Source organism: Antechinus flavipes, chromosome 4 (genome assembly GCF_016432865.1).
Source record: "Antechinus flavipes isolate AdamAnt ecotype Samford, QLD, Australia chromosome 4, AdamAnt_v2, whole genome shotgun sequence".
In the NCBI taxonomy this organism is placed as follows: domain Eukaryota; kingdom Metazoa; phylum Chordata; class Mammalia; order Dasyuromorphia; family Dasyuridae; genus Antechinus; species Antechinus flavipes.
The window spans coordinates 349,943,279-350,087,457 of record NC_067401.1 but is presented as its reverse complement, the minus strand read 5'-3'; the positions used below and the strand labels follow the sequence as shown (position 1 = coordinate 350,087,457).

At 37.2% G+C, this 144,179-nt stretch overlaps 5 protein-coding genes, 1 long non-coding RNA gene and 3 other non-coding genes across 14 annotated transcripts; 5 read left to right on the top strand and 4 right to left on the bottom strand.

The window, feature by feature from the left end:
- Positions 1-23,673: 23,673 nt before the first annotated feature.
- Positions 23,674-46,043, bottom strand: PNLDC1 (PARN like ribonuclease domain containing exonuclease 1). Of its 2 annotated transcripts, XM_051998040.1 has the most exons (20): positions 44,727-46,043; positions 43,303-44,104; positions 42,084-42,141; positions 41,278-41,351; positions 38,805-38,844; positions 37,716-37,839; positions 37,429-37,517; positions 36,023-36,123; positions 34,973-35,049; positions 34,517-34,660; positions 32,971-33,040; positions 31,879-31,964; positions 30,618-30,673; positions 29,803-29,867; positions 29,246-29,299; positions 27,598-27,640; positions 26,142-26,238; positions 25,019-25,194; positions 24,760-24,858; positions 23,674-24,213 (listed from the first exon to the last, which is right to left on the bottom strand). In XM_051998040.1, exons 2-20 carry the CDS (start codon positions 43,376-43,378, stop codon positions 24,144-24,146), a joined length of 1,599 nt encoding a protein of 532 aa, XP_051854000.1. In that variant the 5' UTR covers positions 43,379-44,104; positions 44,727-46,043; the 3' UTR covers positions 23,674-24,143. The 2 variants fall into 2 exon arrangements, 1 of the variants encoding a protein (XP_051854000.1); XR_007953668.1 differs by lacking the exons at positions 23,674-24,213; positions 24,760-24,858 and adding an exon at positions 25,908-26,006 and having other exon boundaries at positions 25,107-25,194.
- Positions 46,044-46,134: 91 nt separating this feature from the next.
- On the bottom strand, positions 46,135-53,967 carry MRPL18 (mitochondrial ribosomal protein L18). 3 transcript variants are annotated; one of them, XM_051998042.1, is made up of 4 exons: positions 53,803-53,964; positions 53,292-53,478; positions 47,112-47,393; positions 46,135-46,321 (listed from the first exon to the last, which is right to left on the bottom strand). In XM_051998042.1, the coding sequence occupies exons 1-3, from the start codon at positions 53,852-53,854 to the stop codon at positions 47,138-47,140; spliced, it is 495 nt and encodes a 164-aa protein (XP_051854002.1). In that variant the 5' UTR covers positions 53,855-53,964; the 3' UTR covers positions 46,135-46,321; positions 47,112-47,137. The 3 variants fall into 3 exon arrangements, with proteins under 3 accessions (XP_051854002.1, XP_051854001.1, XP_051854003.1); XM_051998041.1 differs by having other exon boundaries at positions 47,162-47,393; positions 53,803-53,963; XM_051998043.1 differs by having other exon boundaries at positions 46,254-46,317; positions 47,307-47,393; positions 53,803-53,967.
- Positions 53,968-60,209: 6,242 nt separating this feature from the next.
- Positions 60,210-74,270, top strand: TCP1 (t-complex 1). Its single transcript, XM_051998038.1, has 12 exons — positions 60,210-60,620; positions 62,855-62,940; positions 63,156-63,284; positions 64,453-64,550; positions 65,086-65,196; positions 67,488-67,669; positions 70,091-70,217; positions 71,781-71,956; positions 72,481-72,604; positions 73,277-73,469; positions 73,558-73,721; positions 73,890-74,270. The coding sequence occupies exons 1-12, from the start codon at positions 60,557-60,559 to the stop codon at positions 74,110-74,112; spliced, it is 1,677 nt and encodes a 558-aa protein (XP_051853998.1). The 5' UTR covers positions 60,210-60,556; the 3' UTR covers positions 74,113-74,270.
- LOC127563650 (small nucleolar RNA SNORA29) lies at positions 64,037-64,173 on the top strand. The gene has a single exon (XR_007954088.1). It is a non-coding gene; the product is annotated as a small nucleolar RNA SNORA29 (small nucleolar RNA).
- Positions 64,846-64,982, top strand: LOC127563649 (small nucleolar RNA SNORA29). Its single transcript, XR_007954087.1, has one exon. It is a non-coding gene; the product is annotated as a small nucleolar RNA SNORA29 (small nucleolar RNA).
- Positions 72,675-72,798, top strand: LOC127563635 (small nucleolar RNA SNORA20). Its single transcript, XR_007954075.1, has one exon. It is a non-coding gene; the product is annotated as a small nucleolar RNA SNORA20 (small nucleolar RNA).
- Positions 74,215-88,510, bottom strand: ACAT2 (acetyl-CoA acetyltransferase 2). Its single transcript, XM_051998039.1, has 9 exons — positions 88,334-88,510; positions 86,334-86,468; positions 81,027-81,208; positions 79,484-79,601; positions 78,346-78,489; positions 76,640-76,762; positions 75,163-75,317; positions 74,706-74,816; positions 74,215-74,544 (listed from the first exon to the last, which is right to left on the bottom strand). The coding sequence occupies exons 1-9, from the start codon at positions 88,374-88,376 to the stop codon at positions 74,374-74,376; spliced, it is 1,182 nt and encodes a 393-aa protein (XP_051853999.1). The 5' UTR covers positions 88,377-88,510; the 3' UTR covers positions 74,215-74,373.
- A 136-nt stretch (positions 88,511-88,646) lies between these two features.
- LOC127562381 (uncharacterized) lies at positions 88,647-92,550 on the top strand. Its single transcript, XR_007953667.1, has 2 exons — positions 88,647-88,728; positions 88,873-92,550. It is a non-coding gene; the product is annotated as an uncharacterized LOC127562381 (long non-coding RNA).
- A 10,391-nt stretch (positions 92,551-102,941) lies between these two features.
- WTAP (WT1 associated protein) lies at positions 102,942-137,117 on the bottom strand. Of its 3 annotated transcripts, XM_051998034.1 has the most exons (9): positions 135,396-137,116; positions 134,989-135,220; positions 123,357-123,394; positions 121,780-121,835; positions 118,561-118,619; positions 116,760-116,887; positions 110,128-110,306; positions 105,172-105,326; positions 102,942-104,197 (listed from the first exon to the last, which is right to left on the bottom strand). In XM_051998034.1, exons 3-9 carry the CDS (start codon positions 123,384-123,386, stop codon positions 103,617-103,619), a joined length of 1,188 nt encoding a protein of 395 aa, XP_051853994.1. In that variant the 5' UTR covers positions 123,387-123,394; positions 134,989-135,220; positions 135,396-137,116; the 3' UTR covers positions 102,942-103,616. The 3 variants fall into 3 exon arrangements, with proteins under 3 accessions (XP_051853994.1, XP_051853996.1, XP_051853995.1); XM_051998036.1 differs by lacking the exon at positions 134,989-135,220 and having other exon boundaries at positions 135,396-137,117; XM_051998035.1 differs by lacking the exon at positions 135,396-137,116 and having other exon boundaries at positions 134,989-135,260.
- Positions 137,118-144,179: the final 7,062 nt, after the last annotated feature.

The window sequence follows — 144,179 nt, the reverse complement described above, 5'->3', positions numbered from 1 at the left end:
GAAAATTGTTTTGAAACCCATTTGGAATAGTCTGATGTTTAGCCCTGTTCCATCAGAAGTAGACCAAGGGGTGAATGTCATATCTCCCCTATGAAATGCTTTTTGCACACCCTTCTATAAAATCAAAACCCTTTTCTTTAATATAAACTTCACTGCCTGGAGGGGACACTTCTTTATTCAGGAAGTTACAGCATAGACTGATAACAAATAGGAGCTGTGGTACAAACCAGGCCACTAGATTTCTTCCTTCACAAGCTCCAATCTGATGATGACTTCTGCATTAAGAATTTTCATTGGACCAGTGGAATCAATCCTTTCTGAAAGAAACCATTTTAAGTCCTGCTGACAACTTCAACAGCCATAAAAATAGGAGAAAAGGACTTATGGATCTATTTATTGCTGTTTTTTCCAGTCAATATTTTTAGGGGATTCTTCTGAGTACTTTCTTAATAAGACCCTTAAATGTAAAGAAATCATTATTGTCCTATTAGGTATGGGTGATTTTCAGTATTTTAGTAGTTGTTAGTTTTGTGCTTTTATATTTTACAATGGCATTAGATGAATTAAAAACCTATCTTACTTTGGTTGTTTTTAATAGTATTACCTAATATTTGCCATGTATCTTGCCCTTGTAAAGGAAAGGTAAAGGCAGCTTCCTTATTTCCTTTGCAACAGACAGAAACTGCCTGCTATTTAGTAGTTTTAACATTCTTACTGTTTTTCACCATGAAACAGGAATCAAGAAAGGCTATTTGGGGACACAGGCCTCCCTTGGCAAACATTCCAATGCTAATGGTAGCCTTAATGTCTCTGCTTTACACAGGTATCTACCCTACAAATGTAAGGCTGAAAAGGATGGAAGTCTTATTTGTAATTCTAACATAATATGCTAGGAACAAAATGATGGATCTCTTTTTTGCTCCCAGAAAGCAACAACCGACAAAGGAAACACAGTTAAAAGTGTTACTGAAACCTATCCATAGAGATATAATTTTTTTATTATATTATTTTTCCAAATACACACAAAGATCATTTTCAACATTAACTTCACAAAACCTTGTGTTCTAAACTGTTCTCCCTCCCTATTCCCTATCCTTTCCCCAAGACAGAAAGCAATGCAATATAGATTAAAGACATGCAATTCTTCTAACTATATTTCCATATTTGTCATGCTGTATAAGAAAAATCAGATTAAAATTGGGGAAAAAATTATAAGATAGAAAAAACCACAAGCAAACCAACAAAAAAAAGGTGAAAATACTATGCTTTGATCCACATTCAGGCTCATAGTTCTCTCTCTGGAGATGCAAGTGGCACTTTTCCATCTCATTGCTGAAAAGAGCCAAGTCCATCATAGTTGATGAGATGCAAAATTTTTTTAAGGAGGTAGCAGTCTGTGCATGAGAGGTACTGTTTCTTTTTGTCCCTGTATGACTTTCTACAGAGCTTGTTACATCCATGTCACAGTCCACATAAGAGCCAAATATTAATACTGCCTCACTAAAAAGCATGCATAAACAACTGCTTGGGTATAATAGAACCCTCCATTATGATACTAGTAATAATTTGCCCACAATTCTGACTGAAATTATGATCAGAAATGTGTCAGGTCCACTTGCTTTACATAATCTGACTCCTAATGATTTCCCTATGAAAATTCAAGCACTGAATCTTTCACAATAATCCTGCCAATTTGACAATTGATTTTATTGCAGACAATGGAAGCAGAAATCCTTTCTTTCTAGACTGCCGTTCTGGGAAATTGGGAAAATATATTTCTCTGAATTTGATCTATAGAATGTTTGCACCAATGGTGGCCATAGATTTGGGCAGTCTAGGAATTTATTACTGTTATAGGCATTTTCTAGCTTTGGGATGAGCATGTTTCTGACCCAGCTAAAAGTGATGAGCTCTCAAGCCAGATGCAGTTCTTCTTAAATATAATCAGACTAATGAGGATTCTTTCGTAATGAGTGAAGTGAACCTTGAAATTCTGACCTTAAAAATTGAAGAGGAGGAAGAGTGAAACTAGTGAGGCAGTCCCAACTGAAAAACTGAGGAAAATGAAATGCAGAGGAGCAAACAGTGAAGTGCCCTGGCATTACACCTGTTAAACAGGACTGCTTCTTTTGGTTTTCCCTAAGAATAATGGTTTTTGAAGCTATTAAAAAAAGTTATCTGTTATTTAGGGAAAGGAAGAGAACTGATAATCATCACGAGGAATCTCATCCCACACACAATGTTTTTAAATTCCATTGTATATGTTTGTGCCCCCAGAGAGGAGAAAAGTCTCATTTGTGTTAGTGTCAGAGAGCCTTGAGGAACTTAAGAGCTTTCTAACCACACCCAGAACAGGAGTTGTTTGGTAGTTAAAATCTGCTTCCAAGAAGGAAAAATTTCTCTGGATCAACTATGATCAAACTCCCAAGGCCCCACATGTGATAGAAGATCCTCATTTACACACCCAAGAATGATCAGGTTTTGAATAATTTATTGGAATACATGGTCAAATAAGACAAAAAGTAAACACCATGCAAATGTGATTGGAACACATGGGACTGAATTTGTCAGCACATTCATAAGGATTAGGCCATTTGCCCCTTTTCATCGGCTCACTGTACCAGTGGTGATGGCTCCTGCAATGCTGTTACATCTTCCAGTTCTCATGAGGATTAGGCCTCCTCGATATTTTAAGATGAAATTTCATATCTTGACTCATAACCTGACTTAAGCTACAAAACTAAACTTCCTCTACTGATAATAGCTCACTTTGTGCCCAATTTTACTCTGTGTAAACAAATGCAAAATTACAATTTCTGGAATATTTGTGGACAATTCAGTAAAATATGATTTTTACCTTTACCATCCCTGATATGAATGTTTCCTCTTTTGTACATGGATTGACTAAAAGCTTATATGACAATTATGTTTCTTTTGCCACTGTCACTTATAATAGGCATGACCTCACTAATGAAACTGTCAAAATCCCTCAACTCCATGGGGTCTGGTGACCACTGGACAATTTTTTATCTGTGCTGGCATTGCCTTTCCTTCCTTTCTACCAGGATGATATGGAACTTGTGAGACAACTTATTTGATCCCACCTGTGATTGTAACTAATTACTGGACTGATAGGAATAGAAACTAAGAATGTGGGAGCATGGCTGTATCACCAGAAGTGATTTTTGAGCAAATAGCGATCCTGTGGCAAAGCTAGGTGCTAAACATCATTTTTTTGTGGGTACTCATAGGTATGGCTGTGGTAATAAACTCTTATTAGGAACCTGTCTGCACATTACAGAATCTTGCCCAAGATATCTCTGCTATTATTCCACATATCACCGCTGCCATTTTAGGGCTGCAGGCAAAAACTGAGCTCTACCTTCACATGACAAAGGAGAATCCCAAAGGGTTTTAAATATCCTGATTGCTGTGTGCTATTATTTATCAATTCTGCTGTTCTTATGTAAATAATTCAGATGTCATTACTAACATATATGAACTTCAAAGAATTCTGAATAACACTCAGCAGATAGTGCAGCAGATTCATATGCTCACAAGTGGTGGAGAATGGTAGCATCTTTCATTCTGGCACTCTTGAATTGCCTCTTTCTTTCAAGGTGAAGTAATTTTTTGTGCTGATTTTTAAATGGGCCTTAGCTATTTTGTGTACTATCATTTTTTCCTAGGTATGCATTAATTGCTGTACATGTGCCTACAGTATAGCTTTCAGATATGTATCCAAAGTTTGTCATTGATTGTTTCCTTTTCTCTCTAAAGTCATGAATAAATTCTTCCTCAGCTTTTATTCCCTTAGTGATGGACATCCCTCTATTCAAGTGAGAAGCTGGATTTTCATTCACACCTTCTGTAACTCTGAGAGATCAGACTGTATTTCAATCCCTCCTGATACTATATGATCAAACTTTGAATCACTGGAAAAAATTTTTTTCTTCACTGACCCTTAAGTTCTCATTTTCTTTGTTACTGTAGGCTTTCACAGATGTTGCTTATTTGGCTCTTATCCATTATGACTTTCTTGCTGAGGAAGGATTCCCCAGTGTACATGTTAGTCATGCCAGATGATGATCAAATCTGAGATCTAGTTCCTTCTGCTGTTCCACCTGAGGCCTCAAATTACAATTAGAAAGTCCCTGTTGTTCCTCACGAAGCATCCAGGCCTCCTTTTTCATTCCCTAATATGGCATTAAACATATATACTTTTTCCTGAAACAGCACCTTTGTGCCTCAGTAAGGAGACTGAGGATTGAAGGGGGGGATGTAAGAAATAATTCATTTGGACCACTATTCTATTCCAATCAGTATTAATCAATTTGATATGATTCCAAAGAAGTAATGATTTTAAGTCCTGTATATTAAGCCCAAGAACTATGAGCTGCAGATTTTAAGTTCACTAACTATCTCAGGAAGTTAATAGAAAACTTCCTCCCTTGTTTTTCCTTGTCATAGTGACCAAGCTCAGTGTGGCAGAAGTGACTCAATTATGTGTTAAGTCCTCCAATTGGTTTTTGTACCATTGGACCATTCTCTCTTGTCCAACAGAAGGGAATGACTGTCTTATGACTGCTTAATGGAGATACCCTATGCTTCACCTAATCTGTGACAGCTTGCACCATCTCAAGCCTGCCCCAAGACCACCTAACTAGTGAAGAAATTCTTTGCTTCACCCAACTTGTGATCCTGATGACATACTGTTTTGCTTATTTTAGCTTATGCATCATATGCTAATCAATGGAATTATCCTGTCTTTGGTATAGCTATTCTTATCCAGTGTCTAGATATCTAGCCTTATAAAAACAGGACCCTGGAAGGAAGAGGCATCTCAGATCATGAGGAAGATCCAAGATCAACTCCATTAAAGGGGGACCATGGACTCCTTAATAAAGTGCCACTGGCTCAGTGCGCTGCCTCAGTCTCTTTTATTGGAGGTTGGATAATTTTAATCCCCACATCCTTAACACACTTTTAAATTTAATCTGCATTAGAAATTAGGCAAGGACCCACACTTAACACCACATACCAAGATAAGATCAAAATGGGTCCATGACCTAGGCATAAAGAACGAGATTATAAATAAATTAGAGGAACATAGGATAGTTTATCTCTCAGACTTGTGGAGGAGAAAGAAATTTGTGACCAAAGATGAACTAGAGACCATTACCAATCACAAAATAGAAAATTTTGATTATATCAAATTAAAAAGCCTTTGTACAAACAGAACGAATGCAAACAAGATTAGTAGGGAAGCAACAAACTGGGAAAACATCTTTACAATTAAAGGTTCTGATAAAGGCCTCATTTCCAAAATATATAGAGAACTGACTCAAATTTATAAAAAATCAAGCCATTCTCCAATTGATAAATGGTCAAAGGATATGAACAGACAATTTTCAGATGAAGAAATTGAAACTATTACCACTCACATGAAAGAGTGTTCCAAATCACTATTGATCAGAGAAATGCAAATTAAGACAACTCTGAGATATCACTACACACCTGTCAGATTGGCTAAGATGACAGGAAAAAATAATGATGAATGTTGGAGGGGATGCGGGAAAACGGGGACACTGATGCATTGTTGGTGGAATTGTGAACGAATCCAGCCATTCTGGAGAGCAATCTGGAATTATGCCCAAAAAGTTATCAAACTGTGCATACCCTTTGATCCAGCAGTGTTTCTATTGGGCTTATACCCCAAAGAGATACTAAAAAAGGGAAAGGGACCTGTATGTGCCAAAATGTTTGTAGCAGCCCTGTTTGTAGTGGCTAGAAACTGGAAAATGAATGGATGCCCATCAACTGGAGAATGGCTGGGTAAATTGTGGTATATGAATGTTATGGAATATTATTGCTCTGTAAGGAATGACCAGCAGGATGAATACAGAGAGGCTTGGAGAGACCTACATGGACTGATGCTAAGTGAGATGAGCAGAACCAGGAGATCATTATACACTTCGACAACGATATTGTATGAGGATGTATTCTGATGGAAGTGGATTTCTCTGACAAAGAGACTTAACTGAGTTTCATTGGATAAATGATGGACAGAAACAGCTACACCCAAAGAAGGAATACTGGGAAATGAATGTGAACTATTTGATTTTTGATTTTCTTCCCGAGTTATTTTTACCTTCTGAATTCAACTCTCCCTGTGCAGTGGGAGAACTGTTCGGTTCTGCAAATATGTATTGTATCTAGGATATACTGCTACATATTTAACATATATAGGACTGCTTGCCATCTTGGGGGGGGGGGGGGGGGGAGGGAGGGAGGGGAAAAAAACGAAACATAAGTGATTGCAAGGGATAATGCTGTGTAAAAATTATCCTGGCATGGATTCTGTCAATACAAAGTTATTATTAAATTAAAAAAAAAATTTAATCTGCATTACTGATATTTTCTACATGACTTTATTAAGTCTAGACTCAACAAAACAACAAATGAAGCCCTGATTTAATACATTTGCTGATTTCTACAGTTAAATAATAAAAATTGACTCTAGCTCACTTCTCATTATAGTTACCATCATATAGTGCTTTGTGTGGTATTATACTTTTTTGAAAAAGTGATAGTTTTCCTTCTATCCATACAGACTTGTGGAAGTAGAAAGTATCCTTGAAGTCACCTAATCCAACCCTATCATTTTACATTTAGGAAGACAGAGAACTCATTTACTGACCAAAATAAAGCTTCCCAGACAGGTATCTATCTTGGTTATGTTCTTGTTACTTTCAGCTACATTGATCTCTAGTAATCTAAATGCCAAAGATGGAAGTACAGCTTTAGAGGGAACCTTTTGTTTTAGATCACATTAAAGTAATAGCCCAACTATTTGAGAATAGCGAACTCTAAATGTGACAGTTATCTGTAATAGGAGAATTTAACGTCCTCCTAATCATAGGGATAAAGGGGTGTGCTGGTGCCAGCTCAAATCTTGACAATATCTGAATTTTCAGTGTGAACATTTACATTTGAGATGCATATGTTAAAAACCAGGGTTTATATTTAAGAGAGGAAGAGAGCTGCCACAAGGTCAGTGGAGTGAACCCCACCCCCTCTTACTGAGAATATGTGCCCTGAAGGAACCATGGGACTTGGCTAAAATTAACAGAGAACTCTCCTAGTAGAGATACCCTACCAAAAGGGAGCTAGCCCAATAAGCAGTTTATTTAACATTTATTAAGCATGTACTTTGTGCCAGGAACTATGCTAAGTGCTTAGGATAGAAAGGCAAAAACAGTGCCTTCCATCAGGGTACCTTCTAATGGGAGAAACAAGTAAATAACTTTGAGGTACATAGAAAATACAGAGACTAGATAAAAGGTAATCTCAGAGGGGAAGACATTAGCAGCTGGGAGGGTTGTAAAAAGTGTTAAGGAAGTAGAATTTAGAGCTGAATCTCAATAAAATTTCTAAGATGTAAAATATCAATAAATTGTTCCTTACTCGGTTCCATTCTGCCCAGATGTTTAAGGGTACAAGCTGTTTTCATGTTTCAGATAGTCCTATCATTTATGGATTACTCACAGATCTTTGTTAGCATTGGCAAAAATCCCTTTTATTTCCATGGAAAGAAGCAGGCAATATGGAACAGTAGGAAAAAGCACTGGATTTGCATACAGGAGATATTTGAATCTTCAGTTCTGCCACTTAATTACCTGTGTGACACCTAAGTGACCTCACCAGTCAGAGTCTTCATTTCCTCATCTGTAAAACAGAGGGCTTAGACCATATGACCACTGTTCATTTCAACTCTAAAATGTATAAGGAGAGGAGAATTTTGCAGGAAGAACAATCTCGCAGTTTCCATCCTGTTACCTCCACATTTACTAAGTGAAAATTGAGAGTAATATGCCTAGATCAGGGTAAAATGCTAGTTGTCAGGATCATGGTAGAAACTGAAAGAAATTTACTCTGCTTAGCACAAATATCAGACTAGAGTGGGGAAGTTGCTTCTTAAAGGGAAGCAAAGAAGTCTGAAAGGAAGATTTGTTCTGGTAGACTCTCATTATTCAGCAGGGAGAAAGGAGGAGAAAGGAGTACATATGACTTGCAAATAAAACTGCCAGTCTTAGGAAGCTGTCTGCTTTCCTCCCAGTGTGGTCCTCCCCTCCCTATGAAGAAGAGAGTGCATTTTATATGCCACTCAAAGGAGAACCACCAAGTAACAATAGCAACTGCTCAGCAGAGAACCAAAAGAGGAGAAAAACCTAGAAGACATTGATTGGTAAAGGAGCAGATGATTTCAGCAGCCCTGCATGAAAGCAGCAAGCAGCAGTCTCAGAGGCAGAGGAGGGCTCCAGGTAGGATGCAGCGCAAATAGGAGAGGGCCAGGTTACATGTGTGCCCTTTACCACTGACTAACTACAGGGTAGAGGAAAGACAGCTTTTTCTCATTACTTATCTTACCATAATATTTAATTAAATACCTTTGCTTTGAGTTTATAGGTGTTTCCTTTGGTTCAGGAGTACTGGATAGGGGCCACATGAAGTGTGGCTTTGACTACCCAGGAACTTCAATCATGCTTGGAGTCTGGTATAGCTATTACAAACTGACACTGAAAAGTGCCCTGATATTTATATGGGCCTACACAAGTCACAAAGTGTTTCTCCTGGGTTGTGCCCATTAACCAAAGGTGTACCTCAGGGCAATGTCCTGGTCCTTCTCTTCTCCCTCGATTCACTTGGTGATCTTATCAGTTCCCAGGAATTTATTATCCCCTCTAGGCAGATGATTCTCAGATTTGTTTATCATCCCAAAGCTGTCATCTGACCTCTCTACTTTTGACTATTCTGGAGAAACAAAAGATAAAAAATATCAATGAAATTAATAGGAAAAAAAAGTGGGAGAAAAGAAAGCCTAGGAGTACCAGATCTCAAACTATATTAGGAAGCAGAAACCATCAAAACAATTTGGTATTGGAGGAAGAAACAGAGAAAGTGACCAATGAAACAGATGGAAATGAATTCCACAGTGTTTGATAAACCTCCAAATCCCAGTTAGTGGCTCAATAAATGACTGACAAAAACTTTTGGGAAAATGAGACAGCAATGTGGCAGAAACTAGGTATAGAACAATATCTCACACTCTATACCAAGACAAGCTCCAAATTTGTTCGATTTAGACATAAAGGATAATGTCATAAACAAATTAAAAAACAAGAAAGAAATTACCTGTCAGATCTATGGATAAGCAGAGGAGTTTATGACCAAAAGAGATAGAAAATTTCACCAGACATAAAATGGATAATTTTAATCACATAAAATTGAAGAATTCTGCATAAGCAATGCAGCTAAAATTATAAGAGAAATTAGGCAAATGGTGGTGGGAAGGATTATTTGTCCTCAAAGAGCTTATAGTCTATAGAGAGGTACCATTTAGTGAGGTTACATAGAATAAGGAAACTTAAAAAACAAAAGATTCCAGAAAAGGGAAGGCATGCCAGGTAGAAGGAATCTATCTCCCCCCCCCCCAAAAAAAAAAATAAATTCAGAAAACCAGCTAAAATTTTTTAAAATAAGGTTAAGAGTATAAGAAGTAGTAAGTCAGTTGTTAGATTTACATATGATACCCTAAAATCTGTAATTTTACATATAGTTCAACACCATGCTTTCATATGATATATTCATTTACAACTGTAATTTGATGCTTTATTTTATTTGGTGATATGTATGTTTTGTTTGAAAATGTTAATGTGTACATTATTGCTGATTTGCAAATGTAGAATTTTATGTATTTTTTACATATAACTCATAACTGTTTATGCATATTCTTTCTCAAGATTATTTCTTAATATTATGTCTGCCCATATATGTTACCTGGAATGAGAAAAAATAATGTTGATATAATGTAAAATGTTACTTAAAATATTTGACTTTTTTGTTAGCTAATGTTGCACAGTCCCCTCCCCCATTCTGAATTTTAATTTGCAGAGGAATGAAAATGTTCACTGGTGGGAAGATGTGAAGTATGCTGTCCTATAAGATCCTCTTCATATAAACCAGTTTAGTGATGAAAAGAACAGAATAAGCATTTTTTAAAATTTTATTTAGTATTTTATTATTTTCTCAGTTAAATGAGAAAATTTTTAGCATTCGTTTTTTAAAACTCTTTAAGTTCCAAATTCTCTCCTTCACTCCTCTGCACTCCTCCCCATGGAGAATATAAGCAATTTGATATGTTATTATATATAGGTAGTCTTTTTTTTTTTTTTAGCTAGTGTTGAAGCTATAGTCTTTCTTATCTTTTTTTATTATAGCCTTTTATTGACAAAACATATACATGGGTAATTTTTCAACACTGACTTCTGTTCCAACTTTTCCCCTCCTTCCCTTCACATCACTCCCCTAGATGGCAAGTAGTCCCATACATGTTAAATATGTTAAAGTATATGTTAAATACAATATATGTTATATATAGGTAGTCTTACAAAATATTTCCATAATAATCATGTTATAAAAGCACTGACAAAAACAAAACAAAACAAAACAAACACTCAAAAAAAATAAAATTTAAAAAGTTCAATCTGTTAGAATAAGCATTTTTGAGTGAAGGAAAATATGTATATCAACTGAAAAAAATGAAAGCTATTGCAACTGTCACAGATAAACATTTTAATTTCTAAAAGGAGTAAGAAAATAATTTTGTTTTTAATAAAAGCTAGTCCACATACAGAGAGAGGGCTGTGGGAACTGAATGTGAATCACATGGCATTTTTACTCTTTTTGTTATTTGCTTGTTTTCTTATTTTTTCCTTTTTCATCTGATTTTTCTTGTGCAACATGAAAATTATATAAATATGTATACATATATTGGATTAACATATATATATATTTGAATATTTTATTTATTTATTTTATTAAAGCCTTTTATTTACAAAACGCATACATGGGTAATTTTTCAGCAGTGATCCTTGCAAAACTTTCTCTTTCAAATTTTTCCCTCCTTCATCTCACTTCCTCCCCTAGATGGCAGGTAGTCTAATACATGTTAAATATGTTAAAATATATATAAAATCCAATATCTATATATACGTATTTATACAGTTATCTTGCTGCACAAGAAAAATCGGATAAAGATGGAAAAAAAAACCTGAGAAAGAAAACAAAATGCAAGCAAACATCAACAGAAAAAGTAAAAATGCTGTAACGTATATTTTTAACAAATTCAACATGTTAAACTAGGGGAGGGAGTGGGGAGAGAAGGAGGAGAAACTTTGGAACACAAGTTTTTGCAAGGGTCAATGTTGAAAAATTATCCATTCATATGTTTTGAAAATAAAAAGCTTTAATAACAAAAATAAAGACTTAAGGCAAAAAAAAAAAGAAAAAAGAAAATGTATGACTGTAGGGAAAGTCACATAAAAATTTTAAAAAAATAAAAGCTAAATACTTTAATATAATATATTAATATTATAATACATAATATAATATAAAAACTCTTAAAGGTGAATGAGGTAGAATAATCTTGTGTGGGAATAGCTTGATTTTTTTTTTTAAATACAGAGCTTATATTCATTAAAAACTGGAGGAAAGGGAGTGTAAAGAAATAGTTTCAAGGACATAAGAGAATGAGTGAATAAAGATTTTAGAGTGAGAACATTATGGTTCCTCACCTTATTTGCATGTTTATGATTTAAGAGGATGAAACTAACAATGAGAAACGATATAAACAGCTAAATGCTGATGCAAGATTTTTAAAGGATTATTGATATGGGAAATTTGGGGTTACTCCTTTTTAAGAGAAAGGTGCATCACTGAAAGGCAGGAGCCTATCTTTTAAGCTATTAATGTAGATAGAAATTTCAGAATGCTGAAACAGGAAGCCAAGAGGACTCACAGCATGGGGCCAAAGTGCGTGCTGTCAGGATTGTGGTAGTTAAGAGTCTGTCAGCTGGAAGGCTGCAGCTAAGTGATTGGTGCTGGTGGGTGGGAGACTCCACGGATTTGTCAAGGATTTCCTGACATCTGTTACCCTTCAGTGCCACCTACCGTTGGAGAGAGGTGAAGCCTTTCTCAAGGGCCCGTTGCTCTCTACTATCATCCTTGGCTTGAGAAAAAGCAAAGAGGGCTTTACTATTGCTTTAGGTAGCCCAAGGGAGCCAGCTAGTTAGCTGGCCAGGCTTAAAAGTGAGAGAGATACATACACATATGTGTGTGTGTGTGTAGCATATGTGTGTATAAACACACATATATACACACATGTAAACATATACACAGAAATATGTTCACATATATAAATATACAAATATGTATATCCGTAACATATAAATTATTCTATGAGATTGATTACACAATGCAGCATCTGGGTGAGAAAACTCACTGAGATAATCACTTTGATAAGCTTAGTAGTTCTCAGGCTTAAAGACAATAATGATAGTAATAATAAGATAATAAAGATAGTTAATGATAGTAATAATTTCTAAACATCTTTTTAAGGGTGATTATAAGTTGAAAGAGTTTACAAATGCTATATTTCAATAGAGAAGAGAATTTCTCTGGTTGAAGAGAAGTGGGGACTAATAGTTGAGAGCACAAAAAAGTTTCAAGTGTTGTATGTTTTCCTGAGTGAACTAAGGACACCAGGAGCTTGCTTTCCAGAGCTGTAATGGCTTTCTCTTCATTGGAAGATGAATAAGCATGATTAGAGCAGTTTTTAAAGCAGGGTAATTTCCAGGATATAGAAGAATGCAGTGGATGATGGAGGCTCCCACAGCATGCATCTAGGTTGGCTTAACTCAGTGATTCTCAAACTTTTTTTTTTTTGTTTCTAGCATAATATTCATGGCACAGTGAATATTTAAATTGCATACACACACACACACACACACACACACACACACACACACAGAGGATTTCCCCCCAAGCAAATGCAAATCAATATCTTCTCTATAACTTTTTACTTCAGAAATAGTCTGTGTCTCAGAGCCAGTGTGTGTTAGAGGGAGGAGGACTTGAATCCAGGTCCTCAATCTCTATTCACTATATTAGTTTTCTTCTCACTCCTGATCCAGGGATAGATAGATAGATAAGTAGATAGGGTAAGATGAGATAGAGAAAGAAAGAGATCGAGAAAGAAAGGGAGACAAAGAAAGAAAGGAAGGAAGGAAGGAAGGAAGGAAGGAAGGAAGGAAGGAAGGAAGGAAAGAAGGAAGGAAGGGAGGGAGGGAAAGAAAGAAAGAAATACAGGTGGGTGTAGGACAGCAATTATTAGTGTAGAAGTAGATGACTACAGTTTTAATGTACTATCTCTCCCATTAACTAGGTGTGTGACCTTAGCAAAATAAAAATCTTTCTGGGGTATTCTACTCTTTATCTATTGTTATTTTTCATTCTTCCATTTTCAAAGAGGACCCATGGTATCAGGATGGTAACCTCTTAAATTGCAAGTTAGTTAAACTTAAAAGGGGGAGAGCTGCACAAAAGCAATACTTTCACTCTCATGTAGTCAGAGATTATCAGCAAGACATAAGTCAAGACAATTAATAATGGCCCAGGATGCTGTGGAAGACCTTGAACTCTTTAAGCTAAGATCTTTCCCAGATCTCAGTTTGTTTGAAGCAACAATGACTCACAGTAAATCCCACCAGCATTCTATACACGGGTAAAGTGGGTGTTTTCTTGTTTGCTGGCCTTTTGGAAAGATGGACCTCAAGCCTGTAAATTCTATGTCCAAACCTACAGGTGAAATTCATAAAAGGAAAAGAAATCCTTGTGAACAGCAGGATCCCATTATTCACCAGGCAGTATTCAGGGAGCACTCAGGAGGCAGGATGCTGTAAAACTAATGCAAAACAAATGGCTTCATGTGTATAGTGGGAATTGTATTTTTTGGTGGAGAGTGAGAGAATTTGGAATTAAAAACAAAAATTGATTTTTTAAAAAGACCAATGCAAAACAATATACAACATATTTCCCAAATTGTCCCCCTTCACGGGGCACACTCAAATGGATCTGTGATCTCATGTTTGTCAGTTTCCTCTAATAAAGCCCGTTCATCCCCTCTAACTCTTGTCCATGACCCTCCACAGAACCGACACGGTGTATTTAAAAAAAAAAAAAAAAGTCCCTTGGCCAGCATCTGAGATCCCTGAAGGGCGGCCCAGGAGGCAGGAGACAGATCCGGGCAGAGCAGGACCAGTGGGCCCGCCCACTTCGGGAGCCCGGCCCGCCTGCTTTCGGCATCCTGCAAAACTTAGGCACTCAAAAGGCCAGGAAAGGAGAAACAGGAAGTGTAGGAAGCAGGCAGAGAACGGAACAGCTGCACTGGCCCGACACCTGCATCCTCCTCTTCCTGGGACTCCGAGGGCTTACATTAAAGTGCTTGTTAAGGGCAGGCACTTTCCAGCTGGCAGGCGAGGCTTAACGGCAGGGAAGTCAGGGCCGTGAGGGGGGTGGGGAGGGCAAAGGGAGCGAGTTCTGATCCTGCCTCTGCCACTCAGTAGCTGCAGGAGCCTGGCCCGATCGCTTCCCAGCTTGTCCCTCAGTTTACTCGCCTGGAAAATGGGAGAGGGGACAAGCCCGTGGGCCATACGGTCCGATTGACACGCTCTTCCCTATCCCTCGAAGTTACAGAGGGGAAGCCGAGCAGCTCCTCTCCCGCCCCTCCAACTCTGTGTTCTCGGGAGCAGCAGCAGCCCGGGCCGGCCCGCCTCGGCCCCCCACAGGTGCCCGCCCTTCTCTCCCTCCGTTCTCCCCGTCGGGGCCCCCAAGGAGCCGGTGCATTTGGGGGCACATACCAGAGCCGGCGCGGGGGGATCTTTACCCAAGAAGTCCGAGCCCCAGACGAGCTCCTCCAGCACCGGCACCTTCTGCCCAAAGCCGTCGGCGCCGAGCGCCACGCCGGCCACGTGCGCATCTGTGGCGGGGCCACTTCCTGCGCCCGGGGACCCGCGGCCTCTTAAAGGAGAAGCGCCCCCCAGTGCCGCCCCGATCCATGGGCCGGGCCTGGCCAGGACCCCCTTCCCGTCGAGCTACTCGAGGGGCACGTGGGGCCACAAGGAAAAGGGAAGAGAGGGGAGAGGAAGAGGGAAAAAAGGGAGAGAAGAGAGGGAGGGGGCCGGAAAAAGATAAGGGGAGAAACAAGGAAGAGGAGGAGAAGAGGGGAAAGACGGGAAAGAAAGGAGAGGAGAGGGGGAAAAGGGAGAGGAGTACGAGGAGGGGAGAATAAAAATGAGAAGAGGGAGGACAGGTGGAGGGGGAGAGAGGGGGAAGGTGGAGGGGGGAAAGGGGAAGAGAGAAAGAAGGGAGAGGAAGAGGAGAGGAAGGAAGAAAAGAGAAAAGAAGGGAGAAGGAAGAGGGAGAAAACAGAAGGGGAAAGAAGAAGAGAAGGGGGAGGAGAGAAGAGGAGGGGAAAGAAACAGTAAGGAAGGAGAATAGGGGAGAGAATGGGAAGGAAGAGAAGGGGGAACAGGGAAGGGGGAGAGGGAAGAAAGAGGAAGAAGAAGAGGAGGGGGGAAAGGCTAGAGGAAGGAGGAGATGAGGAGGAGGGGGAGAGAAGGGAAAGTTGGAGGGAGAAAAGGGGGAAGGGAAAGAAGGGAGAGAAAAAGGAGAGGAAGAAGGAAAAAAAGAGGAAGGAGGGAGAGGGACGAGAAAGAAAGAAGGAGGGGAGGAGAGTAGGAAGAAAGGTGAGGGGAAAAGAGAGAAGGGAAAGAAAGGGAGAGGAAAGGGAGGAGAAGGGGGAACACAAAAAAAAGAAGAGGGAGGGCAAAGAGAAGGGAGGACAGAGACAAGGGGGGAGGGGGCAGAGAAATCAAAGTTGGAGGGGGAAAGCTGAAAGGGGAAGAGAGAAAGTAGGGAGAGGAAAAGAAGAGGAAGGAGGAAAGAGAAGGAAGGAAGAAGGGGGAAAGGACAGGAAAGAAATAAGAGGAGAGGAAGGAGAGAGGAAAGGGAGAGAAGGGAAGAAAGAAGAGATAGGGAAATTTATGGGATGGGAGGAAGAAAGAGGGGGAAGAGGGAAGGAAGAAAGAGGAGGAGGAAGAAGAGAAGAGGGAGAAGAGGAGACCAGAGAGAGGGGAAGAGAAGAGGGAGAGGAGAAAGAAGAGGAAGGATATGGGGGGAGAACAGGTTGGGCCATGGAATTGCTAACAATGCCTTCCCTTCTCAAGACCTCATAATTTTATATTCTCAGGTGGAGAGTACTGAGACCCTCAACAGAAAATAAAGCAGAATAGCTGGATGTAGGAATAAGTTAAATAATAAATAAAATAAGTTTAATAAATAAAATAAGTTTAAAATAAAGTTAAATGAGTTGTTTATCTAAAGTTACAGGTGCAACTTGGGTTGCCCAAGGTTAAGTACAAATTTACTCATGAGCAGAACTAGTCCAGCTAAATTTAGAGCAAACATTTTATTTTGGATTCTGCTTCCTTGAGAACACTAACTTTTCACATTCCACTTTCCCAGGTTATTGAGGACAGGTTTCCCAGGGCAGAGACATTGGTACTGAGAATGCATGCTCTGGAGCTTAGGGGACTGTTTGCATGAGAGAGCTCCTCAATGACCCCAGTCCTTTTAATACTTCATTAGAATTATCACAAGTAACCTATGCCTTTTTAATGATCTTTTTGTCATCCTACAAAGACGGCCAGAGCAAATTAATCTCTCTAATCTTGACTTCATCTGTAAAATATGAGGTCTGGACTTAAATGACCATTAAGATTCTTCCAGTTCTGATCTTGGGGCTTCAGATTACTAGGGACTTTGTATTACAGCATAATATCTGTTCAACTGCAGGCAGATAGGCATGAAGTTACTAGAGATCTATACTCAGATTCAGGGAGACCCTTCAAATTTGAATTCAAACACATTAGTTGGGTTACTTTAGGCAGAACACTTAACCTGATGACTATAAAATGGGGCTGATAATAGCACCAACTCCCAGGGTTATTGTGAAGATTAAAAAATATATTTATAAAACACTTAGCATAGTGCCCAGTATGTAGTAGGTACTTAATAAGTGTTCATTCCCTCTTTTCCTTCCTGTTGATCCTTACTCTAAGGTAGCTGGGGTGGTGAAATGGATAGAAAATTGTCTATTGTCAGGAAGACTGCAGATACTTATTAGCTGTATGACTCTGGACAAGTCACTTAACTCTCTGTAAGGTCTGATGTTCCTCAAACAAGGGGACTCTGAGCCACCCCACTCCCAGCCAAAAGAGGTAGACTGATACCAAAGAAAGAGGCTGAGACTCAGCTGCAGCACAGCTTATTTACATGTAGTTTGTCTGGGGGCAGCTACCAGACAATTCGTGGGATCTCTGATCCCTGCCATCATGCAGGCTGGGGTATCACCCAGTGGATTCCGGCCAAAAAAAACCCAAAATCTCATAATAACTAAAGAAATCAGACAAAAGGAGGAGCTACAGAATATCATGGGTACATTAATATGGCCTAGCTAATGTTTTGATTTATTGCTTGGGAACTGGGCTTGATTCCCAGGACCCCAGTGCAAGACCAGTACAGGTGGTTAGATGTTCAGAACTCAAAGCTATATGCTGACCTTTTTGAGTAAGTTCTGAGTTACACACAAGGTCATTTGCTGGACACTATGTCTCTGTAATAGTTTTCACCCCAGTAAGGACCTCAGATTCCCACTCTGAAGCCCTTGTTATGGCTTTCACTGATGGAAATCCAAAATCCTCTTCACCTCAATTTCCTTATTTGTCAAATGAGCTGGAGAAGGAAATGGCAAGTCTCTGCTCAAAAAAAACCCAAATGGAATTGGGAAGTCTGACTGAAAATGACTAAACAACAAAATCCCTTCCTCTGACCCTTCACCTCTTCCCAGGCTCACTCCTGACCTTTGTGGTCTTTAACTACAGCAGCCCAGAAACCTCTTCACTCTGGAAAAAGGATGGAGGATTTCACACATTAGAAGTACCCTCCCCCTGCCTTGGCCTTTTCCTCTGAAAAGCTAATTGACCTCAGAGCCTCCCTCCAGGGGGAGGCTCAGGCCAGGCCCATCTTCGCTCCTCTAGGCTGCATCCTGCTCTTTCCCCTTTTTTCAGTATCCTTCCATGTGTTGTCTTTCCCTGGATCTGACTAGCCAACTTCATTTTTAGGACAAGTTACTATTCAGATGTTTCAGTCACATCCAACTCTTCCTGACCCCATTGGGAGTTTTCTTGCAAAGATACTGGAGTATTTTGCCATTTCCTTCTCCATTTTAGGAAGATGAATTTTCTAGACATCGAATGGGAATACCATTCCCATGGGGGGAGTTCTAACCCCCCAAAATAGAAGGTTTCAGGACTTTCCCTCTTTGGGAAGTGGGAGTTGGGCCCAAAAATATATGGGGAGTCAGGCTGGTGTCAAAAGAATTTGTAGGCTTAAACAAGCCAAATCAAGAGGTAAAAATTTTAGTAATGCCGTTAACAAAGGGGAAGTTTGAGGGATAAGCTCTCCAGCAAACTTACTGTTAACAATGAAGAAGATGCCATAAGGCAGGCAGAGAACTTGCTGCCACAGAGTGGACTAAATTCCTAAAGAAGTTAGTGAGGTTTTAGGTACTGGTAAGATTCTTTTATAAGGGGAAAAACACCTTGGAGGCTCACATCATAACTTGGCCTTCTGAATGAATACAGTAATTGTGAGGTCATGATGATGATGTCAATGCAAGAAATTGGACAAGAGACAAAAAGGCCACTGAAGAACAAAAGGCCCACCTAAAAGATAACCCTGCTTGCCTCGGGGAGAAGCTTTCTCCCATTTAATGCCCTCCGTATGCCCCTCCGACCTACCAGGGACCAAGGACCCATTTTATCCATCCTACCACTTCTTTTTAATTAAAGTTTTTACATAATGATGAAGGGGGTATGAAACTGTATTCCCTTTTGATCTGTAAAATTAACATTGAAATTTTGTCCCCTTTGATTCCTGGCCTCCTGGGCTCCATAGAGTCTGAGAGACAGCATATCTCCCCAGACAAGTTAAATATCATTACTCAATTGGAAATCTTGGTCAAAAGCACTCCGTTGATCTTTTGGGGGTGTCACTTCTTCAGGAAATTCCAGATTCTTGAAAAAGATCTTGGTCTGATAATCAGCTCAAACTGTCCCTAGCCCCGCACCAGGATCTGCTCATAAAATAGGTTTCTGCTCACTCATTCTTTGCAGTGTCCAAAGTAGCATGCTTTGCCTCTTTGTCATAGCTGCCAGGACTCCTCCTGCCCGCTGAGAAGACATTCTCTTCTCAGTGCCAGCCTCCATTTCCCTAAAAGAACTTTGCCACTAGGAAGTCAGTCTCCTAGCAAAGCTGATTTCTCATCCAACAATAAGCTTCCGTTTTTGCCACTTAATGTTTCAGGTTTGTGAATTCTTTCATGAAGTATCTGCATCTCCGATGAAAAGGGGATTTCCACAACTCTCTGACTCCACTAAGTACCCCGTCAGTAACATGTGCAACTTTAAATGTATAAATCTTTGCAGAGACTAATAGCTTGCAGTCTAAGTAACTGGAAGGAGGGGCAGTAGAAGACAAGTACAACTGTTATTCCCTCTTATCTCATAATAACTTTTAATAAGAATAACATTAATATGTCCCCTACAAAAGGAACTCAAAAATGTACTAACCAGAGTTAGGACTGGATGTCACTGATTCTCATTCTTCTTCTAGTTATTGTTAATAAGAAAAAAGACACCCCCTCCCCACCAAAAAAAAAAAAAAAAAGAACAAAACAAGAAACCCTTTTTATTAATTAATAAAATTAATTCAATAGGACTTGGCAGAAAGGGAAAGAAAAGAAGGGAAGAAGTAGAAAAGGATTATCCTCTGGTATCATTTACAAGCTTCAAAGATTAAACCCTTGTCAGGGGTCCTCAAACTTTTTAAATAGGGGACCAGTTCACTGTCCCTCAGACTGTTGGAGGGCCGGACTATAATAAAAACAAAAAACTTTTTTTTGTGGGCCTTTAAATAAAGAAACTTCATAGCCCTAGGTGAGGGGGATAATCGTCCTCAGCTGCCGCATCTGGCCCGCAGGCTGTAGTTTGAGGACCTCTGCGCCTAGATATTTTAAGATATGGGGCAAGCAGCCTCAGATACATAATACTTCTTAGCTGTGTGACCCTGGGCAAGTCACTTAATCCCCTCTGCCTCAATTTTCTCATCTGTAAAATGAGATGGAGAAATAAATGGCAAATAATTCCAATAACTCTGCAAGAAAATCTTAAATGGGATCATGAGTACTATTGAACAGCATTTCAGGATATCTTCCCCAATGCTAAAATCTACTAGATTGTAGAATAGTTTCCCTAAAAGAATCTAGAGGAAACTGTCATCATCAAATCGAATTAAATTAATTCAGTCTAATTATGTAGCAGGTAAGTCTATCTGGTCCAATCGGTCATTAACATTTATTAAGCATATATAGACAAGAAATGGGCACTGTGGGTATAAAGAACAGTAAATAATCCTTGTCCTCTAATAGCCAACAATCTATCCACCACTAAAGAGAAATTAAAAAAAAAAATTTGTCTCTTGTTTCCCATGACTTCCTATTATATAGGAAGATATCAGAATGGAAAGAAAGTGGAGCCCCCCCCCTTTTTTTTTAAGAGTCCTTCTGTGTTAAAAGACCCCTTGTGAGCTGAGACCTCCAGAAGCTGCCATCACCATCACTACCCCTGCCCACTTTGCTGGTTTTTCAAGACTCTCTCACCCCACTGATAAATTTTTTCTGCCGACTTTCCCAAGTCATTTTAGGTATTTCTGGGCTAAGAGGTCTAGAAACGGCCTTTCTGCTGCTGATTCAGAGGCTTTGCTGGCAGGGGGTAGGGGCTAGGCCTGGTACCATAGGCCTTTTCTGTTACCCTTTTAAGTTGTCTTTGGCTGGAAGATGATCTATTCTGTTTTTTGGGGTGTTATGATGCTCTAAAATTTGTTTAGTGTCATCATTTAAAAGAATTTAGAATTTTCCTTCCTGCCTTTATTCTGCCATCTTGGCTCTGCCTCCTCATAGTAGAGAATTTCAACATATATAATTCCCTCAAAACCCAGACTTCCCAGTACTTCAATCTACTAATTTTCCATGAATCATTTCTCCATTGTATCTCAGAAAGATGATCATATCCCTGAACTTGCCATCTCTCACAAATGGAGACCCCACCACTGGAGATAGAGTGGACCCAGTCAGCACAGGAATGACTTCCTCCAATACCGTTCAGCAACAGACAAAGTGATGGTAGGAATCATCCAAGTTTGAAGATTTGAAAAGAGAGAAGTGATAATTGGATAAAAAGGGTAAAGTATATAATGACAAAAGACAACTCAAGTAGATTTGTTGCCTTAGAAATTAAAAAACCACCAAATATGTACTTTTAGCAATGAAGAAGTAAAAGATTATGTGATACATTCAGCTAAAATTATAAACATTTTAAGTGTCCTAATCCCTGCCCTTCACACTTATATTTCATCAGACAGAGGTTAAGGAGAAAGAGAAGAATCTAGGAAATTAAAAGAAAAACTCCAAGAGAACTGGAACAGTGGCTATTCAAAAGCTGTTCGTGTGTGGTATGAATCAAGGATCACTGTCTTGTTCTGTTATTTTGTAAAATTTTCATTCCTAAGTTCACAAAAGACCCACTGAGATTCTCTAATTAATCAACCAAAAAGTATAATAAAAGATCATATCATGGATCTGGAGCTGGGACATCCGAGGTCAATTAGTTCATCATCTTCCAGTTAGATTTGGTTTGATATGAAAATACTAAGACCCAGAGAGATGATTTAAGTGACTTGCCCTACATGACTATACAAGTAATAAATAACTGAGACCAAATTTGAAATGATTCCAAATCTAGAGCTCTTTCCACTACCATATGAAAAGACCTTGTTGGAAAATGTATAATCTACGGATAGAGGTAGATATATAAAGAAACACGGCATCAATTTAACAAACATTTGATTCCCTACTATTTACTAGATACAAAGAGATATTAATCAATCAACATTTATTAAGTGTCTATTCTGTGCCAGGCACTGTGGTAAAAGCTAGGGATACAAAAAAGAGGTTCAAGGAGCCTACCAAAAACACATGGGTTGTTTGTCCACTGTCTAGACAAGGAGTCAGGAAACTAGGACCTATAGTCCATATCCTGATTTTGTCTTGTCCTTTTGAGCTGAAAATCTTTTTTACATTTTAAAATAAAGTGTTAGTATATTTTAATACATAATAGTCATTCTTACTTGTACTAAAACAGGCCTGCTGGCTGGTCAGATACAGTTTGCAGACTCCAAAGGTTCAAAAGTCCAAAGCTTTACTTCAAATGCAATTTTAAAAAATGGGTAGGCAAGTGTAGTGGTCTTTTGACAGAAAAAGCTTCTCTAAAAAAAGATGAAAAAGCATATTCCTGTTGGATTTGAACAGAGGGCACATCTGTGAGGGAATTCTGACATTCCAATTTTGTTTTTCATTGAAGTTAGGACTAGAAAACAGCATGAACAATCAAAATTCTGTGGTTTCCCTGAATTAAACATATCTGAATATTGTTTTCCCCCCTTCTTATCTGTCCCTCTTCTTTAATCAAAGAAATACAGATTTTATTGAGATTTCATTGGACGAATTTCTGAGAAGTGAAGTGTCTACATTATTTCAGATAAGTTCTAGGAATAGTAATTCTTGATGCTGTGATCCTATGCTTCACTTGCCTACTTCTTTCCCTCTCTTTAAGCAAATATTTAAATGTATGAGAAGAGCTCCTGATTAAAGGAATTTTGGAGTGAATCCATTTTGTAAAGGGAATTGTCAATCACTCCCTAACTTGTTTATTAAAAGATAGATTTTTCCATTTCAGTTTTCTTATAATAGTAGCCACAAAAAAAAAAAAAAGACCATACACCCAATATATGGACCAAAAAGAAAACTTTATAATGGAATCATGAAAAAAAATGGTGGGGGGAGATCGAGGAAGAAATAAGGAAGAAATCATCAACGATTTGTGCTTAGGACAATGAATAAAAGACCAACTGCTGAAAAGTCAGTTGTTTCAGCTTTTCCAGTTACTAATGACTATAAATCCAGGCTATGAAGTACAAATGAGACATGAATGTCCTAGTCAGAGTCACAAGACATTTCCCTTCAAGACTGATATGTCTTTTGTCCTGGAACAGGCAATTCTGGGCAATAACTCAAAACTATTGCTTCTATTTTTCCCAGAGAGGGAATGTAGGAGAAACAGCATCAATACACAAAGAAATGCTTAGAGTTGGGAAAACATGTAATTTAATAGGAGATTATAAAGAATTTTTTTGTGATGCTAAGTATGGATTAATTAAGTTAGAGGAAGCCTAAACAATTTTCTTTACTGTACTCCGAGTTTTTGAGATATAAGATACTAGTAGTGCAGATCATGCCTTCTGGATATTTTATAAAAGTCTAAATATATTTTGCAATTAAAAACACTGATCAAGGGGCAGCTAGGTGGTGCAGTGGATAGAGCACCAGCTCTGAAGTCAGGAGGACCCGAATTCAAATCTGGATTCAGACACTTAACACTTCCTAGTTTTGTGACCCTGGGCAAGTCACTTAACCCCAATTGGGGAGGGAGGAGGAAGAAGAACTACAACACTGATCAAAGAGCATTCAGGCATCCCTCCAAGGCAGAGTCTAAACTAATGCTACATTTTTTCCTGCTCCAAAAGACCACTGACAAATTATTCTTCCCAATTAAACTTTTTCTTTATTAAATCTACTTGGAAAAGTAGTCTTAAACAGAACCAGAATTACCCTAAACCCATCAGTCATTTACTCTTCTCATGATGTTGAAAAGTATATATTTTTTAAAAAGTTAGCATAGCCTTTTATCTATTTTTACCAGCCACCCTGGAATCTGATTAATGAATTCACTTGACAAATGCAGTCATCAAAATGATTTGGGCTTTTGTCCCAAGAGTACATTTCTTCCCATTTATTTCTGGAAAGAATTTTCTCCTTTGAGCCAATGCTCAATCCACAATTTCATGGCACCAGAGCTCTGGAGAAGGACATGTTCAAGAGATGTGAGGTAGAAGAAACCTGGTAAAGATTTCACAAGCCCAACTCAAAACACTCTTAAAAGCCAAATCATGCAGACTGGCATTCCAAGGGCAAAGTTGAGACGAGGCAAAAGTTCCTGAAGACATCACTATACATTCGATGGAGATCCTCCGAGAATAAAAGCCAGAAAGGCCCAAGCAGTAACAATTCCAGAGATTCTGCAAGGAAATGATGGGAGATAAATGGCCATCAAATCAAGGATTACTTGTTTTTCTGGCCTACACGAGTTTATGGGTTTAAAAAAAACCCATCAGAGGGATAACATAGATTGAGTATTCTTCTCTCTTTACTTCCTGAATCTTGTTTACCTAGAAGAAAATGCTCTACCCCTGAACATAGACATACACACACACACACACACACACACACACACACACACACACACACACACACACACACACATATATATCTCCCTAAGATGGTGTCCTTGTGATCTCAAAATTTATAGAGTAAATTTATAGAGGGCCATGGAAATTAAAAGTTGATTTCTTTGGCTTCCAAGGGTGCAATTTTTATAGAAGCATGCAAAGTAAAAGTTTTGTTCAGATGACTGTATCTTCATTTATATAGCTCAAAGACATTAATTAGCTGTTCCCTTTCATTATAAATCAACTAGTGAACATGTCATCTTTCAACAAACTGACACCTCCATCTGCAAGTAGATAATGCCACCAAAATGCCACTTTATGATCCTAGTCACTTACTGTAGAATACAATTGATATTAGGTGAATGCCTCCAGTATCGATACAGGGTCACTTGCAGGTCAGGGTGACATCTGTATTCTTGCAACACAATTCTGACACTTGAAAAAGGGAAAAAAGGAATTTCCTTAGTTATTTAGTGATTTGGCAAGGTACTACACAAGTAAGGAGATAAAATTACACCTATTAGGCTAAAAACACATAAAGTGGGTAAAAGATGCAATTTCAAGGAAGGGACAAGTGAACCCATGTGCTACCTACTCCTTGAACTTGTTGGTCATAAGCAAAAACTGGTTCCGGGTGAATCGCCGGACATCGAATTTACAGAGGTCTTTGAATTCATAATAGATCTGTTCTTCATCTACTCCGGGCCATCTCTTGACTTTGAGGATAAGGGTGGGTGGCCGGCTGCTGGGAGAATCTGGGCCAGAGAAATTCTGGAAAATATGGAAAACATTATAAATGGACTGTACACAGAAATATATGGTTTAAATTTCAAATCTGATATTGCTATTATCTCTAGAAACTCAAAGGCTATAAGCTACATTTAGTCACTATTTTTTATTTTAGAGATCTTTAGACCACCATCAGTTCTCAGGCCTTACAAACTAAAATCAGGATCATGGACTCAGAGCTGGAAAGAAACACTGAGGTTATCTGGTTCAATTATTTTATATTTCAAATGAGGGAACTAAAGGCAAGACAAGTTAAGTGACTTGCCCAGCATCACAAAGCTAGAAAATGGCAGAGCCAGGACGGATGGGGCCTTAAGAGAATATTATCATATCCTATGTGCTCAAGAAAACTTGAGAGACTAGACCCAACAACTAATAGGTCAGCTCAGTTTTTACACATTTGTCAGGATACAGTTCACAAGCTGCCGCTCTTCTTTCTACCATGAGTTCTGGTTTCTGAGTAGGTATGAAGAGTAAAATTGACAAGTAGCTGTGAAATACCTGAAAATTTAGAGCCATTGCCCTCAAGGAGCTTACAGTCTACCGGGGAAAAACATGTGCACAAATAGCCAGTAAATATAAAGTATATACACATGTAAAGTAAACACAAGATGATCAGACCTCAATAGTTCAGGACAATCAAGATGGAGACTAAGGAGTTACGGACTGGACTCATGTCTGCACAAACAACTTACCAAAAGGCCTTCCTGCTCTCTGGCCCTGAGGGAACATCCATCCCACCCAGCTTACACACAGTGAGCTTGCAGTGGCCTACATCCAGGACTGCCCTTATGCTGAAGACAGGGAGAAGCCGCTGGGATCCCTATGCCCAGTCCTCCACCCCTTCTCCAGCCCCAACCACCACCAAGTGACTCCCCACTTGGGGCCCCCCAAATAAAGTAAAGGGTCAGACACACACAACTACTCACGATTTTAGAGATACATGCTCGGATAAGGTTCACCTGGTTCACATAGGGAGCCAGCACATCAAGATATTGAGGGAAGGTGGGCTCCAGTTTTATATCACTGTTAGGTGGGAAAGAAGAAGCCCCCAGTCAGTCCCGACATATAGAGTGGATCACAGAATCCTCTGCATCCCAATAAAGAATACAGTATGGGGCTACAGATTAAGAATTAAGTCCTTCTTTGAGATCTCATTGTTTTGCAAAGGTCTGGAGGAGTATGCTCAAGGTCACTCAGTATTTAGTAACTGAGCCAGGATTTGAAGCTGGGTCTCAAGACCCCAAACCCAGAATGCTACATTCCAGTACATTGCCTTCCGTGGGTCTTTAGGAAAGGCTGCCCTATGCTCTTCCTCACATTTAAGAAGTTTCTTTTTTTCTCTTCTAAAAAATAAGGCCACTATTATTCATTCTATTTACTTCACAGGGGTAATTATTAAGAGATTAAAATTTTTTTAAATCACAAACTTCCTTCAAGATAGCAAAAAAGCTACCACTTATATAAAGCCTTTCTTGGTCTTGCTAGCAGTGAATGCCTTCTCCTGGTAGCTAGCTTCTGTCTCCTAGGTATAAATCTAGCATCAACTTGTTTTATTTATATAATTAAGTAAACTGCCCCTTGAGGGCAGGGATTATGTTGCTTTTTCTTTATAGCCCCAACAACTAGCACATGCTTATTGCATTTACTGGTTTAAATAGGAATGCTTCTCAGTTACAAAATCTAAGTTTTTAGAATAATTTATCATGAGCTATAGTGTATCAAATAAAATTTGTATTATCACCTCCACTAAATAGTACACCTTTGATAGCAACTTCTAGCACCAGTTGGTCCTCATCAACTCCACAAGAAAAATGTATTCAAGATTTTTACCTTGAAATCCTAAAACAAGGATTCCCCTGGGTTCACACTATCAGCAATGGTTTTCTTGGCATGGAACCTGGCCTTAGGACAAGGGTCACTGACATTCCAAAGAGGAGCAGGGAAAATAAAGGCTGGATGAAAAGGGTGAGGAGTGTCGGCTTTGGAATAAGAATAAAAACAAGGGTTTGGGCAGATTAGGAGCTGAAATGAGGGCTATTGGTAACATTATGTTTTTGCTACCCATTGTCTGCTTTGGACTGAATTAATCCGAGCAGTGATAGCCAGCAGAGGGGTCTGTCAAGCAGGAGAAAAGAACATGGGGAGAGAAATCCTTGGTAGCAGTCTTGTGAGAAAAGGAGACAAGCTGAGTTTTTGTCCAAGCAAAGAGGTCTTTGAGAAAGAGAATATCAGTAAAAACCTGCCAAGTCAGGGGTTTCCCATACTAGTGATGATTCTGTCTTCATTATTCTCCCATAATCATAACCATGCTGGGTACATAGTAAGTGTTCAGAAAATATCTGCTGATCTATTGTTAAAAAGTGTAAGATGAAAAATACTCACCCAGTTGATCTATATAGTAGTAAATGTGCCACCTTCAAGAGAACTGAAAAAATTTGAAAATTTGAAACATAAGTGACTTCCAGCTCACATCTCTAGGTACTCCAATTTATGTTCTACCCCAATGCCAAAGTGATTTTCCAGAAATACAGGTCTAAGGAGGTTACTCCCCTAGTTAATAAACTCCAGTGGCTCCCAATAACCCCCAGAAACATATACAAATCCCTGTTTGGCATTTAAAATCCTTCACAGCCTGGACTCAACCCCTTTCCCAAACTCCAAGGTCCAAACAGATTAGTCTTCTTGCAATTCCTTACAGAGGACAATTGGGTTCCAATTCTATGCTTTTGTACTAGTTGGGCCTCCTGTCTATAAATCCTCCTTTTCCTTCAAATCTTGGCACAAGCACTGCATTCTACATGAAGTCTGTGCTAATTCCTACCCCCCCCCCAAACAGACCTGTTCCCTCCCTTCCCAAGTTGCCTTGTATTTATTTTACATAAAAAGTACTTATACATTTTCTCCACCAATAGAATGCTAAGTATCTTGAAGGCAGACTGTTTCCCTTTAGACTCTGTATTCCCAATACCTAGCACAACGCCTCTCACAAAACAAGCATCTGATAAATGTTTAAGTATTAACTCCCCAGTTCCATTTTTTTATCCTCCACCAAATTTCAGAATGCCACCACATGATTTTTCTTATTACCCTGAAAAGTTCCATGTATGTAAATTTACATTTTTCTCCTCATGATACCACCATCCTCTCAAGTCATTCCAGTTCAAAACCTCCCAAGTTCTTACTGACTTGCGTCTATCCTCCATCCCCATTCCCAAACAACTGTTAGGCCTTCTAATTCCACAATATATCCTGTTCCTAGTCATTCTTTTCTATGCCTATATTATCATTCTCATTAGGGTTCCAGTTGTTTCTGTCCTGTACTATCATTTGTTGTTTGGGACTTAAAAAAATTTTTTTTATGAAATTAACTCTTCCTATTTTGCCCAGCCTCTATCCTTACTGCAGCTCAAAATGTATCCAATATATGCAACCCACCAACCTCTGCTTCCAAGACCACCAGCCCCAGCTTTCTGTGGACAATGTTCCCAGACTCTTAACCAGCATCTCTCACTCTGATCTCTCCTTTCTTTTATCATTTACCCCAAAGCAGGATTTGAACACATCACTCCCCAATTCTAAAACTTCTCCTCAGCTTACCAAATATACATGTCTTAGCTGGGATCCTCGGCTTCGACAACCTGGTTTCACATCACTTTTCCATCCTTCTCTTAGCCTTTCTCCTTCACATACTCCATATCCTGCCAAACTCACAGGCCTAAAACACCTGCCAACAATGGAAAGCCTTCCTTTTCTCAAGGTCTAGTTCAAATGCTCAGCCCTTCCCCTTAATCTCTCAAGCTTTAAGTGACCTAGCCCTGCTGGAGTCTCAAACATTTTTTTTGGACTGCTCCTATGTACTTATTAACTATAATGACCATTATTTTTCTTGTACATGTCTATCTCATAGAGACAGGCATTCAGAGGGGGAGGGGCTGTGTCTTCTTTCACCTTGAACTTCCCCACACAATATTTTGCACACAGTAGGTAACTTATAACTAAATGGAATTTTTTTTTTAAGTTTCTTTTTTACCTGATCCACAAAGGAAGGCGTCATATGCTGCTTCATGAGGATATTTGGTCTCAACTAAAAACATTTCCCCCACAAGGTAAAAAAACAAAGAATTGAGCCATGATTAGAAACAAAATCTGGACCAGAAATTATCTACTCCTGACCCCAATTCAACCAAGTTTCTATCACCTTTGGCATTAAGAACTACAAATGCCTAGCCCATACCAACCCTTCCCCAAAGCCCTACCTAATGCTTCCTCTTTTCTCTTCCTAATTGTGTCAAAAGAAAAAAGTAAATATAGAAGAAAAGGAATGACACAGGAAAGATCTTCTTAAGAGGCTAAATAACTTATAGAAAAAAACTGAGAAACTATCTTATAAAAGCAGTCACAATTTCCCCAGTACCTAGAACACTATAAGTGCTTAATAAATGCTTCTTGAATTAAATCAGGTGAGGAATACTGGGTAAGAAGGTGTCCATTTGCCCAACATTTGCTGGGGATAAGGCACATGTCAGGGAAATCTAACTCTCTAAATCAGTGGGCCTGTAAGCAGGCCTTACTTTATCTGGAACATACCATATTTGATACACTCGCTTGCATGGATGATTACTGGACAAGAATTCTTGGTAGGATTCAGTTCACTATGGAAAAAAGAGCAAAAGGTCAGGGCTTTTCTCTTACCTGCAAATGTTAATTCTTTTACAATAATGAATACAGCCACATGCCATTTTTTTCTTTTGACTAAATTAAGATTGAGTCTAAAATATTTTGACTCTTAAAGGGAGAGCTCTGAATTCAAGCACATAAAGACCTTTGAGAAAAAAGGACAAGACAAATTACATGGGAACACTGGCTACGACCAAACCCCACTACTGAGACAGCTGCCAAATTCCTCTATCATCTCTGAATTCTGATAAACATACTCTACCTTTTGGCTCTAGTCATGAACAGAAGTAAAAATATATCTAGATCATTAATCCCCAGTTAGTTAACAGTTGATAAAGCAGATCTAGAAGCTTTCCCTACCAAGTCTCTAAACCAGCTGTAGCTATCATACCTCTCCCAACCCTACCCTACAACTTCCTGGGTTCCCCACCAAGAACCAAATTCTGCTGATGCCTCCCTTCTTTGAAAAGGGGGCTTTTCAGTCAATCTGCAAATCCATATCAACTCAAGGAGTTAGGCAAAGATCAGGCAACTCCTCCTCCTAACAAAGGCTGGCTCTCCACAAGAGTGGTTTCCATTTCTCTGTATTATGGCTTATATTATTCTAATCAAAAAAGAGCTAAAATTAAAACTATACAGTGCACAGATACCTCCCACCATCAAGGAGCTGGGCCTGAGGTGCCACAGTTCCTGCCCTCAAGGAGCAGCATCAAAGTCTTGCTTGCCTGTTTAGGACTTCATAAACCTCCAAAAGATTTGAAGCTCTTGGGAAACTGAGTTCCTGTAAGGGAGTAAAAAACGAGACAAAACTGGACCATGAAAGAGACTTGTCAGCCTGGATTTTATAAACTCTTCATCTTAAATATACCCCACAGGACCTATATAATAACCCTTTTGTTCCCTCTAATGCCGCCCAAAACCATAACTATCACTGTTCCTCCAAATCAAGACTGAATACACATCCATCCAAGTGACTGGCAGTAGAAAGACTGACACCACAACATAGAGCAGATGGACACACCTCAATGCCAGGAGAGCAGTTTACTAAAGAGATGATCTGAGCCTCAAGGAGCCTCAATGTAGAGACCCAGGGCACTCCATAGGATTTCCAGGTTTCAACAAGACCTGATAACCTCAGAATCAAGAAATGAATTTTGGTCCAACAGCATCTAAGAAGTTTCATTTTGCATCTTCATCCCCATCCCCATCATCACAGCTGATATTTACATAACTTTCTAAAGTTTTGCAAAGCACTTTATATGCATTGTTTCATCTGGGTCTCACCTTTTACCCTGTAAGGAAAGTGAGGAAACTGAGGCTCTGGATGAACTGACTTGTCCACACAAATACCAAATGCCTAAGGGGGGATTTGAACAAGTTTTCCTGATTCTAGGTATATAGTATTCCACTTGCTAGAACAGAGTCATATTGCTTCCTAGGGAAAAAATGCATTTCTTTTGAAAAGTGGACTACTCACTTAATAAACAACTGTAGCCTGCTTTGGGACTTAATAGTTATAATTTTTGCCATTTTTGTTATCCCCCCCAAATCATGTAAATTTTGTTCAATTCCTTCTTCATTTTCCAACTCTAACGTGATGGGTAAAGTTTCTATCTAAGTTCTAAATCATTTTTTCTAAACGTAACTCAATTGATACCAAACCTAAAAGGCAACTATTTCCCTTTAGGGTTATGTAGATAGTTGTAGAATTCTATAATATGAGGAACATTAATAAAGACTAGAGAGGGTCAGGGCAAAGACCCTCAAGAATCTCAATAAACAAAAAAGACCAAACATGAATAGGAAAAAGCACAAAAGTTTCCATAAAAGACAAAATTAATTTTGTCATCATTCATAATCTTGCACAGGGCAAAATAATAATAGATAATAGAGTCTGAATTCTAAATTTTATTAGGAAACTAAAGACAAAAGAAGAAATATGTACATGAAACTAACAAATTTTCAAAATGCAGTTTGTTCATTTACCTTCCAGATCTCTTTTGTCACATTCTTGGTATCTATGAGGACAGGAAACAAGCTATGGATGTTCAACTTAAACTGCTCGTAGGATTCTAAGGAAAAATTTGATCAATCAGCATTTATTAAGTATTTTACCATATACCAGGGATGGTCTGGGAGTGATAATTTAAGAGTGAAATCTCTGTCCTCAGGAAATCCATAATTGTGCATATTTATGTGTACATATATATGTGTGTGTGTGTGTGTGTGTGTGTATGTATACACGTTATCTCCCTAGCCTAAACTACACACACAAACATATATATAAACTACATATACATACACACATATATGTATGCATGTGTATGTCTCTAAAACTATTAAAGCTTAAAACTGTATTAAGATTTTGGGGACTCTCTATGTATGGGTAAACTACTGTCCCCTTTTATAGTTTTACCCTTTCTCATGGAGCAATGAGCAGTCTAATTTGCTCAGAGTTCTAAGAGAAACAGTTACTCCCATTCAAAATTCAGTTCATCATTTTGGAATGGAACGAACTTACAGTATATACTGGAGAAGATATGGGCTGTTTTCTAATAAAAATGTAATTTGTTTAATTTTAGATTGAAGATGAAATTTTGGTCACTAATCATAAATTAAGATGGTGTCAGCTAAAGACAGGATGCAGAGTTTCAATTCAAAAAGAGATGAAAGGGCTCACTTTAAGAACTGCATGAGTTAAGTTTGAAGCTGAAAATGACATATACTAAGTTTGGCTGAGATGCAGTGAGGAGCTTGGACTTCGTCCCCAAAGCAGCTAAAGCCACCTGCTTAGTGATGGAGTTAAAAGGCAGAATGATGTGAATGTCTTCTGTTCCAAGAAGATAACAAAAAATGAGTCACAATAAAACAGCCTATCTGATTCAAAGTCCTCAAGATATTGATGAGATGTCTGTATTAGTGGGGGTGGAGGGAAGGAGTGTGTGACCAGGTATACTCCTCTACTCGATCTTAGTCCCCATAACCCCCTAAAAACTAAAAAATTGGGTGGTTTCTCAGGTCAAGCTTCTTCTCCAAAGTTGCTGAATGGAAAACTGGCAAGGACATCTCTTTCCCTACCTGGGAGAGGTCTGTAGAACTTTTCATGAAGATGCAGAAGATCCATCATCATATTATGTCCCACCAAAGGCTGGAAAAAATAGGGCCAAGAGACATAGAAGAAATGAATCAAAGTCATCCAATGCCATCAGTATTTTCTTACAAATAAGTCAGCTTATCTAGCAGCTACAGGTGACCTCTCCCATCTGCTTCCCACATCATTCTCTTCCTTTTAAGAAAGAAATTTTTCCCCAGGCTGGCCTCAGCAATCCTGGTGGCTTCCAGAGACACCAAAGAGGACCTGGAAGGTCAGTAGAAAAGGCCTGTGGAACCAGGATAGGAGCCCATCATGTTATCCCAAACCAGGGGAGCTTTAGCACACTAGATCTTATAGCTACCGTGGGACGGGGGCACTCCAGAAGGATTACCCCTGAAGTTTGGGGTAAAACCTAACCCTTGGAGAGTCCTATGTTAACAAAGAATTAAAAATTGAGTAATAGGCTGGGAAAATGAGCCATACAACAGGAAAAAGTTTCTGACCACTGAAAGTTACTATGGTGATAAGAACAATACCAATAAAGAAACTAACAAAGTCAAAGCTCCTACATCCAAAACCTCCAAAAAAAAAAAGAAGAATTGGGCTCAGGTCATGGAAGACCTCAAAAGGGACTTTGAAAATCAAGTAAAAGAAATAAAGAAAAAAATTAGGAAAATCATTGAGAAATTGAGAAAAATCAACAGCAAAAGGGAATACAAAAAGCTAATGAGGAGAAGAATGCCTTAAAAAGCACAATTAGCCAGTTGGGAAAGGAGATACAAAAGCCCACTGAGAAAATGAATCCTTAAAAAATAAAATTAACAAATGGAAGCTAATGACTTTATGAGAAATCAAGATACAATATAGCAAAACCAAGAAAGGTTTTAACAACTCAACTACCACAGAAGATCAAGAAAGAGGGAAGCAGTTATTTAGCACCTATTACATGCTAGGTGCTCTCTAAGCTTCTGGGAAAACAAAGAAAAAAAAGGAAATGGGCCATGTCTTCCAGGGTGAGCAGAACTTTGAGCACCAGTCTTAGCTTAGCTAAATTATCGCTGAAAAAGTAGCCACAAGGAAATTAAAGTTTTTAGCCACAGAAGCTCATAAAGACTGGTTACTTAGTCATGGGAGGATCGTAATATGCATTGAAGAGTAAAGGATTAACACTAATAAAGACAATAGTCATTAAAGTAATATAATAATGGTTTTAGCTGACATTTAGGAAGCACTTTAAAGTTTGTAATGTGTTTTATAATATGATTTCATTCAATCTTCATAACAAGCCTGGAAGAGAAGTAGGGAGGGGCTGTTATTATCACCCCTTTATAGATGGGGAAACTGAGCCTTTAGAGTAGTGAAGAGACTTGGCCAGAATCACACAGCAAGCATCCAAAAGATTCAAACTTCCGACAGAATCCGTGCTATTAACTCATTCCCTACCGGCTCAAGCCAAAGTAACAGGAAGAAGGAGCTCATCTTAGGGCCAGAAGCATCACAGGTTGTGGCAATACAGATGTGGGTCTCTACCTTTTTGGCTTTTACCAGCATCTGGAAAAAGACAGCAAAACCCCGGGCGGAGAGGAGGATCTTCTCCCTCCTGCAGTCGTCATGGTCACGAGAGGAGTTCTCCAGACACCAGCGGTATTGACGGCTCACTTTCTTTACTAGCACCTGCCAGGAGAGAACAAGGACAAGAACAAGAACCTTCCAGCTTAAGGAAGAAGGCAGGGGTGGGCAGAGGAAGGAAAGCTGGAGGGCAAACTGTAATAATCTGGTGGCTAGTCCAGCCTCCCCAAAACAATCCAGACTGGCACTGAGGAACCCTGGCATCTGGCCTGTGGAGATTGGGCCTTTCACAGAGGAGGAATTCACCCTAGGTCTGGCTAGGTAACAAAGACTGATGAATTAAGAGGCTACCAAGGGCTTCTTCTGAGCAAGGCAGAAAACATCCTTTGGTCTCAAAGCACAGAATTCCCAACTCACCCCTCTGTCTTTCATAAGGGTCCAAACTGTGGGGAGAGCCTGCCTCAGTACCAACTGTACCTCAAAAGCCTGGAACCCTGAGACAAAGAAGAAGAAGCAAGAAGGAAAACAAGCACTGAATGCACAGGTCACATATTCAGTTTTGAAAAAATTCCACTCTCTCTCCTAAATCTACAACCTCAAAGTCTCTAGACCACAGTAGGAACAAATGAAAAATCATTTTCATAGGAACAAGTTGATTTTAGAAAGGCCTGGAAAGATTTACATGAACTGATGCTGAACGAAACAAGCAGAAGCAGGAAATACATTGTACGCAATAACAGCAAGAATGTGCAATGATCAATTATGAAAGGCTTGGTTCTTCTCAGCAGTTCAGTGACCCAAAGCAGTCCCAATAGACTTTGGACAGAAAATGCCATCTACATCCAGAAAAAGAACTAAGGAAACTGAATGTAAATGAACATATGATAAGTTCACTTCTTTTTTCTTGGGTGTTTTTTTTTTTATCTCTTCCATGGATTTTCTCTTTTCCTCTGATTTTTCTCTCCCAACATGATTCATAAAGTAATGTGTATTAAAAATAAACTTACTACAATGAAAAAAATTATCTTATATACCCACATGATATGTTATAGTCATACATGTCTAACACAAACCGTCAGAAGCAGCAGCATCTTCTGTTTGTGTTACACAAGAGAAGTTTTAAGCAAAGAGGAAATGTGGAAGGAAAAACAGAACAGATCAATATGAAAAGTACTTAGGATTTCCCTTAGGAAGAGGTCCCTGAATGCCTCTGCATTTATGAATCCCCAATCCAGAATGAATCCTATTCTCAAGATAGAGATCACATTTCTATACATCATGACCCTAAGCTACCCAAAGAGAAGATACATATCAGAAGACCTACCTTCTATGACCTACCCCTCCCCAACAGGCAGGATTTAGAATATAAAGAAAAATCTTTGTTTTTTAAAATCTGGGTAGCAGCTTGGTAGGTGGATGTCACAGAGTACCCCTCTCCTATCTACAAAAAGGAATTCTCCCGCCTACCAGTTATATCAGGAAGTGTCATCCAATCGCCTTCTTGTGCCATCTCCAACCACCGAGTTACCTCATCAATCACCACCTTCATTTGGTCTTTGTCCAATGTACTACAAATGAAATTCCAAGAAGAAAAAGAGATGAGAATACAACCAAAGAAAATGAACCAATTTCAAATAAGCTAGACAACCAAATAAAACAAGATGACTCCAAAGTAAATTACTGATTCCTATGACTACTTTGATACACAAGTAGTAAACAATGTTTTGGTTTTTTTTAAAGATTTATATTTCTCCCTTTAAAGGGGTTGTTTCTTGATTTCCCTCCTGCCTCATAAGGACATTAGGAAGAAGAAGAAAAAAAAAATTGGGTTTTATTCAATGCTAAACATCCTTATTGTTATCACATCCAAAGGACAAGAACTATATGATTAAAAAATAATAATAAAAAAATCTAGCAACAAAAGCTAGACCCTGATAAATACAGGCTCCTCTATGTCAAAAATACCACCACCTGCCCTCCAAGCCTGGTAAAGACAGCCCAGGACTGTGCCCAAAAGCCCTAGGAATACCAGCACTCTATCCTTTCATCTCATCAGCCTTACTTGAAACACAGGCTCCCAGCCAACATCTAGAGCAATAATCCTTTGTAGAGATGCAACCTGGTACCTATAAACTATGCCTCCTCAACAGCTATAGCTACTGAAAACGAAAAAAAAGAGTTCTTGAAACCAAAGTCCTTGGCATCATTAAATGGTTTGACATCAGAAAAAAAATATTCTATTACCAATGGAAAAGACATCAAAAAGGATGGATTATCATCTGTTTTGCCACTGCACCCACAGGACTACAGGGCTTTTCTATTTGCACTTCTCTATGTGTTGTCTCCCCTTATTAGAATATAAGCTGCTTGAGATCAGAGACTGTATTGCTTTTCTGCATGTGAGCCAAGTGTTTTTTGCACCCAAAAAGTGATTATTAAATGCCTTTTTATTCTTTTATTTGGATTTAAGAAAAAAAAAAGAACCTCTACTTAGAAAACAAGGGCAATCACCTGTTCTGATGTTTAAAAAAAGGAGGATAAAGTTGAGATTTCAGGGTTTTTTCTCTAAAAAGGAATGCTTTTTAATTAAGGAAATAAAAACAATCAGAATGTTTGGGGAAATTTCAGCACTCCTAAAGATAGGTAGATGAATTTCAAGGTCCCTTCTGGTTTTCTGACTCCATGAAACTGATGTCACACATGGACTACTTTCACAAATAGCTAATAATTAACTTTTATATAAGATAGACTGCTCTCCCAAATGCTAGTGAATATTTCCCTCTGGTATACTAGTACTAAATATATAACTACAAAAATTCAGCTTATACCTACTTTTAGAGAATGCTTTATAAACTGAGGAGAAAAGACTTTACCTACGAACTTTCCAATTCCCTGTTAGAAGGTCTTGCTTAATCTTTTTCTCCTGTTCTTCATTCATATATGGGATCCCATTTTTGAGAAACTAAAGAAAATGCAAAGAAAAAAATTCACACATTATCTGATATGTAGCTAAAAAGAGACTTTGGTTTGATGGTTGTTAATAACAGTCAAGAAAAGGTCATAGTCCTGTCTCCTTATAAATAAATCCTTTTAATATTGTATTCTCCCCACCTTCTGCATTAGCCAAAGTTGAGCAAAAAAAAAAAAACAACTAACATACCTTATTATAATCGAAACCATACTGATTCAAAAATAGAATACTAGAGGCCTGGAAGGAGAACTCTGAATCCATAATCCCAAGTGTGGTGGGGAAGAGAAAGAAGTTATATGAATGGGCTATATACCTATTTTAAAGAAAAAAAGAAAAGAAAGAAACACAAGGGAAAATTTTTTTTCTAAATACTGGACACATATAAACTGAAGTAACTTTCAGTCACCTGAACTCAAATATGACTTATACCAAAATAAAATAAAGACCAAGGTCAGTGGTCTTACAGAATGCCAAATATAAAACAAGGGCAGATACTTAAAGAAAAATTTAGTAGGGGAAGGGTTGATTTATGTTTTAGTGGTAGCATTTTCTAATTTTTTTTCTTTTTAACAATTTTTAGTAGAGATCTGTCATTTCATTTCAATGAGGAAACCTTCTCCACTAAAGTAATTCTGCACCTCCTCTGCAACTTACCAAGGGTTTACCAAGGACATTAAGAGATTAAGTGAAATTATCCAGGGCCACAAAGTCAGTATATGTCAGAAGTGGGGCTCAAACCCTTTGCCTATGCATCTGCAGCCTGTTCTCCATATACTTTATCATGCTGCCTCTTGTGGCTTTATTTATTTGCTGACATTTCCCAGTCTCACCACCAAAAAAGAACTTTCTTTTTTAATTACAGAAAATTCAGTTTATCAACACTTTCAAAATATTTTTGAGATACCCTGTTTCCCAGAGCTAAGGCTCAGCAAGCAGGCTGTGCCTCGAATTTGGCATAATAACAATCCTTTGGGCTCAGGCTATAATCCTCTGGCAGTGTACTACTTGAACCTGCATCGAAATGTTCAGTGAGGGATTTGGCTCCTCTTATTTCCCAAGTCATTCAACACATGTTTACAATCCTTGTAACTTGTCACTGACAAGCATTACACTCCTGTTCCATTCCCAGACTTCTGGTTCTATGCCCTGAAATGTGGCCACAATCCCCAAAACATGAGACAATAACCATTCCCACAGGGCCAAAGGGTCACATGAACTGTTCCAAGAAATGCTAACCATGAAGATTCTCTCAAGATCTACGAACAATTTTTTACTTACTTGTTTGACTTTCTTCCCATACTTGAAAACATTGACAATCCTAAAAGAATGACAGAAGATTGGGGGGAAAGGCAGAGGTTATAACAAACAATGTCCATTCTTCATCTCCTCAAACCACAAATTAAATTACATTTTTAACACTCTATGTATCCACATTAAAAGAAAAAAAAAAGAAAGAAAGAAAGAAAACAGTTCCTAAACATGCTATTATAAAAGGCACCCCTAGAGGTTGTTCTCTACTCACATCTGAGTAAAGGCTTATTAATTCTCTGAAGACAACAGTTAAGTTTTCTCTTAGGTAGAGAAATGCATATTCAATACAAAGGATTCACAGGTAAGTGAACAAGAAATGCAAAAGAATCAGGAATAGGTCAAGTTTCAATAGTTCTATGGGAATGTTTAGGAACAAAATAGAAAGGAGACAAGCAGACTAACAATTGTTTGAGGATAGAATATATCCCAATAGTCTGACCAAGAAGAAGCTGTTCCATGTTGGTAGACTTCACACTTCTATGAAGTAGGATGTGTCTTGTTTAAAAATTAAGATTGGGTCGATACAACTCAGATACCTCACACTGCTCAGATTGGCTAAGATGACAAGAAAAGATAATGATAAATGTTGGCGGGGTTGTGGGAAAACTGGGACACTAATACTTTGTTGGTGGAACTGTGAATGGATCAAACCATTCTGGAGATCAATTTGGAACTATGCCCAAAGGGCTATCAAACTGTGCATACCCTTTGATCCAGCAGTGTCTCTATTGGGCTTATATCCCAAAGAGATCATAAAAAAGGGAAAAGAACCTACATGTACAAAAAATGTTTGTAGTAGCTCTTTTTTGTAGTGAAAAAAAAACTGGAAAATGAGTAATGTCCATCAGCTGGAGAATGGCTAAATAAGTTATGGTATATGAATATTATGGAATATTATTGTTCTGTAAGAAATAATTTCAGAAAGGTCTGGATGTTAAGTGAACTAAGTAGAACCAAGAGAACATTGTACACAGCAACAACAAGCTTATGTGATGATCAGCTGTGATGGACTTGGCTATTTTCAACAATTAGGTGATGCAGGTTAATTCCATAGACTTTGTGATGGAGAGAGCAACCATCTGCATCTAAAGAGAGACCGTGGGGACTGAATGTGGATTAAAGGATAGTATTTTCACCTTTTTGTTCTTTGCTTATTTTTTCCCTCTCATGTTTTTTTTTCTTTTGATCTGATTTGTGTGTGTGTGTGCAGTATTTCAAATATAGATATTAATGTTTAGAAGAACTGCACATGTTTAACCTATATGGTACTGTTTGTTGTCATGGATAGGGGAGAGAGGGAAAGAGAAGGAAAAGAATTTGGAATGAAGGATTTTGCAAAGGTGGGTGTTGAGAAACTATTCTTGCATGTATTTGGAAAAATAAAATATTATTTAAAAAAAAGATTAGGTTAACAGAAGAGATTAATGTTTAGGCAAAGTTCACAAGAAAGAAAATTTTGCCTTTTCCTCATTATGCATTTTCATTGACTGTCTCCATTGCCTGGAATTCTCTTCCTCTATATCTCTACTTTCTGGCTTCCCTGAAGTCTCAGCAAATATCTCTCATCCCACCTCCATTCATCTTTCTCCCCTTTAAAATGGGTTCTTTCTCTGAGATTATCCCCTTGTATATACCTAGATATCTATCCTGTATACTACTCATAAGTATGTTCATTGTTTGCACGATGTATTTTCCCTACTAGATTGTAAGCTTCATGAAGACAGCAACTATTTTTGGCCTTTCCTTGTATTCCCAGCATTTGGCACAGTATCTGGCACAAAGCAAGCATTTAATAAATGCTTGTTAACTTATGGAAATCTAAAAGGAAAATATGCCAAGATTACAGGAAACATAAAGCATGATATACACTTACATTACTACACTTTAGCTTGTTGATAATCTGAAAATATGAGAATCTCAAACTTCAAAATTAAAGTTAAACATTTTTAAACTTCTAGATTTATCAAAGGATGATCAAGAAATTTGAAAAAAATTTCATCTCTAAGCAAAAAAAAAATAACCTGACAATCAACAGGTCCTTCTTTAAACAAGTATTTGTCAAAATTAAACTAATGCTTCTAGCTACATAAAGATTATGCCAAAGAAACTGCTCAATTCAGGAAGGGAAACCCTAATCCAAGGAACTGTAAATAAAATAGGGCACCAAAAACTATCACCCAAGTGAACAACAAACCTATAGGAAAAACCAACTTTGTAACACTCCTCCTCTGTTCCTAAAGATAATGGTATGGTCAGTTTTAAAAAGGGGCCAATACCTCTTCTAGATAAAGTGATTTGTTCAGGGTGACACAGGAATTAAGTAGCAAAACAAGGTTTCAAACCTAGTACTCTCTTCACCTCCCATATATCTAATACCTTAGAGCAGCAGGGAATTTAAAGAGATGTTAAGGCTACTATCTTCTTTAAGCAATTAACTCACCAATCTGACACACTGTAAACTGCTGAATGCTCCGCTTGGTCTTTAGATACCACTCTGCTGGTGAGTCAAAGAGACTGTTAAGAGAGACATTATTTTACAAACACTGATGACAATGTTTCCAAATAAGATAATTTCATTATTGTTATTAAGAGAAGTATCCAGTAGTAGAAAGAGCACAGAAATTAAGAGATCTAAAGTCTAGTTTTGACTTTAATATTCCTTAGATCTATGAGTGAAGTTTCTTTAAATGTTGATGAGTCTCAGTTTCCTTATCTGTAAAATTATATTCTCACTACGTACCTCCTAGGGTTATAAAGAATATCTTGGGAACTTCATAAGAAAATCTTAGGCATCTTTAAGAAAACTTTGTAAATGTAAAACACTATATGACTGAGTTATTGTTATCATCATTATTGTTGTTAGCACTAATTACTAAAGGATCATTCTGTAGAAAGAATTTCTATTCAACTATGGATTCAATTTGACTAGATAAAGTCTCTCTAAGAAGAATAAGCTAATACACATTTATATAGCAAATACCATTTGCCAGGCACTGGGCTAAATACATAAAAAACATTTAAAAAAATACAAAAAAACACAATAACCTCTCCAGGTAGATACTGTAACTATTCCTTTTACAACTAAGGAAACTTAGGCAAACAGAGGAAATAACTTGCTTGGTTATTTCACAGTTAAAGTATCTGAAATGAAATTTGAACTCAATTCTTCTTGAAAAGACTTGACTGTGGACCTAATGCTCTACCCACTGGCCACCCTTATGCCTCAAGTAAGCCTCACCACTTTACCTTGTTTGCTGGCCTTTTGGAAAGATGGACCTCAAGCCTGTAAATTCTATGTCCAAACCTACAGGTGAAATTCATAAAAGGAAAAGAAATCCTTGTGAACAGCAGGATCCCATTACTCACCAGGCAGTATTCAGGGAGCACTCAGGAGGCAGGATGCTGTAAAACTAATGCAAAACAAATGGCTTCATGTGTATAGTGGGAATTGTATTTTTTGCCTTTATAATGGATGGTGGAGAGTGAGAGAATTTGGAATTAAAAACAAAAATTGATTTTTTAAAAAGACCAATGCAAAACAATATACAACATATTTCCCAAATTGTCCCCCTTCACGGGGCACACTCAAATGGATCTGTGATCTCATGTTTGTCAGTTTCCTCTAATAAAGCCCGTTCATCCCCTCTAACTCTTGTCCATGACCCTCCACAGAACCGACACGGTGTATTTAAAAAAAAAAAAAAAAAAAAAAAAGTCCCTTGGCCAGCATCTGAGATCACTGAAGGGCGGCCCAGGAGGCAGGAGACAGATCCGGGCAGAGCAGGACCAGTGGGCCCGCCCACTTCGGGAGCCCGGCCCGCCTGCTTTCGGCATCCTGCAAAACTTAGGCACTCAAAAGGCCAGGAAAGGAGAAACAGGAAGTGTAGGAAGCAGGCAGAGAACGGAACAGCTGCACTGGCCCGACACCTGCATCCTCCTCTTCCTGGGACTCCGAGGGCTTACATTAAAGTGCTTGTTAAGGGCAGGCACTTTCCAGCTGGCAGGCGAGGCTTAACGGCAGGGAAGTCAGGGCCGTGAGGGGGGTGGGGAGGGCAAAGGGAGCGAGTTCTGATCCTGCCTCTGCCACTCAGTAGCTGCAGGAGCCTGGCCCGATCGCTTCCCAGCTTGTCCCTCAGTTTACTCGCCTGGAAAATGGGAGAGGGGACAAGCCCGTGGGCCATAAGGACGAGTCCTCGCAGATGATTGACAGCCCTCCCCCACCCCTGAAGTTACAGAGGAGGAAGCCTACCAGCAGCTGTTCTCCCCGGGGGGCCGAGCCGGGATCCCAAAGTGGCTCTGCCGCCCCTCTAACTCGGTGGTCCCAGAGGCAGCAGGCAGCCCGGGCCGGCCCACCTCGGCCCGCCACAGGCGCTCGCCCTTCTCTCCCTCCGAGATCCCCGTCAGGGCCCCCAACGAGCCGGTGCATTTGAGGGCTCAGACTAGAGCCGCCGCGGGAGGTCTTTACCCAAGAAGTCCGAGCCCAAGATGAGCTCCTCCAGCATGGGCAGCTTCTGCTCAAAGCCGTCGGCGCCCAGCTCCATGGCCGACCACGTGCTCACTGAAGCCTGCCGCGGGCCCACTTCCTGCGCCGGGAGACCCTCGGCCTCTTAAAGGGGAAGCGCCCCCACTGCCGCCCCCGGCCCGTAGGCCAGGCCCAGCCAGGGCTCCCTTTCCGCCGAGCTACTCGAGGGGCATGTGGGGTGATGGGAAAAAGGGGAGGGGGAGAAAAAGAAGGAAGGAGAGGGGGTAAGAGAGAAGAGAGGGGAAGGGAAGGTAACGAAAGGAGGGGAGGGGAAGAGGGAGGAGGAAGGGAAGGTAACGAGAGGAGGAAGGAGAGGAGGGAAGGGGCAGGTAACAAGGGAAGGAAAAGGAGAAGAGGGAGAAGGAAGAGAGGAAAATGGGAGGAAGGGGGGAAAGAAACGAGAGCGGGGAGGGGAAAGGGAGAAGGGGGAGGAGATAAAAGGGGAGGGGAAAGAAATGAGAGGAAGGGGGAGGGGAAGAGGAGCTGAAGAGGGAGAAGAGGGGTAGAGGAAGGGAGGAAGAGAAGAGGAGGGGGAGGGGAGAAAGTTATTAGGAGAGGAAGGAGAAAAAAAAGAGGAAGGTAGAGGAGAAGGGAGGAAGACAAGAAGATGGAAGAAAGAAAAGGAGGAAGAGAAGTGGAGGAAGGAGAGGAAAAGGATAGAGGAAGAAGGGAGGGGCAGAAATACAAAGGAAAGGGGAAAGAGGTGGAAGAGTTGTCTTTGTATTTCCTTTTGGAGTCTTCATCCCTAGCCAGACTGAAAAGATAGAGGGTCAATTCAAATGCCAAAATTTATAAACCGTTGGTCCCTTTCCAAATTCTCCACCAGCCTCAACATTACAGCCATTTCTTTCCATACCTGGTCTGCTGGAAAAGTCAGAAGTGACAAAATAAATCTGATAGTCCCTAATCTCCATCTGCTCATTTTAACCTTAGTCTAGAACTAGTACTTTCCCCACATATTGAGGCTTGTCTTGGAATTTCTTTTAGCAATGTAATATTGCTCTTTTTATAATTTTCCCATCAAATCTATTTTAGTACAGCTGCTAGACGCTTGAGTGCTTCATTTTGAATACATCCTCTTGCTTTATCAAGTTACAGTGGTTCCCAATTCCTTGTAATTATCAAATCAAGATTCCTATTATATGCCTCACTACTATCTAATGAGGGCACAGAAATAATTACAGAATGTAGCCTGGGATGTTGGACAAGTCAAGACCTGGGATTATTTATCTTCGATTGTAACCCAGTAAGATACACAACTTCGGTATAAAATGAGGGTATTAGATGAGAGAAGAGGCAGCATGGTATAGTGCATAGAATATAGAGCTCTCAAAAGTCAAAGTGATCTGAGTTTTAGTGCTTCTGACCTTTCTAGCTCTGTGATCCTGGGAAAGGCAGTAAATCTCTGTGGGTCAATAAACTCATTTGTAAAGTGCCTGGATTCAGTGCTCTCAAAGGTTTCTTCCAGGTCTAAATGCTTCTAGCCTCTGAAAAAGGAGAGAAAAAAATCTACTAGGATGTAAGGTTTTTAAAGCCCTTCATTACCTAACCCCTTTCTATCTTTCAGATCTTTTCATATAAAATTCAGTGGCTCTAACCCATTAGCTATTGCAATCATGAGGCTCTCCACCTCCCAATTCCAGTCCCTTTTACTGGCCATTCCCCATTGTGAAATCTTTTTCCTCACCTATTTCCTAACTTCCAAGTTACTGCTAAGAGCTCACCTTCTACAGAAAGCTTTTCCTAATCCCCTTAATAAGTGTCTTCCCTCTGAGATTAGCATCCAACTACCATATATACATCTATGGACATCAATGTTTGCATGTTGCCTTCCCCATTAGATTACGAGCACCTTGGAGTCAGACTTGTTTTTCCTTTTTTGTATCCCCAGTGCTTAGCAGTGTCTAGCATAATAGGTACTTAATAAAAATGCTTTCTTCCTTATTCTTTCCTTTATCACTTTAGGGAAAGAATGAGACAAGGAGACTATTTCCTGTTTAAAGCCTGTGACATCCAAATAAAGGAAAATCAGTGGTAATTACTCTGTAGTACAAGGTCTTCCATTATTTTCTCCTAAATTTTTGGATCCAGACAGCTCACATCATGTCAAATACAGTTTGGATTTGCTCAGCTAGGAAATTTACTTTATGATTCAGTAGATGCTTTTACCTTCATGTGTGCCCTTCCTCCTTCAGAAAATGTCTGTCTTCTATTTATATCTGTACCTTCTATCAAATGAAATCTCTTCCATAATTTACTCTATTTTAGAATCCAGCCCATTGTGTTCAATCCTTTAAACATAGTATTGCCTCAACACTCCCATCCATAGCACTGTACTTGTTAATTTTCTTTGCCTGAATTCCTAATTTTTTTGTCTTGATTTGCCCATACACTTATGAAAAAATGCCACACCTACCAGTATCTTGATATGAACCCAGAATTTAATAAATTAGGCACACACAACTTAACATTAATATATACCATTGTGAAAATTATAAAATGTTTCACATAAATTCATATTTGTTACTCACAAAAATTCTGAGTCTGGCAGGTATTATTCCTATGTTAAAGATAAAGGAATTAAGTGACAAAAATTTCTTTAAAATATTTTAAAATCTTTTTTCTTAATTGGTGAGTTATAGCATTTAATACAGTACTTTAAAATCAGCCAGATCTCATGCTTGAAAGAAAATGTGTCTGAAAGAATTAAAATTAGATTCAAAAGAGAAGTGGATTTGGCTTGAATGAAAAAAGAAAATGACAAAAGGAAAAAAAAACATTAAAAAGTATCACATTTATTGTACTGTAAAATACCAAGATGATTATCCCACAAATAAAAGGGTATCAGCTGATTGTTTAAGTTAAAAGTCCAAAAGAAATGAAATTTCTTTTATTCATAGATTCTTCGGGGTTCCTGTAGTACCATCCCACCTTCCTTCATAGCATTCTGAAATCGCTGTATCTGGTTTTCAGACATGGAAAGAAAAAAAAAATTGTTAGCAATACATTGAGGTTCAATAGGAAAACGATAGCATAAAAAAAATATATGTACCTATTAGTGTTCCCAAACAATTAAACAAAATAATACTAGCATTTAGGGTAATTTTTCCCATTAAAGAAATATTTTTTTTTTTCTTGCTGAGGCAAATGGGGTTAAGTGACTTACCCAGAGTCACAAAGCTAGGAAGCATTATGTGTCTGAGGCCAAATTTGAACTCTGGTCCTCCTGACTTCAGGGCTGGTGCTCTATTTACTGCTCCACCTAGCTGCCCCCTATATTTCTTAAATAATATTTCTCAGTAATAAGGAATAATATCTCAGCAATAAATAGTTTTTCAGTAATAAGTAGTAACTCAGTAATAAATATTATTTCTCAGTAATAAGGAGTATTATCTCAGTAATAATAAATATTATTTTTTAAGGAATATGGGGGGCAGCTAGGTGGAGCAGTGGATAGAGTACCAGCCCTGAAGTCAGGAGGACCCGAGTTCAAATCTGACCTCAGACACATAACGCTTCCTAGCTTTGTGACTCTGGGCAAGTCACTTAACCCCAATTGCCTCAGCAAGAAAAAAAAAAGGAATATATAATTAGTACCTACTATTGATAAATTGGTCTTGATAATCTTTGACTAACATGAATGTGCCAAAAACCTTTAGATTCTTGATATGTAAAAGATAAAAAGTATTAAAGACATGTCCCAAATATTAGGATTGTTGCTGATTAAAAAATTCAATATATAGCTCTTCAACCTTATCTAAAAACAATTCACTTTCATCTAAGTAACTTCGAAACAACATGCCGATTCAGAGGATGATTCCGAAGGTGTGGGATAGAAGACCATGAAATTGATTCCCGCCTCCAGGCACCGCTGGGCCAGAACCCTTCCAATGTTCTCACAAGCATTCACACTTCGAGTTCTGTATAGGTGCTTCTTAATTGCCCATTCTTGGGTAGAGGCTGAAACCACAACATCCCCATTGTGATGCTCAACAAATGCTTCTATGTGGTGCTGGGTGCGCCGAATTCGCAACCTAGATAGAGGAAGTAGGGAAAAGAAAGAGGAATTGTTGAAACAGACTGCTGAACTGCCTAGAGATTTCATCAACTAGCATTTCAACTTGGATTCCTCAAAATATTTGACTTAAAGGGGGGCAGCTAGGTGGTGCAGTGAATAGAGCACTAGCCCTGAAGTCAGAAGGACCTGAGTTCAAATCTGACTTCACACACTTAACACTTCCTAGCTGTGTGACCCTGGGCAAATCACTTAATCCCATTTGCCTCAGCAAAAAAAAAAAAAAAAATGACTTAAAGGGCTTTCTTTTTAGGAATGATGTGTGCTATCATTTATTGCAACAAGTCTGACTTAGATTGTTATGCCACAGTTCTCTTTTATTATCCTGACTCAGTTTCCCTAAATTGTCCTGCCTTGGTTTCCCTACTTGTTCTGCTCAATCCTATAAAACCACCTCTCCCCCTTAATCAGAATATTTGATAAGGATAAAAGATCTTATATTTTAGAATATGAGATACTATCTTATCAAGATGCCTCCCCCCATCTCCAGGGTTCCTGCCCCCATTATGTCATCTCATCTCCGGAGGCTCATCCCACCCTGTCAAGAGTCCTGTTCCTGCTCTCAGCACCCTAACTCTGCCCCTGCCTCGGTCTACCTCCTGTTCCTGAGCCATATGTATATATGTTATTGAGAACTCAGATTGTCTGCTGGATTCTTGGAGATGACAGTCTCATTCAGCTCTGGGACCAAACCATGGATCCATTTGGTCCCAGTAAGTCTCTCCCTTTCAAATAAAATATTAAATATTCTCTAATCTCTATCTTGCCTCAGTTTCTCCCGTACTGCATTCTGGAGGTCCCACTGAGATATTAGAAAATGAGAGCAGGATTAGAGAATAGAGACATTCAGGTCTCCACCTTGGGTCTTAGGGCAGCTGGGGATCTGAGTTCTTGGCCTGGAGAGACTGGCCACCTGGATATTTTTACCCAGAGTCTCTAGGAAAGAGAGCAGTTTTCAGCCACAACCATGCTTGATGCCTGATGGTGGACACTCCATTTGGCCAAGGGAGAATCTGGTTTGAAATCCTTGCAGGGTAAGTTTTCAGTCTGGTCTGATTGCTAGCAAATCTGAGTGCCCAGAAAAAGTTGGGCTGACAAGCCATACAACTCTGGGAAATGCCAGTAGGATGCTATGTGGCATTATCTGGTTCTGAGTTCAGATAGTACAAAAGGTACTTAGAACCAGATAGTACCATCTGGTTATCTCTGGGCATTTTCTCTGAAGGCAGAGAAATGTACCAAACCAAGGCCTGGAAGCCTAAAAAGGTTCCTGATCTGAACAGGACTGAAACTCAGACAGAAGAAAACATTTGATTAGTAATTTTAGGATGATTTTGAAACTGTGGGAAATAATTTTACTATTGCCTTTGCATGCCAGATTTGTTCTGAGTATTCTTTTGGGCAGTTTTTAAATTGTGGGAAATAATTTTACTGTAGTCTATGCAGGCTAGATTTAGTTATATTTTAAGTAAAAGATCTTAAAAGAACAATATCTTGTTAAAGAAGTTCTGTTAACTTGCCTGAAAGGAGTCACGTGCCTCTAATTAGGTAAAGAAGGATCTGACTTTTCTAAAGACTCCAACTCTGGCCAGAGCTTAGGAAAAGTCCATTGGGAATAATGACCACGTGGGGCCAAAGAGAAAAAAAAAAAACACATAAAAAAACCATGATGTTTAGTGAAACTCATTATTTGAAATATGATCGGAAAAGCAGTTTTAAATTATTGGGAATTTAAAGCTGTATTTGATTGGATTTTAAGTTAAAATATAGATTATTAAAACAAAATGCCTGTAGCTTACCTTGGGAAGTTATGTTTGTATCTCTGTACTTAGATGGTATGTTGCTCTCTAGAAGTATTGGGAAATTTATAAACTATGAGTTATGCCTTAAAAATCTGTCAGCTCTGTTGGGTATAAGTTTTATAAAGTTTAGTTCAAAGTTATTTGTGAATCTTGAAGTTTAAAGTTTTTTAAAAAGTGATTTAAAGACAAGGGACTGATTTGCAAAAGCAATTAATAGTTTAAATGGAGCGCTTAGTTAGAAGGGTTATTGGTTTGGGAGTGTTTAAAGTATGTCAGAGAAGGTTTGAGCAAGTAGGCTTTGGGAGAGAGAGGTGGGACAAGAAGAGATGGTGTGAGAAGAAGAAAGAGGAAAATGGCTTTTCAGAAATAGGGAACAAAAAGGCACAAACCCCTAGTGAATTTGCCATTTGCCAGGGGAAAGGAGAGATCCCATGAGGTTAGGGCTTTAGCTGGCAGATTGGATCCTGGGGGAAATGGCACCCTAAAAAGGTTAGCTGTGGGAAGTTGGGGTCGAGAAGAATGGTGGAATGGGGGGAAGGACAACCACATGGAAAGGGATAATCTAATCCCCTTCCCCCCACTTAAGATGGTGGCTTTTTTTTTTTTTTATAACAAACTAGCTCCTTGCTGGTTCAAATATATTTTTTTTTAATTTAATTTTATTTAATAATAACTTTGTATTGAGCTGGTTCAAATATTAATTGCTTCTACTGTTTAATTGATAGTTTTAAGAATCTTTTAGATTCTTTTATGTAGAATTGGGCATTCTGTATAAGCTTAATTGACTGTATCCTGAGGTTATACCCATCACTTAAAGGGCTTCTGAAAATAATAGTTTTTCCTTGTCATTTTGAAAATGTTTCTGTTGAATATGAAAGATAACTTGTGAACTTACTGAGACAAATTTCTTACTGTTATCAATGTGAGGTTATAGTATTTCTAAAAGTTTAATATTTTTAAGAACCTCTTGGATTCTTTTACGTGGTATTAGGATATTCTACATAGGATATTCTAAGTTTTAATTGATTATATTGGGTCAGCCTGAGGTCATTTAAAGAGCCTCTGAAAATAATATTTTTTTCTTTTTTTGTCCTTTTGAAAATGTTTCTGTTATGGGCAATATACAATTTGGAATCTTTGTCTATGTATTGGGTATTTTAAAACAAAATGATTTGTATGTATAATGTTCACTTATGAAACTGTCTACTTAGATATGAAAGAAGTGTTACTGAGAAATTCTGTTATAAATATAAGGTTATGATAAATATCTGTTTAAGATTTATCTGAAACTTTGATTAATGGGATTTATTATTGGAAGTAAAATTTCTTGGGCTAATATAGTTAATGCTATTTGAGAGTTTTAAAGCTCCACCCTCTGACAGTTAGTGGGACAATTAACTGGAGTAAAAATGAATTAAAGCTATTTTATCCTGTTTTGCTGAAAGTTAAGTTTTAACTGCTCATGTTATGCTATAGTTGTGTCCCTACACTTTTTCCTCCTGTGACTGATTTCTATGATCAGAGCAATGGTCAATAGAAACTGTTAATGCAATTCAATTATATGTCATACCTTGCTATTTCCAATCTGGTTATTATGTCATACCTTGCTGTTTCCAACCCGGTTATATGTAATCATTATATCTTAAATAGTTGGGCAAATAAGTATTTTAGTCTGATCATCTATATGTTACTGGATATTGTGTTTGGATATTCAAGTTTTTTTAAGATTTCTAACTAATGAAAGGACAAAAGCCTAACTGCCGTTTTATCTATTGGGACTATAGCTGACAGCTGTTTGCCTGTCCTGTGAAGAAAACCTATTAAATTGCTGATCAATTCATACTGGCCTCTTCATATTTTGTATCAGTCTGTTCTAACCTTTATTTGTTAGATTTGTGTTTTTTGTTCTAGATTTTTTGGTCAAATTACAGGTATTGACTTGCTTCTGGGATCTAGATCACCTTTGATTGCCAGCACCCCAGGCCACACCACACGTATCCCCCTGCATGGACTGAGAGACTCCACCAGTGCCCAGCCTGAAGCAGTTTTGAATGAAGCTTCATCCCTTACCCTTGATGGACTGATATGGGGAATTTAGGAACCCTGATTGGGTCATCTATTACTGTGTGTTTAAAATTTGGGATGGATTTGTTAAAACTGTGTAACTATTGCTGTATGTTTAAGGGATTTTTAGGAAACTTACTGTACTAGTCTGTTATGTATAGGAATTTTGATTCACTCTTGGAATTTATATGTGGAATGATTATTTGATAATTCCTTTCCGTGAGAAAAAAAAAGGAAGAAATTGGTTAGGAAATTGGGGAAACTGATCTATTTTTCTTAGGCACTTTTGCCCTGCCCCCTATCTAATTAGTTCAGATTGAGTTGGAAATTATTTAAACAGTCCTTTTTGTTTTTACTCTTTGCTTCAAATTACTGGACTATGATTTGCTGATTATGTTTTAACTTTGAAATCCCTTATTCTGTTGGAATTGCCCTGGCAGACTTAGTTTGGGGGATTAATTTTTAGAAACAATCAGAAATCAGACACCTATCCTGGGACTGGCAGTCTCTCTGATCTGTTTCTCTACTCCTATTACCCCAGTTCCTTCATTAGCATTTCAACATGTTCAAAGGACCTTGCAATTTGGTATCAGATCTCTAATAGTTCCGGGTTGCCTGCGTGGTCCAACTGCATAATCTGCTCAGAAATCTGGATCCTAATAGCAGCTCTTGTTGAGAGGGGACAGGTAGAGCTACTTATTTTGGAAGTCCCCATTTTGGAGTCCCTGACACGCTTGGGGTACTCCTCTTAGGATGGGCAGCAGGACTGTCCTGGGCACTGTTACTTCCTACATAAGCAGAGGCTGAGTTAAATGCACAAATGACCACAGACCTAACTCACAGTGAACTGTCTATCTCAAACTGGCTTCTCTGACTGAGATGCTCCCCAACTGTAGACCTGACATGCTTGCAACAGGGAGCCTTTTGTAATGCTGATTAACTCTGGGGTTATAAGGGAGAGACTTGTCCTTGCCATAAGTCCTTACATTTTTTCTAGATTTTGGTTTATTTGCTTTACATTGGGTTGGTCAAAATTATGGTGCTAAGATCTATCTAGAGGAAGGTAATTCAATGATTTGAATATTCTGAAGAGAGTGTGGAATGTTACACCACAGTTCTCTTATTATCCTGACTCAGTTTCCCTAAATTGTTCTGCCTTGATTTCCCTAATTGTTGTGCCTCCGTTTATAATTGTTCTGCTCAATCCTGCAAAACCATGCCTCCCTCTTAATCAGAATATTCGAGAAGGATAAAAGATCTTATGTTTCAGAATATCAGAATGTCTCTCTCCATCCCAAGCTAGCAGAATATCAGATACTGTCTTATCAAGATGCCTCATCCCCATCTCCGTGGCTCACCCCACCCTGTCAGAGTTCAGTCCCGCTCTCAGCACCCTGACTCCACCCTTGCCTTGGTCTATCTCCTGTGCCTGAGCCACAGGTATATATATGCCATTGAGAACTCAGATTGTTTGCTGGATTCTTGGAGAGGATAGTCTCATTCAGCCTTGGGACCAAACCATGGGTCCATTTGGTCCCTTTACTGGGATTTACTTCTCTCCCTTTCAAATAAAATATTAAATACTCTCTAATCTCTAACTTGCCTCTCTTTCTCTGGCACTACAGATTTCTTCTAGAGAATCACAAGATCGTAGGTTTAGAGCAGGAAGAATTTTTTAAAGTAAATCCTAAATGTACAATGTACTTGAAAAGTACAATAAATTATTTCAACTCAGCCAAATTTGTCCTTCAAGTCATAAATTTGGATAAGATCTGAGAGACTCTCTTGTCTTACTCCCTTCCTTTAAAGATAACCCCAAAAAGTTGTCCAGAGAAACTGAGTAGTCATTTGCGGTTAAGTATGCTCCGAACAGAGAGCCAAACACAAGTCTCCCGATGTCCACCTTTCGCTCTCAGCAAACCTCGGGCCTCCACGCGCTAGTCTTCATCCCATTCCCCTCCACTGCGCGCCCCGCCCTCACCCCCGCTCACCTGTGCCAATAGGCCCGGGGCGGCCACACAGTGGCCCAGCCCCGTTCCTTCCTGGCCAGAGCCAAGCGCTCTAGATTGTGGGGGTTCCGGTTGGTAAATTCTGGCGCGATTGCTTCATTTTCCTTCGTGTCCCCCTCGAGCGCCGGGGCCGGGTTGGGGCTGGTGGTGAGGAACGCCAAGCGAAATCCTGCAGGACCCAGTAAAATGGGGGGAAGGTCTTTAAAACACCCTCACATACCCGCAGAATCCGGGCCCGAGCCGGCCGCGCGTGAGCAGAGAACAACTAAGGCCCTCGCCCTCTTCTTCCCTCCCACAGCCTACCGGCCCGGTTCCACAACTGCAGAAACTGAAGCGCGGGACTCGGCGCTCCTGACCACCCCGATCCCGGTCCGCACCTCCCCGCCCGATTTCTGGGCTCTGCAAGTTCAAATTTCACCTCGAACCGAGCGAGACACTCCCGAGAGGGTTACCTCGGGATCATCCTGAGGAGGACCGGGACCTCGGTTCTTACCGGGCTTCCTGCATAGAGCCAACAGGTCCCCGCTCCGCGCCCGCAGCGCCATCGTGCCGATGACCTCAGGGGAAGCGACTTGAGCAGTCCCTCAAAGGAGCAGCGGGGACTACCTGGGCGCAGCCATATTGCTGCAGGCAATGGGTCTTGGGAATGCAGCGCATGCTCATTACAGATATGTGCCCGACGCTTGCCAAAACAAAGATGGCCACTTGCCCCGAACCAATCAAAAGCAACCGTTTTCCCTTGCCTCACTGGGATTTGTGACCCTGAGCTAGTTTGGACAGCCTCCAAGCGTCCCACGCGAATTTGTTAAGAGTGTAAAAATGGAAGAATGGTCAATCCTTAACCAATCAAATTATCAAAGAGATTACATAAATCGAGAAAGTAACGGAACTTAATCTAAAAAAACAAAATAAAACAAAACAAAAACACAATCCCGGGAAATAATTTTAAAAATATAGTCATGAAGGGGAATTGCATTTTTAGATTTCCGTCGGTTATAAAGCAACAGTCATCAACACTTTCTGATATAGATTAAAAAAAAAAAAAGATAAAGACCATCCGGTCTGACAAAAACTCCTGAGGAAACTGAAAAGCAGCTTGGAAGAATTTAGGCTTACATCAGCTTTTGATGACATCATAAATTCAAATGGATACACCACAATATTAAAGATGGCACCATAAAAAAATTAAGAGAGGCAGATCATATAAATCTCAGAGTTACATATGGATATTTTCTTAATTAAACAAAAGATAGAGGCAATTACAAAAGATGAAATTTTGATTGCATCGGTCTATCAGTCTAAGAGTCAATAACTGGTCTAATAATAATGAGCTAAGAGCTGAGCATAGAAAAAGTCAAAAAACAGTGTCTCCTTTTAAAAAATTCAGAGTCTAATGGATGGCGACAACTTGTAAACAACTATGTACAAACTTTATACAGGATATACAGGAGAAATTGGTAATCAACAGAGGCAAAAGAACTAAGGGGAGTAGCCAAGGCTTCTTGTAGAAGATGGGATTTTAGTCAAGATGTGAAGGAAGTCAAAAGGCAGAATGAGGATGGAAGAGAATTCCAAGCATGGAAGGGGACAGCTGGTGAAAATATTCAGCCAGTATCTTGTTTGAGGACCTGCTAGGAAGCAAATAGAAAGGTAGAACATTCAGTGGTACTATTTGGTATAAGAAGACTGGAAAAGCAGAAAGTGGCAGTGGTTATAAAGGACCTCAAATGCAAAACAAAGGGTTTTATAATTTAGGGAGTCACTGGATTTCATTGAGTAAGGAGCTGACATATATCTATTTTAGGAAGATCAAATTCATTTGTGACAGAAACATTCCACATCACTAAGAACATTCTTTTCTGGGTCCTCAGTATCTCTCTCTGGATGAGATACTATTATTTTTTTGAAGTCTTGGTTTCAGAATCATGGGCTGCCTCCACTAAAATGGAATTCAATATGTTGATTTGTTTCCTAAAAACACTGGAGCAATGAATAGAAATCGTAGAGGGATAGATTTAGGTTTGACATAAGGAATAAACTTCCTACCACTTAGAGCTATAAAAAAGAACAGGCTCACTTGGGGGATAATGGATTGTCACTCACTAGAAGTCTTCAAGCAATATATCCCTTATCCAGAACATTGTAGAAGGGATTCTTGTTTAGTCACAATTGGAGTACAAGTCTTCTGATGTCCCTTCCAATCAAGATGAATTACAAAGCTCAACATAAATAGTCAAATTTGAACTCATAGATATCAGAAACTTAGGATGAAACACCATCATGGAAATGTGGCAAAACAGTTTAAATAAACAAGAGTAGAGTGGTAGAATCATATTATATATTAAGTAGAATTACTTGTATGAAGAAATTCAGAAATGAAAACTGGGAAATATGATGGGGAACACTTGACTAAAGAACAACAAAGGTAAAAACAAGCAGTTTTAAGAGAAATGATTATTAATCAATTATTGGAGAGATCCAGGGGTTTTTCCCTCCATTTCCTCATTCTCTACAAGTCAAGCTAGTATCCGAAGGACGTTACTGATAATGGTGTTAGATTAACTTGCTCCACAATCTTGAAAGTTTATTGTGTTCCATTCAATCATGGGTAGGGGTATAGATCCCTGTCTAAATTGCCCTAAGCTTAGGGATGGTCTGAGAGCCACATAGACTAGCCCCTCATTAGAATAGGCCCACTTCTATAGTATTGATTATTATTAACTAATTAATTGAGTTGACACCCACTTTTCAAAGGGTATATAAGCCTCTAAAAGCTGTCATGATGGTCCTTGGCATTTGAGAGTGCTACTGACTCCTTTTATTAATCATCTGCTAGCAATAATTTTTAAAATGATTTAAAAATCATTTTAAAAATTTAAAAAATTCCAGAAATTACGTTCCAAATTTTTTATGTTAGAGTATCATGTGGTGGAATAAATATTTGTTGAAAGAAGCTGAACTCATCAATAAACTAGATTTTTTTAAAGATATGTACACAACAATCAAATTATCAATGAAAAAAAATGAGAAGAACCTTGAGCTATGGTATACTCACTATTGTTGTAACTGTGAATTGGTTCAAACTTCCTAGAAAATATTTTAGAACTATGATAAGAAAAGGTGCTAATTTCACATCTTTTAATCTAGGATATATATTATATGGAAGTCAATGATAGAAACAAAAATTATTTATATAACCAAATATTTATAACAGCATTCTCTGTGGAAGCTAAACAAAACTCAAAATCTGAAAATAAAATGGGCACTGAATAAATTTGAAGCATAACATAGCATCATAGACTCAAATTTTGATCTAGAAGGAGCTTTAAGATCGTCTAGTCCTTATTAAACAAAGAAGGAAATACAGATTAAGCGACTTGTCCTGGTCCCATAAAGTAGAGGAGGCAGGATCCTCTGACTCCAAATATAATACCTTCCTCACTGATCTGTGTGTAATGGAATGCTTCTGGGTCTTATGATATGACAAATGTACAAATATCAGAGAAATCTGATTAGACATTGTACATAATGCAAAAAAGTTGTAGAATCAAGGAAACAATAAATATAGAAAAGTTATGTAAACTAGGATAATCAAATCTAGGGAAATTCTGAGTTAGCAGTGTAAAAGATGGGAGTGGGGCACTGGGAAAGGCAATGAGAAATCTTGTTAAGAATGATCAATTTAGTGGTAGCTAGGTGGATAGAGAACCAGTCCTGAAGTCAGGAGGACCTGAATTCAAATCTAGTCTCAGACACGTAATACTTCCTGTGTGACCCTGGGCAAGTTACTTAACCCCAATTGCCTCAGGAAAAAAAATAAAGATCAATTTGAAGGCCAAGTAAGTAGGAATAAGGGTGACCTAGCAATAACACTATTAGATTAATTAAAGAAAAAGGGAAAGAATCTATATGTTCTGAAATATAGTCATTCTCTTTGTGATGAAAAAGAACTAGAAATTGAGAAAATGCCCATCAATTTTGGAATGGCTAGACAAATAGTGCTATATGGTTGTGAGAGAATACTATTGTAAGGTTAAAAACGATGACCCAATTAGTTTTAGGAAAGCACAAAGATTTGAATGAAATCAGAATCAAGAGAACATTTTAATAGCAATATTATTTGAACAGAAACTGTGAAAAACTTAAGTTATTCTAAGTAATGTGATCATTTAAATCAGCTACAAATGACCCATGAAAGAAGATGCTATCTACCTTGAGAGAAAGAACTGATATATGAAAGTGTTTTGGGAGAGTATTTGGTTCAGAGTCAGGTTAGAACACTGCCACAGATTTTTCTTTTAAGTCAAAGCTTTATTTCAACAAAGTGGTGGGCCAAATGGCCTGGGCAACTAATTGTTAATTAGTTAAATTTAAAAAAAAGAAATAGAGAAGTTCAGAAGAGTGGATTTTAGAGGGGGAAAAAAAAAAAGAATGAATTCTGTTTTAGACAGGTTGAGAAACTTACAAAAACAGACAATTTAAAATGTCCACCAGACAGTTGGTGATAATAAACAGGAATTCAGTAGATACCATGGTTGGACAATAAATGACTTTTAAAAATAGACTTTTGATATCTTTTGGGGTTTTATATAACCTATACCTCCTTGGTTCAATTTTCATCTAAGGCTAATCCACTAAAACTACAGGTGTTCCTCAATGCGCTCTCTCTCTCTCTCTCTCTCTCTCTCTCTCTCTCTCTTTGGGGCTGAGGCAATTGGGGTTAAGTGACTTGCCCAGGCTCACACAGCAGGAAATATTAAGTGTCTGAGATCGGATTTGAACTCAGGTGTCCTTCTGACTTCAGGGCCAATGCTCTTCCACTTAGCTGCCCCTCTCCTTTTCTTTTGCATACTATTTCACCTAATGATTTTATTAGATCTTGTGAATTTGATTATCTCCATTTTGGTGATTTTCAGTATGTATACTACTCAACCTTTCTCTTGACCAGTTAGTAAATGTCTCTAACTGAATGTTGCATACATGTCTTAAACTTAACATGTACAGAACTGAATTCATAATTTTCTTCTACTCCCTCTCCTTTCCCTAATGTTCCTATCATCTTACTGAGAGTACCTGATTTCCCAGTCACCCCAGCTCACAAGCTAGGTGCCATTCTTATGACTCATTTAATATTCTCAAGAATATTCATTTTCAGTTGCCTTCCATGTACCATCTGTTTCCCAGGCCTGTCAATTTTACCTTCATAGGATTATATAGATGCCTTCTCTTCTCTGATACTGCCCCCTGTGTGGCACAGGCCTGTCACCTCCTCACACCTAAACCATTGTAATAGCCTGCTGGTTGGTCTGCCTGTGAGCCCCTCACTCCAGTCATCCTCCACTCCCTAGCCAGTATGATTCCTAAAGTACGGTCTCACCCCATATTCAGTAAAAAGTCCAGTGACTCCATGTCACCTCCAGGATAGAATACAAAGCTCTCTGCTTGGGTTGAGGTCCTTTGCAATCCTGTCCCTTTGAGTTTCTCAGTCTCTTGAAGAGATCATTTATCCCAGCCTATGTCTAACCCATTGGCTGACATTGGTTTTCTAGCTGTTTCTCAAACGGGAAATTGCATCTCCCAGTTTTGGGTATTCTGTTCTTTCCCATGTCTGGAATTCTCTTCTCTCTTCATCTATGCATCCCGGTTTCCCTCAGTTCTCTATTAAAATCCCATCTGCAGGGATGGGACTGCTTCTCCTTGATTCTAGTGCCTTCTCTTTGGTGATTATCTTTCATTTTTCCTTATATAGTTGCCTGTACATAGTTATTTATGGTTGTTTGCCCCATTGGATTATGAATTCCTTGAAAGAAAATAGTTTGACTTTCCTTGAATCCCCAGCTCCTAGCACACTGCCTGCCACAACATGGGCACTCAATGAATGCCTGTTGACTATGCCTAGCAGTGGGATTCCTGGATCAAACTCTGTGATGTTGTAGTCATTTTTTAGCATTATTCTAGAGGACACTGACTTTTGAGATCCCTTCCAGCTCCAGAACATTCTACTCCTAAAATTATCTTAAAAGTGTGTGAGGCTGATCATCCCTGGTATAATTAGGAAAGGCTTTCTTGGAGAGGTGACATTGGACATTCACTAGCTCTTAAATACTCTTACCACAAACACTCTTAAAGTATTCTAAGAAACAAGAGACTCAAAGCTCTTGATCCTTTAGATCCTAACAAGCCTCCACAGCCAACAAGCCTTCAGCGCTTCTGTGCTTACTATGTTACAGATATTACACAAAGAAAAAGGAGTCCCTCCAAGAGCACCCAGAGTTGTTGGACAGTTACATGGTAAAAATCTCAGACTCCTATGGAGGGAGGCAACTCTGTGGGGAGGAGGGAGAGAGCTCCGAGTCTTCCTTCGAAGGAGCTGACGAGAAACTCAGGGAAAAGCAGGGAAGGGGGAGGACGATGTGGAGGTGCACCAAGATGGGGGAGATGGGAAGGGGTCCACAATGTACCCCACTCTTCTGCGTAACCCCCTCCCCAGTGCTCGGATCCAGGCAAGATTTGAACCCAGCTCCTCCAAATCCAATAGCCTTTTTACTGCATCACCGAGTGTAACATTAGTGATTTACGGGTCCGAGGCAAAGCTCTTCTGGGCTTCTGCTCCCAGGCTCTAACAAAGGAGCGAGCCTCCGCGTTCCATTTAGGGACCAGGCACCCGCTGAGCCCTGGGACGCACACAAAAGAGGACACACTGCTTTGCCCTAGGCGAATTTTTATTACAATACTGGAATGTGCTCCATTAATCCAAAATTTGTAAACAGAAAATCCTGGGGGGGGAAAAACGCATCTTAACTCGTTACGCCGTAATTCTAACCTTAAGCCTACGTGCCCCACCCGGGAACCGCTTTCTAGAAACCACTAGAATTTCCTAGCCCGCATGCGCGCCCACGGCTCTAACCCAACTGTCCTTCCTTCTTCCGCTAGCACTAGAAACCAACTCCTCCCATCCTCGAGCGCTTGCCTTCACATCCTATCTCTAATTGGGCCAAAACTTCGGCCGCGTCACTAAATGGCTTTCTCCACCCTCTCTACCTACAGGAATCAACTTCCTTAGGCTGGGTGATTGCGCGCACTTCCTCTCCCCCCCCTCCCCTCTTCCGAGGCCGGAGAAAGGAGGGGGCGGGGAAAAAGGGTTACCCAGCAGCTCCTGCGGCGCCGTTCACCATTCCTGTCCCGCTCCCTGTTTCCACGCTGTTGCAGCTTCTCCTCTTCGCGGGCGTGTGTGTCTGGCAGGGAAGATGGAGGGGCCCTTGTCCGTATTCGGGGAACGGACTACCGGAGAGTCTATCCGCTCCCAGAACGGTGAGGGCGAGCTGGGTGGGCGGTGGGGAAGGCCTACTCGGAGGGGCAGCGCAGCCTAAGGCCTAGATTGCGGAGCCGAACGGGCCCCACCCCTAACCCCCCACTCAGTGGAGGCCTGGTCGCGGTCCATCAGCCTGAGGTCGGGGGAAGGAAGGGGCGAATTCCATTCTCGAGGAAAAACTTCCAGGTCCGATCTGGGCCTGGCAGAGCGGGTGGCCCGGGAGCCGCCAGCGGCCACGTTTTCTTCGCGGGGGAAACGGGCCCCCTGCCAGGAGATAGTCATGGCCTGCGAAGCGCGCACGTTTTTGCCGAATTAGGCCGAGCCCTCCTAGGAATCTTAAATGGAACGTGAACCTGTACACACTTTGTGGGGGCATGAGGAGGTGGCACGCGTCTCATCCTATTCCCTCCATTTTCTAGCTTTTTTGTCTTACTCCCCGATGTTGGACTGAAATCGTGGCCTTATCTTTAAGGAATCTGATCAACATTAAACAACCAGTTATTTTTAGGAGAATGAACCCCGGTGGCTTTCACCCCCAAGCCATTGCTGAGTCCATGTTTGCCCTTAATTAAGAGTACGGCCAGAGTTAAAACTGGGTGACTGCATTTCTGATTTCCAAGAGATGGAGAAAGTGATAGCCCTCTGGGACACCCTATCCCTTATTCTTTTCCCATTCCCAGCTTCTTGTGACTTATTCTCCAGAAGAGGAGACCCCGGAGAAAGCATGGCTAGAAGTCTCGTTCTTCAAAAGACTGTAGAAACTCTCATATCCAGGCATAGAATAAGAGTGGGATTCATAGAGCCAATTAATTGAGGATGTGATGTTATTGATTGTGGATCCCCATGCCCAATCCAGTGTAGCCATACCCACTTCTCTCAAATTTCTCTTAACTTTGTAAGTTTTCATTTTAAAAATGCCCAAAATTAAATTGGGTGACAGTTTTATTTCCAAGAGTTATGAGAAAAGGAATTAGTTTTAGTTAATAGCTTTGTTAATCTATTTCTCTTGCACTATGGACTTGTAATGTTGCTTTCCACATACTTCACTTTACACAGAGCTGCTTGATGAAGTATTCTGAAGATGTTGGATTGGGACCTATTATAAATTTTGAATGCTGTCAGAGAACCGGTGATTAAAAAAATACCTTCCATCTTTTAAGAGAAGAAGGAAGACTAGGGCAATTGTCAATCTTTGATACTGTATATCTTTTGTTTTTGTCTAGTCTTTATTACAAGCTCAAGCAAAATTTCAATTTAGAATGCTAAAAGTACATTTACATAAATGACAGGTATAAATTGAAAAGATATCAATGAAACTTTAAAAAAAGCTTTTTCAAAGTTGAGGATCTGCTAATGATATAATGAAGGAATTCTCAAAGTTTGGAGGAGAAAGCCAATTCTTGTTTTTTTCCTATGTGAAATTGTAGACTATAATAAACAGGCAATATTAACCAAGCTTCTTCACATAGTAAATATATTTCGATTGAACAACTGAACAGTTGACATATTTTTATCCAAAGAATAGATTTAAGGTTGGCTTAGTAAGCTTCAAGAGTCTAATTTTCGACAGAAATGCTTGAAGTGATTGTATTTTAGGAAGTGTGAATTATATTGATTGACTTATTTTAAAGTGCAATACAAATATAATATTATAATTGGTGTAACAATAACTGCCTATCTAATATAATTTGGGATATAAAGAGGAAAAGGAACAAGCATTTTTTTTTCTCCTTGGGCAATTGGGGTTAAATAACTTGGTCAGGGTCATACAGCTAGGAAGTATTAACTGTATGCCGCTCCTTTTGAATTTAGGTACTCTTGACTTAAGAGCTAGTGTACCATTTAGCTGATCCACAAGCATTTCTTAAGCATCTATTAAATGCCAGGAACTTTGCTAAGGGCTTTACTAATATCAGAATTAGTGGGTAGATAGTATTTATCCTCATTTTATATAGAGCTAGGTAATATGGGAGACTGAATTGGAATTCACATCTTCTTAATCTCAGGTTCAGCATTTTATTCACTGAAATATCAATCTATTTCTAGGAGAAAATAATTGTATCCTAATTCTCGCTATACATGGGAACTTCTGAGATTATTAAGATTTTTCTTTCTCATAAGTATTCTTTTTCTTGTGAAAAGGCCAATTGAAGCCAGCATTATACTGGCAACAGATAACATTTGAAATAATGGAGGTACCTCATTTAATTATCTTGTTTTTATATTTTTACAGTTATGGCTGCAGCTTCCATTGCCAATATCGTAAAAAGTTCTCTTGGCCCAGTTGGCTTGGATAAAATGTTGGTGGATGATATTGGTGTAAGTACAGATATAATTTTAAGACAACCTGGTGGTTTTCGGATAATCTATTTTGTAGGGTTTTGTTCAATAGATTGTCACATAAATGCTTTAGTTTTGTTAGTACTGTGGAACTACATAATATGTTTATGAGAAATTCCTTAAAAAGTTTAAATACTCTCTCATGGGCACATAAAATGCTAATTTTAACTTTTTTTTTTAAATTTCCAAAATAGGATGTGACTATTACCAATGATGGGGCAACCATTCTGAAATTGCTAGAAGTAGAACATCCTGCAGCTAAAGTGCTCTGTGAATTGGCTGATTTGCAAGACAAAGAAGTTGGAGATGGGACTACATCTGTGGTAAGTAGACACTAAAAATTTGTTGTACTTGATCAGAAAATTGTGATTTTATTTATTTATTTTGCAAATTAAATAAATACGTCATCTTGATGTATTGAGTCTGAAAGAAAAGTTGGGAAGAGAGACAAGTATTAATTACATAGTAAGAAAAAGGAATGGGAAATTAATTTGGTTTAGTTTCTGGGTTGCTGGTCCGGAAATCTTGAAATCACATTTTGCTTCTATCATTGGATGATTTTTGAGTCATTTTATACGCTTTTCAAATGCCAGTGGTCAGTTTGCCTTTTTTTCCTCTTCGTGTAGGGTATTAAGAATTCATGAAATTTTGGACAAAACAACTTTATATAGATGATCATAATTTGCTTATGTTAATCCTTTTGTTTTACCATGTTTACTATGGTGGTTTGGAGATCCTCAAATTTGGATTAGGACTTAGTCCCAATTTAAAGAGCCAGATTAGTTTATGATCTTTCAAGGGGAAAAAAAGGACATTGGTGGGACATTAGTTTTCAATCTCAGGCCAGCCTAAATAAAGTCATGGTCATCTAGATTTTTCCTGGAGTTATGCTATTTCCCAAGGTATTTTCTGGGCCATGTGAGTTAAAACCTTTGATAACCCATCTTTCACAAAATTGGTCTTCTCTAATAGACTAGAAGAAATCAAAAGCTTGAATTGAGGGCAACAGCTGTTATGTTGGCAGTCATTACATTGGAGAAACTTAAAAGGAGACCAGCTGATACCATATCAGTGTCTTCCCATCTGACTACCACTTTTTCACTTTATAGATTCAGTGGCTATGCTTATGGGATAAAATATAACTGCCATCATCTGATGGAGAAAGAGTGGCCTTGTCTTTTTTTCCTATATGAAATGGCAGAACAATCTAGCTCTACTGTATGTTGTACAAATATAAAAATAATTTTAATTAACCACAATTACAGTAATATCCTTGGCAACCTTAATAATAGCAGACAATCTTTTGATTGAGTAGCTGAAAACAGAAAGGCTCAAAAATTCTTCCTATGACTTTAACTTTTTTGAATCAAAGATTTAAGAGAGATATGTTAATGGTGTAGAACAAAAACTTTTCATGTTTCTGGAACACTGTACTACCTTATATATAGGGAATATTAAAAGGTGTGCTATGAACATTTTTCCTTTCAACAGGTTATTATTGCAGCAGAACTTCTGAAAAATGCAGATGAATTAGTCAAGCAGAAAATTCACCCCACATCAATTATTGGTGGCTATCGGCTTGCTTGCAAGTATGCATTCCTAAGAAAATTCATATTAATTAAATTGTCTCATATTAATCTACCTTTGCTTGTCTGTAAAACATGATAGTTCTTATATTATGTGATATCTTCAACTCCTTCAGAGGCTGATTGTGTAAATACTTTACAGATAAGGTGAAAAGGAAAAAAGAATCTTAAAATTTTCATTGAAAACTTGACTAGTTAATTTTACTTGTCTAGTTAATTTACTTTAGGATAAGATGAAAAAGTTATGGTATTGGCAGTTGTCATATTTGACCAACTCGGAGAGAGACCAGATTAGTATTTTCCCATTTGACTACCACTTTTTCACTTAATAGATTCAGTGGCTATGCTTATGGGATAAAATACAGCTGCCATGGTCTGACGGAGAAAGAGTGGCCTTGTCTTTTTTTCCTATATGAAATGGCAGAACAATATAGTTGTATTTCATGTAAAAATGGTTTTGTTAACCACAACTACTTGTGATATCCAAGGTCAAAATTGATAAGTATTGAGTTCTATATTTTAAAAATGTCCTAAATAGGGAAGCAGTGCGGTATATCAACGAAAACCTCATCATTAACACAGATGAACTTGGAAAAGATTGTCTCATCAATGCTGCAAAAACATCCATGTCTTCTAAGATCATTGGAATGTATCCTTTTGTAGTGTTGGTTGCAGCTTACAGCTATTTATTTAAATTAACTGAACCCTTTTGGTATGTTAATTTTGATGCTTTAATTCTATGGTTCTAGCATATGGAAATTATATTTGGAAATATCTGAGTCTTCCAAGGAAAAATTCTGTCTTGAAAATGAAATATAACTTAGAAGGAAGTTTCTTCACACCTGAGACTTCTCAGTTGTTTGAAGGTAATTGAATATTTCTTCTCTCATTGTGGTATTTGTTACATGAGATGAAAGGAATTCTAGTGGCAGATGTCCTTGGAATAACGATTTGCATTTTTGGAAAAGGAAAGCGAAATTATTTATTGATAGTATTCTAGATTTAAGAATCTAGAAATTTCTGTCCTTTTAAAATACTTATAAAGGATTGGGTGGAGAAATATATCATGTTTTTTAGAAAAACATAGAGATTAGTTGTAGGATTATATTTACATATATTTAAACATACACACTAAAGACTGCAGCAGTCTGGGTATTAATATGAAATATAATTTTAACACTGAAGGGCCTGTTCTTAGATAGGCACTTTTAGATGAATGTTGTCTAAAAGAGATTTTTTTGCCCACTACTAAATTTGTGGGCTATACTGGTTAGAATATGGAAGAATGCTTGTCAGACCAAAGGGACTAAAAAAGGTTCATTAGCTTAAACAATGTTTCCAAAGGGGAACTAGAAATGCTAATAATTGCCTGTAAAAAGAGTGTAGCAGTACTTTAACTTTATTATGAGCATTGTTTTTGCCACAGTTAAATCATCAGTCATATTATTTCTGTCTACAATGGAATATATTGAATAAAGTAATTGGACAATAAGTTTGTTTCAGGGTATGGAGTTGTGCCAAAAGGGTTTGAAAGAGGGAACGTAGATAAGATGAAGACAAGTAGCAGTTATAATTGTGAAGACCCTGTATAGAAAGAGATAAGCATTTCTTTGGATTTAAAAATTGGGAAGGCAAAAACTGATTTTTTTCCCCTCTTAATATTTAATAATTGTTTCTTTAAAATGTGGGTTCCAAATTCTTTTTCCTTCTTTCATTGAGAAGGCAAGCAATTTGATATTAAATATATAGGCAGTCAAGCCAAACATGTTGTAGAAGAAAAAAAAACAAACACTTCCCCTTCCCACTCTCCCCCTCTCCCCCCCCAAAAAAAAGAAGAAAGAAAAATTAAGAAAGTTAGAAAAGAAAAAGTGTTTTTTGACCTGTGTTCAGACTTCAACAATTCTTTCTCTGGAGATGGATCACATTTTTCCTGAGTCCTATATACAATGTGTAAGGTGCCATTTCTTAAGTAAGATAAGTGTAATCATACACTGAACTTGAAGTCAGAAAATAGGTGTTCAATTTTCATTCTTCTGATTGTTAGTCCTGTGACTTTGAGCAACTCATTTAATCTTTTTTTTATTTTTTATTTAATTTTATTTTATAATAACTTTTTATTGACAGAACCCATGCCAGGGTAATTTTTTTACAACATTATCCCTTGCACTCACTTCTGTTCCGATTTTTCCCCTCCCTCCCTCCACCCCCTCCCCTAGATGGCAAGCAGTCCCTATATATGTTAAATATGTTGCAGTAAACAGGAGAACTGTTCGGTTCTGCAAATATGTATTGTATCTAGTATATACTGCAACATATTTAACATATATAGGACTGCTTGCCATCTTGGGGGGGGGGGTGGAGGGAGGGCGGGGAAAAAAACAAAACATAAGCGAGTGCAAGGGATTATGTTGTAAAAAATTACCCTGGCATGGATTCTGTCAATAAAAAAGTTATTATTAAATAAAATAAAATTTAAATTAAAAAAAAATATATATGTTGCAGTATATCCTAGATACAATATATGTTTGCAGAACCGAACAGTTCTCTTGTTGCACCGGGAGAATTGGATTCAGAAGGTAAAAATAACCCGGGAAGAAAAATAAAAATGCAAATAGTTTACATTCATTTCCCATGTTCTTTCTTTGGGTGTAGCTGCTTCTGTCCATCATTTATCAATTGAAACTGCAACTCATTTAATCTTGAGTTAATCTGTAAAATGTAAGTGATGATACTTTACAGAAATACTTTGTGTATATCAATGATTTATAAATTGCAAAACACCATCAGTGGGAAACAGTTATTGGTTTATGGGTTAGTGCTTGTTGTTACTGGGGGGTTTGAGATGTTGGAAAGCTGAATAGCAAAGACTTAAAAAAAAAAAATTCCCTTTTATAATCAGTTCATTGCCCATTCTTTATATCCTTGACACTTTTGGCTTAGTGATGGTGATTTCTTTGCCAATATGGTGGTAGATGCAGTACTTGCAGTTAAATATACAGATGTGAAAGGTCAACCTCGGTTTCCAGTAAATTCTATTAATGTTTTGAAGGCCCATGGGCGAAGTCAGAAGGAAAGTATGCTTATAAATGGTTATGCTCTGAATTGTGTGGTGGCATCCCAGGGTAAGTAAATGTCAAGGAGTTTGATCTCTTAACTCTTCACACTTTTTTCTACTATTCCCTCATTTTTGGCATCTGAGTATATTTCTTTTTGCTTCTATAGTGTTACATCCCCCTTCATTCCTTCTACTTCTCTTCCACACTACTGCCAAAATGAAATTCTGAGAGCCTAATTAAGTCTGACCATACAACTCTTTTTTTTTTTTTAACTTATTATAGCTTTTTATATACAAAATATATGCATGGGTAATTTTTCGACATTGACCCTTGCAATAACTTTTTTCAACTTATCCCCTCCTTCCTTCCACCTCCTCACCTCCTCCCCTAGATGGCAGGTAGTCCCATTCATGTTAAATATGTTAAAGTATATGTTAAATACAATTTATGTATACTTATACAGTTATCTTGTTGCACAAGAAAGATTGGATTTAGAAAGAAGGTAAAAATAACCTGAGAAGAAAAAACAAAAACGCAAGCAAACAATAACAGAAAGAGTGGAAATGTTATGTTGTGATCCATACTCATTTCCCAATGTTCTTTCTATGAGTTTAGCTGGTTCTGTTCATTACAAATCAATTGGAATTGATTTGGATCCTCTCATTGTTGAAAAGAGCTACGTCCATCAGAATTGATCATCATATAGTATTATTGTTGAAGATCTCCTGGTTCTGCTCATTTCACTTAGCATCATAGAACAATAATATTCCATAACATTCATATACCACAATTTATTCAGCCATTCTCCGGTCGATGGGCATCCAATCAATTTCCAGTTTCTAGCTACTACAAAAAGGCCGCCACAAACATTTTTGCACATATGGGTCTCTTTCCCTCCTTTAGGATCTCTTTGGGATATAAGCCTAGTAATTACACTGCTGGATCAAAAGGTAGACCATACATAGCAATATTAGGTAATATTATTATTCTGTAAGAAATGACCAGCAGGATGATTTCAGAAAGGCCTGGAGAGACTTACATGAACTGATGCTGAGTGAAATAAGCAGGACCAGGAGATCATTATATACTTCAACAACAGTACTATATGATGATCAATTCTGACAGGCATGGCCCTCTTTGGCGATGAGATGAACCAAATCAGTTCCAATAGAGCAGTAATGAATTGAACCAGTTATACCCAGTGAGGAAGAACTCTGGGAGATGACTATGAACCACTACACAGAATTCCCAATCCCTCTATTTTTTGTCCTCTTGCATTTTAGATTTCCTTCACAGGTTAATTGTACACTATTTCAAAGTCTGATTCCTTTTTTACAGCAAAATAACTGTATGGACATGTATACATATATTGTACTTAACTTATGTTTTAACATGTTTAACATGTATTGGTCAATCTGCCATCTGGGAGAGGGGGTGGGGGAAAGGAAGGGAAAAATTGGAACAAAAGGCTTTGCGGTTGTCAATGCTGAAAAATTACCCATGCATATATCTTGTAAATAAAAACTATAATAATAAAAAAAAAAAAAAAGGTAGACCATACAATTCTTGCTCAAGAACATCTAGTGGCTTCCTGTTACATAGAATAAGAAAAAAAAAACTATCCTAAAGCCCTTCAAAGTCTGAATTTAGCCAAACTATCCTACTGTTGGCTGTGCATTTATGTTGCATTTTGTGCTTTTGGCTGCTAGGACTGCTAGTGCCCCCTTATTTCTATCTTCTATCTTACCTAATCTTCATTCTCTTGGATCCCCATAGCTATTTTTTATTATACATATTTTGTTTTTTACTTTTACTGTTTAAATGTAAGCTTGAGTAAGTTTTTGGTTTTGGATTTCTACTGCCAGATCCACAGTAGGGAATAGGGGAATGATTGTTGAATGAATGGTAAGGGATACTGGCAATCATTCTTTACCTCCCCTCTCTTCTCCTCCCCCCCACCCCCCCCTTTTTTTTTTTAACATGATCCCAGTTAACAGGTCAATTACAGATAATTTGCATTATTTGTAATTGACATAAAAATAATACAAATCATAGCACATGCTGTAATTCATTCATGTATTGTTTGCAGGTTACTGGATAAGTGCTTTTACTCTTTAAAAAGTATAGGGAAAATAGCAAAAACACCATGGACATTTTAAGTGTACCTTCCTGTGTCTGGTCACCCTTTTAGTCAGCTGTTTTTTATATAATTTAAGCTAATATGTGGTTGCGTTTTATTTTTCAGAACTGTTGGTTTGGGAGAATTCAATTCAGAAAATGACTATTTAACAGTAAAGAGCTTTAAGAATTCTTTTAAAGAAACTCTTTATTTGGATTAGAAGTCTAATTCTTCCTTAAAGTAGAAGACATCTCTATTTTTAGAAAATCTGTATTTTTAAATAGAGTTGCGGTTGAAAATTAGAATTGACTTAGTTTAGAGGAAATATTATGTCTTAAGAAAATTTGATTTTTCCATTTTGTTTGTAGGCATGCCCAAAAGAATAGTTAATGCAAAAATTGCTTGCCTGGACTTCAGCCTACAGAAAACAAAAATGAAGCTTGGTGTGCAGGTGGTTATTACAGACCCAGAAAAACTGGATCAAATTAGAAAGAGGTAGGTTGGCGTTTTCTCTCTCTTTCCTCCCTTTTTTTATGTCGCTAAGTATGTAGATAAGTAAATAGTGTGCTTTTATCTGAGCAGGATAATATTAAGAGTTTTCAGTAAACTGAATGGAAATTTATATAATTAGCTTGAGAGTAGGCTTCAAAGGAAATAAGTATTTTAGAATTTAATAATCTATTTTACATAAATCTTTGAGAAACCAAAATAGTACAGATTTAGCAAACACATTCCAAAAGATTTATCTATATCCTCTTCCTCTCCCCCCCCTTTTTTTTGGTTGTGCATGAGGTTCAAACTGCACTGTATTTTGTTGAACTACAAACATAATTGTGCAGGTGACAATCCCCAATTTCATGAAAAGACAAAACAACTAGTGCTACTTGTAGAAGCTACACAAAAGCAACAAGGAATATATAACAAGTGAGATTGTGGGATAATCCTAACTGACAGACTTGCTTAAGATTAGTCCTAAAGGCATGGAAACCCTGCTTATTTTCTGTTACCACAAATGGCTTGTAAAGCATACAATTTCTGCCTTGAGCATGTTTTTCTGTTTCTTTATACTTGACTGCCAACACAATTATTAAAATTATTGTGGAGAATATTATGTGTAAAAAATGAAACACTTGAAGAAATATGAAACTTCTTGGTATAACATTGCCTATAAATCTTGAGCTATGTTTTTATGTATTTATACACATAAATGCACACAGTTTGTAGCAAATAACTCGGGTAGTAGATACACAGAATATTTCATGTTAGCACAAAACCTAACAAATTGACAGTTTGACTATAATTGACAGTTTAAGACTTAAATATTTGAAAAATACAGTTTTTAGATATTTTGAATCTTTAATTGAAATAAAGTTTCACATTTGAAGCATGAAAATTATTAGGACCTTTTAAAACTTTCTGCAAGAACCAGCAGATCATTATATACCTCAACAACGACACTGTATGAGAATGTATTCTGATGGAAGTAGATTTCTTTGACAAAAGAGAAGATCTAACTCGGTTTCAATTGATCAAAGATGGACAGAAGCAGCTACACCCAAAGAAAGAACACTGGGAAATGAATGTAAACTGCTTGCATTTTTGTTTTTCTTCCTGGGTTATTTATACCTTCTGAATCCTATTCTCCCCGCACAACAAGAGAACTGTTTGGTTCTGCACACAAATATTCTATCTAGGATATACTGTGACATATTTAACATGTATAGGACTGCTTGCCATCTGGGGGAGTGTGGAAGGAGGGAGGGGAAAAGTTGGAACAGAAGTGAGTGCAAGGGATAATGTTGTAAAAAAAAAAAAATTACCCAGGCACGGACTCTGTCAATAAGTTATAATTATTTAAAAAAAACGAACTTTCTGCAAAGCAGGTTGGTTTAGGTAGATATTGTAATCTTAAATGTGTAAGGGAATAATTTGGTTGAGTGATTTCAGTTATTGAAGTTGAGTAGCATGAGTATTTTTGTTGAATGGTTTATTTCAAAATATTCAAAACTTTTATTTTAAAAGAAATTTACATTAATGGTAATAATCCTGTCTCTTTAGAGAATCAGATATTACGAAGGAGAGAATTCAAAAAATACTGGCCACCGGTGCCAATGTTATTCTAACCACTGGTGGAATTGATGATATGTGTCTAAAGTACTTTGTTGAGTCTTCAACTATAGCAGTCCGAAGAGTTTTAAAAAGGGACCTTAAGCGAATTGCTAAAGCATCTGGAGGTAAGTCTGAATGTTTAGGGACTAATTCTTCTCGATGGGAATTAAAACTTAAAAGATTTCCCATAATTAAGACCTTAAAAGGTGCTTTGTCATCTCTCTAAAATCTTTAATGAGGAATTTATTAGCCCTTCTGAAAGAAGTTACTCTACAAAGTCAATACTCCCGACCTAATTTTTGATGAATTTTAGTAAATAAAATGTAATACTGGCCTTATGAAACTTTTTCATTTTGGCTAAGTATTCTTTTTGATTCATCTTAGAAAGCGTTAAGCTCATAATTTCCTAATATAATAGCATGTTAATCATTGTGATGTGTGGTTTGGTCCTTTTTCTTGAAATGTGGTATTTGTGGGGAGTCTTGTTCCTTTAGCTCCTAGCAAGCCAACATCCTTCCCTGTCTTACTGTGTAGAAAAGTAAGCAGAATTTATGTGTAACAGAATTGGTCATCTTTGAACTCTTTATTTTTTGTATGAGAGAAATCAGAAAATTGGATGTAAAAGTTTTAATTCTTTTTCATTTAAAAGCAACCATTTTGTCCACCCTGGCTAATCTGGAAGGTGAAGAAAGTTTTGAAGCTTCAATGTTGGGACAAGCAGAAGAGGTAGTACAAGAAAGGATTTGTGATGATGAGCTAATTTTAATCAAAAAGTAAGCTATACTACAGAATACCAAAGCTTATACAAGTTCTTTTTATTCTTGTTAAATTGGAATCACCTAATTTCCCATTTATTTGCTGCCATTCTTGCAGTAGTATGAGCAGTTATACGCATGGGAGACAGTAAGATTAGTCCTGTAAATTAAGATGAAAATATTTCATCTGTGTTACAGAGACTATCACATTATCTTTGCTAATACTTTCACACATTTTAGGAGACATTGAGAAGTTAGGAGAGAGCCCAAGAGGGTAACCTGGGATCATCTAGAGAGGACTCTTATCTTGTGTCACATGAGACTGTTTAGAGCATTAAAGCTTGTCTTGTTAGCTTGGGCTTAGAACAGCAGTGGGTGACAAAAAAGGGCTTGTTTGGATCAGTGATGAGGCTGGCCCCTTTACAGAGACCCTTCAACTAGGGGGTGAATGACTACTCATTAGGCATGTTGTGGATAGGACTTGAATTCTGAATTGGCTTTCATTTGAGTTTTCAAAAGTCTTGAGTAACTGATAAATGAAACTTTTTAATACTTCAAGATTTAATAGGCAAAATAGCTTTATAGTATACCTCAGTAAGTTTGAAGGAAGTATTGAACAGTTGCCCTGTAAAGTATTTTTAAATTCTGGTTTATTGTAAAGAATTGGTTAACCAGGCCTGTTTGTTGCAGCACAAGAGCTCGGACGTCGGCTTCCATTATCTTACGTGGAGCGAATGACTTCATGTGTGATGAGATGGAGCGTTCTTTGCATGATGCTCTTTGTGTGGTCAAGAGAGTCCTGGAGTCAAAGTCTGTAGTGCCAGGTGGTGGTGCTGTAGAGGCAGCACTTTCCATTTATCTGGAGAACTATGCAACCAGTATGGTAGGAAGAGTGGGGGGGAGGGGAAGGTGGTATTTTGGAGGGGAAGCTACTCCCATTTTCCAGTAAAATTTGGGTTTTTTTCCTTCAGGGATCACGGGAACAACTTGCTATTGCAGAATTTGCCAGATCTCTTCTCATTATTCCCAACACATTGGCCGTTAATGCTGCCCAAGATTCCACAGATTTGGTTGCCAAGTTGAGAGCTTTTCATAATGAAGCTCAGGTTAACCCAGAACGCAAGAACCTAAAATGGCAAGTATAAATTTTCTGCTTTCATTGTTCTTATATATACCACAGAAGTCTGTTTTAATATACAAGCAGTATTTGGATTAAAATAATCCAATAGTTGTAGGACTGGGAAGGTTGGTGGTTTTGTAACAAGTGAAACAGCCTGTTTTAATACTTCATTTCAATTGGCAGGATTGGTCTTGACTTGGTCAATGGCAAACCTCGAGACAACAGGCAGAGTGGTGTATTTGAACCTACCATGGTTAAAGTTAAGAGTTTGAAATTTGCAACAGAAGCTGCAATTACCATTCTTCGAATTGATGACCTCATTAAGTTACATCCAGAAAATAAAGATGATAAAAGAGGAGGAGGGAGTTATGAAGATGCAGTTCACTCTGGGGCTATTGAAGACTGATGTGATTTTCTTTATTTATACATGTTAACTGATTAGTTTCATCCTGTACTATTTTGTCTTGCACTTAGTGTATAGACATAAAAAATACAACAGCCTGTCATGTTGATTTGAGTTTTTATAAGGGAGATGAAAGAGAAAATAAAACATCTTTCCTCTGCTCTTTTTGGTCCCTGAAACATTTTCATAGGTAGTTAAATTAGTTCATTTTAAGACTTAAAAAGTTAAAATGTGGTTAACTTGTTCAACCCTTTGTTGAGACTCTCATCCTCTTTGAACACACATTGCTATTCCCATCCCCCCTCCAATGCAGAGAGCAGCAACTCCACGGGTTCCTCCAATTCTTTCCAGTGTATGTAACAGAGTAACAAGAATCCGACATCCAGACGCCCCAATGGGATGTCCCAAAGCTATTGCTCCACCTTGAATGTTGACCTTAAAAAAACAATTGGGAAAACATATTTAAAATCTCTACATTTGCTGTAAAGAGGAATATAACATCTGACTTATTGCTATAATAATATAGCAATAATGCTTGAGGGCTTTTTACAAATACTGTCTTTGACCATATAACAATATCAAAACAATGGACTCACCTTTTCTGGGTTTAATCCAAGTTCCTTTGATACTGCCACAGCAAGAGATGCAAAAGCCTCATTGATTTCAAACACATCAACATCCTCTAGTGTCCAATTTGCTTTGGCAACCTAAGTGAAAAAGGTTGTTGAATAGTTCATCTTGAAATTTTTTTTTCCAACTGCAAGTGACTTAACCTTTCATGTTGTCTTAAAGTTATAAATCACAGAACAGTTGTGTTTGCAGACTGTTAAGTGGGCATTAAATAAGATTTAGGAATCTAAAGGGAAAAGGATAAGTAGTATTTGGACAAGTTTGGAATCTATAGATTTGAGTCTTAAGGTCAGGTATGTAATTTTGGATAAATTGAGTGAGCCCCTAAATCTCTCAAAATGAAAGGTTAAAACTACAATTACTATCTTTTAAGGTCATTTCCAACCATAAAATCCTGATTAAAATTTGGAAATCAGTACTTACAGCCTGCTTTATTGCTGGAATTGGTCCTGATCCCATAATAGAAGGTTCTACACCAACTTGTGACCAGGATACAATTCGGGCTAATGGTTTAAGACCTCGTCTTTCTGCTTCTGACTTCTTCATGAGAACCACAGCAGCAGCTCCATCATTTATTCCTATATAACATTAGGTAGATGTTTTCAAGGTAATTCTCAAACCATGCCAAATCTTGTCAACTAATAGAATATGCTATACAGTATAAATTCTCAAAAATCGTTTTATCAGATTCATCTTCATGTGCAATACTTTGCAGATGATTTATCCCAAAATTTACATATGGAAGATCGCTGACAATTGAAATTATGCCCTAATATAGTAGCCCTCAAAAAAAAAAAAAAAAATAGAATGAAATAAGATAAGCAGAGTGCATACTCATCTCCACTTTATTCCCAGAGTATCCAGATAACCCTGACTTCTCAACCAAAACTCTGGGTAAAATACCAAATTCCATGCCTTTCGTGGACCCTAGGAATCTTTAACTAAAAAAAAAAGAGGAAGTTATAAATAGAAGGGAATAATAGCTACACTGAGCTAACCACTTTTTTTTCAAATAGCTCAAATTTGTCCTCACAACAACCTTTCAAAGTATATATTATCCATTACAAAGTTGGGGAAACAGTATTAACCATACAGTCAGTAAGCATTTGAAGCATGACCTGGACTCAGGTTTTCTTGGCTTAAAACCCAGCATTCTTTCTACTGAACCATCAACTGCCTAGGGGAAAAAAAGACTATCTGTGCTGGCTGATTTTATGATTAGATTCCAGAGACCCTAATTAACTAACTTGAATTGGTATTTCAATGATAAAATTAAAGCAACAAAATTTGAAAAAAAGGTAACAATTACTCTGGTAACATTGTAGTGGATGCTGATCAACTGGGGAATAGTTGAGCAAATATGAAGGTGGTGAGATATACAGAAAAACATGGGAGAGAAATGAGCAAAATTAGAAGGGAAACATTAAATGACTAGGAAAATAAAAGAAAAAGTTTGAATTCTGAAATAATGGTCATTGAGAAGAGACAAAGTCCCCAATACTGGCAGAAAGATTAGGGGTCTTTCAGGACAATGTTACTGTATCATCTATCTTTGTTAGAAGAAACACTTCAGTTTTAGGACTGGATAAAGAATGTATAATGACTGATATTTTTGAAAGGAACCAATAATGAAGTTACAAGAAACTTAGTTGCCTTAAGGCAATGCTTTGTTGTTTACTGTTTTTTCTTAATTACCACAAGGATAGGTATGGTATGTTAACTGTACCCATTTTTAAACTGAACCTCAAAGTGATTGGCCCAAGGCCATATAATAATAATCCTAGATTTCTCATGATTCCAAAACCACAGCAACACAATGAAAGAAATGAATTAAGATAACTGTATAGCCATAAAAATCAGTGATTTTGGGGTCTTTTCTACCAACCCCCAAAAAACTCACCTGAAGCATTAGCAGCAGTTACTGTTCCTGATCCATCTGTCAGAAAGCAAGGCTTCAGCTTGGACATTACTTCTAAAGTGCTTCCATGGCGAGGAAATTCATCTGTTTTAACTTCCACAGGCCCTTAAAAGTGAAAAGCAACTCTCTTGAGAGTTGTAACATAACTGACATGGCACTGAGCTTTAGGAGAAACTTCAGATCATATTCCTAGTGATTTTTAGGGAATATAGTCCACATTAAAAACAGTTCAGACTTCCATAGAAGGAAGACGGATAAACCTAAAATACTGTTATTAATAGTGTCAATAGATACTAACTTAATTCAAAGAGGAGAAAGGGATAAAACAGATTTTAATTCTGGCCAGACTCGAGTGCTAGATTTCAATACTGACTGGCATAGAAGCTTGAAGCTGCTCACTTTCTCAATCAGGGGTCAGTTCAATCTCCTTACGTAGCCTGCTGGTACCCCTGCCCACCTAAAAAAAAGCAGCATTTTAGGATTGAGAACCAATTTTTTTTGGTGCAAGCTGAAGGCTCTGGACCAAACTGCCATTGCATAGACTTCAAGCTGCTAATGAACTAATTGCAAAGGTTCTAAAAGTGAGAATTAAATTTCATTTTAGAATGCTCTAAAGGGGACAAGAGATCTGTATGACGGAATAAATCATACTTTCTCTCTAGGCCTATTTTCTTATCTGTTACGACAAAGACAAATGAAAACTATGATCTCGAATGGATTTGCAAACTTCAATTGGCAAACAGAATTTTTGAAAGCTTGCTTACAAAGTGAGACTATGAAGAATAATTCCTTATAATACATTTTGAAATTTTTTTAGACAAAACCTTTGCCTTTTCCTAATCAAAAAGATTTTCAGTATTAAATGTGCTCAATAACCATTAATGTGATTTTTAGATGAATGTATTAAATTATGTTCCAGGGGCTGCTTGTTAAAAGTGTATTTTTCTGCTTGAAAATGGAAGGAAAAAAAAATAACTAAAAAACCAGTCAGCAGCTGCTTCAGATGATCAAACTACCAAGCCTGGTAAAAAGCATGATGCTGAGACATTCTAGCAGACTTAAGTTTGTAATTTCAAATCAAGAACTGTAACTCTGGGATTTTACACATTTAATCTCTAAGCTTCTGTTTCGTCATCAAAGGCTGGACTAACATACTATGTGTACCAAGTCCTGTAGTATTGGACAAACTGATGGGCTGGAGTGATCTTTTACTTTTGCACATAGTAAGTGCTTAACGAATGCTTGTCTAACTTAGCTTATGATTTCTGGTCCCTTTACTGAGATGCTAAGATTCTCTACAAGACAGCTCCTATTCTCTGATTTAAGGGATACATCTGTAGGTTACTTAGTTCCTCTTGACTATTTCTAAAACATTCCTATGTAAGCATGGCCTCCTTCCACTTCTCTGCAGAAGGGAAATGTCCAAAGCAGTGCAACTTTGCAAATACTTTTAGGTGATCTTATTTTTTCCCCATCTCTCACTTTTAATTTTAAAAAAATTATTATATGACAATTATCTAGGATTAGGGAAGGGGGAATAATACAAAAGGAAATTTAGATGACACAAAAACAAAAAGCTATTTAAGAAAAGTGTATTTGTAGAAATTCCTGTATGTCCTTAGTATATGATTTTCTTCCTAAATTTAAATATCCCTTCTAGTGTTTTATGTGCAGCAATCCATACCTACCTTTTCTGGAAGGCACAGAAACAGGTACAATCTCTTTGTCAAAAAAGCCTGCTTTTTGAGCATTCTCTGTCCTATTCTGTGACAAGACAGCATATCCATCTTGGTCTTCTCTACTCACTTTCCACTTCTGAGCCACATTTTCAGCTATTGGAAAAGGACAAGGCAACAAAATATATGGTCATATCGTAGTTGGCTTCTAAAAACAGAAATGTCTTTTATTAAAAAACAAACATCTACTGTTCAACAGCAACATTTACACATATTTATCTAAACCATTTCTCTTAATCCTTGTTCTATATTGTTCTTAAGCCATTGAGGCTGGAAATTGGTCTAATCAGAACTATTTTCTTCCCACACAATTTATATCATTACCTACAAAAAAATGAAAAAAGCAATGTTGGGAACATGTAGAAGGCATAGATGTGATTTGAAAGGCTAGTCAGCTTGGATTGAGGCCAAAGGTATACAAGTCCAAAAACACAGTAAAACCCTATGGCATTATTTAATTGAGTCTATGGAGTTCTGTGCCTCCCACTGGAGCCCAGGGTCTGACTCTCAGCTCACCAGAAAAGGAAGCATCCTCTCTCTGTGAGAACTTGTCCTTCTTTCCCTGCTCCTATCCCCCACTCCCTGCCTCTGTGACCATCACTGTGACCTTCAGGAACTAGACATGCTCACTTCAGGGTGAATTAACATTAGTCTTTGCAGCCTCGAACAACAGTTTCAGGGAAACTGAATACAACTTGCTATAATCTAAGAATTCTCCTATAAAAAGGAAATTATATATTTGAGAACTTGAAACCATCATGTACCAATCTAACATAATTTTGGGAGGGTAGAAGGAATGCCCCTCCCAAAGATCTGGTTAACCTCATTGGGCTAACAAACAGAAAGAGACAGAGAGGGTAAGGAGATGAGTAGAGATTGTCCTATAAAAGCACTAGCTGACTAACCTATGGTAAATCCTGTAAGCTCCCTAGGCCTGTTTCCTCACGTGTAAAATGAGGGAGCTGCACATCATCTTTAAGGTTGCTTCCATCTCCAATACTCTATAATAACAGGGACATAATTATAATTGATTCACAACAATCACACATTTCTATCATTTTGTCTAACCAAAACTGTTTTACTACCTTACCTGTAATACCCATATGATAGTTGTGGAATGCATCTGTAAGACCATCACAGATCACAGAATCCTTTAAAGGGGTCTCTCCCATTTTTAATCCTGTTCTCAAGTGAACAAAATGAGGAGCCTGGGAACAAGAAATACAACACTGAGTTAGACGAGGTAGACAAGTCCAACTGAGTCCTTTCCTCAGGGTGTTAGGCCAACATATGCTACACAGGCTTGCCTTATTAAAGACAAGTATAAGAAGCACTACAAGAAAATACCTGAGAGGATGAGTTGATCTTAATAAAAATACAGGTGACATTCTGCAGCTGGCCCCATTTGGGAGAAATGTAGAGAGCATAATGTGTTATGGATATAGTTATAGAACTGAAATCTAGGGGTTCACTATATTAATGTCAAACTTAGTTACAAGATTTGAACTGCTTAAACTCATTGCAGATCAGACCTGAGCTCAAAAGATCCTACAGCCTCAGCTTCCCCAATAACAGGGATTATGGACATTCACCACATCCAGCTCTATCTCTTTGCCCTTTGTCCTGTTTGAGTTCAAGTGTGCTGGCTCTCTTATCCTGGATGGTGAATAAAGTTTGTGATAAAATTATTTGGAATATCTTCTGATCTGCTTTTGCTTCTCCTTTCTATTTTCAACCTCAAACTGTTCTTAGTTCACAGGTTAAGTACTCTCTAGAGGACTTTTAGAGCGGTGTCTTTCCAAGATTTCTTTAAGCTGGTTTTACAGTTCATTGCTTTCCTCTGCTTATTTGGTACTACTGCTCATAATCTTTAACATCTTGTGCTTTCTGTAAAATATTACAAGTAAGTTTATATTTAAATTAGTGTTATCATAATGGTTCCATTTCAGTCTCCTTGGCCATTAAGTTACATATAAGTTACCGAGCAGGCTCTTTTAATTTCCAGGTTATAGCAATTTCTTTATTCAATGACGCTTCTAAGATTATTATATGGTTTCTGTACTTTTTTCTGACTATAAAGCATTTTTCATATGTCAGAATTGAGTTGTTTCCAGAAAGGAATTTGTGGAGTTGGTTTTGTCATGCAAACAGAAATACAATAGTCACAGATTTAAGGACCCAGAAGCCAACTAATTCAATCCCCTCGTTTTACAGATGAGGAAACTGAGGCTCACAGGGGTCATCTGACTTACTCAAAGTCACTAAAGTAGCAGAATGGAACATACAAATATACTTTGCACTATTGACTCTCAAATAAACAAAATGCTATACAGCTTTTCTCCCTGCAGTATTCAAAAGTGAGTCAGTCTCTTCCCACCACCCTACGAAAAGGGCAAACACACATGTGTATGTATCTTTTTGACTTTCAGTTCAAGTCATTGTTAATGACTTTAACTAAAGTAATTAAAGAAATGGGTTGGATTCAAAGGTCAGCAAATCAGAGCAATTCATAACTTCCCTCCTTAATTCACTCTTTGGGTTAGTTCACAGCCTTTCTTAAAAGAAGTGTGGGAAGTCTGTCATGCTACTGATTAAGTAGCACTTCTCGTCAGGGGAAGGGTCATTGGCCATACCTTGCTCATGCTCTCCATGCCTCCAGCTATGACAATGCTGGACTCCCCAGTCCCAACAGACTGGGCCCCGAGGCACACGGCTTTGAGGCCTGACCCACAGATCATCTGACAGCTCCAAGCTGGCACAGGGTAGGGGATGCCTGCCCCCACACTGGCCTGTCGCACAGGATTCTGACCACACCCTAAAAAAAGGGGGAATTGTTAGTCAAAAGTTAGAACTAGAAAAAGTAGTAAACACTCTCAGGGATTACTGAAGAAAGCAAGTTTTGACCATGATGGGCAGAGAGTTCAATGACAGCAGAAGCAGGAATGAGCGGGAAATCGATTAGAGTCTTCCTGAGAAGTGTGGCTGTTTTCTATGAGGAAATCCTGTCTGTGACATGTACTGACCTTGAGACTGAGCAAATCTGTGTCCTAGACAGCCCTTAAATTTCTAAGTTATGGAGAAGATGCCTACCTGGCAAGGATAGAAGAGTTCCCTCACCTAGAAATTCCCTTTTTTTTATTTGTTTAATTAATTTTTATTTGAATAGTATTTTATTTTTCCAAATATATATAGTTTTCAACATTCACCTTTGCAAAACTTCATGTTCCAAATTTTTCCTCCCCTTCCCCAAGTCAACAAGCAATCTGATGATCACATAATCTTCTTGTAACAGTGTACATTGTTCTCTCATTTCATTTAGCATCAGCTCAGGTAAGTCTTTATAAGGTTTTTGGAAATCAGCATGCTCGTCATTTATTATAATACAATAACATTCCATTATATTCATATCCATAATTTATCCAGCTATTGCCCAACTGATGGGTATCCACTAAATTTCCAGTTCTTTGCCATTACAAAAAGGGCTGCTACAAACATTTTTGCACTTGGGAGTCTTTTTCTCTTTTATGATCTCTCTGGGATACAGATCCACAGAAGAGACACTGCTGGATCAAAGGGTATTCAGTTATACAGCACTCTGGGTACAGTTCTAATGTTGGATCAGTTTACAATTCCACCAACAATACATCAGTGTCCCAGTTTTCTTACATTCCATCATTATTACTACTAGAAATGACTTCAATGATAAACATGGCCTTTATTAGAACCACTGGCCGTAAGGCTTTCTGCTTCCCTTCTAATCTTGGATGCATCATTTTGTTTGTGCAAAACCCTTTTAATTTAATGAAATCCAGCAATGAGATGAACCAAATCAGTTCTAATGGAGCAGTAATGAACTGAACCAACTACACCCAGCGAAAGAACTCTGTGAGATGACTAAGAACCATTACATTGAATTCCCAAACCCTGTATTTTTTATTTCCTTCACAGACTAACTACAATATTTCAGAGTCCAATTCTTTTTGTACAGCAAAATAATGGTTTGGACATGTATGCCTATTTTGTATTTAATTTATACTAGAATATATTTAACATGTATTGGTCATTCTGCCATCTAGGGGAGGGGGGGAAGAGAAAAATTGGAACAAAAGGTTTGGCTATTGTCAATGCTGTAAAATTACCCATGCATATTAACTTATAAATAAAAAGCTAGTAAAATTAAAAAAAATAATTTAATGAAATCAAAATTAATGTTCTCTAGCTCTTTGGCCATATATTCCTCCCTTCTCCACAGATCTGAAAGGCAGATTATCCCTTGTTTTCCTAATTTGTTTATATCATCAATCATCCTTTGTGTCTAAATCACGGACCCATTTCAACTTTATCTTGGTAAACAACATATTGTAGGATTCTAGCTTTTAATTCAATTTGCTAGCCACTTTTGTTTTATGGGAGAGTTCATCCCATTCAGTTAAAATTATTAACTATGTATTTCCCACCATCCTACTTTGTACAAGTTATTCTTTTTTCTCTCCTCTTACCTTTCTCTTCTCGCCAGTATTTTGCTTTTGACCACCACTCCCTTAATTTGCCCTTTTTTCAGCCCCTCTACCTTTTCTTTTCCCTTTCCTCTTCTACATCTGCCATCTCTTCTATTAGCCTCCCCCTTTTTTTTCCCCTCTTACTTCCCCACAGAATGAAACAAATTCCTATGCCAAATTAAGTATGTATGTTAGCCAAATCCAATGAGATTAAGGGTCAAATAATGTTCATCTCAGTCCCTTCTTTCCCTCAACTGTGATAGATCTTCTGTGCCTCTTCATGTGATAGAATTTATCCCAGTTTACCTTTCTTTTCCTTTTCTCCCAATACAATCCCTTTTCTAATTCTAATAAGATGACAATAAAGTCACCATATATCTCTAAGTATACCTCTTTTAATTGCCTTGACAAAGATATAGTTCTCAAGAATTACACCTATCATCTTCTTATATAGGGATGGAAACATTTTGATCTTTAAAAACAGTGCCTGTGCCCTCTCTCCCCCATTAATTTTTTATGCTTCTTTTGAGTTTTATATTTGGAGATCAAATTTTCTGTTTAGCTCTGATCTTTTCACCAGAAATGACTGAAAAGTACCTATTTCACTTAATGTCCATCTGTTTCCCTTGATGACACTTAATTTTACTACATAGTTGATGCTTGGTTGTAATCCAAGTTTCTTTGCTTTCTGGAATATCATATTACAGGCCCTCTGATCCTACAGTGTGGAAACTGCAAAGTCCTGGATTATCCTAATTGTGGCACCTCGATATTTGAATTGTTTCTTTTTTAGCTGTTTGTAATATTTTCTCCTTAATCTGATAATTCTGGAATTTAGCACAATATTCCTTGGAGATTTCATTCTGGGATCACAGGAGGTGATCAGTAGACTCTTTCCATGACTATTTTACTCTCTGGTTCTAGGATATAAGAGCAGTTTTTCTTGATCTCTTGAAAGATGCTGTCTAGGCTCTTTATCATTATGGTTTTCAGTTAGTCCAATTCTTAAGATTCTCTCTTCTGGAACTACTTTCCATTTTCTTCTATTTTTTTCAATTCTTTGGACTGATTCTTGATATCTCACTGAGTCATCCACTTCCATTTCCTAATTTTTAGTGAGCTGTTTTCTCCTTAGCTTTTTAAAATCTCTTTTATATATGGTCAATTATACTTTTTAATGGAGTTGTTAAGTAGATTCTCCACCCCACCTCACCCCCACCATTCAACCAATCCTAATTTTTTTAAGTTTTCTTTTTCCATTTCACCACATTTATTTTTTAAAAAGTTGTTATCGTCAGTATATTATTTTTCCATTTCACCAAATTACTTAAAGAGTTATTTTCTTCAAATCAAATGCTGTGCTTTCTTTTCCAAACTGTTGGTCACCCCTCTCCCCCCATCTTTCACTAATTCTCCAGGAGAGCTCTCCTTTCTTTTCCCCATTTTTCTTCTATTTCACTTTTAAAATCCTTTTGAATTGGAGTCCAGTTCATATCCCCCTCTGAAGCGTCACCTGAAGGCATTTTGCCTTTGCTGTCTTCTGAGTTTGTGTTCTGATCTTTACTGTCTCCCTAGTAGCTCTTTATTGTCAGAGATCTTTGTTGTTTTTGCTCATTTTTAAAGGCTGAGCTCTGTCTGAATGGCACAGGGGAGACTGCCTTGAGCTTTCTCTGCAGGGACACAAAAGTATCTCAATGACTCCACTGGGGCTGGCGTAGTCCTGTCTGTTATGCTGGGGTTTGGGAGCTCACAATTTGCCTTCTGTTGTTGCACTGGAGTTCTCACAGCTAGTCTGCTGATCCATTGGCTTTCTGAAGCAGGACAGAATAGCCAATAATGCTGTATTTTAGTTAAGAGCCTCCTGCTAGATTCCCTTTGCTGAGCCTCCCTGCTCCCCACCTGTGCTAGGTCAAGTTTCCCCTGCCCAATTGAGACAGGGCTTCCTGAAGTCCTTCCAATATATCTTAAGCTGGAAAATTATTATACTCTAAATGCTTGTATGTTATGTCATTCTGAAATCCATTCAGAGGCTTGATCTAGAGTTGATTCTGAGGGAAGCTAGGAAGACCTCAGGCAATATTTTGGCTCCAACCTCAGAAATTCCTTTTAATTTATTAATTAAACCTCCCCCCCCCCCCACCTCCCATTATATTCAAAACAAACAAAAAAAATCTTTTACACTTGTTTTTTAAGATTCTCTCCCTTTCCCCCATCCACAATTAAGAAGCCATTTTGTGAAGTTATGAAAAACATTTCCATGAAAGTCAAGTTGTGGGAAAAAATATAGCTCTCCCACCCTAACGTAAATAAAAACCCTTGAGAAAAATTAATTTCTTTTTTAATGAGAGAGAGAATGTTTCAATTGGTATTCAGACAACCAGTTTCTTCTCTGGGTATGGATAGGATTTTTCATTTTAAGTCCTTCAGAGTAAGTAATGGATGATTGCACTGCTGAGAATAGCAAAGTCATTCACAGTCATCTCAGAACATTGCTATTACTTTGTGTACAGTACATTTCACTTTGCTTGAATTCATGGAGGACTTTCCAGGCTTTCCCCCACCCCTGAGAACATCCTGTGCATCAGGAAATTCCTTTTTTAACCAATGAAATCCTAAATCTAGTCCCCATCTTTATTTCTTTTTGATTCAATCAACTATGGAATGACTAAAGAACAAAAAGAAATGAAAGAAAACAAGACAGAGATTTAGCTATGGTCAAACTTGAGGTTCCCTTTTTTCCTTTATGCCTATTTGGCAGCTCCTAGGTAAACTACAAAAAAACACCCAGGTGTGCAGTCAAGAAAGCTCAAGCTCAAGTCTAGCCTCACATACTTGTTAGCTACATGACCCTGAGCACGTCACTTACTTAATCTTTGCCTGCTTCAGTTTTTTCAACTGCAAAATGAAGTAGTAATAATAGCACTTACCTTCCTCAAGAGGTTCAAGTGAGATGCTTTTTTTTAAAGCACTCAGCATGTTATCGGGTATATAAGAGGTATTTAATAAATGCTTCATTTCCTTCTTTAGTTCTCCAAGGTAAAGGAACAGTGGTGAGTGTCAATTACTCCTATGTATTTCAGATCCCCTAACATTTTGAAAAATTACTTTACTAATTTTATTCGATTAAAATGTTAGCCTCTCAAGGGATAATTACATTTTAAAGAGGATCCTAGAAAAAATGTTTTTAACATAAAAGAATGATCTCTAATTAAAATGTTATGAATTTGTAAGGAGAGTTATGGAAGAAACTCTGTGGCACCTGAACATTAATGGAAAGGAGTTATCAGGGAATGTGCCATAATTCTGAAATGGCTTTCTGAAAGTCTTGAAATGGAAGTGCTAATAGTAGATCATTAAAGCAGAATGTACAAGAGTAGGTAAGTACTAAAAGGCCAAAATCTCTAACAAGTCCAAACTTCTGAAATTTGATGTTGAGCTTACCAGCTGACAAAACATGCCCAAAAATGATCTCGGACACATCTTCTGGAGCAACACTGGCTCTCTTGAGGACTTCTTTTATGACTATTCGACCCAGCTCATGGACAGGTACAGTAGATAAAGCACCATTAAAGGATCCTGAAAGAAAATATTAAAACATTAATTCTGAAAACTTAGTTGAGCTCACAGGGAACCAGTAGTTTTGAGAAAACACACTACTAAGGTACTGTCACCTCCTCCAACGCCAGCCCATTGTTAATCAAAACATCTAATTATTTAATGTTAGGCATTAAATTATAATAAATGAAGACAGCTCTCTTTTAAAGGAAGCTTGGTCCTTTTGGGTGTTTATTATTCAGGGTGTGTGTTCCATTGCTATGTGACTAGATAACTTTTCACAAATGATGCTACAGATACATTATATAGTTTCCTAATTCCTGAGGCATTAAAATTAAAATTCTACTTATAAACAAAACACTGGAGTTGGGAGTCTGGAAGACTCAACTTTCAAATTCTGCCACAGATAATAACTGTGTGATCCTGATTAATTTCTATCCTTTAGTCTCCTAATCTATAAAATGACCTTTTAAGGTCTCCATTAGAAACGTGCTACAGAGATAAAAAGGACTCAGTAGTGTATGATCTAAATTTGTTTATTCACAATTCTTGCAAAGAGGGACAGCACAAGGCCAGTCCCTGGGTGAATGCCCTTGGAGACATGAGAATGAGCCTCCATCAGTTGGGGATGATGGGCTGTTATAGACTGCCTGATATATTCTCCCTCCCTTATCATACAGCCCATGTTCAAAAAATGCCATTAAACTCCTTCTTTGAAGAAGAGAATGTTAATTTATTATTACTTAACTTTTCATTATTAACTTTTTAAGCATGCATATTCAGTGCTTTCAATTACCTTTCACCTACTTCTTGTTCTGGTTGGTTTTATCAGTTCAGTGGCTCAATATCTTGTTTTGTACAATTAACTAGAAGTTATGGCTTTTCTAAGTTTTTTTCCCCCTACATGGAAATAACAATTCTCTAGATTGCTCACAATAGCTTCTGATTAGGGTTTGCAGGAGCCAGTTCTAACTGGAAGACCTTAAAACGTCCACATGTTTTAAGCAAAAAAAAAAAAAAAAAAGATTGATTTATGGTTTTGCTCATTGTCTAAATTTGTGTTAATGATGCTAATTCAACTTGAAAGTGTGGATATACGTTCCCGACCCCCTGATCTGTTAAACATTTATCAGCACAACTTTGTTGTGTTAGATTATGATCCAACAAACCCTCCATTTATTTTTCAGTTATTCCTTATTTGTCTAACTATGCCACAGTAAAACTATAATCCAATGAACCCTCTTCATTTCCCCACGAACCATACCCTTGCTTGCCTATGTGTACGTTATAAAACTACAATCCAAAGAACTCTCCATTAATTTCCTCATGAATGACACTCTTGCTTGTTTATGAATACCACAGTAAAACTACGATCCAATAAACATTTATTTCTCAAGGAGGAAAGCTCCAACTCTTACTTAAGACGAATATTTCCCTAGCCCCAAAACAGAAGTACCCCGCTCCCCGAAAACGTGACACGCCGATGGCTCTACTGGGCGCTGACCAATCAGAGGCCGGCTCCGAGAGCGTAGGTCTTCACCAGCCAATGGTGAGGTCAGCATTCGAGGTGGTCCTACCGCGGCGAGCCAATCCCAACCAGGGATGCCGGAATCGGCTGGGGGCGGGGCTACCTTAATCCAGGAGAACGTACCCCGAATTTTGCGAGCAGGCTCTCGCCGGCCCCGGCTTCTTTGCTGCTCGTCTCCCTCCCCAGAGTACACGGGACCGTAGTCATGTAGTGCAGGAAGTCCCCCAAAGCACCCCTTGTCCCACAACCTCTTGATCTGGGCTGCAAGGTCCCAGCACAGAGTAGGGGAAGGAGCTAAGCGCTCCCCAGCTTCGGGCGCTAGGAGCCCGCCCGGCCCCGCGTACAGACGGCCGCTCACCTATGGGAGTCCTGGCTGCAGAGACGATGACCACGGGGTCCATCTTTCAGCTGGTTTCGGATGGCGGCGGCGGCGGGAGCTGCTAGTTTGAGGCCTTCCTGGAGCGTGCTCGGGTCTCGTCGTTCTGTGCAGAGTAGGGCGCTAGTACTGCACCTTGGGAGGAGGGGTCTGGGAAAAAGACCCCCCTCCTCCCGCCTTCCCCGCCCCTTCCTCTCGGGCCCGCCGCCCGGGCCTGTGCGCACTTCCTGGTGGGCGGTGCCCACCCGGACCTGGGAGGAACGCTGAAGGAGGATCTCAGCCCTCCAGGGCTACCCCGCTTTCGGAACGCGCTCAGTGTACGAAGGCAGACCTGCATCACGCCTAGTGCAGTGCGGGGCTCCGGCCTCCCCGGCCAGGTAACGCCCTCGGAGGGTATTAGCCCCGATTAGCCGGTGCTGCCACGTTGCTAGGAAGCCTGGGACCTCTCGATCGTGAGCAGAGACAAGACTTCAGGAGAACTGGACACCGGGAGTAGTTTAACTTTTTTTTTTTTTTTTTAGATCTAAATTCTCTTCTCGTCTCTTCCCACCGACTGAGAAGGCAAGCAAAATGATGTCCATTGTACATGTGAAATCATGCAAAATGATTTTGAAATAATGCAGAATGAGTTTTGAAAGAGGGGCATCCGATGATTACGTATTCCTGAGCCGGACTTTCTTTTTAAGATTTCTGGTCTTTTCAAATTTGTATAATTGAGTGTTCATTTCGTTCAATATCATTATCATAGGAGGAAACTTCCCCACTCCAGAATACTTTCTCTAATTCAGGTGTCAAATTAATATTTCTTGAAGTGCAGGTTTGACGACATCGCCTTGCCATCCAATAATCTCTATTTGCTCTGTATTATCTCTCCAGGACCAAATATAAAATTTCAATTCAGTAAACATGTCAATAAGCACCTACAATGCCCCAGGCACTGTGCTTTAGGAATACGAAAAGAAGCAAAATAAAAAAAATCTAATGGAGGAAACGCGATGCAAACAAATACGAAGCGAGCTATATACGGGATAAATAGGAAACGACTGACAGAAGGAAGACACTGGAATTAAATCTTGTAGGAGATGGGATTTTAGTTGGTAGTTGGAGGAAGCCAGAGAAAAAGTAAGAGAAAGCAGAGGGAGAGATCTGGAGGGTCTAGTTTGCTTGTGGTATAACCTGGAGGCCCGAGTCACGTGATTGGAGAGTACACGTAGAGGAGTAAAGTGTAAGAAGAATGAAAAGATAGGCGGGAGGGGGAGAGGGAGGGAGGGAGGGGAGGAAAAGTTGGATTAGATTATGAAAGGCTTTGAGTGCCAAACAGCATTTTGTATTTGCCCCGATGCAAAAACCAAAAAGCTGCCTTTTAAAATCCTTCCCAACTCGATCCCTTCCTACCTTTTCAGAAATCTCATTCTCCTTCCTTATTTATTCCACCTTTTGTGTTGGTGAAGGAAGTGGCAAGAACTGTTTAAAATGCTATACTATATATATCATTATTAGATTCAATAGAATGCTATTCTCCAGCTGGAGGACCTGGTTGAAAATCCCCTCACTAACGCTTCTCCTGCTTGCGATCCAAAGACCCTTGTACCAGAAACAGCCTCTCAACTCACTGGCTATTTCTCAACTCCATCTCAGACTATGAATTCCCTCTGCCTCCTAAAATCCCACTACCCCTCTAATACATTCCCTCAGGGATTATCACCCAGTCTATTATGTATGTATTGTATACATGTTTCCCCCCTTTAGATTGTGAACCCTTGAAGGAAGGGGTTGTTTTTTGCCTTTCTTGTATTGCTGATGCTTCATATGGTGCCAGACAAATAGCTGATTCTTTATTGCTAAATTAATTAACTTGCCGACTGGGTAAATATGATAATGCCCCTGCCAAGGATAATATATCTTAATTTATTCACAGGAGCAAAAGCCGTCGGTGTTTCTTAACTATCTCTACCCTCCCAGGCAGTCTGACAAGTCATTTGAATTTTCCTGGAAGTTGAGGTAGCAGTTATTTGGAAAAGTGCTAAATTTGGTATATCAGAAGGATTCAAAGCTTACTTCCTATCTTGTGTAACTGATGTGATTCAAGGACCAAAACGATGTGGGTGATTTAGACACCAGATAATGGTGAGCACCAAAAGTTGGAGTTTGGTCATGTGAAGAATTCACAATGTCCATTCTGTTTGGCAAAAGGTAGAATTATTTAGGGAAAGGATACAATAAACACCAGCAATGGTAAATATGAGAGTTGGGAGAACATATGAAAGACAAATTCCTAAGTGGAACTCGAGATTACACAATATAAAGGGAGCACCCCATGAGGTTAGGGCATTCCCTAATCGGGCAGGCTAAATCCTGAAAGGAATCTAGTACCCTAAAAAGTTAGTTAGCTGTAAGGAGGAAAAGTGGGGTTAGAACATAGTGGAGTTAGGAGAAATATCACTTGGCTTTGGGGAATGATGTAAGAAAAACACCTTGAGGCAGAGTGTGGTGGTGAACTGACCCAAAGGAGGGCAGCGGCCATGGGATGGCCCATAAGTAGATTTTATAGAGAAAATTTAACCTCATGGACATGACTAGAGTCCTGATAGGGCAAGGCAAGGTAGGACGGTTGGAGACCTCGGCAGAGGATGGGTCTCAGGGGTTTGACATAATTTGAATTTCAGATTGGCCAGCTTCCCTAAAGGTAAGATCCTGGAGCTCACCTAATCTCTTGCAGAGCCTTCTACTTGCCGCCTCAGGGATTTTTTTTATCAGTTCCTAGGCTAACCATACCTAAAATTGAAAGGGCAGGTTACTTCATTCCTCTGAGCCTAAATTTTCTCAGATTTAGCCTAGATGACCTTTAAGGTTCTGTCTGAAAGCTTTTGAACCTCTGAATCATTCTTATCTTCATTACTCTAAAACAAAATCATTGCATGGTTCCTGGGTCTTTATACCATATCCAGGGGAAAAAAATCCTCAATTCTTGCCTTATTGGTTATGTAATGTGTATCAAAGACCTCAGACACAATTAAAATGGGGTCAATTAAAGTGAGATGCAGATAATTTTTACAGATTGCTGATGGGGATTAAATATTAAAAATAGGAAATATAGTATGCAATTTACTCAAGTAAAGGATAAGGACTATGGTGGGACAGTGAATTATTAAAACTCAGTATATCCTCAACTGGGTTAATAAACCAATAGTGTTTTCTCAAAACTTGACCCTTCTGAAATCTCCATTTCTGTCCATGTAAGAGGATTTATTCTATTTTTCATGTTGGAAATTTTGGTGCTTTGACCTTTTTCCTCTTATTTACTTCTCATATCCAAACAACTGTCTATCCCAGTATTCCAACATACCTCCCTAGATGATTGAAATAGAATCCTCACCATTCTGTTTCCCTTCTCTCATCCTTCCAATTCATTCTCCACATTACTGTCAAGCTTGGTTGAATCATATCTTTCTTCAAAGCCTTCAGTGGCTCTCTATTGAAAAGTCAAAAGTTAGTTATCATTCTTAACATATAGGGACATTGTCAGGAGTTTGGAATGCTATTGTATGACTTGGATCACTCAGTATCTCCTAGGGACAGCAAACCTCCTCCTGCCAATGATTATTAGCAAACATACAGAGTTAAATGAAAGGCAGCCAGTTTCTTCATTCCTCTTTTTTTTTTTTTTTCCTCCCGCTTCACTTCATTTGTAACTTGGAAATAAATTGATTGGTCACAGCAAGATTATCTCTGGGAAGCCTATATTGATAAACACAGGAGGACAACAATAATCTCATGCTTGTGTAGACTTTAAAAGCCTAAGGCAGGTATGTCATGGAGGTCAGGCACAGGGACTGAGGAAGGAGAACAGAGGAAAGAGAAATATAAAATCAAATTTACCTTTTCATTTTCTGCTTTTCAAAGGTTCTCAGCTAACTTTTTATTGTGTCCTCAAGGCATTATATGTTCTACGGAAAGATTTCCTTTGGTATTTTCCTAGAAGGTCCATTTATATAGAAAATGTTCTCATCTATATTGAGGAAGTAAAGATTGAATTGTAACTTTTTGGAAAACTGCCCTATGCTGTTCTACTTAAAATTATAACTTGTGGAATCCAAGTAAATATTCAATAACAGACTCTGGGGGGGGGGGGAGGATTTTTATAAATCGTTTTGTTAAATCTGGATGATCAACCAAACAAATAAAACTCTGATGTTTAATGTTTGCCTATTTCTGAGGTATCAATGCTCCCACTGAAAATTTAACAATCTTCTAGGCTGCAGATCCAAGCTGGTTCCAGCATACCCTTGATTATATCTCATACATATAAAGTCAATTAGATGATTAAGAAAATTATCTAGATAATTCAGTCCATAAAATACTTGTCTCAATCAATCTTTTTTTAGGGGAAGGAGGAGGGTTTTTGTCCAAATTATGGCCGTTATTCTCTATCTTTTGTATTCAGACAAGCTAAGAGTATTTATAGCAGCCATGTCACTTATCTTCCAATACATTTCTTAATACCAGTTCTGCTCAAACTGGAAAAGCAAAAGACTTTTGTAAGCCAACTGGATTAGCAACATATCTTTTTTTTTCTTTATTAAAGCTTTTTATTTTTCAAAATATATGCATGGACAATTCTTCAACATTGGCCCTTGCAAAACCTTGTGTTCCAATTTTCCCTCCCTTCCCCCACGTCCTCACCTAGATAGCTAGTAGTCCAATATATATTAAACATGATAGAAATGTTAAATCCAATATATGCATACATATTTATACAATTATTGGAGAAACACATATTGAAAAAAGATTGCAAATTCAGTTCAACAAATAGAATTAACAAGGGGTTTAAGCCCAGTTATTAATACTTCCCTCATTGATGGATATTGATTACCACATTTGAGTTTAAGAAAGCTTGGGAGAAGAGAATTCTTGGTCTTTTGGCTTCCAGCTTCAAGAGAGATTAGTAGTCCCAAATTCTCTTCAAGGAGAGATCCCCTTAATCGAGAGAAAAACTCTGGGAAGAAGTTATGTAGAGGAGGAGCACTTCATTCATATTCCCACATATAAGGGCATGACTAAATGGAGAGAAAGAATGTATATTGGAGATGCCATCAAGATAACAGTGGCAAGATTTGGCAATTGGCAGAGTGTGAGAATGAGAAGAAAAAGCTGAGGATGCCATCGATGTTGTATCTGAGTGAGAGGATTGTGAGTTTTTCAACTAATAGGGAAGTTTAGAAGAAGGGTAGATTTGGGGAAAAAATCATCAATTCAGTTTTCAGTTGTAAAAATGCAGTTGGCATTGTGGGACTGAGCTCAGGAGAAACCGGACTAGGGCTGGATATATAAACTTGGAAATCAACCACATAGACAAGACATTTGAGCCCATGGAGCTAATGAGGTTTTCAAGAGAGAGCTGGTAGAAGGAAAGAAGGAAGGAAATAAGAATGTATTAAGGGCCTTTTAAGTGCCAGGTACTATGCTAAGCACTTCACAGATATCACCTCATTTTAATTATCTTTTCATTCATTTTTTACCCCAATGTGAAGCTTTCAGAGGAATGGCTAGAACAGAAACCCCAGGTAACATATAAAATGATAACAATATCCTAAAGACAACAGGCTGAGGACAAAGTCCTGGGGAACATCCACAGTTAAGGGGTGTGGACTGCATAACGAACCAGCAAAGGAGAATGAGGAGCAGTTACATAGGTAGGAAAAAGCAGTATCTTTAAAACTAAGAAGGAGAGAATATCTGGGAAGAGAGGGAGACTGACATACTTAAGGTCAAGAAGAATGAGAATTGAGAAATGGCCATTAGAATTTGCAACTTCAGTAATTTTAGAAAGGGCAGTTTCAGCAGAATGATGAAGTCACAAGCAGGTTGCAGAGGCTTTAGAAGACATCAAGAGGAAAACTAAGATGTTGGAACAATATGAAGAAATATAGCAAGCTTCTTCTACCTCCACCACCCAAAACTACTAGAAAATGTATCAGACCAAATCCTATTTGAAAAACCCGAGAAAAAAAAAAAGTGAGTTGTTTCCCTAGCATGTGAGTTAGCATAGGGAAATAGAAAAATTCTGTTGTTTCTGGGGCGGGGATCTGGCCAGAGGAGTGCTTAATGGAGCATTTCAATGCAGGTAGAGGCTGTTCATTAGAATTAGAAGGCGGCCCAGATCCAGGACAGAGTGGCCTGACTTTGTGTAATGTGCAGGAACAAGTGACATTTGACAGCTCTGTCATTAACTACCCTATTCTGTGTCATATAGGGTCAACTGAGAAGGGGACCTGTAGCTAGAGGGCGAATGCCAGGCTGAGGAATGGTTTCAAGCCCTAAGCTGCCTGCTGATCAAACTGGGGAGAGCAATTGTTTGGTTCAAAGCTCAGAAGCAGATTAGAATCTCAGTTCCAGCTTCTAGCTCAATTGGAAGCTCTCAGAGGAATCTCTGGTTAGGTTAGGAATCCCAGATAATCTGTCCTGTGATAACAGTAAAGGCAAAAAACTGAAAGACTTGAGCACTCTGAGCAATATAATGACCAACCAAGATTCCAGAGAACTAAGAATGAAATTTACTATCCATATGAAGTAATGAAAGATTTAGTGTATCAGAATGAGACTTTTTGGGAGCAAGAAAGGATTAATACTTGGAGAATGGCTAATGTGGAAATTTGTTTTGCTTGATTGTAAATGTTTTTGTAATAGGGGTTTTGATTTTTCTTTCTTTCTTTCTTAATGAGGGAAGAGGCAAAGTCATCAGATTTCTGCTGATTGAAAACAAATAAAATTTAACTTAAATTTTTAAATAAGTACACTCTGTAGTGACAAATAGTATTATTCAAAAGCAGAAGATGGTACAGGAGAATAGTATATGCCATACTTCTTGATAGTCCATAGTACTTTGTGGCTGAAGAATTTTCATTGCCAAATGAGTTACCAAATAATTTTTCAGTCATGACATCAAAATTTTATTTAAAAAATGTATTTGATGCCAAGAAGGAACTCCTCTCTGTAACCCAGTTATAATCAGCTCCCAAGCAAGTGTGAGAATTTATTGCATTCATCCTCCCATTAAAATTCTTGAAACTTGCCATGGATTTTTAGCAAATTATCTTTTTCTCATACTTGAAAATTTTAAAACATGTTATGTTGTATTCCCAAGTTCCTCAGAAATCACTGTGATATTAATAGTTTTGAATATTAGGACTTTGGATAAATGATTAAGTTCTAGCAATCTGGGTCACTTTTTTTTGAATGGACAGACCTTAAATTCTTTTTACCAGATGATTATTGAGGAAGCTAAGGTAGCAGAATGGATAGACCACTAGGCCTCCTGAATCAGGGCCAGTCACTTAACTGGTGTTTGCTTCAGGTTCCATAACTATAAAATAAGGATCATAAAAGCCCCTACTTTATAGAATTATTTGTATTATATGAGATGTTTTAAGTTCTGGGCAGTGCCTGTCACATAGTAAATACTTCTCTTACTTTCCCCTTGTGAAACTGTTTATCCCTCTTGTTGGGCCACATTTCAGTTAATTTCGAGTTATAGTTGCAGCTGTAGGGCTCAAAATGTAGATTCTGAAGAAATCACTGCCCACAAATACAAAGGTTGTCTGTGAAGAGTGACTAGTTGCTGGGCCCTAGCTCACAGAAGTAACTTCATATTTGGCCACTGATCCACCTATGTACCAGGAAGTTCCAGAGTATGCAATACTAGTTGAGCCAGCTATATTTATAGAATGCAAGGGTCTGATTATAATCAATTTAATAAATTACCTTAAACCATATAAATTTAGCAAACTTTCCTAATCACAAAGCCCTTATCAAGGGCAGAAATCCAGAGATCTAGGTTCCCAAGTGGGATACCTTATTCTATTGTATGAGCTACCATTTTTGACTATAGGACTGTAGCACTGAGAAGTCCCATGTTTATATACCTGTAAAAAATAAAACTGCTTGACTTGTGATCCTGTGAGCATTTGCATTCTCTGTATCCCACCCATCAACTCTTCATAGTGGTCAAGGCCACAGGAAGGTTATCATGGCTTAATTATATCAGTAAAATTATGGTAAAGGAAAGGGCAGAGAAAATGCTGGCTTTAAGTGGGGACTTGGGAGTGGGGTGGAGGGTGAAGAATGGAAGATGGGAGAAGAGGGTGGAAGAAAATTATTCTCAAGGATCATAACCTAAGATTTGTGAGCCATTTGAAAGTGGATGAATGTATTTTTCTAGAAAGCTTCATGGTGATATTTTGAATCAAAATATTTCTGAATTTTTTTTCTTAAAGGCAGTGTTTTGAACTATCAGCTTCTCCAAAATTCTCTCAATTCCTTCCTCATATCCCAGATGCACTGATTCCTTGGAAAGCTGTTTGTATTTATCTGTTTAGGATGTTTCTTTGAATTAGGAGTACAGTGATTCCACCCAAGTCAGGAGCCTAGGACCAAAGAGACTTAAGTTAGGATTACTCTCTCAGAATTTTGTCAGCTTCCTATATTTGATAACAATAGGAGCTAATATTTACACAACACTTGCTATGTGCTAAACACTGTGATACTTTTAAAACATCTTATTTGATCCTCACTACCCCCCTTCCTAGTAAATAGGTGCTATTGTTCAGTCAGTTGTTTGATTCTTCATGACCACATTTGTTGTTTTTTTAGCCAAGAGTCTGGGATGGTTTGTCATTTCATTTGACAGATGAGGAAACTGAGATACACAGGATGAAGTGCCTTGTCCCAGGTTACACAGCTAGTGAGTGTCTGAAAGCACATTTGAACTGGTCTTCCTAACTCCAGACCTGGAGCTCTACCCACTGCACCACTTAAGATTTCCTCAGTTTATTCTGAATTCACAAGAGAATAGGATTTAGATATGGTCAGAACCTAGAAAAGTCTGTATGGTCATTAGGATCTATCAACTGAGTCTAATCCCTTGCTGAAACATGTAGGAAAAATACCAGCATTAAGGAGTATCAGGAAGGGCTTCTCTTAAAAGATTTAATTTTAGCTGAAACTTGATGAGGATGAAGAATAATTCAAGGATGGAGGAGAGGCAGTGACCACCAGTTGATAGCACTTTCGGTTCAGTCATTTTGGACATGTCTGACTCATTGTGACATTGGGGTTTTCTTGGCAGAGTTACTTGAGTAGTTTGCCATTTCCTTCTCCATCTCATGTTATGGAGGAAAAAACGGAGGCAAATAGGGTTAAGTGACTTGCCTAAGGTCACACAGCTAACATATGAGACTGGATTTGATTTGAATTCTGGTGTTCCTGACTTTAGTATTTTATTCACTGTCACTAGTTGGTAGAGGCAATGTAACAGCAAGGATGTAACATTACTGGATCCATCAGGAAGGAATTAGGTCATGATGGGCTTTGAAAGACAAAAGTTTTATATCTGATCTTATAGATGATAAAGAGATAATGGAGTTTACCGAATAGGAAGAAAACATTGTCAGACCTGGTAGATCAATTTTACAGTTGAGGGGAGTCAGGAAGAGACTTGAGGGAACCCAACCAACAACAGGTTATTGAAGTGCTTGCACAAGGGTGGTAGTAGTACTTAGAAGAGAGCATATATGAATGCTAACAAAGAAAAAAACTGAATTATCCTGGAAAAACAGCCTTATGCTAGAATATGAAGAGCTTTAAAGATGAAAATGAGAAAGGAGGAAAAATTGGAGGCAGTGAGATTGATTGGGCTATTGCAATTATCCAAGGAAAAGTGATGACCTGGATTGTGGTGGTTTTGTGAATAAAAACAGAGATAGATCTAAGAGATATCAAATACACAGAATTGACAAGACTTAGCCAGTATTTGGATAAGTGAGCTAAGATAGAAAAAAGGGCTAATTTTAGGTTGAGGGACCTTGGTGACTTCAAGAATGGTGGTACCCTCAACACAAAAGTGGATTTTAAAGATAATGAAATGTTTTGGACATGTTAAGTTTGAGAAGACTATAGGGCATCTAGGTAGAGGTGTCAAGCACGCAGTTAGGGATTCAGAAGTGACATGCAGGAGAGAAATGGAAAATGAGATATGTTGATAGGAGCCATCTATATAAATGATAATTTAATCCAAAGGTCCTGGTAAATAGTATCACAGTAGTCCACATAGAGAAGGGCCTGAGAACACAATTTCAAGGTATACTAATACAGAAAGATATTATGAATCACTTGTAAAGGAGACAACTAAGAAGAGAATGATGATAGAGTATCATCACAAAAAGCCATCAAAGAGAAAGTATCCAGAAAGAGAAAGTAGTTAAGAAATATTATTTTAGACAGTTATTGCCATTGATTGAGGTCAAATAGAAATCTCTAACAAGATCACAGATCTCAAGTTTAGAACTGAAAGGGATCTCAGAGGTCATCTTGAACAAAGTCTCCACAGAGATAGATTTCCCTGAAAGTTATGCAGGCCTAGGTAACTGGTATGAATGCAGGCCTTTTGAATTCAACTCAAGTATTCTTTCCACTCTGCTTTTATTGCCTCTCAATGGGTGGAGAAACAAAAGGGAAGCAAGAAAAATAGAAGCCATCAAGACAGAAAGCTTTTTCAAGGAGTTTAGGTCATCAAAGGGAGAAAGAGATAGGATAGCATTGAGTATAGGGTAGATGTCTATATTTCCCCCCAAATCCTACCTTCTCATTTTGAATATTCTATCTCCAATTCTTTCTATACATTCACTATATGCCTTTCTTTTCTTCTTTCCTCTGCCCCTGTTCTGTTAACTGTCCCTTTATGTTGGAGATTTTTTGTCCTCATAGATTTTTATTTGAAAAAAAAAAATTTCACAAGAGAGTACTTCACAATAAAATTGTGTTCCACTTTCAAACAGATTTTGTTCTTTGGTTTACTATATATACTGAAAGAATAAGAAAAGCATAAGTGACTTAACGCAATCCAGGACAGATTATTCCCCAACATTTACTTAAAGACTAAAAATGTTAAATTGTGGTTATGTCTATAAGGAAGAAAAAACAGCAGTGCTTTTCAGTTTAGTTTTTTACATGTTAGATCATTTGGTTCCTCACAACAATTCCTGGGATAGATAATGCAAAGATTATCCCCATTTTGCAGATGAAGAATTTAAAGCTCAGAGATATTTAAATGGTTTGCCTGAGGATACAGTTTCATTTACCAATTCCAATTAGAAATAAGCCTTTTTTTGTGATCTTTCTGAATAGTCTTCATTTCAGAAACTGATTTCAAAGATGCCATTTCCTTCAGTCACTGATTCAATGGGACTAAAAGTATGCTCCCCACTGCCCCTTCAACATCAATTCCATTCTTCAGCTTCTGTTTTTTTTGAGAATTAGTCTCTTCATCTCTACCATGCAACAAATTCTGCTTACAATCGTTTAAAATTCTCTATGAATCACATCAAAAAGTTAATTAGTTAATTCCTTATTATCACTTGAATTTAAGACAGCAATTTTCCCTACAATCCTACTAAATATTTCCCATTGTTACTCTTCAAATCATCTACATCATTCATAGGATGGATTTATCTTGCTGGGCTTGCCTAGTTTTCCCATATCCTAGATCAAGGTATGAATATAACTTTCTGAACATACTGACAAGAATAGCACCTACTTCAAAGGGTTTACTGAGGATTGGGATGATTTGTAAGCTTTATTACTACATAAATGTTATATTATTAATAATTTCAACATTTAACTTAGCATCTTATTTCACCCTCCTGATCTTTAGATATTCCTAAAAGTCTAGTCTTTTGATCAAAGGATCATGATTCTTTTATTTTCTTTACTTCTATGTGATACATATCACTACTAAGTGCCAGAACAAAGATTTCACCCATGATACCTTTCACAGTCCCTAGATGAACTCAACTCTATAGGATCTTGAGTCTCATCATCTGCTCCAAATCTTATGACCCTATTAACCAATGGTCATTCTAGTCCTCACAGTTAAGTTTCCTCATTTTCCTTTGCAATTTTTGGAAAAGATTTCACCCACTTCTTTTTATCATCTTTAATCTTTTTTTTCTACCTACATTTTCTCACTGGCTTTAAAAATCCATTTGTATTTTCAAAAAAAACAATATATTGGCTATACTATTTTCTCTATCATCCTATTTTTGTATTTTTTATAATATTCTTAGGTGTTCTATTCTAAATGTCCCATTTCCTAATTCCCTCTACAACTTTTTGCAAAAGTGACTATCATTTTATCTGTTCTAATATATATGCCTTTTTACTCTTCTTGACCACCCCACTCCATTTTCTTCCCTCTCCCGAGTTTTATGAAATTCTACTTCCCTAGTAATTGTCTTTGGTAATTTTTCACCTTCTTGCCCAATTGTGAGAGCATCCTCAGGATTCTAAGTCTAGATCCCATACTGGTCCCATTTTATTTCCTTTCAAGGAAATTCGCCCCCTGATGGTTTCATCTCCTATCTTCTTCTGATTCTTAAACTTACATTTCCAGCATTTACCACTTGTGTTTGCAATCGCTTGGCTTACAGGTCATATCTCTACTAGTACTGTTGCTGCTGGAAATAATAAAATCATTTTTCTCCTCTAAACATCCTATTCTTCTACCACCAGTTTAGTTTACTCTGCATTGAGTTCTCAAGTTCTGCCACTGGAGCCTTCCTTTCTATTCTACAAAAACCATCCATGCCAAGCCATGTCATTAATCTGCTGTGACCTATAATATTCATATTTAACTTGTGTTTGGGCTCTCTTAAATCTCCTGTTTTTCTTTTAACTTATTAGCATCTTTAGTAAAACAAAAAGCATTAGAAAAATGCACTTACTGTTCAGAGATTGAATGATTTCCATGACCAAAGTCATACCACAGAGTAGACAAAAAGAGTCTACCTTTGGTCACAATTATTTTATACATTTTTAAAATTAACTATTTCCAAAATGTCTTGCCTATTAAACTCATACCTTATTACTCATCTTTATGCTAGCATTTATGCAAAAACATCTGGCAAAGGCATATTCTTTCCTTCTATTCAGAAATACTTTGAAAAAGATATATAAGGTAAAAAAAAATGCTTTCGCTGACATGTTTATAAGGGAGACAAGAAATCACAGACGATTTTGTTAAAAACAAAATTTAGCATAATGAATAGAAAGCAAAGTAAATCCTCAAATACATTACTGAAATTTCCTTAGTGTTTAGCAGATTATAAATGTTCATCTGTAACTAACCTCCAGTGTAGAATTTGTAATAACTCATCACAGGAGGAAAATACTCTTCTCCAAAGGCACATATAAAAGATACAGATGCCCTCTCTAAGAAAGTCTCACAGAATGTCATTTTCTTTCTCTTTCAATGATTTACAATGCATATATGTTGAATTAACCTTATTGAAGCTTCAATAAAAACCTTTTCTCCTTATGAGTTCCCAGAGGAAACACAACAGAATAATTTTATAGGATACTGTCATTTGTTCTCCATCATGCGCAGAGAGAAGCAAAGCACAACATTGAAAAAAATTAAAGACAAAGCATCCTTTTTGCTTATTTGAAGACTACTAATGGAATTTTAAAAATTAAAGCTATGAAGCTATAACTAAGAAAAATTATACCTGGAGAATAAGGAATACTTTGTACAAGTTGATTAACCATTTTGATAATTCTGGATCCTATGTAGGAAATTCATATTATGAAATTATATTGATGCATTTACATGGGAAAAATTCCTATAACATTCAAGAATTGTTCATCTACATTTGATACTACTCATTAATATAAGCATACAACCCTAGTAAAAACAAATTATCAATATTTACCATGTCCAATGTTTCTAGTACATTTACTATGCTTGCACTACTGATATATTAGGGGGATCAGTGTTTTCAAGAACAGGTACAATTATTTTAAAAACACAATATTCTGATGGGATATTTTGGGGGAACCAATCATTACTTTTAAAAATTAAAACATAAAACAAGAAAATTACAAGTGCAGAATACTAATAATTCATTTTGACATCTTACATATATACCAATATTTCAAGGCAGTCTAGTGGAACATTTTGTATACCACTTAAGACTTTCTATACCATTATCAGGTATTAATATTTCTATTAGGTTTAAACTTTTCCTGACAACTTCTGTAATGCTTCAGTTAATCTAATAAGACTAAATATTTTAAGAGTATACATTTTAAAGTACCCTAAATAAATTATCCAAATATAACTAAATTCTTAGAGACATTTCATTCCCATTACATAAAACTTCCAAAACCATGTTTACCTGTGACCAGAGATGGCTAGTCACTAAATAAAAAACTATTTAGGCTTGATCTTATGATCAGAAAAGGTATTTTTTCCCCTGCCATAGCATATTATACAATTACAAATTCTAATACACCATAATATGAATGATGCAGAAATATAATTGAAATAGCATTGATTCAATATTCAAAACAAGCATCAACAACATAATTTGCTGGAATGAACTAAAATTAAACCATCCACTAATTGCTCTTCTTTAAAAGAATCCTAGATATAGCACAAACTTCAGTCTCAGTCTTGCAAGTGAAGTATGATAAACTGGAATTCAGATGTTCATGGAAAACAGTGGTACTGAATACTAAAAAACAACTAATGAAGGAGTTACATTATTAAAAATCTTTATTTAGGTTTGGTCAGTACAGGTAAGATATAGTGGAGTCACAGAGCAATCTGCATTAACAGGATACAACAGTTCATAAAAACTGAGTAACTATGCACACAAATTTCTTAAACATTCAGTCACCTAAAGAGAAAATGCACAGATGTATGGTGGAAAAAATTGTAATTAACACTGAAACTACTACGGGACTCCATCAACAGTCCAACTTTTAGTGATAAAACTACTGTACTGGGCAAACTTGGCAGTCATAAACCCACAACTACTATGACAAGTCTGAATGTTGCATAAGGATAAGAACAGTATGAGTAAGAATGCCCTTACACAGCACGGGTTCTAGATATACATGGATTTGTACAGACATCATTGTGTTATACTTTGTGGAAATTATTTCCGTTTTCAACTTCACATTAACTCATATAAAAATAACTTGAGCCTACACAAACGTCCTTTTAGCAACGTTCAACGTAATTAACTGTTACAATTTCCAAAATGGCAGAGGTATTGAAGCAAGGAAAAAAAAAAAACAAACAAAAAAAAACCCCACACTGCACAAAAAGGCAAATTGTGACAAAAAGGATGCACTAATTAAAATTGTTTCTGGACAGTATCCTCTCCCAAATTAAATGACACTGTATAAAAATGTTGCTGGAAAAATATTACAAAACTGAGCCCTGTACATTTACACTTGAGTCCAAACCATTCTGAACATGACGGGAACCCACAGTTCGGTTACCTTTCCCAGTCACTGCTTTCTCCTCTTGAGGATCATGATTGGAGTCTGTGTCATTTGAGTGGTGTGTGAGAGAGTTTTCACTGCCCGTGGGAGAGTCTACACTTTCATACCCCGTACTGAGTTGGTTTATATAACTACTACCTCCTCTGCCAGTTCTCTCTTCAGAGTTGTTGGAGACCTTATTACCATTCCCTGGAGATGTAGGAAAGTCATCTTCTGTTGTGTTACCCTCCCTAAAAAATCCAGACCCAGACGTCCTCTGATGGGAGGAGCTGCCGTTACTTGGTCCATTAGCCAGACGGCTGCAGTCTTTCCCCATGACATCTCCCTGGTCTAAAGGCTCAGAAGATGGAGTCCTGCTGGTACCTGGGCCTGAGGCCTGGGACTGCTGCTGGTACTGAGCCAACTGCTGACGAGTCTCCTTCAGTTGCTGCTGAAGAACTAGAATGGTACTCTGCATACCCTCTACCTCTTCGTCAAGCTGAATAATGAAGTCATTGAGTTCTGTACAAAGAGAAGGTCAAATTTGCTTTTAATATTACTTAAAAATAAGTTTCATATAGTAGAAAAGCAATATTATCATCTAGAATTCAAACAAGGGTATTCAATTAAAACACTTGTCAAATGAAGTTTGAAATTTATCTATGTTCATTTCAGATCAGTCACATATTTTATATATACTATATAGATGGTTCATTTGATGTCATCTTACTAAACCATACAGAAAGATGCTTAAAAGATAGCTTAGAAGAAAAAACATAAATTTTGAGTAATAAGCCAATTCACGAAAAATCTTTTTTACTGTTAAGCAGAGCTAATTAAGAAATCCACCAAATGCACTAACTTTATTTAATTACAAAATACTTATAAAACATATTTAGATAAAAGGAGGGGGCAATACTCTAGAAGGGAAAATTTTACACATACATAAACATTTTCTCAATTTTAGCAGGCTACATAAATTACAGCTTTATAAAACTTACATTAGGTTTACTAGAAATAAAGTATCAGATAATATATTCGAAGATGTTACTTGAGCAACTCATTCTAATTAAGTTCATACATATTTCAAATAGAAATTCTAGTGTACAGAATCAATTCTTGGACATTTCCCACTATATATTTCTATGGTCTCCATAGATGCTAAAGAATAGGAAAATTAGAACAACTGTAACTATACAAACTGGTCAGAGTACAGATATGTTGCCCTGCCTCTCTTAACCATTTACTATACATGTATATTTATTTAGTGATCTGGACAGCAAAGGAACAGGCTCTGTATTCATAAGAAATCTAAAATTTAAATGTCCTTTTGTTGTTCCATGCTTCCTTCCCCATCCTTCAAATACTTCTTTCTACACAGTCATTATGTAAAGATGATCCTGTACTGCAACCTGAACTACTATATTTGAGAAGACAGATTTTTAAACCCAGTGCAGAATTTTCAGTCAAACACTATTCGGAAAGTGAACCCTTACCATCCTGACTGCTCTTAAGTTCTTCACTATATTTCTTCTGTAAAGCCAATTCTGCTTCAAGTTGTGCAATACGTCCCTGGGACAGTTGCCTTCCAAGTTCTTGATTCTCCTGAATAAGCATTCGACACTTCGCCATTAACTTTTTGCCTGTTTGGCTGCAAAGGAAAGAGCCATCCATCACAAAATGAAGACAAAATCTTCTGTAATCTTCCTTGATCATCATTTTAATAGCGACAGTAAATGTTTTCCAGAAATTACAGTTTATACATTATAGCTAAATGTCACAACAGTAAATCTCCCTGTAATTACCACTTTTTCCTCTTGTGCATGTTGATCTTCAGCTTTCAGTTACTTGATGTCAGGAGGAGAAAGCAAAACAAATATAAATGGCTAAAATAGCCACTTCTTGCTTTCTTATCACAGCAATAAATCCAATTGGGAATCCATTCATCTCTACCTCAACTTGCTAACAAAAATAATATGTACCTGAGAATCTAAATGAGAAGACACTACCAAGAAATTTAATAAAATATTCTGATTAGTGGATAATGATAATTAAATAGTGAAGGAGGAGAACTTGATGTTCAAAATAGGTATGTCAGGAATATTTTAAAGAAAACAATATAAAAATCTGTCTCAACACACACACTGAAGTGTATGTTTGCAGAAAGGGTTATATTGGGTAAAAAAAAATGTCATATCAACCACCCCTTACTCTAAAGAAATTTACACCTGACCTTTTAGGAACACACATACTTCTTTGTGGATCATATCCACTTCATAAAGATGGTTAAAGTAATTCATTAGGCTCTTTCCTAAAACAAAAAATCTATTAGTAGTAGAAGCACATGGTCCCTAACTTACCATTTTTAAAATAACTTTTTTATATATTAGTTCTTCCTAAACTTGAACTCAGCTATAGGTCAATTTGGAGTTTGTGATAATACTTATTCTGCATACAAAATTAATTACTTGGGGATAGGACCAGGGGACATATTTTTCAAACAATAATGAAAAAATGGATATGTGCCAAACTGGGCTATTTATATTTTCTGAAAACCTTGATAGGGAACTATATGCAAAATGCAACACCAGAAAATGTAAATCTAAATCCCCCTCAATGTAGCTTATCTGCAATCTGGGAGGAAAAAGTAACAACAACAACAACAACCAAAAAAAAACCCTTGTTCAGCAACAAATAATATGAAACTTTTTTATCTTATAAATTCAAAATCCTTAAAAAAAAATCTTTTAGAACTTGAATGTAGAAGGGTATGGCTATCATTATTTCAAACTCATAAAAATCTTAGGCAAAGAAAAATTAAAAAGGGGAGAAGTTTATTAAAAATAATTCAATCAGAGTTTTCCCTTACAAAATTAAATCAAATGTTTCAATATGCATTTTTTTTCCCCTGAGGCAATTGGGATTAAGTGATTTGCCCAGCGTCATAAAGCTAAGAAGTGTTAAGTGTCTGAGGCCACATTTGAACTCAGGTCCTCCTGACTTCAGGGCTGGTGCTCTATCCACTGTGTCACCTAGCTGCTCCCAATTTTTTTTCTCTGAAAAGTAACTTAAAACAGGTTATATATTCCAAAAAATCAGTGCCAACACTGTTCTTTTTAGTCTTTCCGTTAGGCTTCCCATGCTTTCCAGATGTGCTGCTCCAAATGGCATCTGGTCCAGTCAAGTCTTGAAAACTTAACAATGGGAACTATACAACCACTTGATCTCTGTCCTTGATTCGATGTCCAATGCCAGATCTGGTAGTTAGTTCAAGTAAATGTTCAGTTACAAATGTGAAATATCAAGTAGTTAACTGAATTTTCTCAAGAATGATGAACTATTTAGACAATTGGGGCTTAGGCAAAACAAAAGCAATTACAAAGACATAAACATTTATGTAGTCAAATTACTAAGTCAACACTCAGCAGCAGAATTATTGTTGGATTAAAAAAAAAAGGGAGGGGGGGAAGGATCTGATTTTTATTTAATTTCTTGCTCATACCACTGCCATTAAAGAGCTCCAAATTCTGCAGAATCTTGACCCAGAATATAACCTGTTATTTGTATTATAGTTCCTAAATTTTTTACTACTAATTAACAATTAACTAGGAAAATATGGTAGTAAAAATGCTGCTTGAAATGGATGTTATGGTCATAAACATTAGTAGAGAATATAAAATTTTTCTTCATAAATACTTTCTGGGAACCTGCTTTCCTTGTAATATCTGTAGAAATGAGCAAGATCAGTATTTTTGACTATTTTGTGGAAACGAGAATTATTCCTGAGATGTAAAGATAAAATGATATTATAAAATCAACTAAACTATTTTTTCTTCTTCAGTTTTAAGTATGACATTTAACTCCATGTATTATAAAATATGATGGAGTTGTTTTATATACAAAAAAAATTAAATCTTTTTAGAAGTGTTTTTTAATAACATTTCTTTCTTTTTTTATTAGATTTTTCATTGCATTGTATTTGAGCTGTCCTTTATGAAGTGCTAATTATGTCCAAACTATTAAACTATATCTAACTTAAATTCAGAAGAATTATATTTGAGACTACATGATAAAGAAATCCTATCTCTGGAATAATTTTACAATTCAGAAGTAACCTTTTTCAACTCACACATCAAATCAAAAAGCAATTCAACAAGTATTCTCAAAAGATTCATAATGTTTTCCTGATTTTTTTCTTTTCTTTTTAAAAAGGGAATTTGGCCACTTGAGAGATAGCTACTTAAATATTTAAATGAAAAAGGTTAATAATAATAAAAAAAAAAACACGGCATTTATTAGTAGAGATATTTCTAAAATTTATCTTCACATGAATACATACTGCAAATTTTCTAAGTTCTTCTCAAAATTAAGAATTAAATTACATATATAAAAACATTTCTATTAAACTACTAGACAACATTGCTAAACCAATGATAATCTGTTTAAAGGCAATCACATAATTAATAGAATCTGAGACAATCTCTTTTATATTCTGCAATTTAAAAAATGTATACCTTAACTCAAAGTTACCTTTTTCTAGTTACCTGTGTAGCAATTTTTTAAAAAGTCATATATTACTGTAAGTAAATACACACTAATAAAATTTCCTGATATTGAAATCATTACCCTTTACCTTTAATGGAAAAAAGTTCATACAAAAGTCTCTATGGCTGTCACAATTGGCTAATTTCAAAAACAAATTTGATTTTTTTTAAGAGTTTGGAACCATGGTTTTTTTTTTGCTTAAAATAATACAAGCAACCCCCCTTCACCAGCCCTCCCATTGCCCCACATAACAATTCCCTAAATCATACACATTCCAAGATACTTACAATTGATTTGAATGATTAAGAGAGAACTTAAGTCACCTTTCATAAAAATTACATTTAAACGCTGGGATATGCTGGAACATTTATCTTCCACTCATCTTAGAATCCATATCACCTTATGAAAACTTGAATTGGTGATTTATAGAATGATCTGAAGAAAAAAACTTCACCTCCAGGATAGTCGGATGGAGACATGAAGAAGTAATACCTTATTTATCTAAGTGAGCAAATGGATTTTGCTAGCAATGAACTCTAGACCTTTGCCAATCCACAAAACATCAAAATTCTGCCAACCCACATTTCCAAGATTGACACCCCAATCTTCAGGTAGGCATTCAGTGAAGTTGTCCCACAATATTACTGCAATGTCTTTGGGACAAAATGACAAAAAGTACCAAGAATGACAAAGCTCCTTGACTGGTATCAGTTGGATAATTGCAGGTCTTTAAGTAGTGAGAAAATGCCTTTCCCCTTCATTTTGAAGAGCAAACAATACTCTTCCAACTGCCCTTAATACCCCAATTATTCAAAATACAACAGAATAAAATCAATAGAATTCCTTGAGCTATTACAACTATTTCAAGGCATATTTTAAGGCAAGAAAATAATTACAAAAGGCCCCAATACAATATGAAATAAAAACACATCCCCATTAACACTGAAGAACAGTTGCCATTATAACGTGCCTAATTGATTGGAGATGTAATAGTTCTCATCATACTGCAAAAAATAATGCAGTGAGGTTTATCACAACCAATAACCTTGAACAGTTTAGTTGTGAAATTATTTATATATATAATGCTGCAGACAATTTATATCTATAGATACTACACCTTCATTTTTGTACAGTCCTAAATCAAATTATCTACATCATTTGCAACCAAAGAACAAACCATTACTTAAAACCACAAAAGAGCCCCGAACTAGATGGGCTCAAAGATAAGCATAAGAACTATGACTGGCATGTGTTACTTGATCCTGTCATCTCTACCGAAGCAAATAAACCCTTTATATATATATTTATATAGATAGATAGATATAGATATAGCAAAATTCACCTCATTTGAGTTTTGACCCAGAAGTTCAAAGAATAAGCAGGAAGTCCACAGTCTTATTGGCAAAACTGACTTCTAGTGTCTCTAAGTCACTAGGCTCAAGGTTAAGAGCGAAGCATATTCCATTTTTACATTTTACTGGAATTTTACATGTTCAATTCATGATTTAAAATCTCTAGGTTTTCTTTCCTCCAAACTGTCTGTAGACACAGTGTGCCACAGACTTAAGACTTCTGTTTCTCCCTCTATTTTCTTCAAACAGAAACACTTGTCAAAGTGTCTACATGTTCTAGAAAGGGAATTTTTTCGGAGTTAGCCACTTCTTCGGAATAGTCCGACGCTGTCAGGCCTCTGAAGCAAGGGGGGGGAGGAGAGAAAAAGCTGAAACACAAGGTTCATCTGGTAAGTTTTACATTAAGCATTACAAGCTGGACAGTATAAGAATGTGGCTTTTTTGGCTCAAAACGTCTGAGTCTTGGTGTGGAAACGAGTACTTGGCTGTCCCACCATAGCATTCTCGTAGTGGGACTGTCAGGGAAGTCTTGACTGGGGAGTATGTTTTGTTTACCTATCAGGCGTAAATTTCCAGGCACTCAGTTCATTTTGGGCTTGTTCCAGTTTGTCTTTAGTCTGTTCCAGTTCACCTTTCATTTTTAGGAAAAACAAGTTGATTGCTGGGTCTACCATCGTTGATCTCAGTTGGGCAACACTAGGCTGCTGAACTTGTTTGAGGTACTGGATTTGAGTCTGTGCAAAATAAAAAATAAATTATTACGACCACATCAAAGAAAGAGCTCATGTTAGTGTCAGATAACACAATTCAAATAATATAAATAACAATAACCACCCTCCTCCCAATAGAAAATAATACTGATGAAATAAAACCCATTTAAAAATCTCTTCAAATGCTTTCAAGTCAAAAAATAGCAATAATCTTTCTCAGGCAGCTTTATTTTATTATTGAAAATGTAAGCCTGGGGGCAGCTAGATGGTATAGTGGATAGAGCACTGACCCTGAAATCAGGAGGACCTGAGTTCAAATCCAACCTCAGACACTTAATCCTTCCTAGCTGTGTGACCTTGGGCAAGTCATTTAATCCCAACTGCCTCAGGTTCCTCCCCCCAAAAAAAGAGAAGAGAAGGGGAGAAGAGAGAGGGGGGAGGAGAGAGAGAGAGAGAGAGAGAGAGAGAGAGAGAGAGAGCGAGAGCCTGAATTCAAAGACCTTTATGACTTCAAAAGAACCTATACCAATGACATTTTGGGATTAATAAAATGCTGTTCAACTATTTATAAACCCATAGGGCAGAAACTAAATAGTTTCTGAAGGAGTAAGCAATTTCTGTTTTCAAAACATAGTAACATCATGGAAAGAAAAATACAAGTCTACAGAAAAATTATATTACATGAAAAAGAATTTCCATGTAACCATAATTAATTAAGATAGTGTCTTAACGCTGGAATGCAGTTTAAAATGGAATAATTCTCATATAAAAATAGTGTAAAGACTGAATTTACAGGTCTGAAAAACAAACAAAAAAACTCATTTTAATTCTCTCATATATATATATATTCACACACACACACACACATAACCTGTGCTACTAAGTATAAAGCCCAGTACAAAAATATAACTAAAAAACACATACTAAACTAAAACTCTTGAGGTGAGGGCTAGATAATCAACATGATTTCACTAGTAAAAAGAACTTCTTGTGAGACTAATTCTTCTCTAAAAATCCTGATCTGCCAACTTATATAACGTGAGTTATATAGGCCACTAAGAAGTTAAGTGACTTGCCCTCACTATTATATGACAGAAGCAGGACTTGAATTCAGGTTGTCTTGACTCTTAGGTGGCCATGTATCCATTATGTTACATTGTCTCTCAAACATAAATGTGGAAAAATAGATAAAAAAGTGAAAACATTTGGCTTTTAATTTGATTAAAAAACAAAAAACCCCAAACACACACAAAACATATGGTATGATAAATTTAAAAAACAAATCTGTAATAAGTGTAGCAATTTAAAATATACAACCAACATGTGTCACCCTCCCCAGCAGAGTATACTCTGCCCCGATTTTCCCACCCCAGCATACTTGCACACAAAGTTCCAAATTGTCCACTTCATGACTGTTTATTGGCATAGTACAATTCCCATTGTCCAGGTTGTCCCTAAAATCCTAGTGAAGTATAAATGCTACAAACTACAAAAAGCATCATTTGAAAGTTTAATTATTTAAGAGGTAGCATCATGTCATTAGGCACTGATGTATGCAATCTTTTTTCAGACAGTATCAGCATAGGGGGAAGAAGGGGAAAATAAGTATAAGGCCCACTTGCTTGGCCACCCCAGTCACTTAATCTATCCCCATTAAATTTTTTTCTTATTGGGATACTGTCAAAATTGTAAAGTATGAATCAAAACCTCAGTCTTTGGATAATTTTAAGGCTAAATTACAAATGCAATCCTTTCATTTACTGACCAACAGCTGATGAAAGTTTTTTACAAAGCTGGAAAATTAATAAAGTTGTGTAGCATAAAATGGTTATGCTAAATTTTAGTACAAAACAAAAATATTTAAAAATTTTAAATACTTTATTGGGGGTAAGTTTGTAGTATTCATATTTCTAAAGTTATCAAAACTTAAAACTGCACTAAGACTCAACAGAGCACACTGTATGAATTTATATTTAGCAATTTATAAAATACAACTCTACTAACTTAATCCTCTTACCCCAAAGTGGATTAGTTCAAGTGACCTGTCCCAAAACTAAAAACAGATTACATAGATTATGTTTTTAAAAACGCTTTATTCTTTTAAGTAGCACACTGTAGGGATCATTTAACTTATTTCATTGTACACTTATTTTGGGTATATTTTCTAAAGCCCGCTTGTTGTACCTAAAATTAAGTCTTTAAAAATACTTATGGGAAATCTGTTTTTATCACATTGGCTATACATTTAGGACTGTACAATATATAGGGACAAAATAGGATAGGGTGGACCTATGATTTCCCTTGTGAAGGGAGCTCTAAAAGAGGGACTTCTGTCTGAATGCAATTTGGCAACTTCTCTGCAACTTATGGTCTTAGATTTGCTTAGACCACAAAGAAATTAAATGAGTTACCCAGGGTCACATGGCCTGGTCACATGGCCAGGATGTGTCCAAGGTGGGACTTGAACAGGGTTTTGCTGGCTCAGAGACTGGCTCTCTATCCCTTGCCATGAAGTCTTTAAACACATAACCACTGCTAACTACCAGGCCAATTCACATACAACCACAATTCATAAATGGTTTGAAAAATGCTGTTTTTGTCAATTAATTGCTTATGGGAATGTTTACATTCTAAAAGAAAAGTCTAATTTCAAAGACATTTTAAAAAATCAGTTAAGACAAAAAGAGTAAGGAAGATACAACGAACTCTTGCCTTATTTGTGGATATGAAAATATAAATAGGACAAAACTACCTGAATATATTGGACCAATGCTTCTCAATATTGAAGTCAATCAAGAAATTTTTCAAAACATAAAATCAGTTAACTCATTCACAACTTTTTGGACATTTTAATGGTATCAGCAAGTTACCATACTTTCTTAATAACAATGATGACAATTTATAGCATCTCCCAGTCAAATCTATCTTTGCAAGAACTTAGAAGCTAAATACCTATTCAGTTTCATTTAATGACAATATCAACCACTGAATGACTACTGCAAAGCAGGGGAGAATCTCTGAAATTAACACATTTAATTAATAATTCTCGCAACAGCATAAAGGGAAGTTTTAGACAGTATCTGGTTATAAATTCCTCCCCTCATTTTATCTATCTTCTCCTAGTCTGGAACTGGAAACAAGGAGGATTTAGAACAGAAAATGAAATTGTCTTCTAAGTACCTTTTGAGATCAAGTTTTTAATACTCTTACTCAATTAAACATAAAAATATTTTCCAAATAGAAATTTTTGAATTACTGATAATGTGTATCATCATTAGCATGAGTTGAATAGCTCTTTAAAGATTTATGTAGTTAAAACACAAAATTCATTTACTCTTACAGTTTCCCTTGAAAAAGCTAAAGAATTATTTTGCAAATGATAACATAACATACATTAAATTCTTTGCTTAGAATAACAGGAAACATAAGAGATAGCTGTATGATAGCTCATCTTTCTTAGCCCACAATTTTATCTAGTTAGAAATTTAGGCTTTTTATCAAACAACATAGAACAGTAATGTTCTAAGATGGGGAACCTGAAATCCTATAAGTTATACACAAAAACCTCTGAATCTAAAATACTTTTAGTATTTTCCAAGATCTCAATCATGTGCTAAAATTTTATGTGCCAAAGTATTTGTGGAATTCTGACAAAAGTTCAACTTCTAAGAACCTAATACAGTAGGTTATTTTGGATTATTTGATAAGGTCTCATTGGAAACTTCAGTCAATGAAAAGATACTGATAATCCAATCCATCTTTCCACAGAGCTGCCAGAAACACTGATCTAATCACAGGAGGAACAATTGAAAACCTGGAGTGATTCCCTCTATTTCCTAATTTCCTAAGGGCATTTAAAAGCTCTTTACAGAGTGACTCTAGTTCCCCCTCCCATTTCATTCATTCCCTGTCCCCCCCCCAAAAAACAGCCTAATTGCTGTTAGATAAATGGGGTGTTCTATCTCTTCCCTCCTCCATCCCTTTGTTCTGCATGCACTATCTTCATGATGCTTCTCACTTCTACCACTTATTGTCACTTCATTTGCTTTCTTAAAGCCCCAGCTCAGGACCATCTCCTATAGAAAATTTTCTAAGCAAAACTGTTTGTGTTCTCTACCTCTTCAGAGTTATATATGATTTTCCTATCTACCCTACAGATGGAAATAAATCCCTCTATGTGTTGCCTTCCCAATTTAGAGTATAAGCACCTTAAAAGCAAGGATTCTTGTTTTATCTATATCCTCATTACTTAATACAGTGCTTGGCATATAGTAAGCACTTAATAAACACCCTTTTATTCATTCAAGGGTAGTGGTAATTACAGAAGGATTGACATTAATTATGGACATATATTGAGGGATAGTTTAATTTTTTTTAACCATTATGTTGGATAACAAAGAAATAGTACTCTGCAAACATAGATGCATCATCTTCAGACGCTCACAATGTGCTATAGAAAATAAACCAAAATTTATCCCTGAATTCTAGGAATTTAGAATCTTCTTAAACAGATCAATTATATAGTATTACAAATTTTAAAAACTATCTGTATTTGGAGAGCGGGGAGTAGAGATTATATGTTCTATTCAAACATTATCCTAAATTTTCCATATATAAAGCCCACTTAAAAAGAGGTAGGTTTCGAATTAACAATAATAATTTGGCTAACAGGCCCTATGCTATTAGGAAAAATATGGTTTTTAAAAAGGCATAAAGAACTAGTGGGAAATTATCTTGCCTGGAATGAAATTAGGATTTTAGGCAGGGGGACTCTAAAATAAAGAAAACTAGTACATTTCACCTTCATTCCCAAAGACATTTTGAAGTAGTGAAAAATGCAATGATGATAGAATTATCACTGAAGGCAAGGAGAATAAAAAATAATTAATTTTATGGAGAAAGCTGCAGCCAACATTTAAGAAAATAAGAACAGGAACTGAAAAATGAAGAAGCAATTTCGATGTTTTCTTTAAAAGCAAAACACATTTGTAAATAAAGTGACTGCTTTGTAAAAAAATGAAAAAAAAAAAAAATCCAAGTAGGGATATTTACGTGTAGCTCAGAAAAAAACAGAAAGCTCCAGAGTTTTCCTCCAAAGGAAAACATCTTTCCTAAATTTTGTTTAAAGTGATACAAATGAAGCTGTTAACAACTCACAGGTATGGGCAGAAGGGAAGAGGGCCAAAGTAAAGGACTGTATGCTGAAGAATAAATCTGAGGACCCTAGAAATTTTAAAAAGTTGAATGATACTCCAGAAATCATCTAATATAATTCATAGTCAAAGCTTCAGAGTGGTGATTCAGCCTCTAATTTGAGATGTCAAGATTTCTAAGGACAAGGAATTTACAATTCTACAAAGTAGCCCTACAATTTAAATTTACTGAACATTTACTGAGTGTCTTTCTATATATAAGGATTATAAAAAGTGGAAAAAAAAAATGGCTTCCCTTAAGAAGTTCACATTCTAATGAAGGAGTGTATGGATCAGAGAAATAAGTTAAAGTACATAATTAAATATATCACAGATAATGAAAATAAAAACATTCTAAAAAATCTGATCTCTTGCTGGAAGGCAATCAGCTGGAAAATTTTTTGTAGAATAGTTGACACACTCAAGTTGGGTTTTGAAGGAAATGAGATGATAGACACATAGACTGGGGATGAGGGGAATGGAGGAATTGGGGCTGGGGAAAGCTATACAGTAACTAGTCCAATCAGCCTGGGTATAGGAAGTACAGAAATAGACAAAAGCTTATAAGCAACAAGTAGTTATCATAGTCAGTTTAGAGAAATTTTAAGGAGAATTAGAAAGATGGGACTAAATTTGATTCTGCTAATGACTAATTTGATTCTTGCCACTGACAAGTTAGTAAAGTGCAGAATACAGAATAATACTTGTTCTTCTTATCTAGCCTAGAGTAAGGTAAAGTTAAAAGTAACCCCAAATGCAGCTAATTTGTTGGAAGACTAAGTCTGAAAAAAAAAGGTTGGTTTAAATTCAGATAAAGAAAGTGAGAAAATGAAATGATAAAGAGGAAAAAAAAATTTTTAATATAAAAGGATCACAAGGATACAGAAGAGAAATTAGTGATATGATTGGCTCAGAGAATGAGAGAAAAAGAGGAAATTTAATTTAATATCTCCTCCTGAGATAAGATTGTTGATAGAACATGAAATAGGGTAATAACTCTTTTAGGTTGGGAATTTTAAACTTCATTTTAAAAGTAACAACAACAAACCCCAATCAACAACTCCAAAACTAACCAAAAAACCAACCACAAAGTGTTAAAAGGTATTCTTAGATTGGAGGAAGTCTAAATTTTGTTGAACATTTTCAAAGCAAAGTTTTTCTGTTCTAATGCTGAAAATATATTTAATATTAAGTATTCAGAACATAGCCTAATATAGGTAATACATACTTGCATAAAAAAAGTTTGCAACCTATTTTAAAAAGACCTGAAATTTTAAATACTTACAGTACACTCTTGCATTTCTTGTTCCTTGGTTGCCAGTCTCATCACAAGAATATTTTCTCTTCTTGCAGACTCTTGTTGTTGCTGCTTTAGTTTTTCTTCAGATTCTCTCAAGCCAGTTACATCATTAGCTAATGTTTTTGGTAAAAACGGAAAAGGGGGGAAGAAAGGAAGAAAATTGTATTTTGATTACCTGAAGCATTATTTGAACACTACATAGAACATTCCTTATTCTCCTTGCCTTTAGTGATACTGCAACACTATCGAACTTTTCACTAGTTTAGAATGACTTTGGGAATAATGGTGAAATTTACTAAGTTATCACTGTGTAGTCCTTCTGCCCAAAATCCTAACAACATTCCAGGCAGGATAATTTCCCACCAGGTCTTTATGCTTTTTTAAAACTACATAGAACTTGAACTACAAGATTAAAAATTCCAAATCAAAATTCAGCATCCTGGTGCCATCTATAAAATAGGACATGTGTTCTCCAAGTCACTTTCAGAAAGATATAATATAGTTTTATAAAGTAAATGAAACAACAAAAAAAAGGGAGCCTGATAATTAATGTAAAAGAACAAAATTCAATAATCTAATAATCCCAGCTCCACTCCCCCCAATTTTTTTGAAAGAATCTTCATCATACATCATTAATTGCTCATTTATTGTTGAATTTTTATAAAGTAGTCTTTCTACAAGAACTGTGTGAAGTTGGTAATTATTAAATACCCTCATTTTAGGATTAGGAGATAAAGGACTCAGAGATTTAAAACAGATTCTTCCAACTCCGGTTCTAATGCTTTTTAAAACATTATCAGCTGCCCCTAAGAATTATCAAAAATCTGTTAAATAATTTATAATTTCTACAAATTTTAGCAATGAGTCATTATATATTTTTTATTATCATGAAAAGCTATTAAGATAGATACTATTTTGGAAGCATGTAAAACAAGCTTTTACTTAAACTTAAGTTTTTTTAGGTTTTTAAAAATCTAGACAAAATAAAAATTTAAACATACTAATATTTTACATTATATACTAGAATCCTACAACTTATAAATGTTGCAAGGATATAACTTCCTGAACCATGGACAAATAGGTTACTAGTTATTGTAAACTGAAAAGACTCTGACTTGTTTAAGATGACCAATTAAAACATTCACAACAATAAAGATTTTTTGTTTACCCAATTTTGGCATTCATTTTTAATAGTACATGATATTTTACATCGGGGGTCTTAACTGTGCATGTGTGTATGTGAATGTGAGAGAATGCATTCCTTTGGCACCTTGATGAACCTAAAGGACCTTTTCTCAGAATAATGTTTCTAAAATGACTGAAGACAATGCTAAATTTCAGTTAGAAGTCAGTGAAAATACAGATGTAGTGTTCTTCTGATACAAGTTTAGTGATCCCTTGAAATCTGGTTAGAGGACCCCTTAGAGGTCTGTGAACCCCTGGTAAAGAACTATTCTATATTTTTAACTCTGATGTTTAATATGGCATAAAAATGACTCAGTTTTTGGAAAGCTAAGCCAACGATGCAAATTCTTTGGCACATCTCACTATGTTTCAAAGGCTTCAAGTTTGGGCCTGGAAGAAGTGTATTATATTATATGAAGACCACTTCACAGATCTTTTGAAGTATTAAAATCTATTTGAATATATGTTCCAATTAGAACCACTGTGTAATATTTTATGTTGTCTTTGCATAGTCACATTGATAACTGTACTGCCATTTCCAAAATCTTGTTTTTCAAATTATAGAAATTTATTCTCAGAAGTTGAAACTCAGATTACTTACAGTTTAAGTCTGTGTACTTGCCCTCCAAAGCTTGTACATATGCTTCATACTGCTTCCACCTATTACAAAAACAAATTCTTCGGTTTATTAAACAGGTTGAAGAAGCTTTTATAATAATAGTTTACATTATATAGCACTTAAAGACTTACAAAACACTTTCCTCAAAGCAATCTTGTGAGGTACACAATAGTACAAATAGTATTCTCACATTAAAGATTAAGTTCAATTCCAAGAACTGAGTAGACAATTAATAAATATTTCCTGGATCAACTGTTAAATACCTAACTCAAATAAAAGCAGATGAGGAAACTATGGGAAGATTAAATAAACTGTCTAAGGAAACAGTTAATGTCAGAATTGGGACTTAAATCCTTTATACTATGTATGGATGCCATTTAAATATACTAAAAAGGACAAATTACTTTATTATCACAATGTTAATTCATAGGACCCCTGGTTTAGAAGAACTAAAGATGCAGAAACAGGCTGGGCATGTACTATATACTTATGAACAATGAGGCAGTACAGTGTCTGCATCTGAAGTCAGGAAAATTCCTTCCTGAGTTCAAATCTGTACTCAAGATACTTTGTAGGTCAGTATGATCCTGGCCAAGTCATTTCAACTTTTTTGCCTCAGTTCATCTGTTAAATTAGCTGAAGAAAGAAATGGCAAACCACTATATCATTTCTGACAAGAAAATCCACAAAGAGTCAAACAGACAAATAACTGAACAAGAACAAAAACAATACATTTATCAATAAGTGACAATAGACAAACTGGGGGAAAATATTACTCTCAAAAAAAGTAATCAGGAAATGTTTACTATAAGTGGTATTAAACTTATTTGTTTTAAAAAAGGGAGAGGAGAAGGAAGAGAAACAAAGAGGTAGAAAGATGCACTGGAAATACTGGATTTGAAATTGGGGAATTTGGGTTCTAATCTCAATATTGATCCATATATTGTGTGATATTGGATAATTCATCAATTCACCTCTCTGGGTCTATTTTTTTAAGTGAGGGGGCACTATACCCTAGCCTACCAATATGATCTTGTAGTTTACCAGGTTACAAATTATGGAGCAAATGATTCTTATTCCGAGCTCATCTGTGGCACAATTCTAGAAGTTTCAGCAACTCATTTGAACATAAAATACTATTTACTTATGTGAATATTATAATTCAATAGTATACTAGTATTTACCTACTCATTATATATGTTAGCTCACTATAAATGTTACCATTGTCCTGATGTTGCTACAGATGCTGAATAGTTACAGCAGTTGGGTAGGAAAGATCTCTTTGTTGTTAATAGTGAAAACGCCATCTCCTGTCCCTTGAGGATAATCAAGCAGCAATTGCTTTAGAAGCTGACTACTTCAGAAAATTGCACTTCAAAATTACTGCTAGTGAGAAACAATATCAGACACAAATTAATCCCATTTTTTTTAGGATTCCTCTGCTCCTGAACTTTTTTAAAATTTTAAGACATCTTAAAAATTAAGAATTTTAGAGCTAGAAAAATCCTTAAGAGTCATTCTGTCCAATTCTCTTAATTTTGTAAATACAAATTGATTTTGCTTGTCCAAAAACAAGAGAAAGAACAGCAACATATCTCATGCAGAGATTGCACAAACACATATCATTAGTTTCCTTTTTCTATGATTCCTATGATTTAACACCTACTACTATCTGTGTGACCTGGGCAAGTCACATAACCCCAATTGTCTCTCCAAAGGAAAAAAAAAAAGAAAGAAAAAAGTGACTTTAGGGTATGATGAGTCCTAAGGTGTGCTTTTTTTGTAAATTATTTCTCTATGCCTCTTAGGAAAAACTCAAGAGAAGGCCAGGACAGAAGCAAGGATATACCTAAAAGATAACTAAGGTTATCTCCTTGCATAAGGACAAGTAGATTACTGAATGATGATGATCTAAGTTACTGCAAATTACAACTTATTTTCAAGAAGGTAAATATGGAAAATAAGACAAGCTGTCATAGGCATGTAATATGAATATAGGGTGGCTCAGGAAGATGATTAGTGATAAAAATGGGACATGGTTCTAGGTATCCTTCCAGTTTACAAACCTTCTCTCTCTCTCTTTTAATATTCAGCCTTTTTAACCTGCTTAGTTCTTCATCATTAAGAGATTTCTTGTAATCTCTAGAGATGAGAAAACAGGGAGGTTAAATTACTTTCCTCCAAGGTTACTGAGAAAAACGATTTATTAGTATCAAGTCACCATGAAAGCTCATCAAAAATAATTAAATCTAGGAGTTTAACTGATTTCTTAGATATAAAGGTATACATTAATTTCAATACAGTTTCAAATTTTAAGTTAAAACAAACCACTACCCCATTATTGGCTCAACAGTGGCAGATCTTAAAATTTTTGCATGAGACCTGGAATACCACTCTAGCCCAATTAGTTTTTTTTTTTTTAAAAAGAAATTGACATACAGAGAAGCTAAGTGACTTGCCCAAGGTTAAATTCTAGTTAGTGGCAGAGCCAAATCTAAACTCTATATTTCTATTTGATTAGCTTTTCATTAATGAATAATGCATAATTTAATTGTTATAAACAGAAGTAATTTTAAGGCACCTATTTTCAAATGTTAAAAACAAAAAATGAGGGGAAAAGCCTGTATAGCAACATAGTATGCAGGTAACTTAGGCTATCCATCATTAATTGTAGAGTTTGGTTTTATTTTTCCCTTTTTGTGAAAGGAGCAGGGAGAAAGTAAATGGGAGGGAGGGGGAAGTACATTATTTATAAAATCTAAAATAAGGGGGGGGGGAGAGAAAATATAGCTGATAAGAGTTGAGAAAAACTGGATTCAGATTCTGTCTGTCACAAACCAAAGGCATTTCATTTAACCTCAGTGTCCTGGGGCAACTTTCTAAGACATAAATTACAGATGAGTTGCTAATTTGCATTAATGGAGTCAGGTTTGTACTTTTTCTACTAAATGTTGTTTGGGGGGAGCAAAGGTACAGTATGACCATATGAAGCTATTATATAATACCCACTAATGTATTCACAAGGTTGCCATGAGGAAAGCATTTTGTGAATTATTATAAAGCTGCACATAAACTTGAGCTGTTATCAGTTCTGGTTGTAGTCATAATACAGAATAAAAATATTAAGAAACAGGTTGAGGAAAGATACTAGCCTATAGGAAGACTTGCATGTATTTAGTTAGTTAGTATCAATTACTTTACCTTAGGATTAATTCATCTCTTGCCATAACTTTGAAGTCTGTTTCACTTAGTCGAACCTTTAAACAAAAGATAAGTAAAAAATGTGAACTGGATGCATATTTATTTTTTTTTAATATTAAAAACATTGTGTTAGCTCCACTTAAGAACTTATTACTGGATCTAAAAACTTATTCAGGCAGTCAAATAGATATTTATCAAACCCTTACGATGTTAGGGATCCAAAGAATGGCCAAAAACCCCAATCCTTGCTCTTAAGGATCTTACATTCTAAGAGGTGATGCACCCTTTGGATATGGAAAATCATAGTAAAATTTTTTGGTCCTCCCCCTCATACCAGAGAAAAAGTCTGAATTTCTTCCTCTTTTTTTTTTTTTTTTTTAATGGGATGTTTATAGCACCAGTTAGTTATTATAAAATATGGATTGATATCATACTATACACATGTTTTATTTCTTTTCTGAGTTTCTAAGCCAGCATTTTCTGTGTCATCTTCTGGTCTCTGTGTATCCTCTGTGGCTTCCACAAAATTCCCCTCAAATTCTCATATAATTTTTTATGCCAACCCACTATATACTGCAACCAAGATGGAAAAAGTTGTGATGTGGAAGGGATAACTAGGTATATGCAAAATATATACAGAATACATATAAAGTCATCTCAAAAAGGGGAAGGTCCTAGTAGCTGGGGGAACAGGAAAAACATTCCTACAGAAAGTGAAAGTTAACCTCTGTCAAAGACAAGTCAAATATCCCTTTGAAGTACACAGAAGTTTTGTTTTTGAGATATGTGAAACACCATATTAGGCGAAGTACTGAATATTGCTTATTACAAATGACTCCTTTGTTCACATTTAATCTATTTTGCTGAAGAGATTTTTAAAAAATGGAAAAGTCTGGTGCCTCCTGACTTCTGTATAATGTTCTAGAGTCACTAAAGTTTGCCTTATCAAAATTATAGGATAAAGTATTTTGGAATATTCACTAAAGATAAAAAGTGAAAAGACAGATTTCTAGAATATAATAGCTAATTTGTCTTTAAAAATTGACTTTCTTGAATCTTCCCTTAATATAAGTATTTCAAAGTGAACATGAATCTAAGGGGATGGGCAGGAACAAAAAGATTATAAAGGAAAGCTAAGATTTCTATACCAAGCATAGAGGGCTCAAAAAAACCTAAAAATGTAAAAGACATCTTATTTATACTATTTAAATTGGAATATGAAATAATTCCTTGTACTTTAAGCTCTATGAATGTAGATATACATTAATTATTAAATTAAATTTGGTTTAAATTAAATTAAAGCTAGTTTTTTGTAAAGCTATTGAAGGTAAGACTGAGCAACTATGTCATCTAAAATATTTCCTTAATTGAACTTATCTTTGGTTGAGTTTATGGAAGAAATATTCCACAAAGCTAAAGAGATTAGAAAACTGAGCTTCTGAGAGAGGTGGGGGAAAAATCCAGACATTTTATCAGACTGCCAAAGGGTTCCATGACACAAAAAATGAAGAAACTTTTGCTCTATAGCACCACAAAAGAAGTAGCACTGCTCTATTTTAAAATTGCTTCAAATTTACCTTTTTGGGGAGAGGTTCTTCGTTCGTCATTTTGTTTTCTAGGAAAGAAAAAAAGGCATATGAGAAAATAAATATAACATTTTAATATAACTAGAATTACAATAATTTTTTCATTATTTATTTGTCATTCTTAAACTACAGGAGTATTCATCCCATTCATTCTATTTCAAATTCCCTGATACAGACCAGTTGCTTTATTTTTCAAGATCCCACTCACATTGGCACCTTTCTCCTAACATTGTTTATTAACATATCCATTCTCAACACTTCAGTCTTCTAGCTATGGGAAAAAAATGATTTCCCAGTATATTCCTACAAACCCCTTAGGAATAGCTCTATTAGGCTTGCTGGAAGCCACAAGCAAGCATAAAATCTAAGAAACAGGTGTGTAATTATCTAGGTTTCTAACTAGCAGAAGAGAGATAATGGGGGTAGCAACAAACTAAACACCCCTTTCTATTATGTATTATACATTTTTTGGTTGATGGCAACATACATTTTTTTTTCATATCAATTATTACAAATGTCTTCTATTACATAAATGTTAAGTAACTTTTAATCAATTCTATAGATTAGTAGCTATCTCAAACATCATATCCCAATCACAGAAATTCAACCAATATATGATACAAATGATAGTTTAATATATGGAATTAAAAAGAAACTTTTATAGCAACTCCGAATTCATTTATAAACTTGTATTCATAGTGCTTTCAATTACATCTAATGGTAACATAAAGCCAATAAAATAGTAGAACTATGTAACAAGTTATATATTTCAAAACTGACTACATTGTTTTACATGTAAGTTAATAAAATTTATATTATAAAGCCAGAAGTTAAAAGAATATTTTATTTCTGTCAACTACTGAATTACATGAGATGTGAAAAATCTGAAACTGCAGTTCTTAAATTGATGCCATAAATGGGAAAATACAGGAAAACATCTGTAGACCAAAATTAACCTTTAAGAACATCACAAAAAATGTTAGATATACCAAGAAATATCTCTGAGAGTATTGTTAACTTTTTAAAATGCATTTAATTTTGTTTTGGAATCATCAGGTCCATCTATTCACACTCAGAAGTTATTCCTAAACTTTAGATTTTTCAGGTAATTAGTAACACTTAAATTTAATGCTAGATGAACAAAAGTAGTAACAACCAAACCAAAGTAACATTTCCAAGACATAATTATTTTCCAATTATACAACCTCAGACATTTTCAGATCATTAGAAATGTGATTTTAAGAACTGGGGGCAGTTAACTAAGACTCCTTAAAGGAATTTTTCTCCTGATTTATTAAAGAATCCTTATGATTCTTTCAAAAAGAAAATCCATCTTCAACATTCTTTTGTCAGCAGGGTTCCTTCCGAAGTACCAGTTCCTTCCGAAGTACCATCACACTATTACAGAACTGATATATAGTCCTAGTGCTACTTTAGTCAGAAATTAGTTTAAATATCTGAAGACTGCCAGCATGCTGACTCACCTAGACTAAAATTTTAACATCTTCCAGCAAGATTACTGGTGGATAGAGTAATTTATAAATAGGTCATATGATTAAATTTTTAATTTAACTCTCAGCAATTTAGACACTGGGTATATCACCTAAAGACCTCCTATTTCAGATTATTTGTTACTCAAAATTGAGTTTCTGTATGAACAGTATTCAAAACTACATATAATATCTAAAGACTAATTGGCTTATTTTTTCTTTTGTATTGTTTCTTAGCTAACTAAAAGCAAATAACACCTACTTAAAATGGGGGGGGGGAGATTAGAAAATTTGATTTGATATACAGAAAACACTATACAAATACAAATTTTAAGTGTTAATAGGTCAAATCCAGAAAGAGACCCATGGGAACTGAATGTGGATCACAACAAAGTATTTTCGCCTTTTTTTGTTGTTGGTTTGCTTGTTTTTTTCCTTCCTTATTGATCTGGTTTTTCTTGTACTGCATGATAATGGTGGAAATGTTTAGAAGAATTGCACATGTTTAACCTATATTGGATTTGATTATTGGCTGTCCACAGGAGGGGAGGAGGGGGAGGAAGAGAAGGAGAAAAATCTGGAACACAAAGTTTTGCCAGAGTATAAATACTGAAAACTATCTTTGCATGTATTTTGTTAATTATTATTAAAAATGGGGGGAAAAAAACCAGACCAAATTCCATTATAAGTTGGTCTGCCAAAATGTTTTAAGAATATTCATCAATAGAGGGCAAAGAAATAAAACTGGGGGGAGGGGAGGGGGAAATGATATTAAAATCATCAGTAATCAGACTGGAAACATTTTACCACAAATTCATTACTGTCCTTTGTCTCATCACACTCTACCTTGCTTTCTACTTCTTAATGTATATATGTATCTCTCCTAATAGAGAGCTGGGTATGGAGTCTGGAAGATATCTTCCAAAGTTAAAATCTGGCCTCAGAACACATACTAGCTGTTTGACCCTAGGCAAATCACTTAACTGTTTGTCTCAATTTCCTAATTTGTAAAATGAGGAAATGGCAGGTCACTCCTGCACTTTTGCCAAGAAAAACTCAAATGAGACCACAAGGAGTAGGACATAACAATAAATGCTTGTTGAATTTAAATTTGGTCAAGTAAATTGTGAAAATTTAATCCAATCCCTTTTATTAACTATTATAAATCAAAAGGAAATAATTTTTGTTTCAAAATTACTTCCTTTTTGTCTTTTTTAGGTTTCATGGGTGGAAGTACAAATACCACAGGCATTTGAAAATAAAGTTTTCCTTTACTCTTAATATGATAAACTGGGTCAAAATGGGACTTCTTTCAAAAGGCATACCACATGGTGTGGAAAATAGACTGACGTCAGGAAGACCCAGGTTTAAATTCTCCCTCAGACAATTATTAGCTATGTAATCTTGGAAGAGTCACTTAACCTGTCTGCCTCAATTTTTGTAAAATTAAGGAAGGATTAAAATGTAAACCAGTAAGATTCTATGAAGACATTACATATAATATAAAGATTTGAATGTATACAACATCCACAGCTATCCAAATGGACTCTTCAATCTAAGACTCAATTTACCACCTGGGGTGTTTACACTGTATATACCTAAGAAAATGCTAATAATGAAAATAATTTTGTCCTTCAGATAATTTCAACATATCTGACAGGCATAATAAGTTTCAGATAGATGATATTTACCTTGTGCCTCAAGGTCTCCTCCCCTCCCCCATCAATATTATAATGAGGAAGCACACATTGCTGAATGCTAGTCTCTATATTAAAAAGCATGGGCTCAATCCTTGAAAAAGAGGTCAATCCAAGCCTGAAAATAACATAACCGATTACTTTATTTTGGTCCTTAAAATGGATACGGAAGACTCTTAGCAAAGCAGATCAACAACTCCACCCTTTACAAGAGACATTAATATGCATGTCAATGAGACATGAATCCAGGTCTTCGCTCCCACACTGACCCTCTAACCAACATACAATACTCATATTGTTTATCAATATTTATCTATCAATCTACAATCCTATAGTTACATCTCTGTTAACTAATGTTAACTGTGAAGTGTAATAAGAGAAAATGACATGAGCAAGGTGTAGTTATAGTAAATCTTGAGCAGTTTTGAGAGTAAAAAAGGAAGTTCTAAGAGAAGACACAAGTTATTTCAATCAGAGGGAATAATTCCTTCGATGGAATAAAGCTGGATAGAAGGGAGAAAGCAAGCCACAAAGTTTTTTCCATTTATTCAATTCATGGAAGATTACATGTTGACTATGTTTAGAACCTTATCTATGCTAGGTGTTGAGAATGATCCATGAAGCTTAGAATACTAAAAGCAGAAGTATCTGTCATATTCTTCCAAACTGGATTAAAAGTAATTTGAAAATGTTTAACAAATTAAATGAAAATATTCTCTAATACAACAGACACCTTAATTTGTGGTTTTATAAGTCAATATGCAGCCAACAGGGATTCATTTCTTTAACACGCTAATAATGACAACATTAGGCAAAGGCAAAGAGATAAAAGTAAAGCAGCAGGCCAGTCTGGAATCTATGGCTCAGAATAGTTACTTGAAAGTATAAAAAGGTTATATCATAGTTAAAATCCTTAATGTGTTATATAATCTAAGTGTCCCAGGAAATTAGAAAACAAAATGTTATACACTTGAATTTGACTTTCAAGGAAAGGAAGGAATTAAATGGTCTGAGAAGACATTTCAACCACAAGAAGCAACTTGAGCAAATGTAACAAGAGGTAACAAGAGAGGTCTCTTGTGTATTGGAGAAAAAAGAAATTTGGCTGGAGTGTAAAGTGCTGGACAGGGACTAGGCATAAGGTAAAGTGAAAAAGGTGGTATAGCACCACATTGGAGAGAAAGCATCTGAATGCTGGGCAGGAGAGAAGAAACTTTACTGAGTGTCTATGTGGACATTCAAGATTTTTGAGCAATAGAGTGACACAAACAAATCTGTGGGTTAAAAAGGAGATTATTCTCAAAGTATAAAGAATGGCAAGAAGAGAAAGAAAAAAAAGACCTTTATGAGATCAATTGTGTTAAACTATATGTAAGGACCTTTGTGGGCTACATAATTATGAAAAAGGCTATTTTATTAGGTTTATACATTTCCTAAGAGAAACTGTCATCTGCCTTTTTGTATTTTCATAACTTAGAACACTCTCTGGCATAGAACAATGTGGTGTTCTTTTTCTTTTTTATAATATAAGATGGTTCTCTCTGGGAGTAGGTTTCTTGGGGAGGTTTTCTGAAGGCAGCCTTAGTTTCAATTCAGAGTAATAATCACTCCAAATACAGCCAGCTAATAAAATCCAAACATTTATATCTTATCTCTTTCCTTGGGCCCGGTTAGTTTTCTTAGAGGCCTAACTCTCTAGATTTAAACATTGTCTCCTCAATTCCACTTAGTACCTTGTTTCAAGTTCTGACCCATAACATCTCCTTGTAGGATCAAATCAATCATACTGGACCATGCTAAATTAGATAATTATTGTCTCTATCAACTCTAATGAGTTAACACTTTGTAAGGATTCCAACAGAACAATTGCTTAATAATTACTGATTCATACTACTTAGAAAATTACATATTGACATTTACCTATTTTTATTGCATTTTATTTATTTTGTAAAATATTTCCCAATTATATTTTAATCTGATTTGGGTAACAGTAGTTAAAGTTGAGAGTAATGAGGGCTTTGTGTTTGACACTTCAGGTCTAAATGCTTGTAAAGTAGGCTTGAACCAGAGTGTTGCATGTTGAAAGACAGGAGGGGAGAAATAGTTGCTCTGGCCAGGTAAAATCAACTGACTAGATAAAAGTCAAATAAGGGGAAAAAGTGGAGTTAATTTCATGATTTTGATTGTTGGAAACTGTGAATGATAGTACCATAGACAGAAATAATTAAGTCTGAAGAAGGAGCAAGTTTTTGGGAAAATATGATGAGCTCAGTTTTGCATATATCGAGTTTGAGGTTCTGACAGGGCATCCAGGAGATATTCTATAAGCACCTTGAGAACTAAGTCAAGAGTGTGATATCAGGGTTGGAACTAAGCTGATTAGAATTCATGGTAGAAGCTATAGAAGGGATTAAGATCCCCAAAGTATAGTACAGAATATTGTACAGTACTATACAAGAGGTATAGTATAAAGAAATGGTCAAGAATAATCTTAAAGAACACTCAATTTAAGGGTCAAGAAGAAAGCAATGATAACTTAATAGAAAAGTATGTCATATTTTGGCCAAAGCTGAGTGTCAAAACAGTATCAAATGGTACAAAGAAGATGAAATGATTAAGAAGTAACTTGTAATCAGAGAAAACAGTTTTAGTACAGGTGGCATGAAGATGTAGTAGGTAATAAAGGATGAAAAGATGTTAGGTACAGATTATATATCCTTTTGAGAAGTGTAGGGAAGAGAAAGATGGTGTAATTGGATGAAACAGAATCAATAAATTTATAAATGTTCATTAAACACCCACTATGAACCAGGTACAGTATTAAGTAGGTGCTGAGGATAAGAAGAGAATGGAAGTACAAAACTGGTGGATGGGAGTCAGTGAACAAAAAAGATGAAGCTGCTTTAAAAAGTGAATTTTTCTTAGTTGCTAGCCATCTGATAATACTTTGGAGTAGGACTGCCTTTTAACTGGAAGCCAACATCGATATGTAGATGGATATGCCAGCCCCTCCTAAGATTCAACGTAGGTGTACCTCCACAAGGCTGTCTTGGCCCTCTTCTGTTCGCTAAATCTTATATGGTGACTTCATGAATTCCCATGAATTTTGCTATCACCTCTAGATAGTCCTGGTTCTATACCAAATGCCAACAGGCATTTTTAAGCTGATGCTCAGGAGACAGCTCAAATACATGTTAAAAAAAACAGAACTCAATTTCTTTCCCTTTGAAGTACTTAGAATGGACTTTTCCTAATTCTATCAAAGGCACCAAGAACCCTCCTTTTAATTTCAAAAGCTCCTAACTTTACCACTATCCCTCTTTCCATAGAAATAACCAGTGACCAAACCTTGCCATTTTTACCTCCATAACATCTCTCATAGCTGTCCTTTTCTTTACTTTTAGGGCTACCACTCCCTGAAAACAAAGGTCTGTTTCATTTTTGTCTTTATATTCCTATCACCTAATATATATAGTGCCTCACAGAGAAAGTGCTTAATACATTTGATGATTATAATAGATTGACTGACTACATAAAATCTCAAAATTTGAGAATGGGAAGGTATTTACATGGTTTTCTCATCAAGTCCAATTTTTAAAGCACTTTCCATTATAATAAACCTGGCTAGTGGCTATTCAATTTAGTTGAGTTTGAGTAAGAAGGAAGCCAGAGACCCAAGGTAAATGAATTATTAAAGATTGCATGACTGAAGCCGATCCTGTATCTCACGAAATTTGGAAAGTAATCCACTGTAATTTTCATTTTTCAAATTAAAATGCTCATTAATAAAAGATAATTAAAATATGCTATGGACATATTTATATAACCATTAGAAGATTTCATATTAGGAGACTCAAAGGAAAATGTGCAACTTTTAGAACTTTTTTCAATTCTAAAGGATGTTACTACTTTTAATAATAATATAATAATACTGGGGAAGCTAGATGGTACAGTGAATAGAGCACCAGCCCTGAAGCCAGAAGGACCCGAGTTCAAATCTGCTCTCAGACACTTAACACTTCCTAAATGTGTGACCCGGGCAAGTCACTTAACCCCAATTGCCTTAGCAAAAACAAAAACAAAAAACCCCACAACCAAAAACCAAAAAAATATATATTATACTTGACAAGAGAGCGCTAAGGGTCAACTGTGGAACCCTGCGCAGAGTACAAAGTTGAAGGATGCAAAAACATAAAAATATATACACCTGTTATCACAGACATAACTTTAAGACAAGCACAACTTATATTCCTCCTCTAGATGCAAAATTTTAAAAGTTATAGTACTGGTTCACATAGAAAACTTGCTTCAACAACAACAAAAAGGATAAACTTAAATTAGAAAGTTTTTCTATTATCAAACTGAAATTTCTGAGAAATTACTGAAAACAGTACCTCCTATTCTCTAAGGCTCTTCACATACTGCTCTAAAGTGAAATCTAAGAGAAAAGAAATTTGAATATTTAACATATTTTAAGGCAGTTTCAGTTGGAGGAAGCTGGGTGACAATGGATAGAGCACTGGGGCTGAAGTTGGAAAGACCCCAGTTCAAATCAAGAACCAGACATTTCCTAGCTATATGACCCTGAGTAATTCACTTGTCAGTTTCCTCAATGATAAAATAGGAATAACAAAAATGTTGCTTTGAGGTTCATATGGTATAATGCCTGGGACAGAGAGACGCTTAACTGGAAGTGTTAATGCTTTAATATACTATTCTGGGTTTTTTTCCTAAATAAGAACCATAAAAATCCAGTTTGGTATATACCAAGGCAAAATAATGAAGTAGAAAGATAGAATAGAAAGAACACTAAACATTGCATTTCAAGTCAAAGCAACTAAATCCTCATTTCGGTTATCATCTTGCCTAAATGATCTCAGGTAAATCACTTAATCCATATGGGCCGCCTTCAATTTCCTCATTTGTAAAATGAGAGAGTTGAGAATACATTACCTCAAAGGTAATTCAGCTCAATCTACGAACCTATAGATCTTTTCAAATTCAACTTGTAAAGTTAAAAAACAAACAAAAACCAAAACCACAACTAAAATTAATGCTAATGAATCCTACTGGCCAATGATTCTGTTATCATATATTCATTCAACAGCATTTAAGTATAACATATGTAAAAGACAAGAGAATACAAAAACAAAAATAAAAATGGGCCTTTTCCACAAGTAATGCAGTGTAATAGACAGAAGTAGTGGAGTTGATGCTCAAAGACCTGGGTTCAAGACATACTTTTGATAGTTTTTAACTATGATCGCTACTAAAACCTTCAATACATTCCTCAATTTCCATATGTGCAACAGGAGGATATTCTTGTATCAACTTTATAGAGCTTTTGTAAGGATCAAATTAGACAAATATGCATAAAAATATTTGCAAATATTTAAAATGCTCCATAAAGCTTAATGTTCTTAAGGAGATTACATTTTAATGGAAGAATACATGTACACACGTATTATATAATTCGAGGAAGGAAAATAATTGGGGGGTGGGGGGAGGAGAATCAGGAAAAGTTTTCTTAAGGGAGGCAGCACTAGAAATTCACCTATTAGAAAGTTAAGGATTTTCAGAGAAGAAAGAAGAAAATGCATTCCAGGAACATGGGAGTTTGTACAAAGATCTGGAAGCAGGGAATGGAATGCTGAGTTCAAGGAACAGTGAAGGCCAGTTTGGTTGGAACAAAGAGCGCATGAAAGGGAGTCATGTTAAGGTAAATTAGTGCCAGACTACAAAGTGTTTTAAATGCCAATGTGTGAAGAATGCATTTTAGCCAAAAGGGATTCTTAAGCAGGATATTGACAGCTCAAGTCTTTGTTTCAGGAAGACTATTTTTTGTACCTGTGTGAAATTTGGATTGGAAAAGGATTTGCCCGGTTTCAGGGAGACTTATTAAGAGGCAATGAATAATACTTAGTATAAGTGATGGAAGCCTGAACCAGGATGATCTTTTAATCCCAGGGCTACTACATATTTTTTAGACATTACTGCACCCACAAATGATTGTCATTTAAACATATTGAGAGTAGGGCATGGTTTAAATATTAGATTGAAGAGACGATCAATTGCTCAACTATGATATGATGATGAATCAATGATGATAGAGACTAGGTGGCACAATGGTACTGACTTAAAAGTTGGCTAGACCAGAGTTTAAAACTTGTCTCAAGACACTGGAGGCATGACCTTTCTACCTCAGTTTTGTCAATTTTATAATGGAAATATAATAGCATCTATTTCACAAGTTGTTTTGAAGATCAGATAATATTTTTGAAGTATTCATCACAGTGCTGGGCATGTAGAAAAATTTGCTCAGACTCCCCCAGTTTCTGTATCAGTGAACAGGGTGAACAAGGCTTATTCTGTTACCTCGTTCATCCGAATAAAACATAGGATGATGAAAATAACATGTAAAAGTATTATTCTGAAATAAGCAATATTCCCTCATTTTAACCTTTACATTGCAGCAACATCATAAGAATTGGGTTCTATACTGTACTGTTTCTAATTCACTTTTTTATTTTGGCCTCAGTTTTCCAAATGAAGTTTGATTCGTCTTTCATATCTCTTCCAAGTCTAAAATCTGTGGACTAAATTCTATACTGGAGGTATCCTGAAATAGTAAAAAAAAAAAATACTGAACTTGAAGATAGAAAACATCATAGTTATGATTCTACTATTATCACAATTGTGCAACCTTGGGTAAAATCAATAGCCAAAGCATCTTGTAAGCTTCAGTTTCCTCATTTGGGAAAAATGGGGACCACTGGGTTGAGGATAAAGCTAATCTTATGAAAATACTTTGCAAAAACCACATGAAACTAGTTTCTCCCCCAATCAGTCAAAACATTACATAAAATACTTGAAAAATATTTTTTGAAAAAAAGTGAAAGGAAATAGAATGGGTCTTTCCTACTACTTGAAATGGGACCACAGTAAACCATTTTCATAAACTGTACCACTCAAAAAACTAAAAAATTAGAAAACTAGCCTGATATTCTCATTTTCAAGACAGTAAGGCCCAGAGAAATTAAGTGACTTTTTCAAGGACAAGTAACAGAGCCAAAATTCAAAATCAGGTCTTTCAAAACCAAATTCAAATAGTGTTTCCTAAACCAGCTACTTGAAAAGCACTACAGAGAACACAATCTAAAGAACATTTTTCTCAAAACTATTCACATGTTGCTAATAAACACTCCACCATTCAGAAAATGCTTAATTTATCACTACAGGGGCTGGGAATTTAAGAGAGGAGAAAAGAGACTTGGAGGGCGGAGCTATCCTATGATTTTCATTTATCCTCTGTAGCAAGGCTTTTTAAAACTTTTTCTACTCGAGACCCTCTTTTCACCCGAGAAAATTTTATGACCCCGGGATTTACAAGTATGTAAAATAAATATACAAGTCAAACATTTACTGATAATAAATCCCAATTTTTCGACCTCACATTCAGTTAGATAACTTTACATGGAGTTTCGACCCACAGTTTAAAAGGCTGGGCTGTCTAATAACCAAATAATTTAAACATTACTTTTAATCAGTTTAAGAAGATGTAGTACACAGAACTCAAAACCACAATGCAACTAACATTACTTGGAAGTTTAATAGATTTTTTTTTTTTTGTAAGACCAAGTATATTAAAAAGTATCAGAAATCAAGACACTCTTACACCTACTTTTCCTTCGCCCAAATTGTTTATATAAAACGACCCTCATTTAAAAAAGACAGGGGAGAGGAAGGAGGCATGGGACCTTAAGAAGTTTCAAGCCGTAAACAAATTAATACTTCTTTAAAGCTACTTTGTTTATTATTTCCAAGGATTAAAGCCCATTCTAGCTTTAGGCTTGAGTAACTCCTAGGAGGGGGAGGGCAAAGAGAAGTCCATTAGTGCTCCCCAAAGCTATTTTTTATTAGAATAAATCTAAATTTAGTCGCCCTGGGAAAAACCTAAACGTTCATTTTTTTTTTTTTTTGCGTAGTTTTTTTTTTTTTTTTTCTTTTAACCCCAGACAACCAGAATCCGACCGAACGAGGCTGGAGCGGGCTAAGAGTGTGGGGCATTTTGGAGCCCCGGCCGGTGGGCAGCTGGAGCTCCGTGCGCCGGCCCCTGCGGCGACCCCGCTCCCGCGCCTTCGGGCCAGCGATTCGTCCGTTCTTTCGCAGACATCGGGAGGAGAGGGCAGAGGAGAGGCTAAAATGGCCTCGGGCGGCGGCGTCCGCGTCCCCGCTTCAAAGGAGGCGAAGCAGTTAACGGAGTCGGCGGCCCCACAGGCCCCCGCTCCTCGAACCCCTCCCGCCTGCGGCCTCAACTCCAGAGGGGCGGCCTGACGGACTAGGCTTAGCCGGGTGGGGCGAGGGGGGCGTCAGGAGGGATACGGTCGCTCCGGGGCCCACAGCGGGCGAGGTGGCGGCCCCGAGTCCCGCACTTACCTCTCCACGCCGAGGCCGCCGCTGCCGCCGCCGGCTTGTCACATAGACCGATCCCGTAGCCTACTCTTTGCGTACGGGCAGACGGACGGAGCGGCGGGGGGCCAGGCTCGGGCGACCCCACCACCCCAAGCCTCCTGGGTGCCCTCGGCCCCAGCGACGGCTCCTCCTCCTTCTCCCGCCGCAGAGACTGGCTCTCCCCTTTATTTGCGGGTCTCGCTGCTACAAAATGGCGCTGGAGGAGGAAATGAGGCTCCGTCACCCCCCCCTTCCCTTCCTCGTCTTCCCGCTCCTCCCGCCGGACGGCTCCGCCCCCAGCCCCTCCGGCCCCGCCCCGGCTCCGATCCGCGGCGACCGAGCCGGGCCCGCCCCCTCCCTCCTCTAGTCTCGTTCTGGCTGGGTTCACTCACCCGGAGGATGAGGCTGCCGACCAGTCGCCTTCGCGTCCAGCTACACGCGGGTGGGTCGCCCGCCCTCACCTTGCCGCTCCCGGTTTGGGGGCGGGGCGGGGAGGAGACGGCTAGCGGCGGCAGCAGCCTTTAACAGGGGCTAGCTCAGGCTGCGGCGGCTTAGGATTCACCTAGCTCCCAGCCCCCCCCCCCCACGGAGCCCAAACTGAGAAGCCCGGAGCGGCCGCCCAGTCGGCCCAGTGACGGGTGGGGGGGGGTGGAGGACAGACGTGGAGGGATGGGGTCACGGAGGGAGGCGGGCGCAGAGCGAGGGAGGGGAGAAGGTTGGAGTTCAGCCGCAGAGCATCCTGGGAAAGGAAGCGGGGGGTGGGGTGGGTTTTTGCCTTCCCAGTCGGGCGGGTCGGCGGAGAAAAGGAACGTTCCTGGGGTCGCCACCTGCTGCTGCAGGAGGGCGCCCGCCAGCGGAGGAATCCTCAGAAACTCATTGATTGGTTGTTGGCTGTCTTTCCAAAGGTCGCGAGGAACCTTAGGTCCTTCCGCGCCTATGGTCTTTGCTCGTGCGCTCTTATTCTAGTTGCAAGCAAAATTGCTCTCTAATCCGAGCCGCCTTTAGTTCGACTGCTACCGCGGCTCGTGATGTTTTGGAGAACTTTGAGACGTATGTCACTCTTACGTGACAGTGTCGTGAAAGTGGCCCTGCACCTCTGGGTTGCTCCGACCTCTTGTTTCTGGCGTCTAGAGATCGTGTCTCCCGGGGGAAGGTGGAGGGGCCATTGTTTTCGACGGGACTTGGTTTCAGTCCCGGGATGTCGGGCGGACTCTCAACTGCTGGGTAAATTAACACAAGAGGGAGTACTTCCCAGCGCTTCCCAGAAGCTACAGGCTTTTCGGTTTAATTGTTTTCTGTCGTTCCAAATTCCCTGAAATAAAGTTCATTAAGGAGAAACGAACCAAGTGAGAAATCAGCGAAATCCCGACCCTCCACCCTCCTTTTTTGTTCTTTTTCTTTCCAGAGTAGAACGTAAAAAGCCCTAAGTAGAACCACACTCTATTCTGTACTTAGTACTTATCAAATCATTTCGGTTGTAGGTGTGTGTACAAAAATTAAGTGCGCTGACTTTTAAAGAAACTGTTCTCCTGAGTTACTCGGGATAAAATTAAAGGGAAATTGTGCTTTCTTGAAGGAAATGTAGGACGTTCCTGTGAAAAGCAGAAAAGAACGATAAAATCAGCCGATATTGCCGAAAAGTAGTCATGAGAGTGAAACGAATTTCTTTAGCTTTAGTGTACGGTTTCCCTCAACTTATTAGTTAATATGAAAATGAAATTTCTAATCTGGGAAACTTTTTTAGGGCATTATGTTTTTAGAAATCTCGAATTCCTGGTATCTCATAGTTTTGAAGCTGGGAAAGTCCCTTCCTATTATTATAGCTCTTTGCCACCTGACCCCAACCTATTTTTCCAGACTCATTGGACATTACTAGCCCCCTCGTGCTCTATGTTCAAACTAAACTGGCCATCTCTGTCACGCGTCTCTATTTTTGTGCTGGTTGTTCCCCAGGAACGAAATGCACATCTTTTCCACCTCCGTTTTATGGAATTCCTTTCTTCCAGATGCAATTCAAATAAATAAAAGTTTCTGATTCCCCAGTTGCTGGTATCCTCTCAAACTCTTGAATTTGTATTCTCTTCATATTTATTTACTCTATATTTGTTCTCTCTCCATTAGAATGTAAATTTCTTTTGAGAAGCATTGTTGGGATTTTTTTTTTTAATTTGGACCCTCAAGAATACTCTCCTAGGAGTAGATGATATGTTCAAGGAAGACCAGTACGTATGGTGTGAAGGTTTGCTGAGCTCCCCTTGTCACTGAATTCTTACCTGTGGCTCCAAGAAGCTGTGGCCTGTGTAGCTGCTACACACCAGTAAACAACAAAAAACGGTTTTGGCAGATAGGATAAACCAGATTGAGTAACTGACAAGGTTAGTGGGTTTGTATGTTGCAAGCAAAATTGCTTAGGTTTAAATTATTTTATTTTTTCTGATTATACATGTATATTAATTTTGTAATATAACTTTCTTTATGAAACAACTATGTTTAAAGTGAGTTTCCTCTTATGGCAGAAGCCAAATGAAAATCTCTAAGGTAGGAAGGAGGGAGAAAGGAAAAGAAAGAGGCAGGGTTGGAAAAAAAGGAGAGAGAGAGAGGGAGAGAGAGATGGAGGAGGGGAGGGAGGGAGATAGGGAAAGAGAGAGAGAGAAGGAGTGAGTGGGACCAGCAAGTGACTACTGCCAAGGAACTATTCTTTTGGCCCACAAGGGCAAGCATGTGCTCTACCTTTGCTATATGTCTCTCCAGTAACTCTGAAAGCAACATAGTACAATGCAAAGATCATTGAACTTAAAATCACAGGACCTGAGTTTGAATCGGGACCACCTTGGCAAGCAGCAAAATCCCTTTGGGCTCAGTTTCATCGTCTATAAAATAAAATTAGTTATAAGTATAGATTCTACCCCAAGCATATGAAGATTTCTCTTGCTGAAATGGTCAGATGAGAACTATCAAAGATGCTGTGGAGTGCTTAGAACTTGCCATGGTCATCTCCTGCACTCAATGCCATGACCTGCCTCACTTTAATGATCCTGGAAGAGAGAGTTTGACACACTTTGTGCCTCACTGAAATCCAATTCACATGCTAATCAAGACATCACTGTAATGTCAATGGATCTTTTAAAAAATTCGATGAATTACAGCAATATCCCCAAGTGGAGACAGGAGGTACCAGGGATAGAAGACCTGGAATCAGGAAAACTTCAGTTCAAATCAAACCTCGGTGTGATCCTGTTTGCCTCAGTTGCTCATCTGTAAAATGATTTGGAGAAAGAATTGGCAAACTACTTCAGTATCTTGAAACAACAAAACCCCCACAAATAGAGCAATGAAATAATATTAAAAAAAAATCCCCATGGTCTACCTTAGTGCTCAATGGGTAGGAAGTACTGAATAAATCTCTCTCCTTCCCTCCCTCCCTCCTTCTTTCTCTCTCTCTTTCTTTCTTTCCCTTCCTCCCTCTCCCTCCCTCCCTTCCCCCCCTCCATCTCTCTCTCCTTTTTTCCAATCCTGCCTCTTTCTCTTCCTTTCTCCCTCCTTCCTACCTTAGATATTTTCATTTGGCTTCTGCCATAAGAGGAAACTCACTTTAAACATAGTTGTTTCATAAAGAAATTTGTATTACAAAATTAATAGACATGTATAATCAGAAAAAATAATTTAAACCTAAAAATATTTAAAAAAATAAAAAGCTAAGGATTAAAGGGATCAATTGACTTAGGTCACACAGCTTGTGTTTGAGGTAGAATTTAAATTCAGGATTTTTTGATTCCCATACTTCTTTTTACTCCCAGCACCGAGGACAGTGCCTAGGCATACAGCAGTCACTTAATAGAGGCTCATCAAAGTGAACTGAAATGAAAACCAGTGACATGGTAAAAGAGAAGGGACTTCTCTTATTTGGTGAGTTCCAAATTGATACTGATATTGTCTTACATAAAATTTAGTTGACAAGAATTTGTTAGTAAACTACTTGGAGAGAGGGTTATTACTTCTAAATATTGAAATGACTGTCACAAAGAGGAAACAGGGTTTTTTTTCCCATTTCTAAAATGTTATAAAAATGTGAATTTTTATAATTTTTGTTTTGATGACCAAATATAAGTATTTGTAGATGAATTTGCCATTGAATTTGTCATGGTGCCATGAAAGCTAAAAATGATTCCCTCTCAACATGTCTTTTTACATCTGTCAGAATTACTAGCAACATGAAAGGGCTCTCAATAGGAAGAGAACTTCTCACAAGTAGAGAGATTCTTTGAAGAAAGTAGCTTCTTTGTTAAATAAATACTTCCTACTTAAAAACAAAAACCAAAATAGTTGTGTCTCATTCTTCATGACCCCATTTGGATTTTTTTGAGGAAAAAAATACTGTAGTCGTTTCCCATTTCCTTCTCTAGCTTATTTTCTAGATGAGGAAACTAAGGCGGACAGGGTTAAGTGACCTGTCCCAGGGTTACATAGTTAATAAGTTTCTGAGTCAGATTTGAACTCAGGAGTTTTCCTGACTTCCAATCTGGTGTCCTATCCACTTTTCCACCTAGCTGTCTTTAAACCCTTCAAAGTGATTTTTTAAAGACCTTTTAAAACATTAATCTAAAGAGAATTTTGTTGATCAAAATTATACACTTAACTATTGCTTAGCTATTTTTTTTTTAATTCATTTTATAAAGGTTTGAGTTTACATTTTCTTATCACCTTGGTGAGGTTATCAGAAGGTCAGCTCATCAAATTTTAATTGTATCTTCTCATAGAGGTTAACAAAGAAACATTCATTGGTTTTACTAATAAAACTTGTTGGCTTGGACATATTGGTAAAGACTTTATATCGACAAAAAATGAGTTATGATGGAGTAAGTTGTTCAGTATAACCAGTCTTTGAAAGTGAATTTTCATTGAGGACTTGACCAAAGTTCTCCTTTTTTTTCTTTCTTTCTTCTGGAGAGACCTAAGACTACAGCAGAACTAAGAGTGCTCAAGATGTTAGTGGATGTTTTGGAGAAGAGGCATGAGGCATATTATGACATGATGTGCCTGAGAAGAAAAATCTTGGACACCAGGAGTCCACTTTACTTCAGCCCCAGATGTATAAGCCTTTATGCCAAAAAACCGAGTAGCAGCTGGAATTTTGGCAGCGTGTAATGAGGATCTTAGCTTTAAAACTAAAAGGGACTTTAGAGATTAAGGAGCCCAACTAACTTTATTTTATAGATGATGAAACTGAGCCCAAAGGAATTTTGCTGCTTGCCAAGGTGGTCACGATTCAAACTCAGGTCCTGTGATTTTAAGTTCAATGATCTTTGCATTGTACTATGTTGCTTTCAGAGTTGCTGGAGAGACATATAGCAAAGGTAGAGCACATGCTTGCCCTTGTGGGCCAAAAGAATAGTTCCTTGGCAGTAGTCACTTGCTGGTCTCACCCTAGAAAAGGCAAAAGTCTTGTAACCACATGGCAGTCTTGTTGAGGGCAATCGTTGAATTATGTGGTGAGACTCCCTGAGGAATGACTACCAAGTAGTAATCTAGCAGGAGAGGGATTTCTTGGGCAATGCCCATCTCATTGGTGACTTTAAAGATAATCTCAGGGTCAAGAGTTTAAGAATCTAGACTTCTATTGAGAGAAGAGAAACTTCCTAAGAAGCATGCTTCAGAGAAAGATTTCAGCATCTGTGGTTCCAGTCCCAGGAGGAACAGAATAAGGGACAAGAATTGTAATATGGAAGAGTAGGGGACTTGTATATGGTACTCAATCAACAAGTATTTATTATGCACTTACTCTGTTGCAGGCACTGTGTCCAGTTCTGGGGATACAAAGAAAGGCAAGAGTATTTCCTGCTCTCAAGGAGCTCACCTTCTAATGGGGGAGACATGTGTAAACAGCTATGTACATACAAGTTATAAAGTAGTATAGATTCATGTTACTACATTGAATTAATCAGATAGTATGATTTTGATGGGAAGAATCTTAGGTGGATGAAAATGACAGGATAGTTTTGTAAAACTGAAAGGACTTTGAGGGCTCGTACAAAATAGGACCTATTAGAGAAGAAAGAGAATTGTTTTGATTGTGAGCTTCTTAGAGTCTTTTTTCTACATTATTTATTGACTCCTGAGGGTCTTTTGTATTTTCTGTGAGGTTTAATAAAGGTCTTCTTGTACTTTATATATCCATTATCTTGAGTGCTTTTGCGGGATCTGGGAATCCTTATATACATCTGTGGGAATCTAGACATGAGATTTTCTCATAATAGATTTTTAGATGAAGACATAATGAGCCAACCCCTCCCCTAGATGGCAGGTAGACCAATACATGTTAAATATTTTAACAAAGGTTTTGACAGATTCTTATTCTCATGCTATTTTTGTGAACAAAGTAGAGAACTGTGGGCCAGAGAATGCCAATAGAACAAGTCTAAAATCTTCCACAAAATTCCTGAAATACTTGACAGATATCTTGTCCTTTCTGAGTCTTAACTATAGGCCAAACCAGCCAAATACCTTCAAAAGATTCTCTTATATAAGAACTTAAACATCATGCTTACGTATCTGGACACTCTCTGCTCAATGCCCTTCTTCAACTAGGGTGCATAGAAATGAACACGATACTCTAAAGATGAGACCTGATGGGCAGAGTACAGTGGGTTTCCTTTCTTGGAAGTTATATCCCTCTAGAAGAAGGGAAGGTGCCTGGTTAAAGGACAAGCAAGAAGTTAGTGGATATCCTGAGAGATGCCTAGACAAGGCATTATTATTCATAGAAGTGATTTTGGAGGCAGCTAGTCTGGCTGCTACATGAACAAAAATCTCCACTACAAAAAAAACAAAAAACAAACAAACAAAAAAAATCTGGACAAATAGAGGCAGCTAGGTAGTGCAATAGATAAAACACAGAATATGGATCAGTAAGACCTGAGTTCAAATGTAGCCTCAGCATCAGACAATTCTTAGCTATGTAATTTTGGGCAAGTCTTTTAACCCTGTCTACTTCAGTATCTTCAATTATAAAATGGAGATAATAACAGCACCTACCTCTCAAGGTTGTGAGGATCAGATGAGGTAACATTGTAAAAACACTTTGTAAATCTCTAAGTGCTATAAATGCTAGCTATCATTAGTTATCTACCCTTCTTGAGAGAGAACTCACCATCTTTTGGGACAACCTTTTTTGGGACAACAATTGGAACAACTAATTTTTGTTCTAAATGTTTGGAATTTTTTTCTTAAATCTGAATATACTTCTTTGCCACTTTTAGTCATTGTTCCTATTTCTATACTTTGGGGGTCAAGTAGAAGAAGCCTAATCTGTCTTCAACTTTTGAAGACATATATCAACCTTTGAAATAATTAAAGACAGATGCATGTCTCTCAAAGTCTTTTCTTCAAGCCAAATGTTACCACTTCCTTTAACTGATCTATGTATGGCATTATTTTAGAGCCCTTTATCACATGATTATCTTCCTCTAGATACTGTCCAGTATATCAGTGTCCTTAAATATCTTAAGCAAGAAACTGAAGACCTTAGGAATATAGATGGTGTTTTCCTCCTCATTGCTTATCAAGATCAATGGCTTCAGATGAGAAATATATTGGGGGAATTAATTTAAGATACTAGTATCTGAAAAAAGAATGTGAATTTTTATTTTTGCTTAGAGGCAATGAAGGAATTTGTTTTTCTCAGCAATATATATTCGTTATAAGGAACATGTTTTTCCTTTTTTTCTTTTTGGGGGGCTTTGGAAGGCAAGAAAATAGATTTCTGTTAATTAAACATACTTTAGGAAGTTTGAGGGATGTTACAGATGTGTAATACTACATGCACTTTCAGATAAGGTCATTATATTGTTAATTTTGCTTAATTGATTTGTTATAAGAAAATGCAAAAAGAGTGGGGATGATCTGGAAATGTTTGTGACATAAGAACAAAACAAGTCAATAAAACTTAATAAATAATTTATACTCATCCAAAGAAATCCATAAACCAGTGAAAAAACATGTTGGGGGTCATTTATGTGGAGAACTATATACAGAAACAAAAGCAATATTATAATCAGACCAACTGAATAGGAATAGTTCCTGGGCCAGATCATTTAGTCTACTGCCATGAAATTACAGATAAAGCCCAGAGTTTATTTTACTTGGTCAGACAGATTAGAGATGAGATCTTCTAAGTCCAAATTTATCACTTTCCACTGTGCCACACTGCCTCAAACCTATGGCCTAAAATTCTATAGAAAAATTTAGCCAAGGAGGTATGGGAAAGTTTGAAGAATAAAATTCTGAAGTTATAAAAGGAAATAATTTCAATGAAGAAAAAAAGGGTGATTATCTACAAAGACTGATAAATTCATGGAAACCTAATGGATCAAGTTAGATTTTTTTTTTTCCTGAGGTAATTGGGTTTAAGTGATTTGCCCAGGGTTACGCAGCTAGGAAGTGTTAAGTGTCTGAGATCAGATTTGTACCCAGGTCCTCCTGACTTCAGGGCTGGTGCTCTATCCTGTCAAGTTAGATTTTAAAAAGTCATGCAGAAGATAGAATCAAAGAATTTTTGAAAGCTATTTGTAAGAAAATAGGAGGATCAAAGAAGGGAAAAAGTGGTATAAATGGGATCATGATGATGGATGATAGAAACCAAAGAAAATGAGTTTATTTCTGTTTTCCTTGCCAAGAAGCACAGAACAAAAGTAGTCAATAAGGAGTTAATACCTAACTTGAGTAGGCAGCTAGAAAAAGAGAATTTAGCTGCCCACTTGACACAATCAAATTTTAAGTGTATAAGGAGTTATAAGGAAATGAAAGTCCTGGTAAATGTGATTTCTGAAACATTTAGTAATCTTTGGAATTTTCATAGAAAATGTGAGAACCCTTACAGGGACTGGAGATGTACAAATGTTCTAAGTTTTCAAAAAGTGAAGAGAATGTACTATGCCCTAGTCAAGCCATATCTGTAATAGTGGAGTTAGATATTATTTAACTTTATTTTAAGATCTATCTTGAGATCACAATAAAATTTTTAAATGTTTTTATTCAAATATATATAAATTACAGTATACATAACTGAGCCCCAACCTCAGAGAATGCAGGATGTTCCTCCTGCTGCTAGCTTAAGTAGAAGAGCCTGGAGAAGAAGCAACTATTTCTGGCGAGGGATAATGATATGCCAACTTCCTGAT

Coding starts and splice junctions, on each gene's coding strand:
- ACAT2 (XM_051998039.1), bottom strand. CDS start 88,376: ATGGACCCCGTGGTCATCGTCTCTGCAGCCAGGACTCCCATAG. Junction 74,817..75,162: donor TTCCAGCAATAAAGCAGGCT/GTAAGTACTGAT, acceptor TTTTTCACTTAG/GTTGCCAAAGCAAATTGGAC. Junction 74,545..74,705: donor TTGGATTAAACCCAGAAAAG/GTGAGTCCATTG, acceptor TGTTTTTTTAAG/GTCAACATTCAAGGTGGAGC.
- WTAP (XM_051998036.1), bottom strand. CDS start 123,386: ATGACGAACGAAGAACCTCTCCCCAAAAAG. Junction 116,888..118,560: donor CAAGTACACAGACTTAAACT/GTAAGTAATCTG, acceptor CAAAAACATTAG/CTAATGATGTAACTGGCTTG. Junction 104,198..105,171: donor ACTTAAGAGCAGTCAGGATG/GTAAGGGTTCAC, acceptor CTCTTTGTACAG/AACTCAATGACTTCATTATT.
- TCP1 (XM_051998038.1), top strand. CDS start 60,557: ATGGAGGGGCCCTTGTCCGTATTCGGGGAACGGACTACCGGAGAGTCT. Junction 60,621..62,854: donor GTCTATCCGCTCCCAGAACG/GTGAGGGCGAGC, acceptor ATATTTTTACAG/TTATGGCTGCAGCTTCCATT. Junction 71,957..72,480: donor AATTGCTAAAGCATCTGGAG/GTAAGTCTGAAT, acceptor TTCATTTAAAAG/CAACCATTTTGTCCACCCTG.
- MRPL18 (XM_051998041.1), bottom strand. CDS start 53,854: ATGGCGCTGCGGGCGCGGAGCGGGGACCTGTTGGCTCTATGCAGGAAG. Junction 53,479..53,802: donor GGCTCTATGCAGGAAGCCCG/GTAAGAACCGAG, acceptor TGGGTCCTGCAG/GATTTCGCTTGGCGTTCCTC. Junction 46,322..47,161: donor CGGAATCATCCTCTGAATCG/GCATGTTGTTTC, acceptor TCTGAAAACCAG/ATACAGCGATTTCAGAATGC.
- PNLDC1 (XM_051998040.1), bottom strand. CDS start 43,378: ATGGAGCTGGGCGCCGACGGCTTTGAGCAGAAGCTGCCCATGCTGGAG. Junction 36,124..37,428: donor GGGAATTGGAAAGTTCGTAG/GTAAAGTCTTTT, acceptor TTTCATTTGTAG/TACATTGGACAAAGACCAAA. Junction 24,859..25,018: donor ATGACCAACAAGTTCAAGGA/GTAGGTAGCACA, acceptor CCCTTTTTCAAG/TGTCAGAATTGTGTTGCAAG.